At 48.7% G+C, this 140,659-nt stretch overlaps 4 protein-coding genes across 12 annotated transcripts; 2 read left to right on the top strand and 2 right to left on the bottom strand.

The window, feature by feature from the left end:
• Positions 1-26,296: 26,296 nt before the first annotated feature.
• On the bottom strand, positions 26,297-29,196 carry Cryaa (crystallin alpha A). Of its 3 annotated transcripts, none has more exons than XM_075978803.1 (4): positions 28,969-29,196; positions 28,635-28,721; positions 27,438-27,560; positions 26,297-26,506 (listed from the first exon to the last, which is right to left on the bottom strand). In XM_075978803.1, exons 1-4 carry the CDS (start codon positions 29,155-29,157, stop codon positions 26,297-26,299), a joined length of 609 nt encoding a protein of 202 aa, XP_075834918.1. In that variant the 5' UTR covers positions 29,158-29,196. The 3 variants fall into 3 exon arrangements, with proteins under 3 accessions (XP_075834918.1, XP_075834919.1, XP_075834920.1); XM_075978804.1 differs by having other exon boundaries at positions 28,653-28,721; XM_075978805.1 differs by lacking the exon at positions 28,635-28,721.
• Positions 29,197-47,558: 18,362 nt separating this feature from the next.
• Positions 47,559-58,723, top strand: U2af1 (U2 small nuclear RNA auxiliary factor 1). 3 transcript variants are annotated; one of them, XM_075979790.1, is made up of 9 exons: positions 47,589-47,689; positions 50,874-50,961; positions 53,232-53,298; positions 54,066-54,132; positions 56,844-56,893; positions 56,976-57,074; positions 57,382-57,515; positions 57,594-57,686; positions 58,436-58,723. In XM_075979790.1, exons 5-9 carry the CDS (start codon positions 56,864-56,866, stop codon positions 58,578-58,580), a joined length of 501 nt encoding a protein of 166 aa, XP_075835905.1. In that variant the 5' UTR covers positions 47,589-47,689; positions 50,874-50,961; positions 53,232-53,298; positions 54,066-54,132; positions 56,844-56,863; the 3' UTR covers positions 58,581-58,723. The 3 variants fall into 3 exon arrangements, with proteins under 3 accessions (XP_075835903.1, XP_075835904.1, XP_075835905.1); XM_075979788.1 differs by lacking the exon at positions 53,232-53,298 and having other exon boundaries at positions 47,559-47,689; XM_075979789.1 differs by lacking the exon at positions 54,066-54,132 and having other exon boundaries at positions 47,559-47,689.
• A 5,427-nt stretch (positions 58,724-64,150) lies between these two features.
• Positions 64,151-85,365, top strand: Cbs (cystathionine beta-synthase). Of its 2 annotated transcripts, XM_075979786.1 has the most exons (17): positions 64,151-64,270; positions 67,647-67,854; positions 72,171-72,277; positions 73,176-73,310; positions 73,604-73,683; positions 73,991-74,125; positions 74,634-74,703; positions 76,398-76,489; positions 77,384-77,509; positions 77,923-78,007; positions 79,463-79,568; positions 80,579-80,653; positions 80,789-80,923; positions 81,989-82,097; positions 82,624-82,708; positions 83,438-83,479; positions 84,680-85,365. In XM_075979786.1, exons 2-17 carry the CDS (start codon positions 67,655-67,657, stop codon positions 84,781-84,783), a joined length of 1,686 nt encoding a protein of 561 aa, XP_075835901.1. In that variant the 5' UTR covers positions 64,151-64,270; positions 67,647-67,654; the 3' UTR covers positions 84,784-85,365. The 2 variants fall into 2 exon arrangements, with proteins under 2 accessions (XP_075835901.1, XP_075835902.1); XM_075979787.1 differs by lacking the exon at positions 83,438-83,479.
• Positions 85,366-88,882: 3,517 nt separating this feature from the next.
• Pknox1 (PBX/knotted 1 homeobox 1) lies at positions 88,883-130,497 on the bottom strand. 4 transcript variants are annotated; one of them, XM_075979782.1, is made up of 12 exons: positions 130,374-130,497; positions 111,880-112,119; positions 110,202-110,309; positions 108,063-108,190; positions 105,647-105,818; positions 104,076-104,246; positions 101,354-101,453; positions 100,050-100,147; positions 97,580-97,708; positions 95,952-96,028; positions 94,042-94,214; positions 88,883-91,993 (listed from the first exon to the last, which is right to left on the bottom strand). In XM_075979782.1, exons 3-12 carry the CDS (start codon positions 110,250-110,252, stop codon positions 91,782-91,784), a joined length of 1,311 nt encoding a protein of 436 aa, XP_075835897.1. In that variant the 5' UTR covers positions 110,253-110,309; positions 111,880-112,119; positions 130,374-130,497; the 3' UTR covers positions 88,883-91,781. The 4 variants fall into 4 exon arrangements, with proteins under 4 accessions (XP_075835897.1, XP_075835898.1, XP_075835899.1 ...); XM_075979783.1 differs by lacking the exon at positions 111,880-112,119 and having other exon boundaries at positions 130,374-130,483; XM_075979784.1 differs by lacking the exon at positions 130,374-130,497 and having other exon boundaries at positions 111,888-111,908.
• Positions 130,498-140,659: the final 10,162 nt, after the last annotated feature.

The following is a 140,659-nucleotide window of genomic DNA, read 5'->3' as shown; positions in this document are numbered from 1 at the left end:
GCTGCCCGTCTAACCGGCTTCCTCTCCGTCCTTCTCACTTCTGCCCCTCGTCTGCTCTTACGCTACAACGTCCTGGGTTCACTGCTCCCCTCCCTGACCTCTGGAGCTTCAAGATCTGGTCCTGAGGACCCTGGAGGTAAAGTACAGGTAGGATTGTGAGCATATGACGACAGAGTCGGTTTTAGAATCTGCTCCGGATTTCTCCAGACAGAGAAAAGACAGCAGGCTCTGGTGGAGTGAGCCTACCAAATCCTTAGTGTTTCTTGAATCTGGGCTGGAATGGAGTCACAAGTAGAGTGAACTAATCTTTAATTTTGAAGTGTGTTTACAAATGCCGTAGATGAACTTTGGACCTAGCTATCACTATTCCTAAAAGGGGGTAGAGAGGAGCAATGCCTTGGCTCAGGCTGGCCTCCCACTTACCGTGTAGCTAACGAGGACATGGAACTCCTGATCCTCACACTGCTACCCCCAGAATGCTGGGAAGACAGGTGTGCACCCCCACTTTAGCTGATTACACACCGGGGGTTAAACCCAAGGCCTCCTCGTGCTCGACAAACACTGGGTCAGCTGAGCTCCACCCCCAGCTCCTGAGCACTACAGGACGTGATAGGCTTTGTTCTTGGGCCCTCCATACCCGGCCTGACCCTTTTAAACTAGAGGATTATTTGATGTTCAGAATGTGGTCTGCTTCGGTTAGCACCCCGTACACACCCGCAAGGGGATGTGCTTTGCCGGGTAGACTAGAAATGTCAGCCCGGCCGTGTCTGACGGTGTTTTCAAGTCTACCTTCTTTCTGACCATGTCTGTTATTAGAAAAGGGCATTCAACAGTCGTGAAGATGTGTCTGTCTTTCCATTCTGTCACTGTCCTCTTCCTGTATCTTGGAGGTCTGTTAGTGGGCACGGACAAAGGCAGAGTTGCCACTTCTTGGTGGTTTGGGCTTTGGCCAGTACGCAGGGTCCCTTTCGAGCTCCAGTAACGCGTTCCCTTTCCCTCTGTACCCATGGCCCTCCCCGTTCCCTGTGATTAGTGTGTGCGCGGTATGTCATTTTCCATCCTTCACTTCTAATCTCTGTCTTTGTATTTCAAGTTCATTTCCTACGGTTAGCATATAATTGAGTCTTGCTTTTTAATTAGAGCTGAAACCACTTACATTCGATGTTATTATTGACAGCAATGGGTTAGAGCCTCCGGTTTGCTCCCGGCTTGCCGACTGCCTGGCTTTCTTTGTTCTTCGGTTTCTCTTCTCCTGGGTTGTTTCAGCTGGAGTTTTTAGGGAGCCCATTTTATCTCAACTATTAGCTTATTGCTCATCTGTGCTTGTTTCTCAGTTTATTTTTAAGATTTTTTTTAATTGCGTGTCTCTGGGTGGGATGCATACGTGTGTGCCGGTGCCTGTAGAGTCCAGAGGCATCAGATCCCCTGGAGCTGGAACATGGGCTGTTGTGAACTGCCTGATGCAGGTGCTGGGAACCGAGCAGTTCCCCCACCTAGCCACAGCCGTCTGTGCAGCTCTGACACACAGTCTGTGTTTTCACTGCCTTTGTCCGCTACCATCCAGCATTGCCCACGTGCCCAGTCTGAGTCTCATTCATTTCTGCTGGGTTCTAGGCCCACAATCCCTTGCTGCTCTCTTTAAGCTGTTGTCCTTTATTAAGGATTTTCTTTTTAAGAAAAAATAAACTATTTAACATCTATCACCGCTTTCAGAGTGATTTCTGGAATCATTCTGAGATCGTCCGCGTTCAGCCTGAAGGAGTTCTTTAAATATTTACCGAAATACAGGTGCACTCATGAAAATTCTCTCAGCTTTTTCGGGGGGTCGGGTGTCTAAAAGTATCCTACCTCTGCTCCCGAGAGCTTAGGTTTTGCGAAATATAGCATTTTAGGTTGTGGATTCTCTTCCAGCGTTTTAGAGACACCCCAACTCAGTTCTCAGCTAGCACCTGGCTGGGTGTGTCTACAGGGACCCTTCTTCACCTCCTTGGGGAATAAGGGTCTCTCCCCTGGGACCTCTGCAGTCCAGTGTAAAGGAGCAGAGACACTGGCATGGGACCCCACTATATCTGCCCCCACACAGAGAACCAGCGAGCTGGACAAAGTCTGAGAAGAGCATAGGGAAGGCTGTGGCTGAGAAGAAGGCCTTCCAGTTTGTTTTATCCTCATCGTGGACTTCAGCTGCCGAGGCTGCTGTGTCCTGGTAGGTTGACAGTGGTGTTTGTCCCAGGTGGCGATTAGATTTGTGCTTTTTTCATCGGAATTGGAAGCCTTGGGACCATTACATCTCCAAAGGTTTTATCTACCACCTTTCCGCTGTCTCTCTTGAGTTCCAGGTGCATATTGTGATCCAGCAGCCCTGGGGGGTCTGTCCATTTTCCCACCTACCTCCAGCAGTGGCCATCTTCAGGATGAACTTGATGACCAGTCCAGCAGGGAACCTCTCATCTGCGACATTACCATCATATCCCTGCGGTGGGTAACATTGACTGTCGACTGTACAGGATCCAGAATCACCCAAGACATAAGCCTCTGGGCATGTCTGTGGGGATGTTTCTAGGTTAGGTTAACTGAGGTGGGGAGACCCACCTTAAATGTGGAAGCCCTCATCCCCTGGGATAGATAAAGAGAGATAAGAATCTGCGTTCATCTCTCATTGCTTCCTGACTGTGGACACAACGTGGCCGACTTCATTTACACTACTACCACTGTGACTTCACCATCGTGGTAGACAAAGTGTGTCTCGTCACAGCAATGAGGAAAGTCACAACTACAGTCTCTTGTCCTCTTGCCCTTGTGCCCTTGCTTTATCAAGCAGTTTTATGGAATTTGTCGTCTCCATTTAAAATGCAGCGTCTGATGCCAGACTCGCGTCGCTTCTGGGTCTGTGTTCCTGGTTGATAGTCTCTTGGGTACATATCACCATTTCTGTTTCTTCGTCCGGGTGCCAGGCATTCTCAGTGTGATGATGGCTCCTGGGCCAACTTCCCTTGCTGCCTTGAGAGCGCTGACATTTGTTCCTGTAAGCCAGGTCGACCTTTCGGAGATTTCTTTCTAGGGTTCCTTGGGATGGGTCTAGATTAGTTTTCACTATACGTCTGGCTTCCTTGCCACACAGACACAGTCCTTTGTGTCCTGTCCCTTAACCCCAGAATTCTGTGTGTTCTCCAGCTGCATAGGCGGAACCTGATCACCAGCCCGGAGCAAGTCCTGGGAATCATTTAGTTCACACCTCGCCTTCCAAGGGCAGGATGTCTACCTACCCTGCAGGGCAGAGCAGCACTGTGTAGCTCCCCCGAGGGACCTGGCCCCGGATACAAAGTTCCGCACCCAAATCCTCCTGCTCTCTCCCACTCTGCCTTCCTCAGCCTCTCACAGCCAGGTCTCTCTCCCAACTCGCACTCCTCCCCCGCTGGGAGTGTGAAAATTGCCACCAGCAGAGTGAAGTTGACTGCAGGCTCGCTTCGGCTGCTGCCTTCCTCTGTGGATGGAAGCCTTCACAGGCGGCTGTCCTCACGCCCAGTCCCACCTGCTTCACACACCTGTCCAGGAGGGGGCTGTGGAGAGCGAGAACCTCACTTTGATTGTCAGCGCCTATGTCAAAAGTCATGCTCAGCAGTGTGACCCTGTAACCGGGCAGTAGGGACAGGGTTCCTGGGCTCACTGGTCAGCCTAGCCAAAATGGTGAACTCCAGAATCAAGGACAGACTTTGTCTCAAAAAACAAGATGGAGAGCAATTGAGAAAGACAGCTGACACCAACCTCTAGCCTAAATACAGACACAGCACGCACACACACACACACCTAGGTAAGTCCCATACTATAAGAATTCCACGGAGTCACTTCCTTCACACTATAACCTGAGCAGGTTCGAATTCCCGCTTCACTTGACTGCCATGGTTCTTGGCCCAGTACCTGGCCCCAGGACGGCAGACTAGAATGAGAGAGAAATCCCCTGGGTCTGAGAAGAGGGGCATGGCTGGATGAGGTCACCCTAGGAAGAGGAGCTGAGCCTTGTCCCAGAGGAGAGCACATGAGACACTCCTGATTTTAACCACCGGTGGTTTTTTCATCTCGTATGAACCTACTTACTTCCTCCCAAGAATGCAAAAAAGAGCCACGCGGTGGTGCACGCATTTAATTCCAGTACTCCAGAAGCAGAGGCAGGAGGATCTCTGTGAGTTCGAGGCCAGCCTAATCTACAAGAGCTAGTTCCAGGACAGGCTTCAAAGCTACACAGAGAAACCCTGCCTCCAAACGCACCCCTCCCCCCCAAAAAAGAGAAAAAGAATGCAGAAAATACACCATTTGGAGCACATGGCACTGCCTGAAGTGGGTGGGCATTCCACCTGATGGCATCCCTGACACCGTGCTTCTGGATAGAGCGACCTTAGTCACCCCAGTACCCTGTCTCCAGCCCTTCTGTACTGTATCCCTGTGGATCGTGTCAGGAGACAGAACTGTCGAGCCATGAGCTCTGATTGAGACTCCTCCCTGTCAGGACCCAAATTCCTGATAGGCCGGGGACCCAGAGAAACAATTGAGGGGGGCATTCGAGCGCTGGGTACAAGCTGCCTTTGGCACATTGTGTAGATGTATTTGGGTAGCGATTTAGTCTGTGCAAATGCATGCTTCCGACATTAGCAGTGCTAATTGCTGCTGCACAGGAATTTGCAGCTAATGACTCTTTGGTGTCAAAGAAAACATTCAGGGATTCCTACCACTTACAAATGCACAGCTCACCATCCTACCTCAGAGTATGCAGGCTGAACTGCTACGTGCAGCTGTAGTGACCAGAGGTTATACCAAACTCGGTCAGAGGTCAGGGAGGAGAGTCCAGGGATGCCCCTGGGCTAACACCCATGCCTTAGATGTTAGCAGGGGAGCGAGGCACCATGTCCCAACAGGCCATGTCAGCATGTGAGAGTTCACAAAAGCCAGAACCTGGAGCCTGTCCAGCAGAGAATGTCTGGCCAAAATGTCCCACAGAGGCAGACCATCCCTGCCCAGTACCATCTGTCTACAGAATGCCTGAAGTCAAGAGAAAGGCCAACACTGGAAGTCATAGGCAAAACACTTCATGAGAAGAAATGGATGCTAAACCCGCGAAGACACTGGGTCTCAATAATAACCAGGAAGCTGTAAATTAATAGGACAGATGGCATTTCACATCCTCGGTCACTTAGACCTGAGAGTCGGTCACCACGGGGAAGAGCGTTTACAGACAAGCATGGACATGCTCCAGGACACGGGGCTGAGAGAGACAGGACGTCAGTGCTCACACGGCATCTCTGTAATAGCCCAGATGCTCACAGCAGGGGGATGGACAGATGGACTATGGTATAAGGTCAGACAGGAAACCTGTGCAGGTATGAAAACAGTGACCCACAGCCACTCACCCGGGAGGACAAACCTCACAACAAGGCCAAATTAGGGCACAGCCAGGAGGAGCTGGCTTCCTTATATCTCCAAACTGTAAACAAGATTATGTTGTTGAAGGACACACACAAGGGCATCATTAGAAGTCAAGCATGGCAATGTCAGCCACGCAGTTAGGGATTTTGTTGAAGTCTCAGAAAGCCACCTATCACATGGCAAGGGCTCCGGGATTTGCTGAATGAATGACTGAGTGAGTGGAGTGAATTCATGAATGAGTGAATGAGTGAGGGAGTGAGTGAATAAGTGTGTGAGGGAGGAAGGGAAAGAAGGAGGGAGGGAGTGAATGAGTGAGTGAGTGTAAATAACTAGGTAAATGCATGAATGAGTGAATGCTTGGGTTAAGTAACTGGACGAGTAAATGAATGGACACATAGCTGGATGAGTGAGTGAATGAATGAATTTGTGAATAAGTGAATGAATAAGTAGGTGAATACAAAGGTGAGTGCAAGAATGAGTGAATTAATGGGCAAAAGAGTGAATGAGTGAGTGAGAGAGTGGGAGAGAGAGAGAGAGAGAGAGAGAGAGAGAGAGAGAGAGAGAGAGAGAGTGGAAGTCAGAGAGAGAGAGAGAGAGTCAGAGAGAGAGAGAGGCTCTTAAGTTCTGGGCAGTACTCTGTTCCCTAACTGGGAATAGGCTGTGTGTTCCTTAAAATGGACACATTTATCTCCTCTATGTATTGCATATTCCACAATAAGGTAAAAATGTTTAAATCTCAACATGACTAAAATTAAACAATAATGAGGAGAGAAGCTGCAGGAACACACCCCAGACATAAACTCTCTAAAACCCAGGGGAGCAGGAAGAAAATAGCAAGTTCAGGACGATTGGGGCAGAGATGGAGCTGTCGATTTTCCTTTCTGACTTGCCAAAGAGGCCAAGGAGCTGATCTGGGCTGTGCTCCACTCCTTGGCAATGTGAAGAGTTCCGTGGCTGCCAAAGGAGCTTGGCGAAGCCACCCCATGTGCACTGCCAGGTCCCACCAGGCCCTGTGACGGCCAGGAGGAGCTCTGCCAGGCCATGCAGAACCGGTCCTCCAGAGCCAAGCCTCCCCCAGGGATGCAGAGTTCCCTAATTACAGTGATTATCAAAGAAGGGGGGTGCCTGCAGCAGACGGGGCTGCACGAGAGAAGGGGGAGGGCAATAGGAAGATCCAATAGATGGGCGGTCCCACGGCCTGCCCGTTAGTGTCACACCCACATCCGCACAAACATACACATGACATATGCCAGACCATAGCATGGAATATACTTGTACTGTGCTTCGTGAGCACTGGGCTTTGAAACACACGGACATGTCCAGGGTCCTCTGAGTCCCTCCAGGTGTGAGGTGGATGCCAACACGGGCATGCTGTCTGAGAGAGGCAGTGAACAACTGAGGCTCCAGGCTGGTGACCAAGGGTTTCAGAGCTACATTCACCTCCGGAAGCTCAAGGCCGGTCTTTCCTTTCTCCTTCTTGCCCTTGCTCTGCTATTTGGTCTTTCCTAGTCTTGCTGCTTTCGTTCCCTTTGCTCCTCTTTCTAAAGCTGGTAGAGATGCAGCTCATGCGCGAGCCACTAAGAGGGTGTGCCAACCGCTTGAAAGCATTTGTCTGCTGTGACTGTTTGTTCCTGACACAGAGTCGTTATTCTGTGTGGCTCAGGCCCGTCTTGGATTTGTGATCCTCCTGCCTCTGCCTCCCCAGTGACGATTATAGATCCTGACCACCATGCCCACCAAAAAGCCAACCTTTTATAACAGTACATTATCTCTGGGTATCCACACGCATGTGTGCCAGGATGTGCATGTGGCAGTCAGAGGACAGCTTGCAGGAGTCTGTTCTCTCCTTCCACCGCGTGGTTCCTGGGACTGAGCTCAAACAGTCAGGCCTGGCAGCCAGTACCTTTATCCGCTGAGCCGTGTCACTGCCCACTCCCTAAAAAAAAAATTAATGCTTTTCTTTTATTTTCTTCTTTGAGACAGCGTCTCTCCATGTAGTCCTGGATAGCCTGGAACTCACTCCGTAGACCAGGCTAGCCTCAAACTCACAAGATCCGCCTGCTTCTACCTCCTGAGTGCTGGAATTAAAGCCACTGTGCTCCACCAAAAAAGCCAATCGAAATCTGAAAGCTTTGATGGTTTTGATCTTAGGATCCTCAGATAAGCCTTTCTGAGCACAAGTTCTGTGGGGTTAGATGTGTGGTACATGTGGGGGGGGGGTGTATGTGGTATGTGTGTAAAGTATGTGTGAATGTGTGTAGTGTATGTGTGTGTGCGTTTGCATGAGTTTGTGTGTGGTGTATGTGTACTGTATGTGTGTGGGGTCTGTGTGTGTGTGTGGTATATGTGGGGGTGGGTGGGTGTGGTATGTGTGTGAGGGTGTAAGTGTGTGTGTGGTGTGGTGTGTGGGTACATGTGTGGTGTAATGCGTATGGTGTATGTGGAGGTGTGTGGTGTGTGTGTGGTCTATGTGTGTATTGTGTGGTGTGTGTATAATTTGCACATTTGTGTGTATACATGTATACATGTGTTCTGTGTATTTACCCATGCATGTGTGCATACACCTGCTTTCCTAGAAACAAGCCTGTGTCTTCATGACTCCAGAGGCATCCTTGACCTTTTGACTCCCCACCTGACATATTGTGCCACAAAGCAGGAAACTCAGGTCCAAGATGAGTGTGGATTTTCACCCTCACACTCTAGCCCAACCCCGTGACTCAGGAAATCAGCCAGGTCCTCACATAGGTGCTCAGGAGCCCCAGGGAGGCATCAGCCCAGACAGGAAGTTGTCTGAAACCTGAACTTGACCTGTATGCTGTCCTGCAATAGAGTCCCCTTGGACCAAACACCTCTGCCCTGCCAGGGCTCCTGGGCTACAGCCCAGAGGAGAGGTCCAATCTCAGCCATGTGGTGGCAATTCTCAGCCAGCAACTGTGAGAATTGCACAAGACCAGAAACAGGAGGGTATACTGTGCCCCTCATACTGTGTCTTCTGGGTTGGGGAGATGGAGCACAGAACCCAGAAGACACAGTATGAGAGGCCCGTGCAGAGCCAACCACTGCACTGTAGACCAGGGCTGCAAGGACCCACCCAGGAGAAGGCCCAGCACACATGAATATTGTAACAGGTCACCTGACCCCTGCTATTGAATGGCTGTCTGTTTACTGCCCAGCACGACAGAGCACAGGGGTGACCTAGTCTAAACTGTTCTGACTCCTGGCGTTTGAAACTAGAGCTCATCCGCTAAATGTGGATGGTGTTGACACCTTGGGCTGCAATGCATGTTGTCCTGGTGACTCAGGGTCAGTACTAGGCGTGCCTGTTCTCGGCCTCAACTCCTCCATTCAGGGTAGCTATGAGAGGTACAGTCAGATCCCAGAGGGTTCCAGGATCCAGCCAGCCAAGCCAGAGGTTGGCCTGCCAGGGGCTGGTAAGCTTATTTATTTCTGTCAATAAGGCTGGACTGCAGAGGGATTGGCTGTCGTGACCCTGTATCACAGTATAGCTGAGTAACAGTGCCAGTCACCTCCCAGCTAGCTTCTTGGTCTTCCCATCAGATATTTAGTGGCTCTGCTACACAAAAGCCTCTCGTCGCCCCCAGAGGACCCTCTGTGTCACCTGTTAGCATGCCCTTCCACACTCCAAGCCTGACGGCAAACTGTGGAAGACATGAGCCCCCCTCCCCACTGTATGTAAGCAAAGCCTCCTCTGAAATCCTCAATTCCTTCTTTAGAACGTACATCAAAGGATGAGTGGCTGGGCACACTCGCTCACTTGTAGACTCAGTCACCCTGGGAAGAGCTCACCTCACAGCTCCTGTGAAAACACAGAACAGGAAAATCCCAGATCACACATCTTCCCAAGTCTGGCTAATGTCTTTATTCCTTTCACATTGATTTAAAGCTTTGTAAATCTATTTGGGAGGTCGTTTAGTTGTTTTTTTTTTTCAATTTTTAAAATATACACTTAAAGTCTCAAGTATCTCTCTTGCTCCCAAATAATACAAAAAATTCTGGAGAACCTGTTAGAATCTTGAAAAGAATCATGTAGAAAACTCTAAATGGGTATCTTGGCTTGGAAATACCTCTTTGACTAGCATTCTCAATTGATAGTTTAGCTGGGTATGGAGAGAGAGGCTAATATGTTCTTTCTATCTCTCCACTTGTATATTAGTATAAATAGAATTATATTGGTTACTTGTCTCATCGCTGTAATAAATGCCTGATGGGGCAATTGAAGAAAGGAAGTGTTTATTTGGCTACTAATTTCAGAAATATTAGGCCATCATGGCATAGGAAGGCATGGTGTGTAATCAGAGGCTGCTTATTAATTACCAGCCACCCACCTGTGAGTAATTACACAGAAACTATATTAATTAAAACACTGCTTGGCCTATTAGCTCAGGCTTCTTATTAACTAACTCTTACATCTTACATTAACTCATTCCTATTAGTTTATATTTTACCATGAGGCTCGTGGTTTACAGGTAACATTCCAGGGCGTCTGTCTCCATGGGCAGCTACATGGCATCCTCCTGACTCCACCTTCTTTACTCCTTTATCTCCGCTTCAAATTCCCACCTTGCTCTATTCTGTCCTGCCATAGGCCCAAGCAGCTTCTTTATTCATTAACCAATAAAAGCAACACTTATACCGAAGGACTTCCCACACCAATGGTGGTCCATGGTGGTGGGAGTTTATGCCATGTCTGTTCACATCTTAATAGATCAGGAAGCAAAAAGCTCAGTTCTAAAGCAAAGCCAGGATGTAATCCTCAATTCCCCCACCACTCCCCCGTGACCCAGACACACTTCCTACCACATGGTTTCACTATCTCCCCAAAACAGTGTCACCTGATAGAGAACAAGTCTTCAAACACAAGAGCCTGTAGGGGACATTTCACTTTGCTTGTGTTTTTGTTTTTAAAGACGGGGCTTCTCTGTGTAGTCCTGGCTATCCTGAAACTCACTTTGCAGACCAGGCTGGCCTCAAACTCAGAGATATGCCTGCCTTTGCCTCCCGAGGGCTGGGATTAAAGGTGTGCACCACCATGCCAAGCTGTACATCTTACTTTCAATACATAAAATACAGAATGTGTCTGTCTTCCGATTGAACAACTGACTTAGGGTGGTTGTACTTCAGCAGAGCTCCCCCCTCCACTGCAGAGAGGCTATGTATATGACATGCATATACGTGCTTGTGTGCATGCTTGCATGTGTGCGGGCACATGAGTGTGAATGTGCATGCTGATGCTTGGTGTCTTCTGCAGTTCCTCTCCCCCTTATTTCTTGAGAGATGGTCTCTCACTGAACCTGAAGCTCATTACTTTGGCTAGGATGGCCAATCAATGAGCTTCAGGAAGCCATCTGTCTCCCCAACTACCCTACGCATTGGGCTTGCAGATGCATGCCACCCAGCCTGGCTCTTCACATAGGTCCTGGAATCTAAGGTCTCCGAGTTTACCAACAGAGCCATCCATTCAGCCCTGATGTAATGATTTGTATATGAATTATTTTTATTTCAAATCCCATCCCAAGAAAAAGAGAGATTATTGGTTTCAATCTAAGCCTTCATTAATGAGGTGATGATTAGCATCATCATCCCTTGACCTCACTTTGACAGGTACACACAGGTTCATGCAGGCATAGAAAGATCACCATCTGAGAGCCAGGCCTGCCCACAGGTATGGGCAACCAGGCCGGGGCGGGGGAGAGGAGGGGAGTTGGATTGCAGTTGACTGGCATCTCTGGAAACCAGTGTGATCAGGGAAGTCGGTTTAGTTCTACAGTCAGAGGACATGTGGATAATAACACGGTGCCATGGAGGCTGGCTCTAGTCCTCCAAGGCCTCCCGGCACGATTCAGATGTTCAGAGATGGCAACCCGCACCACCTCCATTAGCTTACCATGCACACGCTCCAGATACTGCTGTGTTCATATTGCAGCCTTGAGAGAAAACAGGGGCAGGAAAGCCAGGACCAGGAAGGCATGGAACAGAGCCTTCTGAGGAGGCAGTAAGAAAGCTGCCCCAAAAGTGATAAATGATGTCCAGGGTGGGGTGTGAGGAATGGCCATGCCCTTGCTCCCAATGACAACTGTGTGCCCTTTATTCCTCCTGGGTCCTTGGCCTTGACCCACATCACAGGTTACGGTACAAACTGAACACAAGGGATCAGGTGCCAACTGCCTGTGGCCTTGTGTATCTGTTATCTTTTGGTTGGTTCACCCATATTCACTTTCCAGCTTCAAATTTCATGGCCCCAGGGCTACACACAAGCAACCCAACAATTGTTTTCCCCCACCCAGCACCACAGATTCCGGGATTCCCCTGTTCCACTTCCAGCAAGTCCAGGCAAATCGACCCGCTCTGTTTTCAAGGTTGTGTTCCATCCTAGGTCAGTCCGAGGCCATGCCGGGACATCCCCAGGCTCTCAGGATGAACAAACCAAGCAACTTGGTACCCATCAGTGGGCGGCAAACCAGCAGGGAGCTGTCAATCTTGACTTGGCTTTTTTAGGCAGCCTCTGAAAGCTAGAGAAGGTAGCTGAAATAATTCCCCCTTAGAAGCTGCACTGTGGAGGGCCCGTCTTCACTCAGCAATCAGCCAGGCAAAGTGCCCCTTGCCGAGGAACCTCGCCCCCAATGCTCGATTGCTAATTTGCCAGAAAGCTCCAACTGTACTTGCATGTTTTCCCTCTAATTTAGTCTGATCACAGTTTGGAGCAGGTGCAACCCCAGCAGGCAGCTGAAGCAATCAGCCAGGCTGGCGGTTGCACTCACAGGTCCCCTGCCTTCTGGGGACGGGTATGAGCCAGTGTACACACTGTGACTGCCCCATCATCACCTCCATCCAGCAGGCACACACCCCAAGAGCCACAGAATGCCATCTCCCCTGCCCACCCAAGCTCAGACCTCAGGTACTTGGATGCTGCCATTGGACACTGAGACACACTGAGCCCTGTGAGGTCTGTGGCTGCTGCCCAGGCCCTACACTGGCCCAGGAAAGCCATGAGCCCACTGGGTACCACTGGGCAGCTCACACCCACCACGATCAGTCCTGAAGGTAAGTAAGTCAGGCTGGAAGTGTGGGGACGACCTCAGACCAGATGGAGCCAGAGTCAAAAGCAACCGTGACTTCTCTGAACCTGCCCTGCTTTCAACCTTCTGACATTGCCCAAACTTCAGGGACCACCGCCATCAGAACCGTTTGCAAAGAGAACCTCCTGTGGAGCCTCTCCCCCTGGGGCCTTTCTACTTGCTCCTCATCTACATGATGCCTGCCCCACCTCTTCCCCAAGATTATTCTAGACAGGGTCTTCATTTCTCACAAATCTAAGCAATAAAATGGCTGGGGTGGGGCATGACACTCACCCGAAGACCAGTGGTCTCATGGCCCAGTGAACTTACTGCCCCAGGACACCAGAAAAGGACCTTAGATATATCTTGGATAGCCCCCAAACAAACAAAAAAGCTCCCTGCTAGCTCCTGCACAACTTGCCTTGGTTTATACTGGGCACACAACACCCAAAAGCCTCCAGGTAGGCTGTTTCCCCTCAAGACCAAGTGTTTAGGGATCAGGGCCTGTCCATAGAGATACATGCAATAAGCATATACATGGCATATGCATACAAGCACACAGTTTAAACACACAAACACAGCACATACTTAAGATACACACTCATTAAACACAGTATATGCATGAGAATGTATACATCGCTGGGCAGTGGGGGCACACACCTTTAATCCCAGCACTTGAGAGGCAGAGGCAGGTGGATCTCTGTGAGTTCAAGGCCAGCCTGGTCTACAAGAGCTAGTTCCAGGACAGGCTCCAAAAGCTACAAAGAAACCCTATCTCGAAAAACGTGTGTGTGTGTGTGTGTGTGTGTGTGTGTGTGTGTGTGTGTGTGTGGTGTATGTATATACATATATATATTTCAGATGGATAGTTGGATAGTTAATTCTTTAAACCTTTTAAAGACCTACAGAATATGGCATTTAAAATGCTTTTAGAACTTAAGACTTTTCTCATCAGTGAGACTTGTCTGCTTCTGGCAGCACCGATTGCTTCAAAGGAGTTGAAAGACATTGGAGAAACTTGTTATGGAATTTGCCTTCAATGTGACAAGGCTAGCCATTTTGGTAAGAAACTGCTCTTGCCTGGACTGCTTGATGGACGCCAATTCAAAGATCATGATGGCCATGGTGATGACGGTGATGGAAATGCCCCTGTGAGGGCGATGGCAGTGGTGACTGGTGGCCGTGATGATGGCATGGTGTAGGTGGTGATGCTGACGTGAGGATGATGATGGTGATGGCATTGGTAATGGGGACAGCAATAGTAACACTAGATGATGGTGGTGATGATGTCACAGTTTGTGATGACTTACTCTGAGCCAGAGCCTGACTGGGGTGAATATTTTTGCATGGTGGCTGCTCATGGCAACAGTCTTCTGTGCTAAGAATCATTAGCCTGTCTTCCAGGAGATGGAGACGAGATCTCTGATCCCAGTCAGGCTCCCTCAGCTCGCAAGGTCCCATAGTCCACACTGAGAAACCAACCCATGAACCAGTGCAGGAAGTGTTTTTCTTGGAGGAGATGAAGGGCAGGGGATAGAAAAGGGTTAAACCATAGCCCTACCAAAGGCCTGCTTGCTTCAAGAACACACTCTGTCTCCCTCTGAGGCACATTGATATCCTCTTACCCGTGGGTGCTGAGGAGGCTCTGCCAGAGGCAGAAATGAACTTGGTTAAGGGTGAACAAGACAATCACAGGCCTCTTTCTGAGCAACAGCTGGCCCCAGCAAGGCTGACAGGACAACTCCTTGGCTTTGGATCATCACAGTCTCAAAGGACACACAGGACACAAGCTGAGGGGAGCTTGGTGGAGCATGGTGGGGCCTTCTGCATGGTCAGGGGGATAGGTTCCAAATTCCCTACAGAGTAGGGGCGGAACTGATCAAGGGCAGAGAGCAGAAGCCAGGTGCAGCACATGCCTTTAATCTCAGCTCTTGAGATTCAGTGTCAGAGTGATCTTTGTGAGTTAAAGCCCAGCCTGGTCTACATAGTGAGTTCCAGGACAGCTAGAGCTACAAAGCAGAGAGACCTTATCTTAATACAAAATAAAAAATCAAACAAAGAATGAGCAGAGTTCATGAAGGTCCCATGAAAAAGCGACCATAGACTTATAGGCATACAGGAGCACCCCAAAATCCTGGCAACCTATACAGCAAGCCCCTCACAGCACCCCTCTGCCAAATGCCCTCTTTGATGTACAGTAGCACCTGCCTTCCAGGGCTGTGATCAACATTAAGTGCAGTGACACATTCCTATAACCAGTGCAGACTGAGGCAGGGGCTCAACTATGGCCACTCTCCCTCCTGTCTCCACTCAGGGGACCCAGGAGGCTGGGAATGCACCCTTTGAAACCCAGGCTGCAAAACCTCTCTGCCCAGAGCTAGGAATGTCAGTGCCACTGTAGCAAAACAAAAGCACTTCTGCCCCCAGGGAGCACACATACCACACACACAGGCAAGCACGCTATCCATAAACACGTTGCTACATTGACACTTATGCACATACACCCCTGCATAGGTGCATGCTTGTGGGCCTGTGTTCATATATGCCTACACATTATATGCAAGTGCTTCAGACATCTGCATATGAATGCAGGTATGTGCGTGCATGCGCACACACGCACTCACACGCTGTAGATGCTCAGGACCCCAGACGCAGATAGACACAAAGGTCTGATCTCATCTCCTGCTTTGAGATTTGCGACAGCCCTACTGGGCCGCAGGGCGGATCTTGACAAGCTGGGCTCAGGTCACCATATCAGATGGCTTCCGTTTCTCTATGCAGAGCCCCCTTCTCTCCCTGACTGTTAGTCAGAGCCTGCAGCCTGTGTGGTGGGCACGTGCATGTGCCTGCCTGTGTCTACTGAACCAACCTGCTCCTGCTCCTGTCTGCCTTCTACTAACAGAAGAAGAGGCAGAGCACAGATACGTGGGGATGAGGCCCCACTCGGTGCCGGCATGTGTCTTGGATTGAGAGCATCTACACTTGCAGGGACATCAAGTTAGCGAAGAAAAGACATAGAGGTTATGTCATGCTCTTACTAGTGGGTCCCTGGAACTTCCCACTGCCAGTCCGTGTCCCCGGCATCCTTAATCTACTGATCATTATCAGCCAGCCGACTTCCGTCTATCCCCTCAACAGCCCTGTAACTGAGAATTAGAGTCTCCGGTAAAAAGATGGAGAAACTGAAGCCCGGAGCAGTGGGCAATTTGGCCTTGTGCCAGCAGAAGGGAGGTGGGGAATGAATGAGGTCACTGCTTCTCAAACCCGAGTTATTCTCGTCTTGTTGGTGTCACGGTGACATTCAATGCACACGTTTGAGTCACAGCGTGGGCACCAAAGAGCTTTCGCTGTGGCAGGGAGGGCCCCTTTCCCCGGTGGGGTCGTGACCTTACCTAGGAGGGGTGACCAAGAAGAGCTAAGCTGCTTCACCACGTGTCCCACGCCACCCTACTTTGTCATCATCTCACCCCTGCCCCGTGTCCTCCCCCACATCCTCCCACTCTTCCCTCCCAGCAGGCCAATGGCCCACCTTCTGCGTCAACCTTAGCACCGCTGAGGCAGCTTGGGGATGAGTCCTGGGGGAGGAGGGGAGCCAGCAGTCGCTCTGGGTCCGGAACTGGGTAGAAGGTGCCCCCTGTCGGCCGTGTTTAATCCAGCAGTAGCAGCAGCAGCCTCGGTGGTACTGGGAGCCAGTTCCTAAGCAAGACAGGAACTACGGGGCCCTTCCCCATCTCCAGGATGGTGCTGTAGCAGGGTGGGGTGAAAAATGAGGTTTGTTTTTTCCACACCCTATTTCTGGGCCTGGTTATCTTGGTTGCTGCCTAAACTTCGTGTCTTGGGCTGTGTGAGAACAAAATGCTCATCTTTCAGCCCTACTTGTCAAAGGTGAGTTCTACTGCCAGGAGCCAGGAGCCTCATGAGACGACAGCCTTGTACCCTCCTCACTGGCATGCTTCCTGCTGTGGGCCAGCTGGTCATCTAGAACCCACAGCCTAACCCTAACCCCGACCCCGGGGACTGCACACACCCCAGCATAGCATCCTGGCTGAGCTAGCTCCTGCGAATCTCAGCTCCAGCTCCACACTCTTCCCAGCAGATTCAGCCCCGCTCAGCCTGGCCAGGCCAGACCAGACTCATCTATGGCCTGGACTCTGAGGCCCTTCCTATGCTTTCTAGTTTACCTCACAGGCAGACTGGGAGCCTAGCAGCTCCATCTGCCACCTTCTCCTAAGCTAGGACAGAGGGCCCTATGCCCTGGAAGTGCAGAGGCCCATAGCCTCTGCAAGACAGCTAACACAGATAAGGACCTTTGTGTTGAGTCTTTAAATGCTGAAATCCAGTCTTCCTGGTGTTTCCGTCGCTTCTGTGTTTTGAAGATCTATTTATTCGTGCATTTTATGTATGTGAGTGCTCCGTCTTCATGCGCACACCAGAAGAGGGAGTCAGTTCCCGCTACAGATGGTTGTAAGTCACCATGTGGGTGCTGGGAATTGAGCTCAGGACCTCTGGAAGATCAGTCAAGTGCCTTTAACCTCTGAGTCATCTCTCCAGCCCCTCTATCACTTTTCGATGTGAAATAAACGCTGACCCTTGGAAGGAAAATGAAGACTCCACTCTTGCCAAGCTTCTTCAGCACCTGGGCCTTCCTACAGACAGTGACCTTGTGGCCGCTCAAGGTCACCACCTCTAAAGGCTTGACCCCAGGCCCCAGCTTGCTGATGGGGGGTCCTGGAAACCTGATGACATCAGGAGAAAGGGCAGCTCCTCTTGGCCAGCAGTCACCCTGTGCAGTTGCCTCTGGTACCAGGTGCTGTTCTTCCTATGGCTCTCGCTCCCCTCTCCTACAGAGTGGAGGAGCAACAGTGCCTATTTCCAGTCAGAGGTCCTTGCTCAGCAGGCGTAAGAGTCATTCACAGGCTTTGTTCCAACCCAGGGCACCGTTCTCCTGCAGTTTGGGGAGCCCTCCCAACTCATAGGCTGATGTCTCTAGTGCCAGGCTAGCTTCAGAAATGGATGAGATCGCTTTGGGTACCCTGGGTTAAAATGAACAGGATTCCTGAGCCAGACAAGAGGTTTGATACCCAGCTCTCCCCCGGGGGGAGAGGGCGGAGGGGGGAGGGAGACATGTCCTAAGTCAGGCCTTTCTGTGAAGTTGACCTTAAGAGTCTCCCCTGAGAACAAGAAATAAACCCTTCCCACCTTCCACATGCTGCCTCTTCTCAAACTCAAACCACCCTCCCTCCGGCCAGCTGTGTCCCCAGGACTGTTTCCTCAGAGTTACCCAGACTACCCAACCCACAACTCAGCCTGTGCTTCCGCTAGCTCACACTCATGAGTGAGTAGCTGCTGAGATCTGCTGAGTCAGAACACAAGGGCCCCTCTGATTGGGAGAGAATTTAAATGATGAAAAACCAAGCCCTTAGGCTGAAAGGCTGGCTACACCTGAGAGGTGTACAAGGAAAGCCCCTCCCAATCAAAGCCGAATGGGAGGAGGGGTCCTGTCTGCAGCTTCAAGACTTCCTCCGTGACCCTAATGTTCAAGTAGGCCTAAAAGCTGCCAAGCCAGGGTTGCAGACTGTGGGAAACAGGGGAAGGAGACTGTGGCTGGGCAGGCTGCTCTTACAGAGATAGTGACTGAACGTGACCCCATGGGCTGGCCGCCTCCTTATTTGTCCATTCGTTCTGCAGTGTTTGTGGAGTCCCTACTCAGTGCCAGGCTGTTGGAAGTTCAGAAATTCAGGCAGATTTAGTCCCTGCCTAGTAGGAATGCTGCCTTGCTAGGAAAGGACTGGCAGTCACAAATGTCTCTGCACACAACCCTAAGAAGACAGCCTTACTGGAAAGAGAGCCACCTCATGTGGGGGCCTTCCAGCAAAGGGAGCAGGTGGGAGGGGGGATCCACCCATGCAGAAGCTTGAGTGGGCTTCAGTGACAGCGCGTGGCCAGCCGAGGACGGCAAAGACAAAGAACTCAGTTTCCCTGGCCCTGGAGATCCACACACCCACTTCTTCCTCCCCAGAACCAGATGGGAACATGGAGCATGGTCATGGAAGATGCTTGGATCTGGGAACAGAAACAAAATGTTTCCTTTGGGGTACCTGGGAGCTTTGGAAAGGTCCTCTCAGGGAAGAGAGGTTGACCTGGTTCATCCCCAGGTTCTCCTGGTGAAGGCACGGAGCATGCGTGGCAAAGCACAAAGTCCCCAGGGTGATGAGGTAGTGTAGGCCACTTGTGGGCTTCCAGAGTGGGGCCCTTAGCTGGCTCTGAGGTCACAAACAGGCTCCCCAAGTCAGAACCAGCCCCATGTGGCAGATGTGATAACTGAGTCCAAAGGCCTTGGCCGCCCACCTGTGACTTGAGCCCATGAGGACAACGCAGACTCCGGCATCCCCACAGAGACCAGCTGCCTCCCAACCTTGTACCCCTTATCCATTGCTCAGCTCACTCCAAGGGCCTCCCCAAGCTGACCCCATACTGCCCCTAGCCTACCCTCCTCGTGGGCACTCTGCCCTACCTACAGAACCCAGACCTGGCACCCATGATAGGTCCTCGGGATTTCCTTCCAGTGCCCGACTGAGGTCACCTAGCTGTCCCCAAATTCAAATAAAAGAAGGCCCATGCCGGGCGGTGGTGGCACATGCCTTTAATCCCAGCACTCGGGAGGCAGAGGCAGGCGGATCTCTGTGAGTTCGAGGCCAGCCTGGTCTACAAGAGCTAGTTCAGGACAGGAACCAAAAAGCTACCCTGTCTCGAAAAAAACAAACAAACAACAACAAAAAAAAGGCCCAGCCTGAAAGAGATCCTAGGCATTGCCTTGATGCCTAGGAACTCCAAGGAGCAAGCCCCTCCTGGTCTTCCTCAGGCCTATGCAAAGGGAATGGCCCAGATTACATGGAAGTTGGAGACCAAGGGTGTCTTAGTCAGGGTTTCTGTAGCTGTGATAAACTGCCATGACCAGAGAGCAAGTCGGGGAAGAAAGGCTTTATTTGGGTTACACGTCCACATTGCTGTTCATCACTGAAAAAGCCAAGGACAGGATCTCAAACAGGGCAGGAACCTGGAGGCAGGAGCTGATGCAGAGACCATGGAGGGGAGCTGCTTACTGGCTTGCTCATTGTTATCTGCTCAGCCTGCTTTCTTATAGAACCTAGGACCACCAGCCCAAGGATGGCACCACACACAGGCCCTCCCCCATTAATCACTAATTGAGAAAACGCCTTAGAGCTGGATCTCATGGAGGCATTTCCTCAGCTGAGGCTTTTTCCTCTCTGATGACTCTAGCTTGCATCAAATTGACACACAAAACCAGCCAGGACAGAAGTTTAGTAAGGGTAGGCCTTCCTGCCTTGCTCCCTTTTCCTTTTGATCAGGTAGCCCAGGCTAGCCTCCAATTCTCTAAGTAGCAGAGGATGACCTTGGCTTCTGACCTTCCTGCCTTTCTTCCAAGAGAAGACAGGCATGTGCCAGCAGTCTGAGTTTCTGAGATGCTGAGGATGGAACCCAGGGCCCCCTGTATGCTAGACAAGAGCATACCATGCCTACCAACTTAAGCCACAAGCCTAGCCCTGGTGCCAGCTAATATAAACTCCTCCCACTTCCCCTTATCTCCATCCCCCTCAAAATATCTTCCTGTAAAGATGTACCCAGAAACCATGCACACTAAGGGGGCTCCCAAATGACCCCTCCCCTTCAGCCTCCCCTTCCAGTGCTCAGGGCCAAACAAAGCCACCTTTTCACTTGGCCTTACGGAATACAGGGGAGTGACGGAGGCCCTGAATACTATTTGAGGTCATGCTTTCTTCCTGGAAAGACCTGATCCCTGACGGTAGAGTCCCCGTCCCCCAGGGACGCTTTCTCACATTTCCTGGTTCCCGGAACAAGTGTTCCGACCAGAAGGTGGCAGTATCCTTGGCTGGGTGGACCGTTGCCCCGAGCTTGTTAGTGGGTGACTCATGACCGGACAGACGCTAAACAGGGGTCATCTGTGGGTGTGCTCTGTGGATTGCCATAGAAACATCTAGAACAGAAACACAAGCTTTCGCCCATGAGTGTGCAGCTCAGCCCTCGGGAATCAGAAGTGGGTGGCCGCTTGCTGAGGTCTCAAGAAGTTAGCTCTGCAGAAGAACATGAGGGCGGGAAGCGGACTCGGCTGCTTTCCTGGTTTGCTGATCTTTAAGCGCCTCCCAAGCCCTGTGAAATTCTCTCACAAAGAATGAAGAAACTGGGGCTGGAAAGGTGCCTCAGTAGTGAAGAGCACTCGCTGATCTTCCAGAGGACCTGGGTTCCATTTCCAGCACCCACACAGTGGCTTGCAGCCACCTGTAACTCCAGTTCCAGAGATTCCAACAACCTCTTCTGGCCTCTGCCAGCTCCAAGTATATGTGTGGTGCCGGTAAAACACCCAAACACATAAATAATAAAATAATAATTTTCTTTTTGGGGAATAAAAAAACTTGGAGCCCTCCACTTCCTGATCCACTTGGGTACTCCTGCCTTGGCCAGCTGGAGGCTGGACCATGGCCCAGGCTTGCTGCTCTCCACCCTACGACATTTCTAGGTCTCAGTTTCTTCATCACTAAAGCGTGCTGATGTCTGTCTTCTGACAGCGGGGCTTCCTGGGGAGGACGGGCACAATAGCGCTGTGAAGCAGCCCCAGAGACACCTACCGGGAACTCAGGGGCATCAGCTGTTCTTCTGGATGATCTCCTAGTCTCAGGAAAATGTCTTCTGAAGTTCAGACACACCCAGCTCTCCCCTGGCCCTTCTGCACCTGTGTCCCTGTGCCCTCAGCTCTGCGTATCAGCAGCCTGCAGTGCTGGTGAGCTTGGGGTTGGCTTCTGACCCAGACAGCCTTTTAACTGGAGTTCTTGCTCACACTGGGGGCATAGGCGTGGGGCTCACAGCTTCCATGCAGAATGAAGGAGCCACCTCCCCTGACTCCACACAGCCCCTCCTTCCCAGTGGCCTTCAGATGCCCTTGAATATGAGGGAGAGGTATTTTCCTCCGTAGAAAAACAAAACAAAATCTGCGTGATTGTATGCTTCTAGTTCAAGTACAAGTCAGGCACAGAATGAAGCTAACATGATGAGGCAGCTAGCAGAAGCCAAAGTGTGGCTGTGGGGCATGTGTATGTGCGCGTGTGCGTGTGTGTGTGCTTGCACATGTGTCTGCGTGTATATTCATGCATGCTTGTAGCATGACTTATGTGTGCCTGCATGCATGCTTTTCTTTCTGTTCTATTCTAACAATGACAGCCTGCACACACACAGGTTTGTGGTCTGCCTGCCCCTCCAGTAAACTCAATCCTCAACCGGCATCCTTGGGGCTCCCAGTCTCTCAGCTAACAACAGCAGCCTGGCAGGGGTAGGGAGGTGGAGGAGGTGGGAGGTTCAGAGTGAGGAGGTGGGGGAGGGGGCGCAGAGGTTGAGGGACCTCCTGACAGCTACAGCCTAGGGCTGAGCCCACCACCTTGCTGAGCCTCCAGCCTGAATGGGGTTCCTTCTCAAGCATCCTGAAGTGAGACGATGCAGAGGTGCGGTAGGGTTGGGGGTATGGGGTAGGGGTGGGGAGTTCGACCCTGCAGGAAAGGATGCTGTCCTGGAGCAAGCAGACCCTGTCCCCAGCCTCCAGCATTCCCTTCGTGCCTTTCCTTCTAAGCTGGGACCGTCCCACGTGGAAGCTTAAGTCCCTGGGCTCATTGTTCTTGCCAGCAACAGCTAGCCGAGCCAGGCCGACAGAACGAGTGATCTCAACACCTGTGTCAGTCAGCTGAGGCCGCCAGTTAGGCCCCTCTCTCCCGGCCTCCCTGCCCCCACACGGGTCTCTGCAGCCGTGGCCGGAAGGAAGCTGTTCTGACAGCCACTGCCAGAGGCTTCCCAGCGAGAAGCTGTAACCCCTGGGGCCCAGCCGGCTCACAACTCGCGTCATTGCGCGCGCAGGAGCCGCAGCCGAGCTGCACAGTTCTGGCCTGTGTTAGGTGACCTTTCCTTCGGAAGATTGTTCCTGCAGACTCATTATACAGAAACGCGACTGACCCCCACAGGGCCTTTGTGTGTCTCCAGCTCAGGCTCCCTGATGGCCAAGACTCCGGGGCCAGGGCTCCTACAGTTCCTTGTCACACAGGCCGAGGCCCCCAGAGCCAAGCCCTGCGGTTGTTTATTGCGGCTGCTCCCTGTTGCCTGGACCAGTGAAGGTGACCCCTAAGGCTGGTGTTCTGGAGTCGCTGGCGGCCAAAGTCTTGTCTTTGAGGCAAGGCCTCTGCTGCCACCTGGTGATGAGACTGTGACACACCAGTGGTTAGTAGACAAAAGTCTGTGAGGTTGAGGCCAGTTGAAACAAATACCGGGAATCTGATTATTTTAGGACTGAAAAACCAGCCTGCAGCCACAAAGCAATCCCTGAACAGAGCAGGACCAGCAACTACCTGCTGTCCCCAGAGATCCCAGCCTGCAGATTTCCTGTGATGCTATAATAATCTTCACCTGGGGATCCAGAGTGCTGGCTTTGAGGTCAGCGTGGATTCCATCCCAACCTTCACCGACCGGCAACACAAGGCAAATGACTCCATTTCAGAGCTAGGATTATGTCACCTAATATAAGTGACCAAGTCACCGGCTTCTGGGTAAGTAGCGGGTGGACTGCCAGTTACCAGTGTGACCAGCACCCTACTGGGCACACAGTAGGTCCTCTGTTAAGAAGTGTACCCCTACTGCTCTAACTCTGATCACACCACCATGCTGCTGCTGGCGATGGCCATGGAACTGATACCATCATGGCGGTGACTGTCCTAGATAGCGCATTATTTATCAATTTGGCAGAGCCTAGGGTGGGGGATAGAGGAAGAGTTTCATGTGAGTAATAATCTCTTTATCAGATTGTCCTATGGATATGTCTGTGGGAGACTGTCTTAGTTGTTAATTAAGGTCGGTGGGGGGAACAGCCCACTGTGGGTGGTACCATTCCCCAGGTAGGTGGTCCTGGGCTGTGTAAGAAAGCTAGTTAAGTGTGAGCCTTGAAACAAGTCAGCAAACAACATCCTCCAGGATTTTTGCTTCGTGTTCCTGCTTGAGTTTATACCCTGACTTCCTCCAATGATGAACTATGATGTGGAAGTGTAAACCAAGTAAACCTTGCCCTCTCGTAAGTTGCTTTTAGCCAGAGTTTTACTAAAACAGCAGAAAGGGACCTAGAAGAAGGATGGTGGTAGTGGTGACAGTGTCGTCTTGACGACCTTGGTGGTAATGATGATGGCAATGAGCTCCTCAGGTTGTTAAGTCTCAAACCTGGGACAAACAGCGAACTGAGGTGCCTGTTAATATATCAAAGCAGACGTTATCCACCAGCCTGTCTCTGAGAGCCAGTACCTGTTACAGAGCCATCCTGGCTGGCATGCCTCACCCTCACACTAGGCTCTCCTGCCCAGTGGCTGCCCATCGCCCAGCTGCTCTTCCCTACATAACCTCAACCATCTTGGCTACCAGTCCTTTTTGGGTCTCTTGGTCTCCTGGCTTCCTGGCTCTCCCCTCTCTTCTTCCCCATCCCTTCACATAGCCTGGTCCAGTTTTCCAGCCGTGTTTACTCTAGACTCTCCCAGATGTCTCTGCCCTTGCCTGTGTTCTCCTTATATCTATAATAAAAAGAAGGAGCAATCATGTCCTTCTTTTATTTCTTTTTATGATTCACAGATGATGAGAGTGTCATGGCAGGTGATGACAATATCATCACGGTGGTTATGATAATGGTGATAATAGCCATGGAGATGACAATGGTAATAATGATGATGATGATATAATCACGGAGGGTGATGGCAATTATTATTAGAGTGTCAATGATGGTGGTGGTGTCATTGATGATATTGTCATGGTAATGATGGTAACATGGTGGTGGTGATGGAGGTGGTGGTGATAGTAGTTATTGCTATATCCCCAATTTTAGATCTAAGACTCTTTTAGAGGCAGTAGCATTGCAAACGTAAAAAAATTACGACAAAGGCCTCCTCACTCCCCACTGGAGTAGGAGAAGAGAGTGGCCTCCATGTTGAGATACATAGATAATTTATAGGGAATACAGAGGTGTCGGCTTCAATCACAGGTCAACCAATCAGCACAGACAAAATGTTCACAAAAGTCACAAAAGCAGAACTGCGCATTTACAAAAGAGTTTAACCAGCGGTCAGCCAATGAGATTGGCAGCACAGTCTTAAGATTAGGACACATTTGGTGTCCCGAGTTAATCACCAGTGTGGCAGGTTTTAGGGCCTCCTGCTTTGCCATCTCGAAGGTTGTAACCCCACTGTGACAGGTTTTACATTTCCATGTTCTGCAGTCCCAAAGGCAAATGTCTTACCTCCTGTTTCACTTAGGGAGATTCATCTAAACCTTTAGCAAACACGGGTGTCAGACCAGGTCCAGGGGAGGAACTTACCTCTTTCAGTTATGATGATAGCGTTGAAGACAAGAAGGACGTGATGGTGATTATGTCATTGTGGTGAAAATGATGACAGTAATGGTGGCAGTGATAATGATGGTGATGTCATCATGGTGATATAATGGAGGCTATGATAATACTGTCATTGTGGTGATGATGAAAATGGCACTGATGATAGTAATGATGTCATCATGGTGATGATGATGCCAAAGGACGTGATGTTGGTGGTGATCATGATGATAATGATGATGATTATAATGATGATGACATCATCGTGTGGTGACGATGGAGATGATGATAGTGCTGCCGATGGTGATGACTATAGCAAGGACAATTCCCTGAGGTGGGACTGAAATTCCAGGAAGGGCTCACAAATGATTCTTACACTGGAACCACGCAGCCACATCCAGGTGTCCTGAGTGGAGGGGGAACAGGTACCACTATAGAGCGGTGCCTCCAGCAAGGCAGCATCCAGGGAGATTTTTCTAGGGAATTTCCCACTGGTATTCCAGAATCTCCTCTACTTGTGTGACCTCAGGCAAGGACTATAGAGCAGTTTCACCCTCCAGACTCTGATGAAGAAGGTAGGGGCATGCTGGGAATGTATTTACAAAGCACTGTAAATGGATCTGAACAGATAGCAGGAGCCTGCTCTGGGTAGACATGAACTTCCAAGTCCTGTCTGCTCTGGTGAGGGAAGGGGAAAGGAAACCTGACACCTCCGGCGTGGGTCGGGACACGGTGCCACTGAGCTAGCTACAGAGGACTTGAGAGACGGACAGGTTGCCAAAAACCTGCTCGGGACAGGCAGGAGATGCTGACCACACCCTCCCGGGTGCCCACCACCCTACCCCAAAGGGAAACAGCACAACACCAGACTGCAAGTTGCTTCTGTCACCTGCTCTTTATTGTCTGCCAGAGGCTCCATTCTCATGGGTGACCAGGGTCCCCCAGGAGCAACGCTACATAGAGAAAGTTGCAGGAAGAGGGGCTGAGAAAAGTGGGCTGTCGGAGCTCAACACACGAGCCTGCAGCAAGTGTGAGCAAGAAGGGTGGCCATCCAGGGGCTCAGCAGAGGGCTCTCGGAGTTGGTTAGCCGCCTTGCTGCAGAGCTCAGAAGCCATATCCCAGGGGGCCAGGTCATATCTCAAGAGTTCAATGCCATCATTCCAGCTGGCTGGTGTTGAGCCTGGGTCACCCTGAACCCGCAGCACCTCAGGCCAAGACCCCAAGCTCTCTAAGTCACTTTCTCAAACCCTCAGCCCTCTGAGAAAAGTAGAAGGGAAACAGAAAGGAAGGGAGGAAGGCAAGGCAGACTCTGCTGTGGTCCCTGGGCTCAAGGGGTCAGGGGCCTCAGGACAACCAAGGTGAGGCCTGCTTAAGACGAGGGTGCTGAGCTGGGCTTCTCCTCCCTCGACACAGGAATGGCCCTCTCACTGTGGCCAGCATCCAAGCCAGACTGGACCTTGGGGCCAGAGAAGGTCAGCATGCCATCCGCAGACAGGGAGCAGGAGAGGGCAGACTGGTCCACATTGGAAGGCAGACGGTAGCGACGGTGGAACTCACGGGAAATGTAGCCATGGTCATCCTGGGGACAGCCGGGGAAGGAGGGCAGCATGGTCAGGGATGAGAGGGCTGTCAGTGGCCACCATCCCACACTGGAAAAAGAACCTCTTAGACCACACAAGATGGCCAGGGTCCAGGTGGTCTCACAGGGCTGGGCTTTAGGACCAGAGCACCAGTGCCTAGCCCCTTCACCATGAGATTTACAGACTTGCAACCAGACTCCTTCAACCCTGGAATTTATAGCAAGCCTCCAAGGAACTACTGGCAAAGAAAGGCCAGTTACAGAGAGTGGGTCTGCTCAGGGCCCGTGCTGTGAAATGGGCTTCTGCAGATTCTCCCTCAACCATCAGCCACCCTACCCTGTGACTCCTGATCACTGCCGTCCTAGGTTCTATATTCCTCCCAGCTTCCCCTCCCCTTGGACCCACAGGGACTGCCCAGGACAGGGTGGCAGTGGTCCCACCCCACAGAAAACTTCAGTTGGACAGAGAACTCACTTCCTCTGGAATCCTGGCCCCTCAGACTCAGCTTCCTGAACCCAATATCCCCCATCTCTAGGAACAAAGGCCAAGAGGTAGGAGGTATACTCTGCAGCCTGGCCCAGGGTCAGGGAAGCCTTGTTCTGACTTCAGCACTTGGGGTTCTTTTTCTCCAGTCAGGTTGCATATGGCTCAGAGGGGCTACTGCCTTCATCATTCTCCTTTCCAGAGGTCCTTTCTAATCCCCTGTCATCCAGAAGACCCAGGGGGACAGCTGGAATTGTGCCCAATACAAGGGTCCTCATCTTGCATCCCTGAGCCCCGCACCCGCTGCTGCCTGGCCCTGCCCGGGCTGAGCACAGTGACCTCCATGGTTCGGGAAGGTCCCAGAAGGAGCAGCTGAGCCAGGGCAGCCTCCCATGGTCTCTTTGGGGGTACAGGGCCCACATAGATGGGGATACTACCCAAACTCACCTGTCTCTCATTGTGCTTGCCGTGAATCTCCACGAAGTCCTCCAGTACCTTCACAGTGAGGTCCTCAGGAGAGAAATGCTTCACGTCCAAGAAGATGACGAACTTGTCCCGGTCAGATCGGACCTGAAACCCAAACCCACATGTGGAGCTCCCCAAAGGGCCGCCAGCTCCAGTGACAAAGGGGGGGGGCAGCTGTGTGACTCCTTCTGGGTGGATGAGGCCAGACAGGGAAGTACCCAGCCATCAGAACCGACAATCAACCTCGTCATCATAGCTCCTACTTCCACAGGCCGAGTAAGCCTAGAGGTGGAACCGCTCACCTGGCCCCACAGGTGAGAGCACCTGTAACCCCCGGACCTGAAGATTGGGCAATGCTAGGTCCGCCAACTGATTATAGGGTGGTTGGCTAATTGGTTATAGGTTGGAGGACTAGTTAGAGTAGGATGGCTGGCTGATGAATGAGTGGCTTGGGCTGATTAGAGTCCAAGTTAGCTGGCTGGTTGGTCTTCGTCAGATGGCTACTTACAAGTTGACCAGTTGTTTGGTTATGGCCTAGTGGCTGATCGTGAGTTGGGAGGGTCTTAAACATGTTAAGTAGCTCGTTGATTAAGTTAAGCCGGTAATGAGCTGGGTGGGTCTTAGCATGTGAAGTAGCTAGTTAAGCTATTAATTAGTTGATTGGTTGTGGTTGATCAAGGCCTGGTGGTTTCACTGGGGATTGTTTTCCTGGCTGGCTGGGAACTGGTTAGTTGGTCGGATAAAAGTCTGCGATCTCTCAACAGCCCCAGGAGCCCACCTCACCTGTCCACGTGATGCTACTAATAGCTTCATATCACCGCTGTCTGCCCACACAAAGCCCATTGCGCTGTCCTCCCTCTGCCCTGACTAGAGCCTGTGTTTGGGCAGTTTGCATCCTAGAACTCTGGCTGGATCTGCTCTGGGAGCCTTCTTTTAAAGCAAAGGGAGGCTTAACTCTTCTAGAACTGTGGATCTCTTGGGTAGGGAGGGAGACGGCCTTGTGGCCTTTCTTTGGCTATCAGGAAAGCTAGAAGGGAGTCCCATCCGCAGCTTTTGCCAGCTACAGAGGCTCGTGCCCCTCTGTAAGGAAACCCCTCCTCTCTGAGCTTTGGGCGGTACATCCCACCCCCACCCCAAAAGAGAAAGTCCAGGGAGGGGCGGCCAGCTCAGGACGCTTGCCTTTGTCACATGACTTGCCTTGATGGGGTTGTTCTTGGGGTTTCCAGCATGTGGTTGGTGCATTACAAACCACATATGGGTCATGAGCTGAGGGGAGGAAAAGACAGCAGTTGGGCCCAGGCAGGTCTCCTCCTCCGGCCCCTTTCCCAATGACGTGGGAGGTTGTGACGGCTAGGCTTGTGGGACTACCCAGCCTCTGCTGGATGGGTATGAGGCTGGGAGAGGCAGAGGCAATGCTAGAGGAGGGCACAGGGTGGTAGTGGATCCCTAGCTGTGCTCTAGACCAGCACAAGACCCCTTTGACCAGCAAGAGGCCAGGGCGGCGGCATTTTACCTCAGAGATTCCAGAGTCCAGCACCGTGCGGAAGAGGGACTGGCGGTAGTAGGGACTGATGGTGGAAGACAGGAAAGGCAGCAGGTCGTATTCGAAAAGGCCCTCGCCGAAAAACTGGTCGAACAGACGGCTGGGGTAGAAGGGCCCCAGGGCACGCTTGAACCAAGGGTGCTGGATGGTGACGTCCATGTTCTTCTTGGCAGCGCAGGGACCGGAGGTTGGCAGCGAGTCAGGCAAAGGCCTCTGGGCAGTGCAGTGGAGAGCTAGCGTTCTGGTCCGCCCTATATACGCCTGCACAGAATAGAGGCATTAAGGGATTTCCCAAAATGCCTATGCTCAGCTCTGACGGGAGGCTGCACTGTCAGCAGCTGGGATGCTCACCCGTCTCCCAGCCCCAGCCACACACCCTGAGCAGCAGGGGCCAGCTCTCAGTCCAGATGTCCCCAAGGAGATCTGGAAAGAGCCTTATCCTCCAGGGACAGCACTACTTCACACGTTGTCCTGAGGGATCCTCCTGGCCTCCCTAGGAGTTTCACAAATAGGGAAACCGAGGCACAGAGCTTAACAAGCCATCTCCCAGATCTCCCAGTGAAAGCATGTTGTTCAAAGCAAAACACCCTCTGTCTTTTTCTTACCCATAACAAAATATACACAACACCGAAAAATTTGAAAGGAGACAGAAAACAACGAAGAAACTGGCCAAATCCTGCTCCGGTTTCTGCTCTTCCTAAGCATCTGTATGCTTCCATGATTCTGGGCTTTCCTCTGTGCACCCCAGCCTGCGCTCCCCTCCCTATGGTCACCGCCCTTAGCAAAGCCTTCCCAACATCACTTCACCATGGGTATTAAACCAGCTGCTTCTGTCCAGTCCAGGACTTATGCAAATCATTCCCAGGTCTTCCAGGGTCTTCCGGGCAAGGCTGGAGAGGATTCTGCTCCTCAGCCTGGGACTCACATCCAAATATCACCAGGTGTAAGACATCCCTGCGCTCTAGTTGCCTGTGTGTGGCCCTGGCAGGTGATGAGAGCACCAAGAACAGGGGCAGAGAACCTTGGCCCTGAAGGCTTGGGATCGCAAAGGAGTGACTTCCTGGGGTACCAGCAGCGAGGACTGGGGGATGCATCTGATAAATGCTGCACGAAGCAATGAGAGCCTCACAGTCTGCCCCCCAGGTCTCATAACACTCGTTGCCTACAACTTAGTAGTTCTTCAGGCCACACTAGGAGGCAGGTCCCAGTAGTACCCTGTGGGGTCACTTTGACCACCAAGGCCGGCAGATCAAATGAAAAATGATCTTCGGGAAGTAAGACAGCAGTTGAGTTCAACATGACTAAGTAGCGGTGTGAGTTCTGACTCCGGAGCCTGACCCAGAGTGGTTTATTTTAGGCGTATTTAAGCACAGCACAGTTGGATGAAAACTTTTCTGGTGCTAATGAATTCAGTCCCATGTGTACAATAAAGCACACATAAATCTCTTTGAGGAACAAAGCAAACTAAATAAAGATCAGACGTGACTACATCGAAATTCTTTGTAAAGCATGTAAAGCTTTTCTCGATCTATAGGACCCATTTTTATGGAAGGTGATAGGTTACACAGACTGAGAAAAGCAGGCTTACGATAAGGGCCCTGGGGAGGGTCCAGGGTGGTCTCTGGCTACACAGTGCAAAGGTCACCAGGCTAGAATGCACATCTGATCCCAGCCTTCTGCGAGGGTAATCACATCCCCTCCCTTGAAGGAACAACCCTCTGAACGTTCCAGGTTCCCCTGGTGCTTATCTGTAAGCACAAGGACCTCCATGCCTTCGGCATCACTCTACTTTACAAACCAAGGAAGCGGGATTCAGGAAGGCTGAACTGCATGAGCACATCACCCCACTTGGAAGACAGGAATGGCTTCCAATACAGAGGGCTCAGGCCGCGTATTAAACTGGGGTCAATGGGGCTGGAGAGATGGCTCAGTGGTTAAGAGCATTGCAAGCTCTTCCAAAGGTCCTGAGTTCAATTCCCAGCAACCACATGGTGGCTCACAACCATCTGTAAAGAGGTCTGGCACCCTCTTCTGGCCTTCAGGCATACAGACAGAATATTGTATACATAATAAATAAATAAATATAAAAAAATAAAATAAAATAAACTGGGGTCAACATCCGGGCAGTAGGAAGGGGTGAGAAAGCATACCTAACTATGTTGAGGACCTGAAATGGTAAGTGGAGAGGGGCTAACCCAAAAGAGCACTGGCTACGCCCTCCTTGGAGAGCTTCAGTCAAACCAGGTCCACGATCAGGGCTATGAGGAGCCGCCCTAGAGCTTGAGAAAGCAAAGGCAGTAGTGTTTGTTCATTTACAGAGAGGCATTTGGGGTCCTGCAGGATGAATGAGCGGGTAAAGGAGCTTGCGGCACAAGCCTGACAACTCAACCCCTGTGAGGCTAGGAAGAGAAAAAAGATTCCACAAAGTCATCCTCCAACTTCTACCTGAGGTGGCCACACATATGCACACACACACACATGAACACATGCATACACATACACACTCAATAATAATAATAATTATTATTATTATTATTTTAAACCAAGCCAAAAAAAAAAACGTCAAGTCTAGCCTTTGAGGCCTGGAAGCTACTCCAGAAGTTGAGTCAAAAAGCTCTCAAGTTCAAAGCTCACCTTGGTTAGAGTAAACTCAAGGTCACACTGAGCAGCTTCGTGAACTGTCTCAAAAGAAAAGCAAGGAAGGCCCGGGGAAGGAGCTCAGTTGGTAGCATGCTTGACTGTCCGGCACAAAGCCCTAGGTTTGATCCCTCACACCACACTAGCCAGCGGTGGCACACGGCTATAATCCTAGCACTTAGGAGGTGGAGGCAAGAAGATTGAGTGTTCAAGGTCATTCTTAACTACCTGGCAAGTTTAAGGCCAGCCTTGGCTACAGGAGGCCCTGTCTCTAAATAATAAATTAACAAATAGATAGATAAATAAGGGCTTGGGGGGATATTATGGTAGCATAGCACCCACCTAGTATAAATGAAGTCCTAAGGTCCATCACCAGTATCACAAAAAAAATAATAAATTTTCATATTTTTAATCACAGGTTCTTTTAAGTCATTTTGACTTGTTTAAATGCTGTGTTGAGAGCTAGACATTGTAGTACAAGCCTTTAAGGCAGAGGTAGGCAGATCTCTGAGTTCAAGGTCAGCCTGTTCCAGGACACCAGGGATATACAGAGAAACTCTGTCTTGAAGGAAAAAAGAATGTTGGATTAAGACAAAAGGGCTGGGAATTTTCAACTCCCACCCACATCACTGAACACAGAGAACAATATTCTTCTCTGTCTCCTAAACGGATCCTGTGTGTGGATAAAGACCAATCTGGAACTACGGGCAGGAATAATGCCAAGGTGCCAGCCTAAGACCTCCTCTTGTGGGACACACAGCCCGGTACCAGGGAGGACAAAGCAAGCTTTTATACCCCCCAGAGTCCTGCTCCTAGAGAGATTATTAATCCCCGCATGCTAAGGGTTCAGTGGGCTCAGGGACTATGAGAGGCACAGTCCTCACAACGGGGCTTGCCTTCAGCCTAACTAGGCCTGAGTAGGCACGGAGTGGTGAAGTTCCAGGGAGGGAAATTTGAAGGTCCCACCCTTCCGCCTCAGCTCAGGTTGCTGCATGAATATCCTGGAGCTGCTGGAACAGAAAAACACAGTCTGGGCGGTTTACACAACACAGATGTATTGTCCTGAAGCTCTGGAGGCCAGAAGTCTGCAATGTGTATCTCGGAGCTAAAGTAAAGGTGCTGGATGGGTAGGGCCCTTGGAGGCTCTGGAGAGAATCAGCTTCCTGCTTTTCCAGCTTCTTCCAGATCAGGGCTCTGCCTCCACCTTCAAAGGAAGCCAGGGACAGGCAAGTCTTTTTAATATTCCATCCCTCCAGCTGTCACTCTCCTACCCCTCTTAGAAAGATCTGGTCCAGCCGGGCAGTGGCGCACGCCTTTAATCCCAGCACTCGGGAGGCAAAGGCAGGCGGATCTCTGTGAGTTCGAGACCAGCCTGGTCTACAAGAGCTAGTTCCAGGACAGGCTCCAAAACCACAGAGGAACCCTGTCTGAAGAAAAAAAAAAAACAAAACTCTGTCTCAAAGGAAGGAAGGAAGGAAGGAAGGAAGGAAGGAAGGAAGGAAGGAAGGAAGGAAGGAAGGAAAGGAGGGAGGGAGGGAGGGAGGGAGGGAGGGAGGGAGGAAGGGAGAGAAGGAAGGAAGGAGGAAGGGAGGAAAAGAAGAAGAGAGGGAGGGAAACAGAGAGAGAGAGAAAGAGAGAGAGGTCTGTTCCTGCATGCTACAGTACCAGCCTTCCAGGCAGGATGTGCCTACTGGTGTAACACTGGCATGGTGGTCATAGGAATAACCAACCACTTTCTGCATGGAATTGAGGCCGACTCCACATGAGGAAACTCGTAGAAACCTGATGAAGAGCTCATTGCTGGTGAAGTCATAGCTGCCAGCAGGAAACCTACCACTGTGTTTTGCTCAATGGACACGTTGTCAAACTACCTTCTAAATACTGACGTTTAATCCCATAGACTAGTGCTGCTCTCACCTTTGGTCCGAGAAACTTCTTTTGCCATGGGTAGCAGAGTCACAATGGTGAGAGTAAGTGACCCGCTAAGCGGTCAGGACTAAACGGGACATTTACATGAACGCCCCACACCCAAGTCTCAAGGAGCATCTGAGAAGGGAGGGAAGGCGTATGAGAGGTAGAGGGTGAAGAGCAGGGCTGTGAGGTGCTGTCTTCTGGATACAGCATGGCGTTGTTCCCATGAGCCCACAGCAGCTACCAGAGCAAGATGAAGACAGCCAACATTTCACCAGAACGCCTCGTGAAGGCACGGAGGAATCCCTGCGACTCCACAAATTTGCATGCATCAACAGATTTCAAAGGATCTCATTTACTTGTATAAACTTCATGGGGGAGGGGGCTGTTGGATCAGTGCTGACTGTGGCCCACGGGACCCACCCGTGCTTTAGTGCAGGCTTAATGTTTAAATTTGTGAAACTGAGCCCAAATCAGGCATCACGTTCAAATGCAAGCATCAGCCCATGCCTGAAATATGTCACTAAATAGAAACGCTCTCTTCTCCCTAATTGCCAATTGCTTTAAGGAAAAATGAGAATCACCATTATCCATAATTATCACCTGATTACACTGAAGTTGATTTTGTCCTGTGAAGGGTGACGTGTTCATAAAGCAATCAACCTGTGTGTGGCCACACAGTCTGCCTTCTGAGGGGGCAGCAGCACCAATTCCAGGCCCCTTCCTCAGTTCCACAGGCAGGGCTGTTCTCACCCTAGAGCTCGGCAATCTCTATATTCTCACTCAAAGACGTCTCTTGGCTTCTCTTTGGCCAACCGGAATCGCCAGCGTTGTGCTTGTGTGGTGGGACATTATTAAGCAAAACTGGGGTTACAGGAACACAAACTCCCCGGCCCTGGACAGCGGTCTCAACCTCTCTTGACTAGAACCTTGGAAGCAGACAGCCCCAGCATGTCCTGTTTACAAATGACGTCCCATTTGCAGGTTGAAAACAAACAAACAAACAAACAAAAAAACAACAAAAAAAAAACAAACAGAAAAAAATTCCATTTCCCAAAATCAAAGAAAGACAATGCACCCTTTTCCCGGGACTGAGAAAGAGGTCTGAGCAGAAATGAGTCCCTCTCTCACAGACTCTGGCTGGGGACTGCTAAAGGGCCTGGATGCCAATGGCTACCATGTGTGCCCAGCGTCCTGGGGCCTGTGAATTCAGGCCACAGGGCAAGGGGAACCTACAACGCAGGCCTCAGGCTGCCAAAGCTACAGGGACACCAGTCACTCTTGATCCAGGGGATGGGAGTGTGGGCTTAATGCCAGATATTCTGAAGGTAGAGGAGGAGACAGGGAGCAGAGGTGGGGATGTTAGGAAAGCACCCCAGTGGAACATGCTTTAGAGAGGCATTTGTACTGTGTGCCAGGTATGGGGAGTGTGGGATACGTGGGGATTGTGTATCTGTGATGTGTGTAATATATGCCCCTGATATGTGTGTATGCTGTGTGTGATTGTGTGTCTATGGAGTGAGGTAGTAGGGTGGAGTTGGAGGTAAGTGTGTAAGCATTGTGTAAAAGAATGTCCTTGGTGAAATCTCAGCCTCCACCTTGGCGACCCTCTTCCCCTGTGTCTAAGAACGGAAGTCAGGCAGGAAGGCCCTCCAGACTTGTTTCCGTGTCCTCCCCGTCTGGTGTGGACAGCAGCTTCCCACCCAACCTCAGCCTTCCTGCTCGGCTGCACACGGCTCAGCCGCCCCACCCTGGCAGAGCTGACATCTGCTCGATTGTGAGGATTCCCGCGACGCCAGCAGTCTGCTGTGCAGTCAGAAAGCCCCGCTCGATTTTCCACCCCAGGGGCCAGGGCTCCTACACAAAGCCAGCGCAGGGCGACCAGCATTGTGGTGGGGCAGCAGGAATGCGCCCAGCTAAGCCCTGGCCCCAGCCTCGGGGGTCAGCAGGCCAGACAGAACACACATCCCAGAAAAAAATGAGGGCCAGGCATGTTTGCCAACCCCTCCCAGGACAAAGCCACTGGCTGCACACCAGTGAAAGCCCCCACCAAGCATCTGAAGAGGTCAGCCTGGGAGCCCTACCTCCGCCAAGGACTCCACACACCTGGTTTATAGTTCCCACCCCACCTGCTCACTCACACTTGGTGTGGTTGATAACTTCTGCCATGGCAGTAAAATGCTGTCTCAGGGCTGGGCTTCTATTTTCATTACAAAAATATCCATGGATCTCAAAAGTAGAAAAATTGGTACAAAGAGCATCCACAGAGGTACCAGCCGGATTTAACCATCAGGGTTTTTACCCCAATTGCTGTGTGTCATCATCACCATCATCATCATCATCAATTTATTTATTTATTAGTTACTGATGTTTTGCTTGTTTGGTTGGTTGCTTGGTTTCTTTGAGACAGGGTTTCTCTGTGTAGCTTTGGTGCCTGTCCTAGAACTCACTCTGTAGACCTCAAACTCACAGAGATCCACCTGCCTCTGCCTCCCGAGAGCTGGGATTAAAGGCATGCGCCACCACCGCCCGGCTAATTATTGTTTTTTAAACAGTTTTTAAACAATTTATTCATCTTTATCTGTATGTTCATTGGTGTTTTTTCCTGCATGTATGTCTGTGTGAGACTGTCAGATCTTGGAATTACAGACAGTTGTGAGCTGCCACGTGGGTGCTGGGAATTGAACCCAGGTCCTCCAGTCCAAGGCAACTTATAAAAGAAAGTATTTAACGAGAGGCTCACTTGCAGTTTTAGTGTTAAGTCCACGGCTATTGTGGCAGGGAGCATAGCAGCAGGCAGGCCTGGCACTAGAGCAGTCACTAAACGCTTATATTATATCCTCAAATTGGAGGCAGAGAGCCAGTGGCTGGGCCTAGTGTGAGCTTTTAAAACTCAAAGTCCACCACCCAATGACACACCTCCTCGAATTAGGCCATGCCTCCTAATTCTTCCCAAAACAGTTCTACCAACCAGGGACCAAGCATTCAAATATATGAGCCTGGGCTGGAGAGATGGCTCAGCCGTTAAAGGCTAGGCTCACAACCAAATATGTGAGCGTATGGGGGCCATTCTCATTCATACAACCACAGCCTTAGTAAGGATTTAAATAAGTATCTAACCAGTTGCAGATAATTATAAAATAAAATACATAGTAAGGGGAGGAGTATTTGCCTAAAGTTACAGAGGCCCTAGGTTCCATCCTTAGCCTTGCAAAAAAAGGAATAGCAGATCTCACTGGGCCACAAGATACTGATCATGCACCATCAACTGTGACTGTGAATGGCCTTCAGTCCCTAAGGTTCCCTGGATGAAGTGAAGGGAATCCAGAGGTCATGGTGATTTCCACAGCCAGCAAAGTCACAATCTGAAGAAGCCAAGAAGGCAGCTTGGTTCAACACAGCTAAGTAGCTGGTGTTGGCTCAAACCTCAGGAGCCTGACCCAGAGTCATTTATTTTAGGTGTTTTTAAGCACAACATGATTTGGTAATTAAATCAATCCCATGTGTACAATAAAACATGCATAAATCTCTTTGAGGAACAAAGCAAACTAAGTAAAGATCAAATGTGACTACATCAAAATTCTTTGTAAAGTACTCATGACACTGATCATAAAGATAGGTTCTATAGATTGACTGAGAAAAGCAAGCTTATGATCAGGGTCCTGGGAAGGGTCCAGTGTGGTCCCTAGCTACGCAGATAGTGCAAAGGTCGTCAGGCTAGAATGCACATCTGATCCCAGTCTTCTGGGAGGATAACGGATTTCATACTCCTCTTGAAGAACAATGATTTGTGCTGACATTTCAGTTTCCCCTGATGTTTGCCTGTGATCTCAAGGACCTCCATGTCTCCTACAAGGAAGAAGAACCTTCCAGCTTATTCTTGAATGCCTGCTGGGTAGTAAGATCTTACGGCTTTTTTCGAGACCCGATTGTGTTTCATGTCACAGAATCACAGAACTGGGATTTGAGAAGGGATTTCAACTAGCCCAACCTTATCAACAAGCCCTTCAGGTAGTCCAGTGGATCAATGAGCCAAGGTGGGTCCCTAGAATCTTGCAGCTTTGACACCCTTCCTCGCAGTGCCCCATCTGATTTAAGATGAACCAAACCTGCTGAAAGACTCTAAATGCATTTGTAAGCCCCCTCAACCCTAAGACATTTTTCTAAAACCTTACACTCACTCTATCTTGGAAAAGAGACAGTCCCCCCCCCACACACACACACACTGGACTGCTCATCCCCCTGTGTCCTTGAGAATAATCTTCAAACGTAACTCCATTTTGGGAACTGAGGCAAATACAACCCACAGATGTTGACTCAGTTCCTGATGTATTGATTTAGTCACTGAACCAAAGGTCAGGAAGACCACAGAGATGCTCTCCCTTATCACGTGACCACATAACTATTCTCCTGCCCTGGAATAGACCAATCATTGCTAGTAAGCCTTTGAATGAGCCAATCCAATAAGTTGGAAAACAACCTACAGGTCACCCCCCCTGTGTCTGTGGCTTTTTGCTTTAAAAGATGGACTGTAGCCGGGCGATGGTGGCGCACGCCTTTAATCCCAGCACTCGGGAGGCAGAGGCAGGCGGATCTCTGTGAGTTTGAGACCAGCCTGGTCTACAGAGCTAGTTCCAGGACAGGCTCCAAAGCCACAGAGAAACCCTGTCTCGAAAAACCAAAAAAAAAAAAAAAAAGATGGACCGTAACAGCTATCGATGTCCTTCATATCCCGAACCTGAAGGACCCTGTCATGACAGAATAAAAATCCTCTTGCTTTTGCATCAACTTGTGGTTATGTGAATGGTGTCTGGAGCAACTCTTCCCTGATGTTTGGACTTCTAGTCCAACACTGCCAAAGGAGGGACACTTGCCTTCCCTACAACACAGATGGGAAAGATGACCTTAAGATATTAATTCTCGAGCTGGGCGGTGATGGCACATGCCTTTAATCCCAGCACTCAGAAGGCAGAGGCAGAATGATCTCTGTGAGTTCAAGGCCAGTCTGGTCTATAGAGCTAGAGCTAGCTCCAGGACAGTCAGAGCCATACAGAGAAACTTTTTGTTTGTCTCAAAAAAAAAAAAAAAAGAACAAAAAGGTAATACTTCTCTTGGCCAAAGGACTTCCTGTGGTAGACCCTGCAATGGACCAAGGTCCCAGGCACAAGTCTTAAGTCATGCTAACAACCATACTTCATATGGCTATCTGTGCACATCTTTGCCCATTTTCTATTGCTAAAACAGACTACTTGAGACTGGGTACCTTATAAAGAACAGAGATTTATTTGGCTCAAGGTTCTAAGGGATGGGAAATCAAAGAGCATGGTTTTAGCACCTGTTTCACAACAGGGCATAATGCAGAAGGCCAGGGAAAGGGAAATGTGAAATATTACTTTAACTAGGCAAACGTGTTACATTTGTTTATGCCGCATTTGTTTAATTGTGTAAAGATGTGTCGCTGTTTTATCTTGCCTGACTAAGGCATCTGATTGGTCTAATAAAAAGCTGAATGGCCCATAGCTGGCAGTGAAGGGATAGGCAGGGCTGGTGGGCGGAAAGAATAAGTAGGAGAAGGAATCTAGACCTGAGAGAAGAGAATGAGGAGAACAAGGGAGAAGATGGAGACACCCAGGGTCAGCCAGCCACATGGAGTAGGACATACACAATGAAAGAAAGGAAAAAGTGCAGGGGCAAAACTTAGATGAAAAGAATCAGGTTAACTTAAGTTATAAGAGCTAGTGGGGCAAGCATAAGATAAGGCAGAGCATTCATAACTAATAATAAGTCTCCACGTCGTGGTTTGGGGGCTGGTGGTCCGAGAAAGCCTGTTTCAGAGAAAGAAGCATGAGACAGACAAGCACACCTTTATCGGGACCCTGCTCCCACAGCTGGTCACCAAAGCAGAGCCCTCCCGCCTCACACCTTGGCAATGCACCACCTCTCCACACGGTGGCGCTAGAGACCAGGTTTCCCACAGGAGCTTTGCCTGTGCCGGCTGCAGCAACTGGCTGACCTGTGCTAAGGAGAAATGGGCAGAACCTGCAAAAACCCACCAGCCCTGCCTGATTACTTTACACCCAGTCCGCCAAACAGAAAACTTTCTCCCTCTTACCCATGGCCCCTGCCTCCAGCTCAACCAAAACTCCCCAGAGTGTCCTTCCTAAACGTTTGTTCACTAGTTTACCCCCAGTCTCTTCCTGGTTCTAGATTCTTCTCCTCTCCCAGAATCAGTCCACCCATCTCCTCCCCAGCATCCACAGCTTCGCTTTTTCAAGCACCAGTATTGAGACATGGCTGACATACCATCAACTTCAGCCTTTAAGTTAAGTGGTATACCATGTTTAAAGTGGAACAGAATCCTCCACCCCTGCTCCACTACCAAGTGACAGGACTTTCTCAGGATTTGCCTGCTTATCTGTTTCTGTTTGTTTGCTGGCTGGCTTGCTTTGAGACTAGGTTTGTGCCCCAGGCTAATCGGGAACTCACTACGTAGCCCAAGATTGCAGTGGGAAGCCACTTGTTTGTTTCCTGGCCATCCAGAATCCCAAAATAACCACACACAGAAACTGTAATAATTAAATCACTGCTTGCCCCATTAGTTCCAGATTCTTATTGTCTAACTCCTAACTCTTACATATTAACTTAACCCATTTCTTTCTTTCTTTCTTTTTTTTTTTTTTCGAGACAGAGTTTCTCTGTGGCTTTGGAGCCTGTCCTAGAACTAGCTCTGTAGACCAGGCTGGTCTCAAACTCACAGAGATCTGCCTGCTTCTGCCTCTGCCTCTGCCTCTGCCTCTGCCTCCCGAGTGCTGGGATTAAAGGCATGCGCTACCACTGCCCAGCCAATTTAACCCATTTCTATTCATCTGTGTATCACCACAAGACTGTGGCTTATGAGGTAAAGTTCCAGTGTCTGTCTAAGGAAGGGTTTTATGGCTTCTCTTTGACTCTGCCTTCTTTCTCCCAGCATTCAGTTTAGTTTCCCCACCTAGCTCTGCTCTACCCTATCACAGGCCCAAAATAGCTTCTTTATTAACCAATGGTATTCACAGCATACAGAGGGGAATCACAAGATAACCCTGAACTTGTGACCACCATCTTTTCTCAAACTCCTGAGTCCTAGTATTATAGATGTGAGCCACCACCAGCAAGTTCTGGAATGTTTTCATCACCCCAAAAGGAAGCACACCCATGAGAGTCATCCCCTGCTGTATTCCCCCAGCCCTGGGCAGCCTCACATCCATCTGGATGCACAACACAAACACACACAAAAATAAAAATAAATAAATGTAAATTTTAAACCTGAAGAAAACAAACAATCTAGCTTCAAAACTGACTATGCAGCTAAGTGGAATCACAAATAGCTAATAAACACCTTTTTTTTTTTTTTTTTTTTGAGAGGGTTTCTCTGTGTACCCTGGCTGTCCTGGAACTCACTCTATAGACTAGGCTGACCTCAAACTCAGAGATCCATTTGCCTCTGCCTGCCAAGAGTTGACATGTGATAATATTTTATTTTTGCTATAACAAATAAAGCTTGCAGCCAGGCAGTAGTGGCTCATGCCTTTAATCCCAGCACTCAAGAGGCAGAGACAGGAGGATCTCTGTGAGTTTGAGGCCAGCCTGGTCTATGAGAGCTGGTTCCAGGACAGGCTCCAAAGCTACAGAAAACCCCTGTCTTGAAAAACAAAATAATAATAATAATAATAATAATAATAATAATAGCAGCTCAGGATCAGTGTGGAACAAGCCACTAAAGCCACTAGTTAGCCACAGAGGCCAAGCAGTAGTGGCACACCCCTTTAATTCCAGCACTCAGGAGGTGGAGACAGAGGCAGAGGGATCTCTGTGTGTTCAAGGTCACCCTGGGCTACACAAAATTAATCCAGTCTAAAGGAGAAACAGAGCCACCAGGCAGTGGCGGCTCACATTTTTAATCCCAGTATTTGGGAGTCCCATGCCTTTAATCCCACCCAGCACTAGGAAAGTGGCTGCAGGAAGGGTTATGACTGGGCTGAGGGAAGAATATAAGGTGGGAGGAGAGACATGAGTTTAAAGCATCCTTTCTGAGGATTTGTGGAGACAAGATCTTGCCCTCTTTGGCCTAAGGATTTGGTAGAGGTAAAAGGTCTCTCTAATGGCTGGCTCCTTTACTTCTTAGATCTTTCAGCTTTCACCCCGATATCTGACTCTGTGTATTTTATTATTAAACCCAATTAGAATTCACACTACATTGGGATTAAAGGTGTGTGCCACTGCCACCTGGCAGGAAACACTTTTTCAGATTATTTTTTAGTCTTAGAGATATGGCTCAGAGGTTGAAAGAACTTGCTGCTATCCCAGAGAACCCAAATTCAGTTCCCAGCATCTATATGGTAGCTCACAAAGACCCTGCAACTCTAGCTGCAAAGGTCCTAGCGGGGTGGTGGTGGTGCATGCCTTTAATCCTAGCACTCAGGAGGCAGAGGCAGGAGGATCTCTGAGTTTGAAGCCAGCCTGGTCTACAAGAGCTAGTTCCAAGACAGGCAACAAAGTGGCACAGAAAACCCTGTCTTGAAAAAACAAAAAACAAAACAAAACAAAACTATAACATCTAATTTTGTCATTTTTATTTTATGTGTGTTTAGGTGTGTGCCTGCATATTGAATGTTCATCATGGGTATGCAGTACCCAAGGAGACCAGAAGAGGCATTGGAACTAGGGTTTCAGATCACTACAAACTGCCCTACTGCTGAACTGCCCTTCTGGCCCTAAGAGGATACATCGTGATAAAAATAGTTACAAAGTCTTATTTGCAAGGGTCATGCCAATAGGAGATTAAGGCTATTCTTTCAAAAAACACTGAAACAAACTATCCAGTGCAGAATGAAAACTAAGAACAAATAATACCTATTTCATGACCCCTAGCAGGGCCTGGACCAGGTTTCCAAATCAAATACATTCACATTTTTGCAACTAAATTCCTCTTGCTCTGTGAGATAAATAGCAGAGGGATTGTGTTAGACCTGGCTTCCAGTTGACTATTGGGTCACTACTAGCTAAATTGTAACAAAGTGACTTGTTTAATTATAAGGTAACCACACAATGTAACTTTTCTGTTGTTGATTCCTGGGAAAGCTTTGGACTTAGGTGGCCTCTGTAGACGCTAACACAGTAATTCCAGGGTGGGTGAGGGAGCAACTCCTATAATACCAGCACTAGGAAGGAAAAAGGCAGACAGATATATCGTCAGTTTGGGGCCAGCCTGATCTACAGAGTGAATTCCAGGCCAGCCAAGGCTGCATAATGAAACCTTGTCTCAAAAAATAAATAAATAAATAACAATAGAAAATTCAGTGCTCCCTGCTGATGGGGGAGTGTCATATATCAATCTGTTGATTTCATTGGCTAAGCAATAAAGAAACTGCTAGGCCCATTGGATAGGCCCACCCTTAGGTGGGTGGAGTAAACAGAACAGAACGCTGGGAGGAAGAGGAAGTGAGGTCAGACTCCACAGCTCTCCTCTCCGGAGCAGACGCAGGAGAGACGCCATGCTACCTGCTCCAGGGAAGACGCACGCTATGAAGCTCCGACCCAGGATGGACTTAGGCTAGAATCTTCCCGGTAAGCGCACCTAGGGGCGCTACACAGATGATTAGAAATGGGCTAAATTAATATGTGAGAATTAGCCTAGAAGAGGTTAGATAGGAAGGGGCCAAAGCAGTGTTTAAATGAATACAGTGTCTGTGTAATTATTTCGGGTAAACCTAGCCGGGCAGGCGGCTGGGGTGTTTGGGGACGCAGCCCTGCCACCCCTATTACTACACCCTGCTCACTAAGAATCTTTTCACAAGCAGGTCACGTGGTCATACTGAACAATCTGTGGGAGCTCCCACCCCCACACTGTCTTTCAACCCTTCCACCCTTTCTCATTCTCACCTGCGTTTAACTCATTCTAGCAAGTTCTCCACCATTCAAGGTCAATGTGTGAGGTACTTTGTGTATAAATTCAATGTTTTCTCCACCTGGCAGTGGTAGCCATGCCTTTGGGAGGCAGAGGCAGGCAGATCTCAGTGAGTTCGAAGCCAGCCTGGTATACAAAGAGAGTCAGGACAGCCAGGACTGCTACACAGAGAAATCCTGTCTCCAAAAACAAACAAACAAACAAACAAATAAAATCAATGTTTTCTGTTCCTGTGTCTTTGGGTAATAAATTTTGGAGGTGAAGAAGGCAGTCTGCCACCCCTGGGGTTTGGAAACGTAGTTCATTTGGTAGAACACTTGCCTATTGTCTATGAAGCCCAGGAGTAGCGGTGCAAGTCTGCAATCCTAACACACGGGCAGAGGCGGGGAGATCAGTTCGAGGACATCCTCAGCTATGTAACAAATTCAAGGGAAATCTGGGACATATAATAAAGTCTTTAAAAACAGAAGGGGGGGTGCTGCTGCATGTCTTTAATCCCAGCACCCGGTAGGCAAGAGCAGATAGATATCTGAGTTTAAAGCCGGCCTGTTCTACAGAGCAAGTTCCAGGACAGCCAGGACTACACAGACAAACCTTGTCTCAAAAACAAACAAATAATAAAAACAGAAAGAATTGTTTGGCCCAGAGACTATGAAAGCAAATGCTGTTGGGGCTTACCAATTGTCTAAACACTTGCAATCGTGAAATGGTGGTGTTGATATTGATCGTGCAAAGGCGGTGCCAATATCTATCTATCTATCTATCTATCTATCTATCTATCTATCTATCTATCTATCATCTATATATCATTCCCTCTTCTTAAAGGATATAAAACTCCCTTCACAAAGGGAGGGAAAGTAAATGTCAGAAACATGACTATTCAAAAGACATTCAGGAAGGGATGGATGTGTGGAGCGGCTGTGCAGAACACCGAAGGCTGCGTTTTCTTCCAGGCCAGCTTCTCTGTTAGGAATTCATGGCACTTACACAAGAGCCAGGCAGGAAACATGTCCTGGCTTCTTTTACATAAGAGGCAAAAAGCCCATGTTCACACCTGTGGCCTTTTCCAACCTGCCGGCTTCACCGCGGCACCTGTTGTTCCTCTCTTAGCCCACCCTGCCTAACCAGAAACGGAGCCAGCAAGCTGCCTCCTCTGCCCCTGGCACTTGTTCAAACTGTGGCTTCCAGGAGCAGATTCACAGAAAACCTGCCCGTGTGGTTTTCAGCTGTTTCCGGGTAGGAATCTTTCCATCCGGGCAGGTTGCTTTTCATCTCAGCGCTTTTGCATATTCATGCTCACCTTTAAAGTTCAGCCGCTCCTGCTACTTTGCAGCTTGTCATGACCGACACACCACTCCCTGGCATATGGTGGCATCTCCGTTGCCAGCTCCATCACTGGCAAAGATATTCCCACTTATGCACTTATAAGTTCCATTTATCTGTAGCTTTTTCTCTCTCTCTCTATCTCAAGACAGGGTTTCTCTGAATAGCCCTGACTGACCTGGAACCTAGCTCTGTAGACCTTGCTGATCTCAAATTCACAGAGATCTGCCTCCCTCTCCTTCTGTGTGCTGAGATCAAAGGTGTGCTCTGCAGGCGCCACCACCCAGCTCATTTATTTGTATCTTAAACAAACTGGGAATTGAACCTGGGTCTTAGGAATGATAAACCACCATTTGTGCCACGGAGTTACAAGCCTAGCATGCCTCCCTCTTTTTTGGAAGATCTCACTGTGTATAGTCCTGTCTGGCCTGTAATTCCCCATGTAGACCAGGCTGGCCCTTGGGAGTCTGCCTCCTGAGCATGGGATTGAATGCGTGCATTAACACCTGGCTTCCCCAGCCCTTTGCAAAACTTTTTGCATTTGAAATAAGAGTCACTAAGTTGTCCAAGATGGCCTTGAGTTTTTGAACCTCCTGATTTAGCCTCCAGAGTAGCTCTGATTCCAGGCTTAGACCACCAGAGCCAGCTTAAATTTTCCAGTTTTTCAATGGCTCTTGCCTATTATCATTGCTATGAAACTTTGACTATTTCTTCTGGCCTCCTAAATGAGAGGAATTTTATTCATGTTTGCTGCTTTTTGGAAAAGACGGCATTTCTGCAAGTCCTCCTAGTAAGCAATGGGGTTCATTTAACTTTTTAAGAAAATGTATTCATTGTGCAAATAAGCTCAAGGTCATAAAAATTTTGAAAATTAAAACACACTAGCCAAGTGCAGTGGACCATGCCTGCATCCCAGTTACTCTGAAGGCTGAGGCAGGGGCATCACTTGGGTCCAGACTTGCAGGCCAGCCTGAACAACATAGTGAAATACTATCTCAGAAAAATTAATTCTAAAAAACCTTTAAAGTACACACACGTTGGGTCTGGAGAGATGGCCTAGCAGTTAAGGGCACTTGGCTGGTCTTCCAGAGAGGGCTTGGGTATGATTTAAAGCACCCACACGGTCATTCACAACCATCTGTGGCTCCAGTTCTACGGGATCTGATGCTTTCCCTGTCCCCTATGGGCACAGTTTAGTGGAAGTGCCAGATAAAATAAACACAGAGCACCACTCGCTGAGGACGGTAACTGGGTTTCATGAGATGCAGCTGAGCCCATGAACAAATGGAAACAAGAGTACAGCCAGGCAGTGGCAGCGCACACCTTTAATCCCAGCACTTGGGAGGCAGAGGCAGATGGATCTCTCTGAGTTCGAGGCCAGCCTGGTCTACACAGTGAGTTCCAGGCAACCACACAGAGAAACCCTGGGGTGGGGTGTATGGGTAAGAGCATATAGACAACTGCCAGCTGAGCCAGTGGCTGGGATTCCAAACGGGCATCTGTCATCCCAGATGTAGGAGCTATTTTTACGGTGCGATAACCTAGCACCTGACAAGAAATAGCTTACAGGTTTGTTTTGCCTTGTAGTTGAGGGAATAGAGTCCATCATTGTGGAGAATGCATGGAGGAATATGGAAGTGACTGATCCTGTCCTCACAGACATCCCCAGAGATGCCTCTTCTCCACAATACAGGGAAGTTGACTTGAAGATTAAACATCACACCGGCCAAGGCACGGCTGATAAGATGCTTAATAGTTGGTAGTGTGCTTAACAGACACGGAGTTCTGGGTTTGATCCCTAGCTCCACATAAACGTGATTGGTAGTGCCCACCTGCAACCCTAACATTCAAGAAGTAAAGGTTCAGAAAGCTCAGAAGTTCAAGGTCATCAGTAGCTATACGTAGTAGCCACGTAACCTGCTGCTTATACAAGATCATCTCGTGGAGAAAAACAAAGCACGCACAATAAGACAAACATCACAGCAGCCTGTATCTTAAGTATCTGTCACAGGATTTGTTCTCATAATGTCTCCAAATAAGAGATAAACAGATGTGGCACGGAGAAGTGGATTAATAAGTGAGACATGGGTAGATAGTTGGGTGGATTAGTGAGGGGTGAATGGACGGGTGGGAAGATGAACAAATTTGGTCATCATTCTGGTTCCGATAACCAGGTTAATTGATGAGAGCCTGTATAAACCTCAGTTTCCCAAAACCCAGCACCCTTCCCTCTTCCACGGTTCATCCTCGGGTGGAAGAGGCTCTACAGCCAGTCGGTGGTGGTGCACGCCTTTAATTCCAGCACATGGGAGGCAAAGAAAGCAGGCAAAGTCATCCAACCGAGATGATCCCACGGCCTGGGTCTCAACTCGAGATAACAGGATTAGAAATGGAAATGTGGTAACTTGAAGGTGAGTTGGTGACTATGGGCATGCTATAGGTTTAAATCCGTCCAGGAGGCCGGATAGGGGCCCTTGTCTAGAGCCGCACCACTGCGACGCCCGGGGTAAGAGAGTCAGCAAAGGGAGAAGGCGCGGTCCCAGCGGCGGGAGCGGGAAACCGCGGCGCTGAGCACGCGCGGAGCAGCAGTTCACAGCCCAGGTAGCAGGCAGAGCGCGGGACCCGCCCGGGCGGCAGGGAGTGCGCAGGCGCCAGGGCCGGGGGCGGAGTTTCCGTGAGTTCTTCGTCCCTCCCCCACGCAGGCAACGCCTCTTCCAATTGGACGGAGCCGCTACGACGGGCGTGGAGAGAGTCGTCGCGTCCGGTGACGTCTTCCGAGGACGTCGGGAGAGTCGGCGGCGTCGGCTGCCGTGTCGGAGGCGTCCGCTGGAAAATGGCGGAATACTTGGCCTCCATCTTCGGCACCGAGAAAGACAAGTGAGTAGGGGAGGCCTACCGGGGCTTGGGCCGGGGCGGCGGTGGGCCAGCGGGTGCCGGCCGAGGCAAGCGATGGCGGCGCCCAGGCGTGGCGGGCCGAGAGGCCCTGGCGGCCTCGCGCGTCCGGGCGCCGCTGCCTCGTGGGCCGGGCGGCGGGACCTGGCGGGCTGCTCGGGCCGGGCCTCGGGCTTCATGGGGCTCCGCGCCGGTTTCCACTCGGGACTCTGCCCCACGCCGCGCTCCCACTGCCGCCCTGGCTTCTGCGGCGAGTTAACGCGTTTCTTGCAACTTTGGGCTTTGAGTGTCGTGTCGGAAGTGCGGCGGCAGTGTCCTCTCTAGAACTCAGTCTCTGGAACTAATCGTTGGGAGCGGAATCGACCGAGTAAACCTGCCTGCCGAAGCGTTGGCGGGCTGGCTTTTCTTTTTAAGTTAAGGTTTGCGTGGGGTAAGAAAAAAAAACATCACAATAATTCCGCTAGTATTTGTATGCCACCGTGGCGCATACCTATTTCCAGTGTGCTGGCTGAAGTTTAGACAGAAGGAAACGTCTTCAGACGCTTTGAAGGATAATTCTTATTTTCAAAACCTAAAGATTAAGTGTCTGGCGTAACCTGCCCGGCGTAAGTAGTCACTATCTTGGTGTTCCTGAATCTCATACGAGGTTTATACAGATATCTGTGCTGGGAAGCCTCTGTGTTTGTTAGTAGATAACGTTTTTGGTGCCACATCTCACTGTTGAAAATGTTCTCCTTTCCCGGCTGTCCAATCAGGCACCTTTATACAAGATAGTCTGCTGTGTGTGCAAAAGGGAATGTACCTAAAAGTCTCCTGCCCAAATCGGTAGTCACTGTAGAGGCATTTTATTAGGTGTCAGGTCCAGGCCAGAGTTAAGAGTATCAGCTGGGATAAAATTTAGGTTCTCAGGAAGTCATGGAGGAAGTCTGTATGTGTTAAGAATGACTGCAATATATTAAAGGGACGGAGAGATGACTCAGTGGCCAGGAGTTTGGTTTCCCAAATCCATTTCATGATGTCTCGCAACCACCTGTAACTCCAGATCTGGGGAGCTTCATGGTCTGGCCACTACAGGCCCCTACATGTAGTAGGTGTGCACATCCAGCCCCACACAGACTTCTTGGTCTTTTTGAGACACGGTTTCTTTTCCTAGCTCTGACAGTCCTGGAACTCACTCTATAGACCAGGCTGGCCTTGGACTCAGATCTGCCTGCTTTGGCCTCTACCTCCTGAGTGCTGGGATTAAAACCACCCAGCCACATATAATTAAAAATAAAACTTTTAAAGTACTTTAAAACAGACATTCAAAGCCAGGTGTGGTGGTGTGTGCCTTTAGTTCCAGAGCACTCCAGAGGCAGAGGAAAGCAGATCTCTGAGTTTCAGGTCAGTGTGGTCTGTACAGCAAGTTACGGGCCGGCTGGAACTACATAGAGACCCTGTCTCGATACAAGAATATACACAGGAAATAAGTACTGTGACAAGTGTGATTTCTAAATTCTGAGGTCGCCGAGAAGATGGGTTGGAATGCAGTGAAATGTGTGCCAGTTCTGACACAAGAGAGGCATCCTTTCAAAAATGCCTGAAGGGCCATAGTAGTAGTTCTGGCCCTGTGTTCATGTCTGTAGTGAGGGGGTATCATTCAGATTTTTTATTTTTAACCTAGGTTCTGTTATTTCAGCAGAAAGTCGTCTGTAATAGGGACTTGTGTGCCTGTTAGTTTTGGGGTTTTTTGTTTGTTTGTTTGGTTGGTTGGTTTTTCAAGACAGGATTTCTCTGTAGTTTTGGAGCCTGTCCTGGAACTAGCTCTTGTAGACCAGACTGGTCTCAAACTCACAAAGATCTGCCTCCCGAGTGCTGGGATTAAAGACGTGCACCACCACTGCCCTGCTAATTTTTGTTTTTAAGAAGTAAAATGTGAGACTTTTCTAATTAAGTGTTTAGCTGTGATATATTTTTCTAGATTCAACTTGTCTGGTAGAGATCACCCTTGTACTCTACCCACACACTCCACCAAGTCAGGGTTTCTCTGTAGCCCTGGCTATCTTAGAACTCAATTTCTAGACCATTCTGGCCTCAAACTCAGAGGTGGCCTGCCTCTGCCTCCCAGGTGTTGGTGTTAAAGACATGCACCACCACTCCCCCGACCTTAAAAGGTCTTTATTTTCAGTTGATTTTCTTTTTTGTTTTTCAATGCTTTTTTTTTAATGTGAATTGGTGTTTTACCTATGCGTAGTCTCTGTGCCAGTTCCCTTGGAACTGGAGTTGGAGACAGTTGTAAGCTGCCGTGTGGGTGCTAGGAATTGAACCCAGGTCCTCTGGAAGAACAGCCTGTACTCTTAGCTGCTGAGACATCTTTCCAGCCCCTCAGTTGATTTTTCTAAAAAGATACTGTCTAATCAGGTTAGGTTGTGTAAGGAGGTCCCTCACAGTCATCCTCTGGTAAACTCAGACTCTGATGTATTGTTGCTGTCTGGTTATAACAGGAGGATAACTGGTCTTTGTGGTCCCAAATTTCACTGAAGTTGAGACCTAAGCATGTGGCTCTTGTAAAAGTCTCTATGGGGCAGCATTCCGAATAGGGAAGCTGCATCGAATGAAAGTTCACATCACAGACTTGCACCCAGCCCTTGGTGGCTTTGGTTGGTTGTGCTTCCATGGAGTATCTAAGCAGTGCTAAAGAGACTTTGTGCAGACATGTGCTCTCCAAATAGCATGTTTGCAATGAGGTCTCCAAAGAAATTGCCTCCCCAAACATGAATTTGGAGAAAACCTGGATTTTGCTTTCTGTTTTCTTTAGATAATGACGGCACTTAATTAAGCCTGTGAATGAGAATACATATCTCACTCCGTTCTTGAAACAGTCCCTAATTGGTATTGTCCTTATTCTGTAGATGACATCCAGGACCAGAGAGTGGGGCGATCTTCAAAAAAGAAAAGCAAAGAAGATATTAAAAGGAGAGGGGCTTAGAGTAATGGAGCAGGTTAGAATTAGAGCATTCTGTAGGGAGATGATTACAGCCTCTAACATACTACCTGTAAAAGGAAGCAGCCAGCCAGCTGCCAAACTTCTGTGATTGGAAGAAAAGTAGCTGGGAAATAAGATCCTGTTAATGGTATTTTCACCATTTCTTCCCCAAAATAATCAGTTCTTGTTCTTATTCCCTTACAGAGTCAACTGTTCATTTTATTTCAAAATCGGAGCATGTCGTCATGGAGACAGATGTTCTCGGTTGCACAATAAACCGACCTTTAGCCAGGTTTGTGTGTTGTTGGGCTTTTTTTTCCCCCCACATAAATTATCAAAAGTTCTTGTGCTTTCAATGTTGATTAATGTTTCTACACACTTAGTAAGTCCTTTTTCCCTCCAGTTTTCTTTTGTATTTGTAACAGAGGGTGATGGACCCACCACACCTCAGTAGGAAGTCCTGTTGTTCTTACCCTTAGAGGAGCTCCTTAAAGGGCTCACTGCCCTGCTCTCCCTTCAGATGATGTAGTAGTGATGAACCACTGGGCGAGTATGAGGCATGGGTGTTTGTCTGCGGACCCAGCCTGCTCTAGATCCTCAGAAAGGTCCACACTTTGACACAGTTTCTGCAGGCATCATGATCTTAGAATTGTAATGATAAAGATGAGTATAAATTGCCCCAAGCAGGTCTGGTTGGCTCACTGAGAGGTGCTTGTCATCTAAGACTTAGGTCTGTCTAGGTTAGCCTCAGTCCCACATTTGGTTTGGTGGGGCAGGGAGTTGCAGGGAAGGCAATCTGGTCTCAGCAGAGACTGGCTAATGAATTAAGAGGGCAGAGATTGGAAGGTCTTGCTGCATCTGTCTGATTGGGCTGTGGAGTTCATTCTCCAGCCCAGGTCTACTTGCAGCAGCCCTCTAAGCCTTGGATGTGTCTCTTCTTGAGCACACATTTTTTTTTTTTTAACATACTTTGCCCTTCTTACATACTCTGTTTTTGGGGGTTTTGTTGTTGTTGTTGTGGGAGTTTAAGAAATAGACCAGTTAATACTAGGAGATAGAAGAAATGGATCTTGGTTTAGAACATAAGTCCCCAGGAAAGCCACATCATTATATGTTTTTAGAGGGGAGGGTTCAATAGTTTAACTCCCCAGTTATCACTATGCTTAGTGTAGAAGGCACCTGTCCTCTAATGACCCTCAAAGTGACCCTTTTTTGTGAATTTTCATACTATCAAAGTACCTCCTTTAAACTGTGTTATGAGTGTGGTATTTGACTAGTAACAAACTCTTCCCACCTGACCAATGGTTATTGGCTGCTAAATGTGCATGCCTTTATTATGTTTGTGAGGCGTGTGAAGTGGTAGGCAGAGAGACTGTTCTCAGCCCTCTGGGCCTTTACTGTCCCACAGTTGCCTCCTGTGGCCTGAGCACTGTCCTAGAACAAAGCAGGGAGGATGGAGCCCCATACAGTGTAATGAGCTCAGCATTACAATAATCACCTCCTTTGGGTTTGGTTGACAAGTCAGAGGTCACTGTAGCTCGTCTTTGCATTGCTTTCCTACAGGGGACAGCCTTTGTATGCCTCAGTAGTGGGGAGACCTGCAGGGACCAGGGTAGTAGAGAATTGTTTTAGCTCAGTGGCTCAGGGTGTGTGGTCTGGTGTTCAGCCTTCCTCCCAGGTGGGTTCCAGCAGCAAATGTGTCCCAAACACTATTCCTCGCCCTACACCCTTTGAGCATGGGCAGAAGAACTGCTTTCTTTCTAGCACATTGTTGAGAGGCTGTGCTCTAGTGTCACACACACAGTCTCTTGGCTAGCATAATTGTAGTGTGATTCAGGGTGGGTTTCTTTGTAAGCTCGTAGTCATGTGGACGTGAGATTGATGTACTATATTAGCTTACTAACTTAAACATGGTTTGTTTTTTCAGACAACTTGATTTTAAGAAGAACGGTACAGTGTAAGGTTTCAAGTCTGCCTGATCCAGTTTAAAGCACAAGGGCTAAAAGGATTTTTTCCTTAAAAGAAGGATCGCAAAAGAGCAAATGTTTTAACTATTGTATTATGTAAACAGAGACCCACCAAGAAAGTCTAAATAAGAGTCAGGTATCCAAGACAACTGGCGTGGCTGTTTTGCTAAGAGACCAGAGCTTGAGTACTGCATACAGTTGAAGTATGCGTTTGTTTAAGAGAGATTCTGTGTGGGGAATATGATTATCATGTGACTTTTCAATATGTTCGTGTGTGCTGGCTTTGAAGTACAAGAAAGTGTTAGTGTTCTCTTATCTTGTATTAAAGCACTTTATCATTGGTAACGGGGACCACTCAAAACAACAGATACAGTTCCTTCTTGGTTGCTGGCTGACTTGACCCAAGTCACTGCTCAAACTCTGTTTTCATAATATGATGGTTTTGGTGTTCTTGGCACAAGACACAAGTGTCTGACTTGTGAGAAAAACAGCAAACAAACGTTAACCGTTTGCAAACAAACTGTCTCTTTGCAATTGTCTGATATATGCACAGCAGCCAGTAGAATTCCCCTTTTTATTTTTTTTTTCCCCGCAGACCATCTTGATTCAAAACATCTATCGTAATCCCCAAAACAGTGCACAGACGGCTGACGGCTCACACTGTAAGTCCCACAGTTGGAGAAATTTTTTTTAAAAACGATGGTGTTCAAGAGCCCACTCTTAATTGAGACATAACGCTGGCTCTGAGCTGCTGACATAGAGCTGTTGCAAACAGGACACGGTGCTGGAACCGCGTGGCACACAGCCAGAACTTGACAGGGGCCGCGCTCAGGAGGCGCTTCTAGGGAAAGTCACTGGCCGGCCTCTCCTGTCGACTAACATTTGTCACGAGAGTGTCCGCCCACAGGAAGCGGGTTTTAACCCGGGTAGCCGATTGCGGCTTTACAGTGACTGAACCCTGGCCTTCCTTAAGTTCTTTCTGTAAAGTTAAAATGTAGGAATATTAAGGTAAGTTGCCCAGTAAGTGTGGGTTTTATTTCATCATTATAATTTTTCCTCTAGGAAGTGGAGATTTCATGACATGAGATTATTGTATTTTTCTGGTACAGCGCTTGGTTCGTCGCAGGTGCGAGCACTTTTCCTCTTAGTCTCTGTCAGCTAAGAGCCGGTGCTATCCTTGCTTGGCTGGCACTTGGCAGTGGAGAGTCCGCTGTGGGCAGAAGTGCGATATTAGCATCTCATGAGATCTCCCAGCACTGCAGTGTTAGTGTAGTTCAAGACAGCCACCAACTAAGGGGACACCTCTGCTCTAGAGAAATAACCTGCTCTCTTTTCAGCGCCGACTCAACTGAAGCGATCATCACAGGCAACCGGTTAAGTGTGTACATTTAATTTCCATAATATAAAGTTGTTGCGTTTTGTATTTCAGACCATTGCCCTCTTGAACATTTACCGTAACCCTCAAAACTCTTCCCAGTCTGCTGACGGTTTGCGCTGTAAGTTCATACAAGTTCCTTCCCTGGTCCCCTGGGCTTGCGTGTCAGAGCTCAGTGTCCACTCCACCCGGTCTGCTGTGCTAGTGTCAACAACCGCCTTCCTAGAAGTGACAGGAGCTGTTGTCCCCACTGACCTCCTGGAGAGCTGACCTCCTGTCCCTTAGTCAGAGGATGACAGGACTGGCAAGGGCACCCTTGAAGTAGTTGGGACTTGCTGCTCTTTGCTCCCTCCGCATTTGGACCGTCACCCTGGGATGCACTGGGATTGAGTTCGAGGTCTGCTCTTCCCTGTGAAGAGCAGTGGCATCTGAATGGCTCTCACTTTCTGGAACTTGAGTGCAAATTGCTTAGAAATGTTCAGATTTTTATCTCTTAATAGCCTCGTTTCCATAAACTCTGCACGTCAGAGGTCATGTTCTTACATGAGGGCCTTGTTCTGAGTGTTTCCCGGGTGAGGGTCTGCAGCTCACACTGACCCAAATATTCCCGCTGCACCTCCCGCAGGTGTGCTGACCAGATGAGCATTCCCTGAAAAGATGCTCAGGGTCCAACCACACACTTTGTATAGGTAGCACCTCCAGCCTCAGGAGGTAGTGTGCTACATTTGGTAATGAAGGGTACTTCATGGGGCAACAGCTTAAACTGGTACCAGTCAACATTGCAGATTTGAGTGCTGCAAATTACTGTATTTAAGTTATAACTGTTCTCCAGTGGAACACTGGGATGCATTCGTGTCCAAACCCAAGGTAGACTCCCCTTGGATGGCCACAGCTAAATCCAACACATCTGACCGCAAGCTCCATCTGTTGGTTGGCTTACCCTGGGTAATAAATGGTCCCAGGCCATCACCTGCTGGAACTGGCCAGGCTGGGAGGCCTCTGGTGCACGTGTCTGTGAGTCGGGCTTTTCGTGTTTTCCCTGCTAAGGTGCTGGGTGTTTGTGATGGCCAACCCTGACCTGACAATAGAGCACTCTCTACATTGAGACAGCATTCACCTGGCAATCCTTGGTTTAAATACGTGGTCTCATTTTATTTTAGAAGGAAGGTCTGCATAGGAGGAGGGAGGTGTTTATGTGTGGCTTTATTAAGTAACGTTTGTTCTCATCCCTGCCCTGGGGTATAGCAAATGGAAACCGTGGTTGGTAACAGTGATTGTTCTTTGCCTGCTGGTTCAACTGGGGACTCTGCTTAATGACAGGATGTTGTGTTTTCTGTCTCTATTTGCAATGTACAGTATGTCTGGGGTATATTGTAAACTGAATTTTCAGCTCTTATTAAATCTTCCAGTCCTGGAGTCCAGGTTGTGGAAAGTAAATGAAACTAACGCTTAATTTTAGAGCAGATTACCACCTTGACATTTGTAGAAAAATACATTTCAGGTACACAGATTAAAGTTGAATATAAATCTCAGTTTTAAGAATAGTATTTCTTTAAGAAAAGTAATTTTCTAAGTTGTAGTATTTAAAATATATGGACCCCACTGCTGTTCTGTCTGATCAGTTGTCTTGGTGTGCTAGTTTCGGGCTTTTGGGGTCGTTATGACTGATGGGAAATGGAACAGAGTAAAGTAGTCGTCAGTTTTAAACCATCACCAAATTGGGGGTGTTTTCCTTTCCGGATTTCCTGATCCAGAAGGCCTTGATATTAGCTGCTGTCATCTGCCTATGGAGCAGGCTTCTCGGCCATTTGCTGTTGCCTGTGACCTGTTCCTTTTCAGGCAGGATGGGGCATCCCTGAAGGCTTGGTCAGGTACCATATATGGGGTAGGCTCCTGTCACATTTCAATAAAATTTGGGTTTTCAGGCCAAATCATTTCCTCGAAATTCAAAATAACTAAAACAACCCCAGATGGGTTAGAAAGAGAGCTGAAGTTGTCAGAACCAGAGCCTAGGCTAGGCCTTAGTTTCAGACACCAGAGCCAGGTGCCCTCGGTGTGGTGCCAGAAGAGGCAAGTTACCTGTAAGCTCCTCCAGGAATATGGCTCACAGAAGGTGTTTATTGACGACCCAAGCTGGACATCTCGGCCCCCAAACCCTGCCAGAACCTTCCCACCTTCTCGCTCAAGTGTTTGGAACATGACTTTATTGATAACCAGTTCTGTGAGGTTGAGAGAATGATGGTTGGGTTAGACCGACTGGGCACAAGTGCTCGTGACCAGCCATGACTTCACTTACTGCATGGCTTATGGAGGGTAAACTTGGCGCAGAGGTGGGGAACACCTTCAACAAGGTCTAACTGTGTATAGAGAGACATCCAAAATGCTGAAAGCTGGTGGCTTGGGTTTCAGTCACATCAGAAAGAAGTGTGTGGTATTCAGTGGTTGCCAGTGTGTAAAGGCACATGAGCTCTTGCTCACTCACCTGGTTTCAGCTGTCATTTTCACCTAATAAAGGGGAAATCAGTGTGTTTATCTGGCCTCCAGTCTTAAGGAAAGCATTTTTATTTTAAAAGGTCTGAATCCAAGAGTCACCTTTTTCCTTGGACTTTGTGTGACCCTTTGGCACCTCCTAAAGCTGGCTGTGGTTTTGGTAGCCAGGACTGAGGCTATGGTGGGCATTTTAAGATCTCAACAACTCCATATCACAAGCAGTTCGGTGCTCCTGTAGCATGCAGCTCTCTGGCCTGGCGTCCTCTAGACAGTCACTGTAGCAGTTGAGCTTGAGGACAGCAAGGCCACAGGGCTCTCACCAGCTGGCTGTCTTTACTGCAGGTGCTGTGAGCGACGTGGAGATGCAGGAGCACTATGATGAGTTCTTCGAGGTAAGCACTTGGGCACAGGTGGGAGGGCAGCCACGAGAGATGGGGCTGTGCACAGTGCTCCTCAACCCATGTTCCTCCTCAGGAAGTCTTCACCGAGATGGAAGAAAAGTACGGAGAGGTTGAGGAGATGAATGTGTGTGACAACCTAGGAGACCACCTGGTGGGGAACGTGTATGTCAAGGTACAGACCAGTGGGTAATGTCTAGAGTTGAAGCTGCTTGGGCTGGCACGGCTTAGTCTGTGTACTTTGTGTCTTCTTCTGAACTGACTCCCTGTGGGAACAGTCTGATATTTGCTCTTCATGGGTTGGGTTTGAAAAGGTAGGCAACACTTGGTGCAATCTTAGGCTATCATGAGGAGGATTGGCAAAGTTTTACTGCATCAGCCCATAAGTGTTTTGCTCAGTGAGTGTGTAACAATAGTGGGGTGGAGAATTAAACATTAGCAACACAGGAGTAGAGTGGCAAAGCCCTTTTTTTGCTTTTCAGTTTCGACGTGAGGAGGATGCAGAGAAAGCTGTGATCGACTTGAATAACCGCTGGTTTAATGGGCAGCCAATCCATGCAGAGCTGTCTCCAGTGACCGACTTCAGGGAAGCCTGCTGCCGCCAGTATGAAATGGGGTAAGCATAAGTACAACTCTGGTGGGTGGAGCTTAGTCAGCGTGGGCGCAGCCTAACATGTCTGGATCTGACCCACAGAGAGTGCACAAGAGGGGGCTTTTGCAACTTCATGCATCTGAAGCCGATCTCAAGAGAGCTACGACGGGAGCTGTATGGACGCCGACGCAAGAAGTGAGTCCTCTGGGTGCATGGTGAAGTGGGAGGCTCCCCATTGCCAAAACAAAACCAGGCCTGGGACTGGTGCAAATACAAAATGGTTGGGAGAAGCTCGCCCCCTGCTGTATAGGGGAGGACTTGTGTTCCAGAGCTGCACGTGTCTGCAGGGATTTTTGATGGTGCAGGTTGTGTGGTTTTCCATATATTGGTCCATCTTGCTGTATTGCTGACAGGTGGGCACTGTACTCTTGTTCCTGGCCCTGTGTCACAAAGAAAGGGTCAGGATGAGTCGAGGTCACTGATTCTAGATAGTTCTCTCCCTCTCCTGTTACACATAGTTCACGAAGTAGAAATTTGAGATTGCTTTGATTGTCAGCAAGAAGCAACTCTTTTTCTCTAAAACTCAACCTAATGGACTCTGTCTAGCCATTCCTAAGGAGTGGGTCAGGTTGGAGAAGGAAGGGTTGTGTGTGCACAGCAAGTCAGTGTGGGTGTCTTCTGGGTGTGCTTCCAGGCGTCACTGCACAGCCTGCGTCTGTTCTGTGCCTCTTTCCCACAGCATTTCAGTTGGTTCTAAGTTACAGGATACTGAACATAGCACACACATTTAGTTTGGGGATGCATCCTTCCTAAAGATAGTATCTAATTGGGGTGTGTCCCGCACTTGAGGCTTGGAAGCTACTGGCCTCATCTCTCAGTTCATCACTTTGCAGGTAGGGCTGTCAGTGCTATGCTTTGATGCCATTTTCTTGTCCTTGATCCAGGCATAGATCCAGGTCCAGATCCCGAGAAAGGCGATCTCGATCCAGAGACCGTGGGCGCGGTGGCGGCGGAGGAGGTGGAGGTGGTGGAGGACGAGAGCGTGACAGGAGGCGGTCAAGAGACCGTGAGAGATCTGGGCGATTCTGAGCCGAGCTGTTTTTACCGTGTGTCTGCTAGACAGTGTTGTAGTTGGTTGAGAAGCCAGTTCATAATGGGATTTTTTTTTTTAAAAAACAACAAAAAAAAACAAAGATGGGTTTCTGAATAAAATTTGTAGTGATTATACAGTATTGGTGTGACTTCTTGTAAAGTCTCTCTGCAATTTTTTTTAAAAAAATATTTATTATGTATACAATATTCTTTCTACGTGTATGCCTACAGGCCAGAAGAGGGCACCAGACCTCATTACAGATGGTTGTGAGCCACCATGTGGTTGCTGGGAATTGAACTCAGGACCTTTGAAAGAGCAGGCAATGCTCTTAACCGCTGAGCCATCTCTCCAGCCCCCTGCAATTTCTTTTTAAATGATTCATTTAAATTTATTTTTGTGTGAAATTGTGAACTGTCATGTGGATGCTGGGAGTTGAACCCCAGTCCTAGAAGAGCAGCCAGTGCTTTCAATTGCTGAGCCATCTCTCCAGCCCCTGCAATTTCTTTTCTAAAAGTACTAGTCCCATGTCCTTGAGGGAGGTTCATATCACTGGTTATAAACAAGTCTGAGAGCATAGAATCACAGCAGGCAAGGGTAGCTTCTTCGTTAGGAAAGCTGCTATAGTGTCTTCATGACCAGGAGTTGTTCTTCAAGCTTTAAATATAATTGGCAGAATACAGACCATGGGCCCACACCACCTGTGTTGGGTGTACATACTATGGCACACGTGGAGGTTCAAGGACAACTTTCAGGAGTTGGTTCCACCTTTCTGAAGCAGGGTCTTTTCTGGCCCGCCTTGCTGAATCGGGGTCTCCTTGTTTCTCTGCACTCCAGGCTGGCTGGTCTGCAAGCTTCCTGCCATGAGTCCCAAGGCTAGATCTGCACCACAAGCTGCATCTGGCCTTTAATCCCAGCACTCAAGAGGCAGGCGGATCTTTGTGAGTTCAAGGCCAGCCTGAACAAGAGCTAGTTCCAGGACAGGCTCCAAAGCTACAGAGAAACCCTGTCTCCAAAACAAAAACTGCTTGATTTAAAAATAAAAAAAAAGGATCAATGGATTTACTGAGATACAAATGAATAAACCAGGTGAGGCACAGGTAATTCCAGTTACCCAGAGGTAGTTAGGCTTCATGAGATCTCAAAAAAGCAAAAAAAAAAAACTCCACAAAATATAGCCAAGCAAAGGGGTAGTTACATTTCTTTCTCAGGAGGCAGAGGCAGACAAATCTCTAAGTTTGAAGCCAGCCTGGTCTACATAGTGAGATCCAGAACAGCCAGGACTACACAGAGAAATCCTGTCTAAAACAAAAACCACAAACAAAATACACAATCAGTGATCCCTGAGGGGAGGGAGAACCACCCTTACCCGGTAAGGGCCAATGATTAATGCAGAGAGAATGATGTGGTTAAAATGTGACACTTGTCGATAAAAATTGGTTCCATGTAGATATTAGAGTGGGAGAGACCAAAGCATCCCCATGGTTACTAAGTCTCCCCAGCAGGTTACCCCAGCCATGCTCTCAGAGTTATTACCAGGGCTAGAGATGAAGCCCAGGAGACAGCATGCTGGCTAAGGGTTCATGAGGCCTGTGGCACCGTATAAACTGTCATCCTAGAACTCCGGAGAAGGTGGAGACAGAACCCGAAGTTCAAGGTCACCATTGGCCACACAGCAATGGTGTATTTGAGGTCAGTCTGGACTACATGAAATCTCGTCACAAAACGAAAAGTTAGCATCAATAAGAAGACACAAGTGGGGACATAAACTCAATATTCCTTTCATGGCCTTCAGTCAAAGTGTGTCATTCCCTGGGTCTGGCCAAGAGGAGGAAAGAACACATGAATTCAAATCAATGGATATGCTGCAAAAATGCCATCCTGGGCCCTTCAGAAATACCCCTGTTCAAATACAGGGTAACCTTGGAACCGCTCCAGATAAAAAGGAGGGCACAAACCCAGGGACTTGGCAGAGGACAATCTTGGGGCCACTGGCAAACTCTGAGTAATGACAAGCAGCTGGAGTACAGTTCGTGACTTTAGGTTCCTGGCTGTTTTGGGTGGGGTGTTTTAGAGACAGGGTTTCTCTGTGTGGCCCTGGCTGTCCTGGAACTAGCTCTGTAGACCCAGCTGGCCTCGAACTCACAGAGATCCGCCTGCCTCTGCCTCCCAAGTGCTGGGATTAAAGGTGTGCACCACCATCGAGCAGCAAGTTCCTGTTTTTGACAGGTGCATTGTGGGTATAGGAAGCAGTCCTGTTTTTAGGAAGTCATCAAGTATTGAAGGGAAAAGATGATTGGGCTGGCTAGTTTTTTTTTTCTGTTTTTTATTTTTTATTTTTTTTTCAATTTGACACAATCTAGAGTCATCTGAGAAGGATCCCCAAATGAGAAAACGCCTCCATCAAACTGGCCTTTAGGTAGGCCTGTGGGGGATTTTCTTGATTAATGACAGATGTGGGAAGGGCCAGCCTATTGTGAGTGATGCTACCCCTGGGCAGGTGGTCCTCGGTGCTATGAGAAAGCAGGCTGAGCACATCAGTGAGCGTCACTCCCCTCTGCATCCATCCTGCATCTAGGTTTCTGCCTTGACTTCCTGCCCTGACTTCCATCAGAGACGAGTATAATCTGTAAACCGTATACACCTGCTCTTCCACAAGTTGCTTTGATCATGGTGATTTCACAGCAACAGGGACAACTACTGTCCACAGCAACTAGGACAGTGTCTCGCCTGCCTGCAGCTTGCTTCAACAGCTCAGATGGCACAAGTGTGCGTGTGTGTATGAGTGTGTGAGTGTGTGTGTGTGTGAGATAGAATGTGTGTGTATAAAGGAGAGAGGGGGTGGGGTGCGGGGCACAATGGGAAAGTCCACATGAAAGGCTCTTAGAACTTCTTTACTTTTCCCTACTCTTTCCCACCCCTGGCAGTCTGAAATTAGGTCACAACTGTCAATTTTAAACAAAACGAGATACTACACAAACTATCAAAAAGTTGATTTAAAACTTTTAAAACTTAAACACGTTTTTGTCCCCCACTTGCATGGGAAAGAAATGCAAACACGCACGCACACACACACACACACACACACACACACACACACACACACACACGTGCGGGGGCTGTTGGAAACTGGGGGAGGGACTTCTGGCCTCTTTCACTCTGTTTGAGTAGGCAGCCAGCCAGAGGCAAGCAGTCCTGGCTGCTTGAGTCTTGTCCACTGTAATTTTAATGCATGTCTACATCATCCCAGGGCTGTTCTCCATTCAAATTCTCATCTTCTTGTAAGGACACCTATCATCGTGGATTTAAGCCACTAGCGTGGATGTAATCAAATCACATCCCCTAAGACCTGGATTGATTCTTCTTTTGATACCTCTCTCTCTCTCTCTCTCTCTCTCTCTCTCTCTCTCCCCACCCCCCCCCCCCTCGTTTGTTTGTCTTTTGAGATGGTTTCTCTGTGTAGCTTTGGAGCCTGTCCCAGAACTCTGTAGTCTCGAACTCATGGATCCCCCTGCCTCTTCCTCCCAAGTGCTGGGATTAAAGGCATGCGCCACCACCGCCCGGCTTGTTTTCCTTCCTTTCTTTCTTAATTTATTTTTACATGTATACAGGTGCTTTGTCTGCATATATGCCTGCAGACCAGAAGAGGGCATCAGATCATGAGCTGCCGTGTGGGTGCTGGCAATGAATCCTCTGGAAGAGCAACCAGTGCTCTTAACCACTGAGCCATCTCTCCAACTCCAAGACCTGAATTTCTAAATATGGGCCAACACTCAGGAACTCAGGAGATGGGTTCCCGGAAATTTCTGTTAGTGTCCTTGCCTTTAGTATGATGGAATAAGTTATACCGGGAGCCAAATAAACAAAAAACCTCAGCATACTTAACCCCCCTAACAAAAAGCCCACTCTCCTATGCTGATCGCCAGATCTCTAGCCACAGGCTCCACCCCTCCCCTCCCCTCCAGCCTCCTTTCCCGCTGGCACCCAGTTCTCAGACTCACTTTGCTCTTGCCCCAGGCACTCGCAGTTTGCAGCCCAGAAGACAAGATGTGGTTCCTTTGATCAAATGATATCTTCAGATGTGCTTGGTGGCCCAGATCATCAATTCCAACTCTAGGGAGGCAGAAAGAACGGAAGTTGGAGCTTGTCAGCCACCGTGTCTCAAGAAGCAAAAGACAGGGGTGGAGAGATGGTTCAAGAGTTAAGGGCACTGACCACTCTCCAGAGGACCCAGGGTTCGATTCCCAGCACCAACATGGTGGCTCCCAGCAATCTGTAACTTCAGGTGCAGGGGATATGACATCTTCTTCTGGTTCCTGTGAGCACTGCCCACACAAGATGCACGGAAGCGCCCAAGCACACACACACACACACACACACACACACACACACAAATTTAAATGTATATTATTCTTTTTCCAAGACAGGGTTTCTCTGTGCAGCCTTGGTTATCCTAAAACTAGCTCTGTAGACCAGGCTGGTTTCCAACCCACAGAGATCGCCTGCTCTGCCTCCTGAGTACTAGGATTAAAGGCGTGCGTCACCACAGCCAGGCAAAATAAATGTTTTTTTGAAAAGCAAAATAAATAAATAAAAATAAATAGAAACAAACAAATAAAACTGAGATCACCTACTTAGCCAGAGGAGACTCGTCAAAATCAGCCTATTTATTTTAAGATTCTTTTTTTTTAATTTGATTTTTATTAAGTTATACATTTTTCTGTTCCCCTTCCTTCCTCTCCCCTCCCCTTCAACCATCTCCCATGGTCCCCATGCTCCCAATTTACTCAGGAGACGTCTTTTTCTACTTCTCATGTAGATTAGATCCATGTATGTCTCTCTTAGGGTCCTTATTGTTATCTAGGTTTTCTGGGATTGTGAATTGTAGGCTGGTTTTCTTTGCTTTATGTCTAAAAGCCACTTATGAGTGTGTTTGTTTTTTAATTTTCCCTCAGAAGGAGTCTATATAGCCCAGGTTGACTTCGATCTCAAATTCGAGATCCTCCTCCTTCCAAGCCATCCCAAATGCGGGGATTCCAGGCATACCCCATCACGCCCATTTTAACCTCCTATGGATGGACATCAATATTGGGGCGCCCTTCCCGTGGCATCACGGGCCCAGGCCCCTCAGACCGGTTGCTTAGTGAGCCTCAGGCAGAGCAGCGATGTGTGACCTGAGCATGCCAAGCCAGGAAACCTCACGTTTCGCCGAGGCACATCCTCGGGCGAAACGGGTCCTGGAAAAGGAGGTTGTCTGACACTCGGCCAAACTGTGCCGCAGGGTGCAAACCTTTGGGCACAGAATAGGAGCCCGCTCTAATGCCGGGCGACAAACGTGTGTCAGACGGCTGAGCTTTCCGAACTTTCGAGCGCACCTCCCTGACTTCTCAAAGAACAGAAAGACGCCCGAGTGTGGAGGTGGGGCGTCTAGCCGGGCCCCTTGCTAAGGCAGAGTGGGGGTGGGGAGAAGGGGTGTGTGGGGGTGGGGTAGGTGGGCGGCCGCTCTGCGGCCCGGGATTGGCGGGTACCGGCCCTCCGCCCCCATCGCCGAGCCAATCGCGTGCGCCTACTCTGAGCCGCGGGGTCGGTGCTAGACCCGCCACCCCCAGGATCTCCAACTGAGCGTTGAACCCGTTCTTGCGCGCTTTCCAGCCTAACCTAGCCGGAGCTTTCCCGCATCTGAGTCCAGGTAAGTTCTGGACGCGTTGAGTCCGGCGCAGCGAGGTTCTCGCTGCGGTTCAGTGCCCCGCGGGCGCTCCCCACCCCTGCGCGAGGACTTGGCATCAGCTGCACCTGGAAGCTCAGAGCTGTGCCAGCTTGCGAATCGGGTGCTCCGGGTCGCTAAAGTCTGTGTGACTCCACCGGGAGCACTCTGCCGTCCCCGTTGCCCCGCCGAGACCTGCGTCCCTTGCCCCCTTCCCACAAGCATCGACCTCCTCCCAACCCCAAGCTGAGTACCCACTTGTGGACCCCACGGCCACGCGTCTCGGAGCGTGGAGCCAGGTTCTAGGGTGCTCTGGTACCGGTCATCGATTTTTTTCTGTTTTGGTTGGAGACTGGTGTTTCACAAATTGTTCTTATGGGGCCCTGGTGCCGGATGGGGTAAATATTGAAGTAGTGGCGCGCGTGGGGTGGCTACTGCGCGGGAGAGCAGATTCTGTGCCTGGTGCCTGGTGCGGAGCCTGGCGCTGGGCGCGCGAGACCAGGAGTGTGAGGCAGCGGGGGTGATGGGCGGCGGGAGGGTAGACCAGGGCTATATAACTTGCAACTTGGCAAGGGTTTCTCACGTCACTGCCCTACACTGTCTCCAATCGCCCCTTCCGCACGTCAAGTAGCCAGATGGTGTGTGTGGGAATTCGAAGTCCCTCGGTAAACTCCGCTGGAAGAGTAGCCTCTTGGTGAGTGCTCTCCAAGGCGAGTTCTGGTTCGGGTCGCCGGTGACTTCCTGTTCCACTAAGATACCCTGAAGGATGGCATCGGGTGACCAGTGCCTGAATGGCTTTCTGGGGAGTTCTACAACCAGTGGCGCCCAGCAGGAGAGCGCTCTGGAGAGGAGTCTTGCAGAACCACTTGCCTAGGCAAATACCTGGCTTCACGCCTGGAAGCTGTGTTCTCAGCGGCTCCCAGGTGGCAGGTTTGATTCAAGTTAGTTTTCCACCAAGGGGAGTAGTGAGATGGGACAGAGCCGATAGGGCTCCTGACCTCAGCTGGGAGTGCTTGGCCCTGCCTCTCTGTTCTTTTTTACAGTCTATGCAGCCAGGTTAAGATTGAACCCCAGATTCTTGCTGGCCTCAGGCATGATTTTCAGTGCCCCATGGGCACGGTTACATCGGTTTTAGAGTGTTAGACCTCCGCCCACCTCTCTGCTGGAGGTGGAGTCTTTGGCTTGCTGTCTAGTCTTGGGGCCCGCAACACACCTGTGAATACCCAGTATCAGCTTCTGTCTCGTGTTTTACACAGGAAGTTTATTCCTCCCTCCCCCCCACACCCACCTTCAAGACAGAATTTCACCCAGCTGGCCTGGAACCCAGGCTGTCCATGAACTTCTAATCTCCTGTTTCCACCTCTGGCGATTACTGGTTTGTGCCCCGTGTCTGGCCTTGTTCTTCTTTGGTGTAAATTGTGGGTTAATGTACATAAAACATATTGTCTTTTCTCCAGGTCCATGGAAGGTGGGTCCCCAGGGGCATCCTTCGGCGTAGTCCTATGCACCTCTCACAAACTCCAAATCAGGCTTAGATTACTTAGAACACCAGAATGGTGTCCAGGTTAGCCAAACAGATGCTGAGGGATGAGGAGAGATGCTCGGTGGTTAAGAACTCTCGCTGCTCTTGCAGAAGACCCTGGTGGCTCACAATGGGGATCTGGCTCACTCATCTGGCCTCTAAGAGCACCAGGCTCGCACATGGTGCACATACATACATTCAGGCAAACATCCACACATAGTAGTAAATCTAAAAAAAAAAAATTGAGACAGGATTTTTCTGTGTAACAGCACTGGCTGTCCTGGAACTCACTCTGCAGACCAGGCTGGCCTCAAGCTCAGAGAGATCCTCCTGCCTCTGCCTCCCAAGTGCTGGGATTAAAAGTGTGCGCCATCACACTTTTTTTTTAAACTTGTTTTTTTAAAGCAGCTGTGATGCTCCATTCTTTCTGGAAATAATAAGAAAACGTGTCCTTATTAAGTACATCACATTTCTTTCACAACTGCTTTCTTTGTGGAATAATAATATGAAAATGTGTCCTTAATAGGCACACACACATTTCTTTCTTTTGTTTTATTTGTTTTATTATATTTACTTTTTATTTTATTTTTTTGGGGGACAAGGAGTTGTCCTCTCCCACCAAGCTACACCTGTCCTCTGAATGAATAATTTCAACCCGCAGTGCAGTCTGAGGTGCAGAAACGGTCACTATGGAAGCGGAATCTTCTCACTTTATCCACAGTATGGCGCAACGCCTGTCACTGTCTGTGCAAGGTTTTGGCTAGTGTTGAATGTTACCTTGACGCAGTTTAGAGTCACCTGATCAGGGGCCTCAACAGAGGGACTGTTGCCTAGGTCAGTTTGGCTTGGGGTCGTTTAGTCCTCGATGTGGGAGGAGCCAGTCCCGTGGGCTGCTCTATTCTCTGGACAGGGAGTTCTGAGCGGTGTAAGACCCGAGAAGGCGAGGTGAGAGCCGGCAACATGGCTGCATTTGTCTCTCCTGGCTCGTGACTGTGGCTATAATGTGACTAGCTGCCCTGGCTGCCCTGAAATGACGGACCATAACCAGGAACTGTAACTGAAATAAACCCTGGCTACAGGGTGAAAATAGGACCAGTCCTGTGTGTTTTCATCATCTCAAAAGCCCTGTGCATTAATCAGTTACTCTCTTTCTGCACACCCCTGCCTTTGATGTCCTGTACGCTCTGCTCCTATTGATTTGCCTGTTCTGGGTCCCTCACATGCATCAAATCATAGGACATTTGATCATTCTGGGCATTTCTAGAAATGAAATTTGTTTTGTGATTGACTTCTTTCCTTTAACATCATGTCTTCAGAGTTCATCCATTCTTATTTTTAAAAAACGGATTTACTTACTTGTGTCTATGTATGGGTGTGTGTTGGACATCTTGCTTGTTACATATGTGCTTAGATCTGAACTCCACTCTTGATGACTTCAAAGCAAGCATTCTTAACTGCTGAACCATCTCTGTAGCCCCAGTCTATTCCTTTTTGTGGCTGGATAGTTAGTATCCATTGCGTGGACGGAACACATTTTTGTGCATCCATTCATCCGTGACCTTGGGTGATGTTCACCTTCTGGATCTCAAGGCTGTCATGAGAACGAGCATTACTAAATATCTATTTCTATTTTTCTTTAATCTCTGCCTTGGAGTTGAGTTGCCGGATCATATGGGAGTTCTCTGTTTAACTTTCTGAACAGGAGCCTAACTATTTCCACAGCAGCTGGAGCCTATGCCTTTTCTCCCATCTTTGCTGGGTTTGTTTGAGTGGAGTGTCATTCTCACAGGGGACGTGTGAGCCAACTTCCAAACCAACAGATCTCTGCTCCCTCTACAGATCCCAGCATGCCTTTGGGGACATCCCAGTGTGAAGCTGGCTCTGCAGGATGCCCTCAGCACCCCGAGATGCACTCAGGGAAAGGACACCTAGAGAAGGGCTCTTCGGGGGACAGTGAGCGCCTATGGATCCCACCCAATACCCCGAGCCGATGTACCTGGCAGCTGGGCAAGCCCATGGCAGACTCCCCTCATTACCACACAGCACCGTAAGTCTTGGCTTTGATCCCAAGATGGCAGGTCTATTTCCTTGAGGGGTGGAGCAAGGGAATGGGGGCCATACAGCTACCAGGTTCAGGGTGAGGACCCCTGCTCTGCGATCCACGTGGGGGCCGGCCCAGGGGGCTAGAAGCAATGTAGACCAGGTTCAGAGAGGCCAAGGTTTTTTGTACTATACAGCGCAGATGTACTGAGTTGTACTGAGTGTTTGGTTCTTGTGGGTTCCTTTTATGGTTGGGCAGAGACTGTCAGTGGCACTGATAGATATCTGCCATGATTTTATTTGAAAGAACTCAAATCAGAAGCCATTCCACACACAGTTACTCAGTAGCTTGCTCAGGAACGGTCACTGTGTCGTGCCCTCTTCTAATCCCCAGGATGGAGCCATACGGGTTCCTGCCCTGTTGTAAAAGCCTTTAAGATTATCTTCATTCCCTTAGTCTAATGTCTTCAAATTAAAACAAGTGGGTGAAAGGATTTGCGTTTTAAATCTTAGAGTCCTGTTCCCTGTGTGTGGCCACCAACATTTATGGTTATTGGTTCAAAAGTCTGAACAAGCATGGGCAGGTGTGGGAGGCAGCATTTTCAAGGCACCAAAGGAGGGGGCAGGGGAGTATACAAACTAGAAGCTGTGCCCATTGAATGGGCTCCAGTGCTGGGAGGTCAGGAGACAAGTGGGGGCCTGGCCGGAGGAGTCCTTGCTGGGACAAGAGAGCAGGAGGTAGAGCCGGTGGCTGCAGAACTGACTGCCGAGGGTGTCTCAAGGCCTGGGAACTGCTTGTTCAAAGACATATGTGGCACACATCAGCCCTTAAAGGGCAGGTTTGTCCTCAGCTGCCTAGCCCTGCCTTTGTCAGAAGTCACTGGAGGACCAGGGAGGGAACCCGAGGGAAGGCTCACACACTACACTGGTTCAGGGAACCTGGTATGGCCCCAGATATCAGCAGAGAAAAAGATGGAAGATATTGGACAGGGTGAGACAAGCCAGCCAGTTCCAGAGGTTCCTGATGTGGGGACTTCAGAGGGAGGGACAGATGGGCAGGCAGCCCTGATGGCGAATTGGGGTTTCTGAGGTCCTGTGGGGCTGCCCTCGTGCGCTGGCAAGGCACAGGCAGCTGGGACGGGCAACAGATCTGAGCCATCACCTGTACAAACAGCTGATAAGTTTCTGAGTGAGGTCCCAGCCCGTATCCTGGTGCTACCCCTGCCTGGCCTCCCTGGGGTTGAGGGTCAGGAGCTCTTTAACTTGACCCAGCCTATCTCTACTTTTCTGAGCCCAACCATAGACAGCCTTGGAAGGGAGCATGACCAGCTCTTCTGCAGAGCAAGACTGCCTCTGTGGAACCAACACCTCGCTGGAGTTTAGCCTGTTGCTGCGTGTTGGCACCCAGGCAGCTGCTTTTCCTCCCTCCCTGGAACTCCATATTGCTTGCTCCTCCCCTGAACAGAGGCCAAAGGTGTCTGAGATTTCTATTTAGTCAGTTTGGCTCCAGTATGAGAAGCCTGGGGCGGGGAGGCAGGAACCTGGCAGCCTTGAAGTCTGGGTGTGGGGCACAGGGTGGCTGAGTACAGCTAGGGGGAGGCAGGGAGTGCGTGGACATGCAGCCATTCCTGAGCCTGTGGAGGGAGAGTCGTAGAGGAACTGTTCTGGAAACTGCTTTGGTCACTTTGTACTGCCATGGAAATGCTGAGGACAGCCTTGCAGACAGGCTTGACTTATCACTGGTCCATAGCCCTGGCCCCAAGGGCAAACACGAGCAGCCCCAGCCTTGGCCCTTTTGTTTCTTTTCTTTTCTTTTTTGAGACAGGGTTTCTCCACGCATCTCTGGCTGTCCTTGAACTCACTCTGAAGACCAGGCTGTTCTCGAACTCAGAGTTCCTCCTGCCTCTGCCTCTTGAGTGCTGGGATTAAAGGCATGTTCCACCACCACCCAATTGGGCCTTTTGTTTCTGTATACCACTTCTGCCTTGCTGGCCCTGTAATGTCAGGCTTCTGGGGACTATGATGGTATGTGCCACTGGCAGGTGGCAGGATATCTGGATGTCAGCAGTGAGGACCCACTCCTGAGAGGGAGGCACCTCAGTTGTTCAGGGAACTGAACGGAAAGAAGGAGTTCCTCTGTCAGCTATGGTTGATGAACCAAAGGGCTAGGATACTCAGGGAAGACTTTCTAGGCAGAGGCTGGGTCTCTTGTCTCAAAGTCAGGCTTTGTTTGTTGGTTACATAGCCTAGCTTGTTCTGGGCCTTGAGCTCACAGTAATTCTCCAGCCTCAGCCTCCCGTGTACTAACTCGGATTATAGGTGCCTGGCTGTTTTTAGTTTGAGACTTTGGAGTCCACTGGTATCATGAACCCACGACACTGTCGGCTGGAGGGTCCCATGTGGGTTTTGTCCCATTTGACCTAGTGTAGAATATGATCCAGTCTGGGAGAGATGGCTGGTGCCTTTGCAGTAGAGCCATTTGAAGCATAATCTAATGAATTTTAAAGAAAGCTAACCCAATTAGCTGTTGAGGAGGCTGGACTGAAAATGGAGATGTTGTAATAAGAGTGGCGGGGCTGCGTCCCCAGCACCCTGGCCACCTGCTAACTTATGCCCAAAATAACAACAAACAAACAAACTGTATTCATTTAAACACTGCTTGGCCCATTTCTATCTAGCCTCTTCTAGGCTAATTCTCACACCTAGACTAGCCCATTTCTAATCATCTGTGTAGCCCATGAGGTGGCTTACCAGGGAGATTCTAGCCTACGTCCATCCTGGGTCGGAGCTTCATCGCGTGTGCCTCAGAGAGCAGAGCTATCACGTCTACCCAGGAGAGCGGAGCATGGCATCTCTCTGAGGTGTCTGCCCCCAAGAGGAGAGCTGTCGAGTCTGAGCTCACTTCCTCTTCCTCCCAGCATTCTGTTCTGTTTACTCCTCCCACCTATGTTTTAACCTATGAGGGCCAAGCAGTTTCTTTATTGCTTAACCAATGAAATCAACAGATTGATATGACACTCCCACATCATGGAGAGGATGAGAAATTCTGCCACAGAGAAACGAGGGGCCAACCATGGCTATATCTGTCTAAATAATGATTGGGAAAACCTCCACCTGACAGGGCAGCAGACTTGGCACGGAGGGAGTACTCACTCCCCAGGAAGAGAGTAGGGAGGCAAGGGCTGCTGTGCAGGGGCAGAGGACTTGGGAGTTTTCTGGAAGCCCTATAAGGCAGGAGAGAGACAAGACAGGAGACATATGTGGTCAGTTAGTGTATCAGCTGTTCAGTGATACTCTGGGGCCCTATAATGTTTGAGACCCATAGGAGGAAGTAAGGGTTATATGTGGTCAGTTAGTGTATCAGCTGTTCAGTGATACTCTGGGGTTCTATAATGTTTGAGACCCATAGGAGGAAGTAAGGGTTATACTTTGAAGACTGGGGTAAAGTTTATGCAGTGTAAATTGAGCCTAAGGATGAGTAACAGACCCAGCTGGGATAGAGATCTTCTCCAGTAGTAAAAGAAAAGATATTAAACAGAGGTGTGTGTGTGTGTGTGTGTGTGTGTGTGTGTGTGTGTGTGCATGTACCATAGCACACATGAACATGTGGGAGTCAGGGGGACAACCTTGGGTACCAGTTCTTGCCAACTTGTTTGAGACTCTCTTGCTGTTTTCTTCTTCTTCTTCTTCTTCTTCTTCTTCTTCTTCTTCTTCTTCTTCTTCTTCTTCTTCTTCTTCTTCTTCTTCTTCTTCTTCTTCATCTTCTTCTTCTTCTTCTTCTTCTTCTTCTTCTTCATCTTCTTCTTCTTCTTCTTCTTCTTCTTCTTCTTCTTCTTCTTCTTCTTCTTCTTCTTCTTCTTCTTCTTCTCTTCCTCCTCCTCCTCTTTCTCCTCCTCCTCCTCCTCTTCTTCTTTTTGTTGAGACAGAGTTTCTCCGTGTAGCCCTGAATGTCCTGGAACTTGCTCTGTAGACCAGGTTGACCTCGAACTCACAGAGATCCACCTGCCTCTGCCTCCCAAGTGCTGGGATTAAAGGCGTGTGCTACCACCTACTGGTTCTGCTGCTCTGGCTCATTTTTCTGGTTTGAGCACAGGGGTTTTAGAAACAGATTACTATGTCCACATTTGACAGGAATTCTAAGGGTTCAAATCCAGGCTTGCCCAGTATGATGCTTTAACCACTGAGCTGTCTCCTCAGCCCAGAGCTGGATTTTTATCTCCTCAGAGCCATTCTGTAATTCTTTATCTCCTAAATGCCCATGATGCCCAGCTTCCAACTGCTATTCTTTTTTGGTTCCTGAATGGCTCCCTTTCTCTGTTTTAGGACAAAATCTCCAAAAATTTTGCCAGATATTCTGAAGAACATTGGGAACACCCCCATGGTCAGAATCAACAAGATTTCAAAGAATGCAGGACTCAAGTGTGAGCTGTGTGAGTGTTTGGCTCTTCTGGGACAGCCTCCCTCTGGACCAGGACCCTGGGATGACCCTTAGCTGAGGTTCTGGCAGTGTTGGCAGTGGGGTCTTCTGGGATGCAGGATGTGTGTTGGTGATGGAGATGGCCTCTCTAACTGATGGTTTGGGGTCAAAGAGCCTACCTGGGAAGGTTCTGTAGGGGTCAAAGGCAGAAGCAAAACCTGAGCGCTCAGTATATCTTTTTTTATTTTTTAATTGTTTTTTGAGACAATGTTTCACTGTGTAGTTCTTTTTTTGTTGTTTTGGTTTTAAGAGATAGGGTTTCTTTGCTAGCCCTTGCTGTCATGGAAGTAGCTTCTCCAGCGCTGAAACATCCTTGAGGTGGGGAGGAAGGCTAAAGAGCAAGGGTTGGTCCAGCATGGAGGGAGGCGACGTCAGGTGTGGGTGGGGCTGAGCAGAAAGGCTGGGCTCACTGACCAAAGATGATGGAGGCTGCCAGGGGTGGTGGAGTTTGGGGCAACTGGCAGGGGTTCCAGGGGACTCAGGTCTGAGGTGGTCTGTCCAGGGCTGCTTGAACTGGTTGCCTTGGCAGGACTGTATGGGCTCAAATCCAGATACCTACTGCCTGTACTCATTCTGCTGGGACATGTCTGCTAACCGTCTGCCTGCGGGTTCTTGACTGTCTTTCCCGTTTACTTAGTATCGCCATGGGTCTGCAGGCCAGGTGGGAGACAGGCCAGCTATGACCGGGGGTGTCCAGGTACAGAAGTGGGCAATGGGCATACAGATGCCCAGAATGGCAAACACCCAGGCCTGCCCTCATCCTGGGGGTATATCTGGTGCAGTTGAGGGTGGCAGGAATCCATGGGGGCCAGAGAGTCCTCCCCCCTCTCTGATTCATGTTTGGCTTTCAGTGGCCAAGTGTGAGTTCTTCAACGCTGGTGGGAGTGTGAAGGACCGCATCAGCCTTCGGATGATTGAGGATGCTGAGCGAGACGGCACCTTGAAGCCTGGGGACACGATCATTGAGCCGACTTCTGGGAACACAGGTGAGGGTAGGGCCAGCTGAGGCTGAGCATAGGCTGAAAGTCCCTGGTCTGTGCAGACCTGCAGGGAAGTCAGGAGGCAAAGGTTGGCTACCTTGTTCTGTTTCGCTTCACCCCCAGAAGTATACCTGGCTGCCAGAATAAATTCCCCTAAGATCGCCATCAGAGTGTGGGGTTCCTACCCAGAACAAGGGCCCTTTGTCCTTCCATGCTTCGGGGGCATGCTGCAGGCACGGGCAGGGAGGCACAGAGCCTTGGGCACGGGGCCCCTCTCACCCTCAGCATGCACCCCTCAGGGATCGGGCTGGCTCTGGCAGCTGCTGTGAAGGGCTACCGCTGCATTATCGTGATGCCAGAGAAGATGAGCATGGAGAAGGTGTGTCTAGGGTGCGGCGAGGTGGAGGGCGTGGCCAGTGGGAGGGCAATGACTTGATGGGCTATTGTTGAATCAAATGGATAAAAGGGGGAGCTGGGGGGGATAGGGGTGGCGCTTTGGCTTTCAAAGTGTCTTCCCTTCTGCTTTACAGTCTCTTCACCTTGTTCTCTCTCTCTTTCTCTGTGTGTATGTCCCTCTGTGTCTTCACCCTTTAATAAAAGCCTTTACTGACTGGAGGGTACAGTTTCGGCTGGTGCCTAACTTAGGGATCAGACCCAGGGATGAAAGTATGGTTTTCCCTGTGCAGGTGGATGTGCTGCGGGCCCTGGGAGCTGAGATCGTGAGGACCCCCACCAATGCGAGGTTCGATTCCCCCGAGTCTCACGTGGGAGTGGCATGGCGACTGAAGAATGAAATCCCCAATTCTCACATTCTGGACCAGGTCAGGTGTCTCCCCTACCCCGCTCCTGCTCCCCCAGGAGAAAATTTTGTGGTCAGGGATTTGTGTTCAAGTGTGCTGTTTCCTTTGGGTCCTGTTGGGAGACTGGGAGACAGGTCTCTGCCCTGCATGAGCAAGGTGACAGTACTTCCTCTGGGGAGGTGCTCCAGGGCCCTGCTCAGTGGCAGAGCCAGTAGTTTTGGCTGTCCCACCACCCAGTTGTGCTTGGTCAGCAGTGAGGTTGGGCTACCTTTCCAGAGGACCCTCTGGGCTCTGAAGATGCAGAATGTCTATAGCCTGCATCCCAAGGCTCAATCCGCTGTTCATTTCCCTTCTGGGTTAATTTCACATTGTGATGACCTGATTTTAATATCTTGTCTGTGAGGTTCCCAAGATGAGGTTTTCTAGGCTGCTGTAGGACTTGCTGGCCAGCGTGGCACTGACTGTCCAGTGTTCATGCACGATGCAGGTGATTTCCGTTCCCTCACCACCTTTTTCTTCTTCCGCACAGTACCGCAATGCCAGCAACCCTTTGGCACACTATGATGACACGGCCGAGGAGATCCTGCAGCAGTGTGATGGTGTGTGTGCTTTCCACTCACCTTGACCGCAATAATCATCATCTTCTTCTTCTTCTTCTTCTTCTTCTTCTTCTTCTTCTTCTTCTTCTTCTTCTTCTTCTTCTTCTTCTTCTTCTTCTTCTTCTTCTTCTCCTCCTCCTCCTCCTCCTCCTCCTCCTCCTCCTCCTCCTCCTCTCCCTCTTCTTCTTCTTTTAATATTTATTTATTATGTATACAATATTCTGTCTGCGTGTATGCCTGAAGGCCAGAAGAGGGCACCAGACCTCATTACAGATGGTTGTGAGCCACCATGTGGTTGCTGGGAATTGAACTCAGGACCTTTGGAAGAGCAGGCAATGCTCTTAACCTCTGAGCCATCTCTCCAGTCCCTTCTTCTTCTTGTTCTTCTTGTTCTTCTTGTTCTTGTTCTTCTTCTTCTTCTTCTTCTTGTTCTTCTTCTTCTTCTTGTTCTTGTTCTTCTTCTTGTTCTTGTTCTTGTTCTTCTTCTTCTTCTTCTCCTTCTCCTCCTCCTCCTCCTCCTCCTCCTTCTTCTTCTTTGTTATTTACTTATTATGTATACAGTGTTCTGCCAAGGGAGTCACTCGCCCTCTCCTTGGCAAACTCAGCTTAAACACCCATCTTTGTGAAATAGTTTCTGGAGACACTATTCTTTCCCTGAGGCCTCTTTCACCGGTGCCTCTCCCTGTGTTCCAGAAACATGATTCAGACTGTGTGTCCACATTTAATTTTTTCTTTCTTTCTTTCTTTCTTTTTTTTTTTTTTTTTTTTGCTTTTTTTTGGGGTTTTTTTTTTTTGGTGTTTTTTTTTTTTTTTTGGTGTTTTTTGGCTGTTCTGGAACTAGCTCTTGTAAGACCAGGCTGGCCTCAAACTCACAGAGATCTACCTGCCTCTGCCTCCCGAGTGCTGGGATTAAAGGTGTGAGCCATATGCCCGGCTAGGGGCATTGAATTTGACATTCAGCTTTTCTTACCTCTGGAGCTACATGGCGATAGTTGTGGGTATCTTACTCCAGTACAGGCATGAGGCTCCTTAGAACTATGTACATGTGCTGAGTGCCTATTTCCTGGGGCTGGTGGGAACCCTAAGAGGGACTCATGGGAGAAGGTGCCTGAAGGTCCCACCCTTGGCTTCCCATTAGAACCTGGTGTTGGCATTGACCTGAGTGCAGACTTGTTCGGTGCCCAGGAACCGGCCCATAAAAGCCCGGGTATTTGCTTAGCTGGTTTTATGAGTGAGAATTCTCATTTGGCAGAGGTGGTGCACATTGCTTCATTCCTGAGTTTGCCCAGTTCAGGCTTGCTTGATGTGGAGCTGACCCTCAGCGGCATGAGAGAGCTTGGGCCAGTTCTCAGCTTCAGCCATTTTTCCTGTATCCTAAAAACCCAGTTTGCTTATCTGTAATCACCCAAGAATCAGCCAGCCTAGGAAGGCACACCATTGACAGCTTATCTCTGCCAAACCTTTAGCTGCCCAGCCGTGACCCATCCTTGTAGATCAGCTACACTGGCGGTTTAAAGGCCAACGTCACAGTACAGACAGCAGCCCCTGCCTTGGGCATACTGTCCACAGATGGGGGCAGTGACAGGCGATGTTTATCTCCTTGACCTAGTTTGGCTTAATTGTATTTCCACCAATGGTCATTCAGAGTGGAGGGCTGACTGAGTCATGACCTGAGAATGTCCTCCGTCCCCCAGGGAAACTGGACATGCTGGTGGCTTCAGCGGGCACAGGTGGCACCATCACAGGCATCGCCAGGAAGCTGAAGGAGAAGTGCCCCGGGTGTAAAGTGAGTGTGGCACCTGGGTGGTGCTGGTACAGACTGGGTGGCTGAGAGGGTGGGCCTGGACTCACTCTCCTGCCTGTGTGGCCTGAGCTGTGTTGAGAGGCTCAGGGCTGTTGGCATCAGGCTGGCAGGTCCCTCTGCCTGGAAACTGGTTTCTTCCCACATTCCTCTCTCATTGCATTGCTGTCTTGAATAGTTGTATCAAGTTGCCCAGGAGGAACTTGGGGAACAGAGGGTCCTGGGGGCTCCTATTCTGATTAGTGAGACTAGCCCAGAAGCCACCAGAGAGAGTCCCAGGTTGTCGTGAGTTATGGCAGTGGTTCTCAACCTGTGGGTTATGACCCCCTTGGGGGTTGTACATCAGATTTTCTGCAATCAGATATTTACATTATGATTCATAACAACAGCAAAGTTACAGTTAGGAAGTAGCAACAAAAATAATTTTATGGTTGGAGGGTAGGCACAACATGAGGAACTGTATTAAAGGGTCGTAGCCTTAGGAAGGTTGAGAGCCACCGGGTTAGGAGCAGGCCTGATGAAGAGGGGCACAAAGAAACAGGGGTGTTTTCTCCCCATGAGACTGCCCACCCTCCAGGAATATATCAGTGTGCAGAGCTGTCCTTTGTCCCCAAAGGGCTCTCCAAATGCCCATGACTGGAACCCTTCCTAGAGCAGCATGGGGAGAATCTTTCGAAATACCCTGTGCTGGATCTTAGCTCCGAAAGGTGTGGCCTTCCTGCTTTTTGTCTGAGATTCTGGGACTAGCTAGCACAGGCATCCTGTGAGCCAGTCATTAACAGGCAGATATTAGTGGAATAATCTCCTTTCTAATGGCAGCTGCCTCGGGCTGGGTTGCATTTCTCCCTGACCTGAGCCCTAAAGCTGCCTACCCTGCAGATCATTGGTGTAGATCCTGAGGGGTCCATCCTTGCGGAGCCTGAGGAGCTGAACCAGACGGACCAAACAGCCTATGAGGTGGAAGGGATCGGCTATGACTTCATTCCGACCGTCCTGGACAGGGCGGTAGGTTGGGCCAACGTGCTCCCCCAGGCAGAGTTACAGGAGGCTGCCGCCAGATCGCTTCTGCATTCTGGCACTCAAGCTGACCTAATGGGTGTTGAGGGGACGGCGTGGGGAGCGCAGTTACAGGAGCTGAGTCAGGGTGAAGCGCAACACCATGTTCAAATATGGCCTCTGAGATGCAATGGGAAGGACGGACAAGGACTGCCAGGGTGGATGTGGGATGGCCACTATTAACAGAGATCACCAGACCCATAGAGATGCGGGTGGTCTGAGTTACTCTGCAAAGCACAACGGAGCAGGGAAGGGCAAAGAAGTCTCAGTTTGCAGACCCAGGGGACAAAGTCTTCTGGGAGGTTGCCCCGCCCCCAGCCCCCTCCACCGGAGCAGAGGCCCATGACCCTGTCTTGCCACAGGTGGTGGATAAATGGTTCAAGAGCAACGACGAGGAGTCCTTCACCTTTGCCCGCATGCTCATCGCCCAGGAAGGGCTGCTGTGTGGTGAGTGGCTGTGCGAGCCCTGTGGGGGGTAGGGTAGAGGACTGTCCAGGCTGTGTGCAACCTACTCCAAATGCATGGACGTCATGGACATTCTGAGGCTGTGTGACCACAGTGACTTCCCTTCCCGTCCGTCTGTCCAGGCTCTTCCTTCCTTAGCTGTTTGCTTGTCCTTTGCAGCCTCTTGGAGTCACCTGTGGAGATGAGAGCGTGAGGCACAGGGCCCAGGCTTCATCTGCCCTTCTAGTGTCTGAGGCAAGCTCTTGTGGGTCCCCCCCATTCATATATAGTCCTGTCCTTGGAATGATGGCTCAATCAGCAGCAGCTGGAGGCTAGGGCATGCTGGGTCCCACAGAAGGGCTCCCTCGGTCATCCTGTTCAGGGTGAATAGGGCACCATTGCCTGACCACAGAAGTTTGAGTTAGACCTGAGAATTGGAGAACACCAAGCGTGCCTGAACCTGCCCTATAAGTGTGGCCCCATCTGTTCTGAGTCATGCTGGAATGGGGCAGGGGAAGGCAGTCAACCCCTAGCATGGCCTGGTCAACAGCCAAACACTATTAGGAGAGTGGGAACAAGCCCTTCGATTGAAGAGAACTTTCAGTGTGACCACTAGGAGGAGGCTTGTGACGTGGGCTCTCATTCAGTGAATTTGCACACACACACACCACATGACCACTAGGAGGGAGAAGAGACATGTGGCTTGGACTCTCATTCAGTGAATTTACACACACACACACACACACACACCCGCATGACCACTAGGAGGGAGAGGAGTTTATGCCCGCCTCTCGCACTCAATGTAAGAAGTATAAACCTGGGAGCAGGACCATGGCCTCTGTGAGAGGCACCAGGTTGACCTTTCTGACTGACTTGTGCCTTCTTAGGCTGAGCCCGGAGGAGCCCCAACTGGAGAGGCAGTGTCACAGTGTCTTTGGCTCTCTCTGGAGGTCCCAGGACCAGGGCCCTCTATGGTCAGTGTCAGAGAGCCTGGTGTCACCCTACTTGCTTTGCATGGTGGCTTTGAGCAGTCAGTGAGACACGTGTTTTCCTTGTTTGGCTCTTGGCTTGGGGTCAGGCTATAGCTTGGGGAACCAGGAGCCCCTGTCGTGAGCCCCTCTTCTGACCGAGCATGATTTGCCTCTTTATCCCGGGGTCTCCTCAGTTTCCCAGAGTGTTTAATTATGGAATGCGAGCTCCACTGACCTAGAGGAGAAAGATGATGCAGAGGAATAGAGTTCCTTAAGGCCTGTTCTCTGTCCAGAGATCCCACAGATTCTTCCAGAGAATGCATGAGCCCTTCCAGAGCATGAATGGGCATGTGTGAGATGCATGCCTAAATGGTTCCCACAGATCCTTCTAGAGCATTGCCGTAGGTGTGGGGTTATACAAGCACATGTTGTTCATCTATGGATGCACGCACAAGCCTGTGGGCAAGTCTAACAGTCCTCTCGGCAGGTGGAAGTTCAGGCAGCGCCATGGCTGTGGCCGTGAAGGCTGCCCAGGAGTTGGAGAAAGGACAGCGCTGTGTGGTCATCCTGCCTGACTCTGTGCGGAACTACATGTAAGACACACCCCTGGTTCCTGTCGCCCTCCTGGCTGCTGTCACCTAAGTGCTGACCGTGGGATGCTAGGAAAGGGTAGTGGACAGGTGGACCCTGTAAGCCTGCTAGCCCCAGGATCCTCCATGTCTTTGGAGCCAGTGTTCACTTTGCATGGCTCTATCCTGAGCCTGTGTGTGTGTGTGTGTGTGTGTGTGTGTGTGTGTGTGTGTGTGTGTGTGTGTGTGTATGCTCATGGTGACAGCTCTGGTAGACAGTTGTGTCCCCTATACACTCCTCTGTCCTGGCTGAACTAGGAGGAGCTACTCTGCAGTAGGCCTCATGGGCAGCAAGAGTGCTTCCTCACCCCTTGGACTTCCTCTACAGCCTGTGAGCTATGTATGTGTTGAGTCTGGCAGCCTGGCAGGGCCACGCATGGTGCATGGGCATCTCACTGGCTTCCAGGTAGGGTGATGAGCAACCCAGGAGGCCATCCATCTCCCCTGCACATGGCTGGCCTGTCTTGTGTGTGCATCTGTGTGTGTGCATGGTCCTGTTTTGTGTGAGTGCAGGCGTGTGCTCAAGGGGCCAGAAGCCCTTGAGCATCCTATACGAGAGTGCGTGAGTATGTATTTCATATCAGTGCTGGAGCAGGGGCCGCCTCTGCCGCATGTTGCTGCCCCTCAGCCTGTCTCCTGGTACAGATCCTAACAGCTCTGTAGCCTGGCTCTGCAGCCTTTGGTCAGAATGGGAAAGGCTCCCTCTGTTGGGCAGACCTGGGGGGTCCAAGGAGAAGGCTGCCCAGGAACCTACAAGAGGGGTACTGATCACAGAGGCTTCCAGAAGCAACCTCCTTGGTTCCTTCAACCTCGATGCCCAGTAACCCCCAGTTCTCTGCCTCCATGGAACTCCGCCATCCTTCCATCGTACGCTGAAATAGGTCCAAGGCAGTCACAAGGCCCTCTGAAACTCATCCCTGACCATGTATGTGCCCACTGGGTACAGAGGCCTCAGTGACACCCTCACCCTGCAGGTCCAAGTTCCTGAGTGACAAATGGATGCTGCAGAAGGGTTTCATGAAGGAGGAGCTCTCCGTGAAGAGGCCTTGGTAAGGTGCTGCCTGACCCTGGCATCCCTGGATGAGCAGGAAAGGCGGCCTTCCCGTTTCCCGTCACGGCGGATCTCTATCTCCTGCTTCACATTCACGCCGCCTTTCCCTGCCCTCTTCCACCCGCTCCTTCAGGTGGTGGCATCTACGTGTTCAAGAGCTGAGCCTGTCAGCGCCACTGACTGTGCTGCCCACGGTCACCTGTGAGCACACCATCAGCATTCTCCGGGAGAAGGGCTTCGACCAGGTGCCAGTGGTCAACGAGTCAGGGTCAGTCTCACCCGCACGCCGGTCCAGGACTCTGCCTTTAGACTGTGCCAGGATCCCAGCTCCTGCTTCCCAGGCCTCTGTGCCCATGCCACTAAATGGGATGGGCAGCCACAGGCTGCATGTGGTCACTTTGCATACAATGTCTAGAGTGACAGACAGCTACTGACCACCTTGTCCCCCAAGCAGCCGAGATTAGACCCTACTAACTCTTGGGGGGGCCTCAGTTCTTCTGTCTCCCTAGTTCATTGTTAGTATGCAGGCCCACCCGTGCCCTAGGGAGTGGGTGACAGGCACCCTGGGGGGGTGGCACACACAACAGTGCATGAATATGCATGGTAGGGAAATCCAGTTGACCAGCATCCTATACCCAGCTTCAGAAGTCTGATGGCTGGTCACCGTGGACCCCCGTGGGGACATAAACACTGCAGGACTTGTAAGCTTGCTTGTCCCACTGTTCTTCCTCCCCCAACTGTGTTTTTTATGCATACAACTGCTTTTTGCCCTGAATACATGTATTTGTGTGTATGTGAATCTATGTGTTTGTGTATGCACACGCGCGCATGTGAATGTGTGTGCACCACCTGTGTGCCTAATGCTTGCGGCAGTCAGAAGACATCAGATCGGGAGCTAGAGTTACAGGTGTTTGTGAGCTGCCCTGTGGGTGCCAGGAACCAAACCCAGGTCCCCTGCGAGAGCAGCAAATGCGCTGATCACTGAGCCGTCTCTCTAGCTCCTGGGTCGAGTGTGAAAGGACCTTGACATCAAGTCAACATAAGACACCCAAGGCCAAGTTCTCTGCACAAGATTTATTTTCCCCAGAGGGACAAAGGGCAAGGAATGAGAGACAAAGACAGGAGATAGAGGGTGAGGGAGAAGGGGAAAGGGATATTAAGGAGATGGACCTTGATGGCTGGTGTATATGTATATAATCTAACAGTTTGACAAGTCAGAGGGAATGGGGGAAGGGCAAGGCCTGCCAGAGCCGCGTTTGCCATGCTTAGGCCTGCTAGAGCCCCTTCTCTGACCCTTGCCTCTTCTCCCCCGCCAACTCTACGCCCTTCCCAGGGCCATCTTAGGGATGGTGACTCTTGGGAACATGCTGTCATCCCTGCTTGCTGGGAAGGTGCAGCCGTCAGATGAAGTCTGCAAAGTTCTCTACAAGCAATTCAAACCGGTACGCGTGTTTTCCAGAGGGGAAGTGGGCATGGGAAACCGGTATGCGTGTTTTCCAGAGGGAGTGGGCATGGGAAACCGGTACGCGTGTTTTCCAGAGGGAGTGGGCATGGGAAAGCAAGTTGGGCCTTCAAGGCAGGGCATAGTGTTTGCGGTGCCCAAGGTGGGTCCCTCCCATACCACCCCTCGGAAGCTCTACAGCTTGCTTAGGGGGTTCAAGGTCACCACTGTCACATAGATCTTGCATGCAGACTCTGTACTCTTGGTCCATCTCTCCTTCACAGACCCCAACAAGCCATGGTCTGTCTGCTAGTTTGGCCTCTAAGCAGAAGCCATGGGTTGGAGTCAAATGGCAAGTCACTTTTCAGGCAGGTTGCCACAACACAGAATGCTCTAAGCTCTGCGGGGCCTTTGTTCTACTTATCTGAGCAGCTTTGGAGAATGTTGCACCTCTCGCCTTTGTCAAGTCTGTGGGGGCTGGTAGCTCTGAGGGCCAGCATGGAGCATGGACACAGCTTTTCTTGCAGATCCACCTGTCCGACACACTGGGCACACTCTCCCACATCCTGGAGATCGACCACTTCGCCCTGGTGATCCATGAGCAGATCCAGTGTGAGTGGGGTTCACTTGGTGCTGGGTTCTTGTTGGGGGCAGAGGGTGTTAAGCCCTGGACACTAGCCGTGCCTGGCCCAGGCTCTCTCGGTACAGACTTCTGCTATGCGCAGTAGGCAGGTATGCTCCCTAGTGGGTGATAGGGAGTCTGTAGTCCTTGTCTTCCCACCATAGCTTTTGACATCCCGATTCTCTCTCCATGGACCTGTCAATCCAGTCATGTACCCAAGGAACACACAGGGCCAAATCATGCTCCAGCGGGCCCTCATGTCACCTGTTTAGATAGCGTAGCATTTACCTAGGTGCACAGGGTGAGACAGCAGGCAGTCTTTAAGGATGCTGGGGGCTGTCTCAGAGACACCTGCGACAGCTGGACTTCCTGGCCCTTCAGGACATATCGCCAGGAGCTATTGATTGGTTCTGATGGGCTCCAGGGGTACTCTGCAGGGAAGTGCTGGGCATCTGTTAAAAGGATAGCCTGTGAGCCACACTTGTCTCTGTGCATATGAAACACAGTCTGTCCTTCCTGCTCTCAGAGAACCTTCCCAATGTCAGCATCTACAGGATGTCATCTGGGGATGACACTCTCAGGTCCCAGTGGGGTGAGGGGCATTGATTTTTCATTCCTCAATCCATAAGAACTGGGAGGGCCTTATATCTGGCTCCAAGGCTGGCCTACATGTGGGGGTGGCCCCATGTCTAACCCCTCTCCCGTCCTTGGCTCTACAGCACGAGACCAGGCCTGGTCAGGAGTGGTGGGGGGGCCCACAGGTATGTACGCCTCACCCATCCCAGCCCCTAGGAAATGATCCTCACGTTCAGAATCACAGCTTTCCAAGGGCATCTAGGGCCTTAGATCTCCGAGGTTGGGTTGGGTGGTAGGGGAACTCCTCATCTTTGAGCATCTCAAAAACAAACAAAACAAAACACGAATTCCAACGTCAGGGGCAGCTGGACTGACAGGACAGAGCTGTGTGTTGTCACAAACTAAACATTCCCCACCAAAGCCTGCACGGGGAATCAGTCAGCCTAATTGGAGCCTGCTATCACGTGCTCCATGTGGGTCCCAGAGCCAATCAAGTGGCCCCTTTGCTTCAGGGGTTCTGAAAGGCAGCAGTTGCAATTCTTTTGAGTTTTTCTGTCCTTTCCTGGGGTTCCTGATAGGCCAGTGAGGTGCCTGTCCCTGATGGGTATCTCTCAAGGGGCTTCTGTCTTCAGACCCTAGGTGACCTGAGTCTCTCAAGGGCTATGCCAGCAAAGGCTATCCTGAGAAAAGGCCTGAGAGAATGGGTATCTGTTCGGGGGTGGGGGAGGTGGCATGAAGGCCCAGCCCATCATTATGGAGGCGGACACGTGTCAAGGGCTGAAGGCCAAGTCATCAGCCTAGAGACTTGTGAACCAGGGTAAGTCCTGGGCCAGGGACACCCTACTCATGGGAAGCCCCTATGTTCTTCTCAGTCCCTCGTATGCTCTGTGGACAGAAGTCTGGGCTCCCCATATCCTGTCAAACGAATAGAAAACTGTTGTCATGGCCCCTCTCTGCCTGTAGGCCCTGTGCTGTAGGGCCAGGCCCAGGCTGACAGGAGGCTCCAATCTGAGAAACCTGAGATGAAGAGGCTCTGGGTGCCATGCAGGACTCTGGACAGAAAGAGGGCCTGCGGCTTGCCCTGGCAGAGACACTGCACAAGGCCTGTGGGCATATGCTGAGAGGACACCCCTGCCAGGCTGTCCATTCTGGGGAGCCTGCGTTGGTTTCCGGTTCTGTTCCAGACAGCACCCAGCATCCTATATTAGAGCTGCCGAGAGGAACTGCCTTCTGGCGCTGCCCACGTGGCTTAGCTGGAACAGCAGTGGCTGGTACTCTGTTCCTGCTTAGAGGCTGGAAAGAGTCTCCTGCTTCCAACAGGCCGCGGCCTCAGATCAGCTCTGTATCCCAGCACCTTTAATCCAGCAGCTGTTTCCTTTCCTTAGACCACAGCAATGGCCTGTCCAGCAAGCGGCAGATGGTGTTTGGGGTTGTCACTGCCATTGACCTGCTAAACTTCGTGGCAGCCCATGAACAGAACCAGAAATAGAACCCGAAAGTTGGGACTGGCTTCCATCCTCCCTGCTGGGACCTCTTGGCTTTAGAGACACCGACTAGTCATGCCCAAGTGCAACAGGCAGCACGAACAGGTGGCTGTTTAGACCAGCTGCAGATCCAGCCTCCCTCCTAACATTCACCTTCCTAACTGAATCCCGAGCCTGAGTACCTTACATGGGTGTCCTCTGGTGTCATGTCCTCCTGATGTCACAGAAGAACTGAGGGGTGTCAGCCGTGCAACTGTGACAAGCCTGAGGGGGCCAGCAAGTGTCCTCCCTAGAGAAGGGTCTAACATGGGGAAGGGCAAACCCTGGACCGACTTTGTGCCCATCATCAGGGGCAGTGTTGTTCCCAGCATGGGAGCACGTGGGTTTTAATGATGGTGTAGTTCCTGTGACCCGAGACCCACAGCTCTGAACAGAGTGCCCACGGTGTCACCACTTAGGCCATGCCTCCTGTCAAGCAGCTCTGGCTCACCCTCCCATGCACCCCTGACAAGTACTTACCCCACTTTCTGTCTCGATGGGTTTCCCTGTCCTGGGCACCTCCTATTAAATGGACTCACACACCCGTGGCCCCGTGTCTCATGGTTTCGTGTTGCGACCAATGTCAGAGTTGCATTCCTCTTCACGGCTGAGCAACGGTCCATTGTGTAGGTGGTTCTTGCTTTGTTCTGTTCACCCATGCACAAGTATGTGTTGTTTTCACCTCTTGGATGTTGTGAGGGTCTGCGCACATGTCTGCTCAAACACGTTTTTCCTGGGATGGATCCTGGATTTGGGCTCGCTGCAATCCTGTGTTCCATTTGTTGCAGTGGGCTGCACTAGTTCACATTCTCGCCTGTGCGTTCCTGAGCAGCGTTCTCAGCATCCTCCCCAACCCTGGACATCTTTCACTCTTTGTGATTCAGATTTGCCTCCCAGCAACTACAGCTATCCCACCCGCTCCACCCATGTTTAAGTTGTGCTGTCTTTTTCTTTGCTTCTAGGGAGGGATTTTGCTTTGGTGTGGGGTTCAGGGTCTCACTATGTAGCCCAGGCTGGCCTCAAACTCCTGAGTGTGAGGATGGAAGTGTGTGCCGCTCTCCCGCTTATCTTTACTTAGTTTCGCTTTTGTCTATCCTCGCCGGGTGTGTCCTCCCCAGTGCCACATGTAAGACATGAAAACCCATCTTTGCTTCTAGGAGTTGGATTCACTGCTTAAAAGAAAAATTCATCTATTTATTTTACATCCCAGCCGCAGTCTCCCCATCTTCCCCTCCCAGTCCCTCTCCTCCATCCCCCCTCCCACCCCACAATTGACCCCCTCCATTCAAGAAATGGTATATCTCCAATGAATATCAATAAAACATGGCATATTGAAGTTGCAGTAAGACGAAGCACCTCCCCACGTGTTAAGGCCAGGGCTCTTCACTCTGAGCCATCACTCCAGCTCCCATATATAAACATTTTAAACAGTACCCAGGCCAGCAGATGAATCAGCAGGTGAAGGCACTGGCTGCTAAGCCTGATGACCTGAGTTCCATTCCTAGAACCCGAGTGGCAGAAGAGAACTGATTCCCAAAGCATTTTCTTCTGACTGCAGCAAACGAGGGTGGGGGATAAGTGTCCATCCTCAGAGGAAGGTAAGCAGGGTTGGAGCTGAGAGCTGGTATAGGGAGTGAGTGAGCACACGGGCATGTGAAAGATGAAGTGGAAAGGGTAAACTGGAAAACAGGTATATGGATATAAAGAAGAGGGCACGCACAGACACCGAGTCCACAGTGACAAGGCCAGTTGGAGATCCAAAGCGTGCACCGCAGAAGCAGGACACTAGCCGCCACCACATGTAGGGGTCAGCTGCTGCACACAGCCAGCCCTGCAGGAACAGGAGTGCATGCAGGCTTCACATGGGTACCAGTCATGTGTAGCTGGGTCTAATGGCTTAAGGGGTGACCTGGGTCTCAGGACCTAGCTGGTCAGATCCATTTCCTGTGTCTCCATTTCCTATGCCCCCATTCCAGTCCTGCCAAAGGCAGGGAAGAAACTAAAAGCCATTACTGCCATTAAAGCCGTCCTTTCTAGAGGCTGGAGATATAGCTCAGTGGTTAAGAGCACTCGCTGTTCTTTAGGGCCATTATCAGCAGCTACACGGTTATCACATAAACATCTGTAACAACAGTTCCAGGGCATTCAAGGCCCTCTTCTGGCCTCTGTGGGCATCAGGCCATACATGCAGGCAAAAACACCCATACACAAAAAAGTAATAAAAACTGTGCAAGTATGATGGTATGAAAGAATTCCTAATTTGTATTAACACTCTTGCTGTTTTTACATGGCCAAGTCTTGGGTTCAAACAAGACCCGAATGGCATCACTGGCATAGGTAATGGCTCTAAATGCTGCTTACCTATGAAGTACTCACCAGATGACCCCTGAGCTCGGGCCACATTGGCCTTCCAGAACATCGAAGGCCAGGCAAGAGACTGGGAAGGAAGAGTATAATAGGGCCCTTAGCACAACTGACTCCATGATGGAAGTACTGTTTAGGCCATAAAACTCCGCAGGTATAGTAGCACTACCTGCCAAAATGAAAACAAAGACCTAATCCATCAAAGTCCATAGTTCTGAGAAAGTCTTTAAATATACTAACCTTGCTTTTTGGCTTCTGCATTTCCATTTCTGGCTAACTGTTCTTGTTAACTGAAGTATGTCAACCCAGAACATGGTTTTTGTGTTTAAAAGCTCATCCTGAGAAAGGCTCAGAGCTACAATGGGATCCTGGGCACCCAGTGGAGTCCACCAGGTCAGCTAGTAGACTTCCTGTTGGTGTAAGCCCATGTCCAAGCATCTTCTCTGGGACCCCTGCAGAGGAGAGCACACTGTTGGCCTATGGGGTCTCACCAGGCAGACATACTCAGATGCCACAGCTGTGGGGGTCTTTAGGTTTGACCCAGGTTGTTGTTGGACTTGTAATTCTCCTGCCTCAGCATCCTAAATACTGGGATTATCAGCACAAGTCACCATACTTGGCAACATTTAGGTCTGAAGAATGGAAGGGGAATATAGGATCTAGTGAAGGCTGAAGAGCTAATCGTACAAGGATAAAAACTGTGCACTAAGGCTCCCTCTCTGACTCCATTGAAAGGCTTGTGGGCTAAACATTGTATAAATCACAAAAGGCAAAAGCCCTACGCTTTTAATTCAAATACACCACCCATCCGCAATTATTTTGCTAGGCTTGTCTCCGTTTAAACAGGTATGTTGAATCTGTAAGTCACCAATACTTCCCAAGATACTGGCCACCCAGAGTTCCAATTTTAATGTTATTTTTGTCTTTTTAGACAAGGTCTCTCTTATCTCAAACTTCCAATACAGCTCAATTTGAGCTTGAACTTCTGATTTTCTGACCTTCCACTCCCAACTTCCAGGATTATGGGGTGCTAGGCATTGAATTCGGGGTTCTGTTCAGGTGCTCTACCATCTGAGCTCCACCCCCAGCCCTTAGACACACTTCTGAAGAAAAAGCCTTTGGTCCACTGCTCCAAGCACAAGCTGTACCTACAACTCCTAGACAATTTCCTGTGCACGTTGGACACGCCCAGGATCTGCCTCACAGGGGTTTACAGTGTGGACCAGCAGAGGACACGCCCAGGATCCGCCTCCCAGGGGTTTACAGTGTGGACCAGCAGAGGACACGCCCAGGATCCGCCTCACAGGGGTTTACAGTGTGGACCAGCAGAGGACACGCCCAGGATCCGCCTCACAGGGGTTTACAGTGTGGACCAGCAGAGGACACGCCCAGGATCCGCCTCACAAGGGGTTACAGTGTGGACCAGCAGAGGGCACTGCACCCACGAGTCATTCTTTTCTTGTTACACCAAAGTAATTCAATTTATGACAAAAAAATGAAAAGTATTTTGCAAGTTTTTCCTGAAAAATGACGAACTGAAGCCCAGACCCTTGAAGGTGCAAATAAAGCTAAACAGTTGGCGCAATGTCAGCTTGTCCCTAGGAACTCTGGTGTCACCACAAGATGTGTGACAGTCTGCAAGTCTCAGCGTGAAAAAGCAGCTTGGTGGCACAAGCTTTACAGAATCAATCATCCACAAGGCATGTTTTTGTTTTTAATTTTTTCTTTGATAAATCAATTGCTTCACAAAAATCCTTTTAAAGACAACAATCCGAGAAAACATATCGTTACAGTATTCACATTTTAAAGATTGTCAGTTTCAAAGACCGAACTTAACTGAAGAAGGCAGACTGCCGAGTTCTGTGGCCACCTGCGGGAGAAGTCCTCAGGATGGGTATTCCCTGCAGTGTACGGGAGCTATGCAGAGGGGAGCATGTTGCCAACTGCCCGCACAGGTGCGCCGGCCACTCAGCAGGCTACACAGTGTCCCATCAGCCTTAGGCAGAAAGGTCACAGTGCATATTGCATATACACTTCTATTTGACAATCTGGACTCAAAAGGGAGAAAACTGAAGCCACCAGATGGGTGCCCAGCCAGTCTGGATTTCTGCTAGGCAGCCAAACAGCAGGAATGACACAGGTTGACTCAGAACACATTCGAAAGGCTCCAATGTCAGGGAGGACTTTAATAGGAATGGAAGCTGGAATCTGACCATTTAAACAAAGACCAAAGGAGATGGACTTTCAGATTTTCTCCACAGGCCAAGGAAAGGAGAGCAGAAGTTATGCTTGGGCTCTTGAGACAGGGTTTCAAAATGCACCAGACTGATCTAAGCCTTGCAGTAATCCTCCTGCTTCAGCCTCCTAAGTGCTTGTATTCCAGGTACATGCCACAATGCCCAGTAAGCAGGTGTCTTGAAGGTGCAATTGACAGACAAGAAATGTGCTGGGCAGCAATTCTATGAACAGCTTGCCTCATGGGAGTTACTTAGAGGCATCTCAGTATGCATGGGAGGTGGACAGAAACTCAGGCTATGACCCTGTGCCAGCTCTTTTACAATCTTTTTTTAGAGTCAGGTTATGTAGGCCAGGCTTACCTCCTGTCTCAAGTTCTGAGATTTGGGATTCCAGGAGTGTGCCACTACACCCAGGTTTTCTCAAGATCTTCATGTTATCCCTCTGAATTTAGCAGCTGAGAGTTCAGGGCTTAAGAAAGCTGATTCAACTGGAAAGGACACACTGGATCACGGTGTTCAAATCCCAGCTAGCCACCAGCTGGCACGCAAGCCAGACAGCAGGGACTAGGCTTCCTTTAGAGAGAGTGCAGACCTCTGCAGGAGCTCACAGGGGCGATGCATTTCTGCTTTAAACCCAATACTGACAGTCTATCAGGCTTTTATATACATGACTTAAAACATTAAAGTAATTTGAGAATAAGTAATGGAAAGGCTGCTTAACACCTTATTCTCTCCTCAGAAAAGTTGCTGGCAAGATTTTTGGTTTTGTTTATTTTGTTGTTCTGGTTTTGTAGTGCAGGCTCCTTCAATGGTTTGAAAGGAGATCCTATTTTTCTTGTGACTATTTGGCTGTCCAGGTATCCGCTCTATGACTAAATGAAATCAAAACAATTGGGGTGGGTGTGAACCGTTCCAGAATTAAAATGTGAATTAGCTAAAGATGTCCTTCTAAGGTAGCCTTGGCCATAACCAATTACCACCCTTGGTTCCCAAGAATGGCACCCTTGACAGCTGCACAGCAGGTGGGCCTAGGTACCGTCTGTGAAAATACAGCCGCTTGCTCAACATGAAGTAGGGAACTAGTTTTCAGAGAAAAGGCCTCCCAAGTAAACCAAAAGCAAATCCCCAGCCTACAGTCTGCTCTGTCTTGACACCAGGAAATGAGTCCCCTAACTGTCCTAAATCATGAAAGGGGAGGACTCTGGAAATGGGAAGCAGCACCTGCACCGTGAGTTTGTGACAGCAAGAGCATTGTAGACTCTGTGAGCAGAGTGGGGCCACTGGGACAATCCCTGCACGGGTCTAACTCCAGAGGTCTGCCCACTGTGTAAGACGGTTTGGGTGTTTCGTGTTTCCCCAGCTCTGAGCCAGTGGGGAAGAGCACATTTTATATTAGTTTATAATAAACATTCTATGTATAACATGTTTTAACTAAAAAAAAAATCTAAAATTACCACCCAGTTAACATGGCAAGGCAGCCATGTAACTGCAGTCAGGTTTGAATTAGGCTGGACTAGGTATGGCAGAGAGCTATGACACTAAGGGCGCTTCATGGCGGCAGCTCCCTTACCATCCATTCTACTGAGTACACTCTGTGAGACGCTAGAGCAAGTGTAAACTGTAGTCTGAGTATCACATATGAACACAAACTGGAGATGTCAAAAGTTCAGTTGATGGTTGCTTCCTTTGAGCAGTTATGGTGAGACCCCCACCCAGGGAGCAGGAGACCACCATGGGCGGCTGCCTTTCAGAACATTCCAAATCCAAAGACAAGCATGTGCTGTTCCTTCTCTAGAAATTTATCCTCAATATAGTCATAATCCAATTAATAATTGATCTATAAAAATAGCTTTTTATCCAATAATCCCAGCAAGGTAAAAATAGGAGTTTCTTTTTCTATATAGCAAATGAAACAGGCAAATGCTGCCCAAAGAGAACTCAAGTGTGCTGTGGGCACTGGCAGCCCACCAGGGCCAGCGTCTTCTTGCCCTGCAGCCCACGTGCAGGTCATCTTCAGACCTGTGGGCGACATAAGCAGCAGCCCCCAGACCTGCTGTAAACCACAGAACTCAACTGCAACTGCATCATTTTGTAAAAAATGGCAGCACTGTTCCTTAATCCTGTCAGGATGGAGGGGCAGGGGCCACTCCTCACTTTTCTAGCATTAAAAACCCACACACGCACATCCGAAGGAAGTCGCTGCACCAGCGAAGACATCTTGAAGCTTGCTGTGAAATACAAAAGTGCACTCTTCTATATCTACATATAAAACATATTACAAAGAAAACTGTGTAAAATGTTTGCTGTGCAAACAATAAAGAGTCAGGTGCTCCAGCTCCGCGCTGGCCCTGCTGGCGCAGGTCCTACTGCAGGGAGTCACTGTTCTCCAGCACCAGCCCACTGATGTGTGTGGGCGCCAGCGCACCCCCGTCATCTTCTGTGCTGTCCACCGACTCATCTTCACTCTGCCCCGCCATCATGACCTGCTGTACGGCCAAGGTGGCCCCATCTGAGGACAGGGACTGAAGGCTGTCCACATTCATGTTTACAGGTGTGGTGATGGTCACAACGGCACCTAAAGTGGAGCACAAGGGTGTCACTGCCTTCACCAGCCAGAGAGAAGCACAGACAGAAACTGCATGCTTGTTCAGTCTACATTTAAGACAGCCGTGTGGATGCCAGTCACTGCACCAAAGGGTACAAACTACTCCCGCCCTACTTCTGGAAAGGTGAAGTCCATATCGTCTAAGACAAACTCACACTGTACAGAATCAACACTGCAAAGGAAGGGCAGCGACATGGCGACAAGAGCAGCAGAAACAGCTCAGCATGAAATGGATGGAAAGGAGAGGCATGCCAGTGACATGGACAGACTGCAAACACGCGCAACAGAAGGCTTGAGAAGAGGCAGGGCGGGGGCTGGGCTCAGCAGTAGAGTACACGGGTGAGGCCAGGGGATCCATACCCAGCACTCCAATAACAATGTTAAAGAAATAAAACGCCGGGGCTGGAGAGATGGCTCAGTGGTTAAGAGCATTGCCTGCTCTTCCAAAGGTCCTGAGTTCAGTTCCCAGCAACCACATGGTGGCTCACAACCATCTGTAATGAGATCTGGCACCCTCTTCTGGTCTGTAGGCATACAGACAGAACATTGTATACTAAATAAATAAATATTAAAAAAAAAAAAGAAAGAAATAAAACGCCATGATCATGCTCCTACACTGTAAGGGGCAAGGAAGCTACTTCTGCAGTGTTGTCAATGACTGAGACTCACAGTTGAGAAGAGGGACAAAGGCTTCTGTGACAGTCCACCATACCCATCCAAAAAAACAGTAACAGCCTAGACAGAAAGCCATTGAAGAGAACTCTTTTTTTTTTTTTTTCGAGACAGGGTTTCTCTGTGGCTTTGGAGCCTGTCCTGGAACTAGCTCTTGTAGACCAGGCTAGTCTCGAACTCACAGAGATCCGCCTGCCTCTGCCTCCCAAGTGCTGGGATTAAAGGCATGTGCCACCACCACCCGGCTAAGAGAACTCTTAAAAACTGTGATAAGGACGCTGAAGTGTAGCTCTCCACAGTTGATAGTTTCAGAGGGCGGGGAGGTAGGGGTGAGGAAGGGATTGGCCACCAGGAGTTTGACCATGCTTCAGTGAGCATATGGGTAACACGAATTGGACTTTTTTCTTTTTCTTTTGGGGGGCTATAGGCCTGGGAGGACTGAGAAGTGTGATCAGGGTTCATGATGTAAAATTCCCAAATAATCAATAAAAATACTATGAGAAAAAGAAATGAAAAACTGTGCCCAAAGCTTCCTAACCACATAGCAGAGTATTGTCAAGGGAAAAAAGAAAGAATAAGGAGACATGGCTATGCCTGCACATTCAAACACACACACCTAGTTGGAGGCAGTGGCACACACCTCAGTCAGAACTGCTGAGGGGAAAGTGCTTAAGCCTGGACTTCAAGGCCATCCTGAATAGCTGCAGGAGGCCTTGCTTAAAGCAAAACTAATTCTGTGCAAAACAAGGCAGACCTTGAAGAGCTTACTGCACACAGTCACACAGTTGATAGGACACACTTCAGGATGATGGCTTGGGACAGAGAGAGTAGGAAAAGGTCAAAAGCAAGAGACAGGCACATGCCCTAAAGAAAGAGGCCAGGTGTGAGGAGGACCAATTCCACTGTCTGCTGAAGGCTGGAAGGGAAAGGAAGCAAGCTGGAAGTAAAAGAGAGTGCCTCACTAAGGACACCTCAAGACCGGTAAGCATTCTCTCGGGCAGCATGCACAAATTAACTCCCCACCACTGGAGAGCCTGAACAGCCATCCATGGACACCTCCTCCCGTTATTTACTTTGAAACGTATTTGTTTAGTATCTGTGGAGTATGATGTAATGTGGGCATGATGTGACGGTCACAGGACAACTTGCAGGAGTTGGTTCTCTCCTGGGAACCAAACTCGGGTTCTTAGGCTTGGTGGCAAGAGCCTTTACCCGATGAGCCATCTTGCCAGGCTTGAGTCTTAAGAGGCAAAGAAAGGGCATCTCAGGTACACAGCTCTGCACAGGATACAGCTACAGCAGTGGGCCAGGCCCATCACTCCCTATGCCCATCTGAAGGGACACACCTTCTGACATGGCGAGCTCACTGGGTGCCGCTTGTGCCACTCCTGATGCAAGAGAATCCGGCCAAAACCTCTGAACTGGCCTGTTCTGAGCAGGCTTTTTCTTTGTTTTTGGAGTCTCTGAACAGCTGGAATCCAACATTGGCTGGAGAATTCGTCTTCGGGCATTAATGAACCTATGAGTAGACAGAGATACTCAGGCCAAAAGAACTTGTAAAGATTTGGCATGGGGTACCACCCTTTAGGAACCATGTTGGCAAGAGGAACACGTGACAAGCTCACAGACTAACTGATCTCCAGACGAGCAGACCCAGCTCTTTTTTAAAAAATGAACTTAATGGGGCATGGTGGTGCACACCTTTAATCCTAGCACTTAGGAGGCAAAGGCAGGTAGATTTCTATGAGTTCAAGGCCAGTCAAGTCTACATAGACTTGTGATACTAACATGTCATAATTAGATGAAAATAACCATGGAGACTCTCAGGAGACTGTCACAGGAGTTGCCTAGTCTTAGCTACACCACATGAAACTATCTCACCAATCACCAAAGAGAGAGCAGAGAGAGAGTTAGAATCAGCCAGCAAGAATATTTCATTGTCGGGGCTGGAGAGATGGCTCAGTGGTTAAGAGCATTGCCTGCTCTTCCAAAGGTCCTGAGTTCAATTCCCGGCAACCACATGGTGGCTCACAACCATCTGTAACGAAGTCTGGTGCCCTCTTCTGGCCTGCAGACATGCACACAGACAGAATATTGCATACTAAGTAAATAAATAAATATTTTTAAAAAAGGGAAAGTCTGCCATCTGAGACCACATGAAGGAGCCTGGAGGAAAACCTAACACTGAAATATGCCAAACACATAAAGATAAATAGGCCATTAGTTCAAAAAAAAAAAGATTATTTCATTGTATTCATAGCAACAAGAGAGAGAGAGACAGAGAGAGAGAGAGAAAAAGAGAGAGAGCCAGTCAGCTAAGAATGGTTCACTGTATTGACAGCAACATGCTTGAACCCTTTATATTTTTGCCGGCACTATATTTAACAGGAAATAACTCAAGCAGCATGGTCTACTATTTCTACTTAAATATTAAATACTGGCCCAAATGCAAGAAAGTAGGCATGCTTATGCACCCCTGAAGGATAGCTCCTGCATCTCTGGTAGAATAAACAGGCCAACTGCACAGCGTACTCTAGAACTGCAGCAGGCATGGATGATGGCGATAGCACAGCCCCACTATGAAGCTATAATGCTTCTGAGTGGTAGTGTGTGTTTCCCTTTCTGAGCGCTAATTCTACGAAGCTAATATTGTCTTCCATCTGAACACAGTGAAATGGAGACAGTGACTGCCCAGTGGAAGAGAACAGCACCCTGATGAACACCAGTTCTCACCATGGGAGCACATGCCTAGGGCTCAACTATTTCCAACAATGTAACCCAAACCTAGCAGAGAATGTTTCACTTGTAAACATGGTGGTCTTCTCCGGGCAGGTCTATCTGGGGAATGGCTCTAAGTCCCATCATGCAGCAGAATGAATGCAGGGACACATGCAAGACTGTCCCTAAGCTGTAAGTCTGAAGTGATGGCATGGGTTTTTGTTTTTTGAGACGGGGTCTCTCAACAGCCCTGGCCATCTTGGAACTTATGTAGACGAGGCTGACCTCAAACCCGCAGAGATCCACCTGCCTCTGCCTCCTGAGTGCTGAGTTAAAGGCATCACACCTGGCCGTGGCCTATTTCTAAAGGAGAGCAAGAGGGGCCACTGTGTTAGCATACCCGTGAGGCGGAAACACGTCCAATATACCCTGACACATGTTGTCTCTGGCTGCAGCACTCTGATGGCAGCAGAGAGCATATCGGGAGGCCAGGCTCTGCCAGAGTAACAGGTGTGGTGTCAGCACGCGGTCATCTTACCAGTTGTTAACTTGAAGCAGTGTCAAATTTGTCTGAGCAGCAATCTGCTTTTTTTCATCCTCTGTTGGGTAGGGATGCTAAAAATAAAGAGGGTTACTGTCACAACGGGGTTTGAATTGAAAAGGGAAACCCAAGACTATCTAGGTAAATAAGATGCATACAAATAAAGAAGAGAAAAAGCCGATACAGTAGAGCTTTCAGCACAACTAGACTACTTCGCAAATCCTTATCTTGGAAATGTTCAGATAAGAAAGAAGGGGGCTGAAGACATGGTTCAGCAGGTAAGAGCTCTTCCAGAGGACTGGGGTTGACATGGCAGTTGACAACTGTCTGTAACTCCAGTTCCAAGTGATCTGATGCCCTCACACAGACATACATGCAGGCAAAACATCAGTGCACATAAAATAAGAATAAATAAATCCTTTAAAAAAAAAACAGGTAAGAATGAAACATCTCTCCTCCCTGACCAAGAATGTCCAACACTAGCAGCTGTCAGTGTGTGGTGAGAATGTGCTCAGCCAGTGTCCCAAGATGCACAGGTAATAGTAGTGGGAGCTGCAGCCCTGTTGTGGGGCATCCTCTGTGCCCAGACATTTGAGCCTTGACACAGCACATCTATATCAACTTTGTTGAGGTTTCTTGCATGAGCAACACAACACGTGGCATCTTCTTCAGCCCTGAGAATAAACGGACACTAGGACAGACCAGTATCACTCATAGCTTTCTTAGGATCAGACACTGACTGCCCCTCAAAGGTCTGGGTGTTGAAGGCTTGGTTCTTATTGTGAGGTGGTGGAAACTTAGAAGGTGGAGCCAAGAGGGGGAGACCTTATGCCACTAAACAATAAATAAAAAGTGAGGTCAAAAACACAAGCACAGAGAGAGAAATCAGACAGCAGTCACTGCTACCCCACTGCTTGGAAAATTAGGTGTTGCAAAGAAATGACGACAAGAAGGCACAGGAAAGAAGGAAATATGTCCTCACTGGTCCTTATAACCAGGGTTTATGTTTGAGGAATATTAACTCATTAAAGGGAAGTGTGATAAGACACTGACGCCCGAAAAGGAAAGAGGTGAACCCAAGGCAGCACTTCCGTGGGGAACTGTGACCACTGCATCACAGCCATTGCACTGGCCATCACTTCTTGTCCTTTACCTGACACACCTGTGTGGCAGCCCTCACCATCAAGTACACTTGTGTGCCTCTCTTCCTGCCTGGGCTGCTCATCTTAAACTAAGCAAACCATGCACTGGCGCTCCTCATTGTGCCCAGCTTCACGATGTGCCTTAACTTACTGCATCTCCCTCTTAAACCCACTGCACAAGCAATGCTGTTTGCTCTTTTCCTTTGCCGCCTCCTCCCGTCAGCCCCACACAGAGTAGGCTTTTCTGATCTAAACGGGCATGATAAGTAGTAGCTCAGTTGCTCCCTTTCCAGCCATAGGGGTACCCTTGCTGCATTTTAAGTTTCTTGAAGTCATTATTAGGGACCTATGCTCAAGCCCCACTATAGACACAGTATAATACCAAACTTAGACCTGGGTTAAATAAACACAAAAGTCAGTTTCCCGGGGACACAAGCCAGGAGGGTACCTTGGTCACTCAGGGTGTACCCAATGCACTCTTACCCCTATGTGCTGAAAGAGCCAGGACCGCATCACATTGGTGGCATGTTTCGGCAGGACGCCCCTCTTGTTCTTGGAGGAGCCGTCTTCTTGATGCAAGATGCTGAGATCTTGATTCAACTGCAGCTGAAGCTTTCACACAGTGGACAAATAATGTCAGCAAGGCTTTGAAATGACAACACATCAAGCAGCTTCAGATAGAGGAAGCTAACTTACTCTAAGGTTCTCAGGCTTACTTACAGCCAACAGGCATGTGTGGGAACCCTATACAGATTTTATATATATATATCTTTTGAGGATGCTGCAACACAGACAACATGTTTGGTCTTCATTCCCATCTTTGCAGCATGTAAGTCCTACAATTTGTAGACTCTCCAAACTGCTAAGGGATGCTTCCATATTCTGAACTGTGTCAACTGTTGACTTCAGCCCCCAGGAAAGGACTGTTCACAGGTAGACTGAGGCAGAATCACAGATATCAACTTCTGTCGTGCACCAACGGGCTAAAGTTTAGGGTGATCACCAACAGGCAGTGGGGTTCAACAATCCTACTTGTGTTGTGAAGTTTCCAAGCTCTTGGAAGGTGGCATACTAGAGAGAAACCAGGGAGTTCTGTGCCCGCCCTCTACACTATTCCTGCCTCTATCTGCATCCTCTGCAGAATGGGCCCAGGCCTGGAAGACAGTCCTGAAACAGCTGGCTCTGACAAGACACGCAGCACCGATGTGTCACCTGGCACTGTGGACACAGACCAAGGGCCAACTGGACACTTACATAATAAAAACATGGTACACACAAAAAATAAGCACGCTGCAAGCCAGAGCATCGTGGAGCTACTGCTGAGAGCACAAGAGGAGCTGGGGCTGGTGTCACAATAGGTGCTGACTTGATGCAACTGGAGGAGGTGGGCAGGGTGTGAGAATGGAGCCCCGTGCAGTGGAAGGCAGGCAAGGAAGTTCCAAGGGCATTCATCAGAGGCATGCTTCCCTTTAGAATCATGTGTGGATAGAATAATTGGCTCAAAGGCTTGGAGGGGACCTGGGGGCAGTGGAGAAGTATTCAGATCTGCAGCCTGCCTAGGGTGCTCTGTGAAGGCTGAGCCATGACACACCCCAACCTGACAGAAGCAGTCCAAGTAATGCTGAGAGGTGAGGGAGTCAAAACCCAATACTCTTCTGAGTAGCAGTGGTACAATACGTGGTCAGGCAGCTGGGCTGCAGCTATGCGAGTAACCTTAGGTTCCACCCGCAGCACCACATAAGTCAGGGGTGGTGATACAAGCCTGTGTCCTAACACTCAGAAGGCGGAAGCAGAGAATGAGAAGTCCAGGGTTATTCTTGGTTAGATACAGAGTTTAAGGACAGCTTGTGAAACATAAAAACCTACCTCCTGCCTAGTCCTCCCTCTCAAAACCATTTTTATGTGTGTGCTAGCAGTATGGTTAAAGACTTCTCAGTGGTCATCTCTCAGGAAGTCAGAGTCAACTCCAGCCTACTATCATCCTCATGACCAGGCCATGCACGGCCAGGTCAGAGCGTCCCGACCAAGGCTGACACCCTCTTCAGGGAGCAGCAGCACGCAGCACTTTTTGACCTGAGTCTGCCATGTGCCCCTAGGCAGGGAGCCCTGTGTCACAGTGGAAAATAGTGTGGGAATGAGGGTCATGGGGTTTTTACAACAGGTCAGGAAATACTGTCCTGAAGGACTCAGGCTTAATAGGTTTGCTACTTAAATGAGTTAACCTTTATCCCTAAGAAAATGCAGTTACAAAGAAGCGAAACCTTGTCCCAATCCCCTCCAAAAAACAAACAACAACAAAACCAATCCCACAACTTTCTTTTTTAACAAGACAAATGGAGTATCTTCTACAGTACTAGTAGGTTATTTGACTTAAAATGTCTTCCCCTAAATAAAAGCATAATTTGCTGGGCGGTGGTGGTACATACCTTTAATCCCAGCACTTGGGAACAGAGGTAGATGAATCTCTGTGAGTTCAAGACCAGCCAGGTCTATTACACAGAGCAACCCTGTCTCAAAGCCAAGGATTGCTACTGCAGACACCCAGAGCCTGATCTCAATAAAATACCCCAATCATGTCAAGGATACAAAGCAGAGGCCTGGGATGATTCCAGAGCTTGGGGTGTAGTTTCAGGCTAGGGGTACAGTATGGGCTTTGTGGTTCTGAAAACTGAGCCTGGCTGTTCTGCATCATAGGACTGTGAGTCATGATGTGTATACACAGTGGACATCATTGCCATGGCTGCACCTGGGGTTGTCAACAGCTTCCCTGGTGCTTCAGACTGTTCTGAATTTTGTAAACTTCCACAACAAGGGAGACGAAGCATGAAAGGAAATAAACCGACTATAGGCTGCTTGACAACAAATGACAATCACAAAAAAGGGACGGCTTAGCTTGCTTCACCTACCCCCACCTAGGCAGCACTCATTACAAGTCCTAGAGGACATCACACACCTGGGAGTTCTGGATCCTAATTGTCCCAGGAGACAACGCCTGTGTGACCACTTGACCTTGTGGAGTGACGACGGTGACAGGCTGGTACACTGTGCCACCTCAAAAAGAAAAAGAGAATTTAAATATTAAACTACTCTTAAGTCTTAATGATTTAAAGCCATTCTTCCTGATATGCTTATGGAAGAAATGAAAAGCCTATTGAATGAGCCTTTTAACCATTTCAAATGGTCAACAAGACTTAACAAAGTATGTGGTGAGACAAATTATCACATCAATTCTGGCCCGCATGGCACCTGCCCTTGTCACTGGGGACCAATTCATAATACTAGGTAGTTTCCAGGTCCTGTAGATAGCACAATTAAAAACTATGTTATTTGAGAAGTTAGCAGATGACTCAGCAGGTAAAGGTGCTTGCTACCAAGCCTAGATAACGCGAGTTTGATCCCTAGAACCGATTCCTACAAGTTGTCCTCTGACCACACCCACGCAGTGACACATGTGCATGAATTTGTGTATGTGGGTGCACCAACTAAGTATTTTTAAACCTATGTTGTTTGAAACCATAATTAATTTTTGCTGTATCTTTTCTTTTTCTCTTTCTTTTTCTTTCTTTCTTTCTTTTCTTTTTTTTCCAACACAGAGTTTCTGTGTAACAGCTTTGGCTGTTATGGTACTCTTTGCAGACCAGGCTGGCCTCGAGCTCATAGAGATCCACCTTCTTCTTCCTCCCGAGTGCTCAGATTAAAGGTATGTGTCACCAACTTCTTTTCTTTTTTTACTTTATTATTTTAAATGTGTGTGTGTGTGTGTGAGAGAGAGAGAGAGAGAGAGAGAGAGAGAGAGAGAAGGAGAGAGAGAGAGAGAGAGAGCAGTATATGCACATGAATACAGGTGCCCTCTCCTGGAGGTGGAGTTACAGATAGTTGTGAGCAACCTGACACAGATGCTGGGAATCAAACTTGGATCTTCTGGAAGAGCAGTAAGTGCTCTTAACAGCTCAGCCACCTCTCCAGCCCCTTGCTACATACAGTCAATTCCTATATAAAACCTTTCCCCCAAATGCTTTTTGTAGAAAGCTACAATCTGTACAATATACTTGTTGAAAAATCAACAAGATGCAGATATTCAAACTGCTCTGGTCTCTAGCACTATTACATTAGTAACTGGCATTGAGTAAAATACAATGAAATTAAGAAGAAAAAAACCCAGAAGTTAAAAGGCATTTATATATGTGCTTGCTCTAATATAATGGATGTTTTCTGCAAAAGCTCACAGAAAAGGTGCCCATTTTTAGGTGGTCCTACCTGCCACTGTTGCCATGGTTACATTTCCCTGTTGCAGGGCTGATGCTGGCACCACGATTCCCTGGGGGCTGAGAGTGCCTGTGATGGCGCTTTGAATCTGCTGAATGTCAGAACACACACATGTGGGAATTATTAAAACACAGAGAAAGCATGTTCAAACGTCAAAGGAAGCAAGATTATAATGTTGCAATAAGGAAGGTGAGGGAGGCCAGGGACACTGAGCAGATTCAGTGGACTGGCTTTCAGAAAGCAAGCATCCTATATGGTAACTAGAGATGCAAAAGCAGTCAGACTAGCTGTGATCCACACCGTGGTGTGTGTGCAGTGTGTGGCTTTTCTCTTGCTGCTCAGGCCCAGGAGGTGAGCAGAAAGACCCTGTCTTCACATTACCACTTTCTCCTACATTAGGCTCAGGTACCAGTTCTCCATAACCAGACCCTTCAGGACAGAACAACACGTGCAAAGCTGACACCACTAGCTCAGAGGCACCAGAAGTGACCAGGACAATAGAAGGAAGTGAGCCCTTAATGAGCACTGGATATTTCAGCCAATGCAATGAGGCAAGAAAAGGGAACAAATGCACAGCGGTCAGAAAGCGAGCAGACAGAGTTGTTCCTATTTGTACAGGACACCAGTGAAAGAAAAGAACTAGGGAATGAAGCTTAATCCCAGCACTCAGGAAGCAGAGGCAGGTGGATCTCTGTGAGTTCAAGGCCAGCCTGGTCTACAAGAGCTAGCTCCAGGACAGGCTCCAAAGCAACACAGAGAAACCCTGCCTCAAAAAACAAAAAATAAAATAAAAAGAACTAGGAAATAGACCAATAAACACTTTACTTAGAACAGAGAAATGAACTCATCAAGTCATAGGATATGAGAACGAACACCAAATGTCAGAGGGGCTCTGAGGGGCAGGAAAGAAGGATGAAGAAGTAACAGGGGTGAGGGGCACCAAAGCACCACACACACGTGGAGTGTCAAAATGCAATTCACTATTTTCTACAGCTGACATCTTCTCACAGAAACACATGGCTTTATCTGATTTTCTTATGAATGCTTTTACAGCACATTAAAATATAACTGCTTTTCTTCAGGTTAGCAATGAACACAAAACCCAAAAAGTACAATCCAGGGGCTGGAGAGACAGCTACCTCAGACACCAGACAAAGTACACATACATTCATGCAGATAACACTCAAATATCTAAAAACAAATCTTAAAAACAATTTATTTACAGTCATTCAAAGATATACTTGTGTGTAATTCTGTTTGTTTGAGATAGGGTCTCATTGAGTAGCTCTAGCTGTCTTAGAACTCTCTAAGTAAACTAGACTGACCTGACCTTGAACTCACAGAGATCTGCTGGCCTCTGCTTCTGGAATGCCGGGATGAAAGGTGTGCTTAAATACAGTTGGCTACTTGTATGTACTTCTAAAAGTGCGTGGATCACTTTGGTGAAAGCTACAAAACACTGATGAAAAAGTCCTAAGAGATGTAAATAAATGCAGAGATGGGGCACATTCTGGACTGAAGAGTCACACAGTAGAGATGTCGGCTCCCCTATACTGATACAGAGTTAATGCAATGCTATCAATGCCCACAGTGGGATTTGTCTTGTAGATCTACACGATATCACCGACAATTTATATGGAAAGGCAAAGAAAGCAACTAGAAGAGAGCTAAAAACAACTCTGAGAAGTGCTGAGCTGGAGGACAGCATCCCTTCAGTGCTGAGACTGCCAGGCGGCTGTAGTAATCACGGCCTGGTGGTACATTCACGCAGCACAAGAGAACACCAGACTCCTGAAACATGCCCACCTGGCTTTTGACAAAAAGGGGGAAAGCAGTTCAGTAGAACAGCTGCTAACAACAGGTGCTGAAGCACGTGAACATCTGCAAACAATGAGAACTTTCAAAACTCAGAAACTTAAGGAAAATAAAAGTTTAAAAATGAGCAAAAGAGCCAGGCGGTGGTGGCGCATGCCTTTAATCCCAGCACTTGGGAGGCAGAGGCAGGCGGATCTCTGTGAGTTCGAAACCAGCCTGGTCTACTAGAGCTAGTTCCAGGACAGGCTCCAAAACCACAGAGAAACCCTGTCTCGAAAAAAAAAAAAGAGCAAAAGACATAAGCAAACTTTTCCAGCAAAGACGACACACAGGGGCTGGAGAGATGGCTCAGTGGTTAAGAGCATTGCCTGCTCTTCCAAAGGTCCTGAGTTCAATTCCCAGCAACCACATGGTGGCTCACAACCATCTGTAATGGAGTCTGGTGCCCTCTTCTGGCCTGCAGACATACACACAGACAGGATATTGTATGCATAATAAATAAATAAAAAAAAAAGACGACACACAGAAGGCAGATCAGCACATAAAAGTATCATTTGCTATCGGGAAAATGCAAGTCCTTGATGAAATACCACCACATATCAGAATAGTTAAAACACAATGATGCTTCATTCCTGCCTAGGCTTAAGAAAGTTCTGAGAAGTGAAATTAGTCAGATATTGTATGATTCTACGTCTGTGAGGAACTCAGAGTAGTCAATTCACAGAGATGGAAACAGAATGCAGGGCCAGGGCAGGGGAGGGCAGTACGAGTTAGCAGTCAACTGGGACAGGACTTCATGGCAGCCAATGATTCTGAAGGAGCTGGCAGTCTCAGAAGTAATGATGCATGGTCAATACTACAGTGACCAAGAAGCACAGTGGGCCCCAAAGACAAGTACCTGGGACTGCACAGGAGAGTATGGGCTCCCAGGCTCCCCACTCAACAGGGTCTCGCTGTTCATTTTTGTCTTCAGACAAGCAATGTACCGACTACAAAAATCTTTACAGAGTTCATTAACCTTTTCCAGTTCAAGAAGATGAATGCGCAGAACCTGGATTGCTTTCACCATCTAGAGGTACAAAAAATAAAGACTGTTAAGTGAGAAATAATGTGCTGTTATCAGAAGTCACCGTTATCACACATACTGCTTAGTTATCAAATGGGAACGACATCAGTGCCAGTAGCAGAAATGGAGCAGCACTGGCAATTGCACACAGTGTTCCAGCACTCCAGGGTCCCTGCACCAGCCCAGCTGCACCTGTGCCAGACACGGGAACAAGGTGCCTCCTTCAGCATGGCCATGCTGGGAATGTGGCTCAATGCATGCAGATGACAGGGCTACAGCTCGCTCTGCTCCACCTCAATGTCCACACCTATCCTAGGGGTGGTTCCAAAAGTTTAACCCACCAGCTCTGCCTTTTCTGGATCATACTTCTGGTGTCAAGTTTAAGAACTCTTTCCTAGCTCTAGATCCCCCCAAGTTCTCCTCCTATTATTTCTCTTTTGTTTACTATGAAGTCACCACGGTTGAGCATACTTGCTCTCTAGCAATGGGTCACTAAGGCCAACAGTGCCATGTCACTGGCAGCCCTTGCTATGAGCAAGGCCCAGCCCTTCAGCCACAGACTCAGGTATGAAGTCACCTACATTCTTGATGCTGTGAGAGACCAATCAGTAACAGAGCATGAGCTCTGTTAGATCCTGTGCTTAGATGAGGAGGTGCTCGCAGGGTGTAGAGGACATCTGTCTCCTTGACTGAGCCAGGCCAGGGATGGGCCAGGACCAAAAGGGCTTCTGCTCCTTACTCAAACGACATGCATTTATTTCAGAGACCAAAAAAAGTCAAACAGAGCGTATCTGCGAAAGCTCTCAGGTAGTAAACACTGAACACACAACGAGAAATCAGGAGCAGCAGAGCTAAGGCCAATACGATTTATCCACAGATGATGAAGACCTGCTGAGGGCCAGAGTCTTTCAGATACAAAACCCAGAGAACGCACCTTGCTGTGGGGCTCTGAGTTAATCTGAATTTGGGAGAAACTCAGGCTGGAAGGGCAGACAGTGTGGGTGCCCTGACAAAGAATGCTGGCACTGCCTGTGTCCTCAAAGACCTTGCCACTAGGTAGGACAGGAAGAAGGCACAGCAACTGGTGTCAGAACTGGGAGGGAGGCTGCTCTGCAGATGACGGCTCGAGCCTGTTTCTAAGATTAGACTTGTACTCACAACACAAGTGCAACAGACACCCCGTAGGAGCAGCCTGCCCCAGGAAGTTTTTACAGACACCCAGGAGAGGACTAAGTCCCACCTGGGAGGAAGTACAAATCAGTTAGATTGTTAGAGGGAAAACTAGCTAGAAACTAGAAGACTAGGAAGGAGGAAGGGAGGAAGGAAGGAAGAAAGGAAGGAAGGAAGGAAGGAAGGAAGGAAGGAAGGAAGGAAGGAAGGAAGGAAGGAAGGACTTTACTCACTAAGTTGTCAGTTTCTGGATCTTCACAGAAGAAGGGCTTCCCATCCTTCTCTTGCTTCCTGACAAAGTTCTCAATGTCCACATCGAAGCTGGCAGAGGTTGTGCCTTCTGAGCCCTGTGTGGACTGCTCACATTTCTCAAACAACAAAGCTAGTAATGGAAATAGCGGGTGCCTGCAGGGAAAGACAGCAAAGGTGTGCCACCTCTCTCCACAAGTCTTTGCACCAATGACCCTCCACCCCTTTTTAGACAGGGATCCATTATATGAGCCAGGTTGGCTTCTAACTTGAGGCTCCCCTGCCTCAGCCTCCAAGTACTAAGTTACAGGGATGTGTTGTCTGGCCTGTATGAATGATTTTAAACAGTCTGTTACTTCTTTGTGTTTACTCTTTTACATTTTTATTAAATATATGTGTGTTCCGCACCCACTGAGGTCAGAAGAAGGCATCGGATCTCTTGGAAACTGAAGCGGGGTCCTCTGGAAGAGTCTGTGCTCTTCCACCCTGAGCCATCTCTCTTAACCCGTCTGTGACTTGCTTTTTAGTTTATATGGCATGGATATTCTGAATGGAAGTGTTTCGTAAAAAAAAAAAAAAATTTTTTTCTGGTTTGTTGAGATAGGGTTTCTTTGTGTAGCTCTGTCTGTCCTGGAACTCACTCTGTAGACCAGTCCGGCCTCAAATTCAGAGATGTGCCTGCTTCTACCACCAACACCCAGCAAAATACTTTTAATTGAGTTAGTTTTAAGTTACATTAAGATAATTTTTCAAAGCTCCTGATCTATTTGTTTTATGATGGAGCATCTCACTACACAGTCCTTGCTGGCTTTGATTCACACTTCTCTTACCCCAGCCTCCCAAGGCGTGGATTGCAGCATGGACCACCATGCATGTATTTAAATTATTATTTGTGAACTATCCAAAAATAAGTGGACTATTCTTGGTGTTTAGACCCTTATATGTGTATCTAGTCACATCAGAACCCTCAAACCCTCCTTTTTTTCTCCCTTTGCTATACCATGCTGGAATCCCTAGCCCCAGCAGGGGGTCACCATTAAATTTTCTCTTGGTGTTATGAAAAGGCATTTATACAAAATGCAAGCCTTCTGAGAAGGGCTTCCTTCATCAGAATAAGACAGCTGGGATTCACGTATGAAGTTGCATGCAGCCACATTCCTTCCTTTTAATGTTGAGTAGCATATACTGTATGGACCCACTACTATCTGAGAAACATATAGGCTGTTCTAGTCTGTCAGTCATGAGGGGAGCTTCTAATACACTGTGGACAGCTAGATCTGCACACCAGCTCATAGTGCACTAACTGTCAAAAGGAGAAAGCACAAACCACGGGTGGTGCACGCCTTTGATCCTAGCACTTGGGAGGTAGAGGCAGGTGGATCTCTATGAATTCAAGGCCAGCTTGATCTACCAGTGAGTTCCAGGCCAGGCTAGGCCTATAAAGAGAGAGCCTGTCTCAAGGGGAAAAAAAAAAGGAAGAAAAAGAAAGGATGAAGCAACACAAATAGATAAATGTGGTATATACACAATGAACACAGTGAAATATTATTCAGCCTCAAAAAGTCCCAGCAGATTCTAATATAACAGATTCATGTTTAAAACATTGTCTGTGAAAGAAGCCAGTCAAGAAAAGAAAATCAAGAAGATACAATACTATGTAACGGAAATGAACCCTCACTATAGAACATGACCTCACTCAGGAGATACTGTCGGAAGCTGAGGTCTACAGAGCAAAATGACAATTTCTTTATTTCTTTCTTTATTTCTTTTTCTTTTTTTTTTTTTTGGTTTTTCAAGACAAGGTTTCTCTGTAGCTTTGGAGCTTGTCCTGGAACTAGCTCTTGTAGACCAGGCTGGCCTAGAACTCACAGAGATCCGCCTGCTTCTGCCTCCCAAGTACTGGAATTAAAGGCGTGTGACACCACTGCCTAGTTGCAAAATGTCAATTTCTAAAGCAGCATATGTGGAGGTCAGAGTCAGCTCTGTAGACTTCTCTCTACTTTCTGTGGGTTTTAGAAATCAAACTCAGGTCATGTTTTAGATGGCAAGAGCTTTCCTTGCTGACCCATCTCAAGGCCCCCTTTCTCTTTTAGAGTCTATAAAGTAGCCCAGACTGGCCTGGAACTGACTTTGAGTTCTCTGTCCCCAGTGCTGATATTCCAAGTGTGCACCGCCATGCCTGACTGAAGCTTTTCTGAAAGGCTACCCAACACAAAGATCTGTAGTATAAAACCTGTTTTACTATTAGAAGTAACACCTCAGTCTGAAAGGTGTCCCCAGTAGTCACAGTATCCCAGTGGTCCCTCCCAGCTCAGTCTAGAGCCCAGCCCTGGTTCCACTTCACATATCTGCACTCCTCCTGGTCCTCTGAAAACCACACAGTCCACACCTGGGCACTACCTATAAATTGCCTGCTTGTCGGCATCCATTGGGGTCTGAGACTCCATGGGAGGAGGACTCACTCCTTCTGCATCTGGGTCAGAGCAGTTGGGATCTTGCTCTGTTTTTAACTCGGTTACCACCTGCATCTGTAAAAGGAGAAATTTTGTTACAAAATACAAAATATAAAGTGCTATTCACTCTGCAATTGGAAGATTATATAACTGCCAATAACACACAGAACATTAGCAGAAAAAACTCCTTTGACTATCTCATGCTCTACCAGTAGACAACATAAAGGCCAAATTTCCAACACATCAAGAATTGAGATGAGCCAGGCAGTGGTGGTGCACACTTTTAAACCCAGTACTCAAGAGGCAGAGGCAAGCAGATCTCTGTGAGTTCAAGGCCAGCCTGGTCTACAAAGCAGATACCATGACAGCCAGGACTGTTACACAGAGAAACCTTGTCTCAAAAAACCACACAGACACACATACATACAACAAAAACTGAAAGAATTTTGAAGCCATCATGATGAATTGCAGACAGGAACAGTGCAGTGCTCCCAACTAGAAACTTAGGAGACTGAACAGAAGGTTTGTGTTCTTATACTCGCACACAAACAATTCAAATGCAACAGTACAACTTTGTGGCAGGGTTCAAGTTCTCCCACACCTGCCCTACACCATTATGCAAATAAGAACACGGGCTGGGGGCATAGCTCATGTGCAACATCCTGCCTGGATCTGATCCCCAGCACACACTCACATGCATATAATATTTCTGTAAGACTTTTACGTGTGTGTGTGGTGTGTATGGGGTGGTGGGTATATACATGCATGAGTATGGGTGCTCTTGAGGTCTAAATGAGGATACTGGATACCCTGGAGCTGGAGTTACAGGTAGTTGTAAGCTGCCAGGGGTTCTGGGAACTGAACTCAGATGCTCTGTAAGAGAAGTCGTCAATCTTAATGCTCTGCCATCTCTCCAGACCCAGGATTCCCTTCTTGCAATCTATACTCACAAGGCTGAGGCAGGTCTGCCACAAGTTCAAGGCTAGACTGGATTATAGCATGAGACCCTGTCTCACAAAACAAAATGCAGGGGCTACTAGATGGCTCAGTAGGTAAAGGCCCTCACTGCCAAGGTTGATTCCACACAGTGGAAGGAGAGAACTGAGTCTAGACAGTTGTCCTCTGACCTCACAGTGCACTATGTACATGTGCCCTGTGTACAATAAACAAACATTAAAAAAAAAACAGAACTAGGCACATGGTATACTTTGTGTCCTAGCACTTAGGACACCAAGACAGGTGGGTTGTGAGTTCAAGGCCAGTCTAGGTTATGCAGAAAGCCTCTGTCTCAAAACCAAACAACAAAACCTCTAGAACACCCAGCTTATGGGGCATAGCAGTAAAGTGCTTGTCAAGCACTAAAGTTGCAAACAGACAAACATCCATCCAGCTTTTCTTTCCTTTTTTTCTTCCCTGTGCTGGAATCAATCCAAATGCTTCACAAAAGCTAGGCAAGCGTCCAGTTTTAGTTTTTGCTTGTTTGTTTTGTTTTTTGAGACAGGGTTTCTCTGTATAGCAATGGCTGTCCCGGAACTCTGTAGAGCAGGCTGGCCCCTAACTCTGAGGTCCTCCTGCCTCTGCCTTGTCTCCTGAGTGCTGGAATTAAAGACATGCCCCCACCATCACTCCAAAAGTACCCAGTTTTGCCGGGCGGTGGTGGCGCACGCCTTTAATCCCAGCACTCGGGAGGCAGAGGCAGGCGGAACTCTATGAGTTCGAGGCCAGCCTGGTCTACAAGAGCTAGTGCCAGGACAGGCTTCAAAGCTACAGAGAAACCCTGTCTCGAAAAACTAAAAAAAAAAAAAAGTACCCAGTTTTTAATCCCCAGCACCACATGCTTGCATGCACCCATGCATCCGTGCACAATAAAATACTCTAAAAATGGTTTAGTGGCTAGGCAGGAATTGGTGTCACTTAAGGAACAAGCATGAGCAATTGATAGCTCTGATGTGCAATGGATGCCTAATATATTTGTAAGGTGGATGTGTGAGCTCATGGAGCTGAACATTCACATTGAGTGCTGTCCACATTTAGTGTTGGGTCGCCTGGCAGTGATCAGGATGCAAAATAAAGGTCAGGCCCTTACTTGCTGTCCATCTTGATAGCTGTCTATACTTAACGTCTGTGTAGCCATCATGGTTGATGAAGATTCACTTCAGACATCAGATCATCTTGAGTCAGAAGAGAATGGTGTCTAGAAAAATAAAGCAAAAGAGTACCGGTTAACATGTGCTCAGCATTTCTTGTCTTTTATCCCAGAGCATCATGTAATTTCTAAATACTATGTATTTTATGCAGAGGACAATCCCTTCTTAACTCCAAGCTAGACCCTCCTCGGCAACACCACATTTGCTTAGCGGTCACTCGCCTTACTGTGCTGGGTCCCAACCTGCTATGAGACGGCTGAGCAAACCCCTTTATCCCCTAACAAGGAGCCAGTAAATACTGCACACACAGGGCACTGGGGGCTGGGACACCAGAAGCACAGGGGTTACCCTAGAGAGACCCCCACGTTCCTTGAGAACAGGACAGTGGCAGCAGAATAGGAGACTAGTAGAAGAGACACCAAGGGCACAAGGAGAAAAGGAGAGTATGGAGGGATTCCTAGGATGTGTGGGCAGAATAGGCCTCCTCAGGAAAGGCCATCTAAGAAAGGCTTGAGAACCCGCAAGACTGGAGAGAAAAGGACTAATGTGCCCCACAGGAGCAGATGGCACTCTGACGTATCTGTGTGTGTGGCACAAATAAGTAAGCAATGTCATTTGCTTAATGATGACAGAAACCCTCAAAATAATGTTGCTGAGCTGGAATGATAAGCAGGGATCTGACAAGCATGGGAGGTGAAGGGGGATGGGCAGCACTGGTCAGCCCCAGCTGGCATACACCAGCATGCAGGAGCTTGCCTACATAGTCACTTTAAGACCAAGGGCAGGGACATCACTTGTCTGTACTGGCAGAATCAACTAAGGGGCACCAAGGGAAGTACAATTATACTCTAGACTGTACAAAACAGAAGCACATACAGTCGGAGCAGGGCAAGCCAAGGACAGGAATGAGCAGCAAGCATGTCTTGAGACAGCTCAAAGAAGGGTGTCTATCCCACAAACAGTGTAGTGTAGCGGTAGCTGGGCTACCTCCTGTGCACATGATAGCTCCTCAGGGTTCTCAGATGAGGCCCACTTTATATCTTAAAAGTCAGAATAATGGGGCGAAGGCCACAGGGCTGACCAAAAGGTGAGCTAGACTCACCTCAGCATCATCATACTGAGTCTGTCCCCAGGTATCAGAGTTTCCATAGGCCCAGGAGCTAGCACATGGGATGGAGTTAATACATAAATTCATTAGATGCTATGGGGACAAATGGCTTGGTGTAGATGCAAACTACTGACAAACACTGGCAAGCCAATGCAGGAGTGATGACAGAGGATGACGAGGGATAAGAAAGGCACCTTAGAGGAGAGGTCTGACTAGGGAAGTAATAATAGGCCGCCTACCACCCCTGTGCAGAAGGAAGACAAGAGACAAGACGGCTGAACAGAGCGGTAAGGATGTGTCTGATCAGGAGAGTCTGTGGCTACAGTGAGGACAGCAAGATGCTGGACAGAACCCACAACGAGTGAGCAGTGGGTGACACATGTATAGACCAGACTGCATGCCTAAGGGGCACAAGAGCCAAGAAGGAGCTATAGGCACAAGAATCAGAGGAAGTGAGCCAGGGACCTTCAGGTGGACTAAGGGAGCAGGGATGGGTCCAAGCTTCCCACCTGAACACCTGGAAGAATAGAGCCGCAGGTCCCGAGATGAGCAAACAGCTAAGGTCAGCTCCATGGCTTGGGAGGGAAACAAGGCAGGACATCTCAGGCAGCAGGCGAGTCTCAGATACCTTCTCGGAAACTGAGCACAGGAGGCTGGGCTGGAATCACTTGGTCATCATCAAGGTACCGTGGGTACACATGGAGATGAGCTGAGTCCTCCATAAGACACGTCCCACTCTAACCCAGCACCTGAACATGGACCAGATTTAGAAACAGGGTCTTAAAAAGCCGGGCAGTGGTGGCACACACCTTTAATCCCAGCACTCGGGAGGCAGAGGCAGGCGGATCTCTGTGAGTTCGAGACCAGTCTGATCTACAAGAGCTAGTTTCAGGACAGGCTCCAAAACCATAGAGAAACCCCGTCTCAAAAAACCAAAAAAAAAAGAAAGAAAGAAACAGGGTCTTACAGAGGGAATGACACTAAGGACTTGGGAGGGAGTATCTGGTTGTCTATCTAAGAGGAGAGGGGAAGCTCTGAGACACACAAAGAGGTTCACCATGGAAAGACAGAGGCACACACTGCAGTAATATATATACCCCTCAGTCCAGGAAGTCTAAGCAGGGTCACAGAAGCTAGAAGAGGCAAGGACAGACCCCTAGAGCCTTCAGAGAGAGTACAGCCCTATCTATAACTTGATCATGGATTTCCAGAACCATGAGAGAATCCATTTCTGAGGGTGGTAGGGATTAAATTGGGAGCTGTACACATGCCAGAGAGCAGTCTACTGTTTAATATACCCAGTTTGCAGTAAACTGGCACAGCAGCCCTAGTTTAAAAAATATATACACATAAATACATGATGCAAAGCCAAGAGAGCAGAGGAGAACAGAAGGAAGACTAAGAGATGTGTGTGCTAAGAAATGGCCTGGAGGCCAGGGGACAAGAGGACACAGCACGATGTGATAAGCATGAAGAGGGAGCCACGATGGGGGAGTGCCAACCATGTGAAGGACTTCCTCGGGACCAGGAAGAGGAGGACTGAATCAGCAGCTGGTGAACAGAAGGTCTGTGGGGGAGCAAAACTAGAACCATGGCCCCAAACTCTACCACCAGAAGTGATAATACCTGCACGGCACATTCCTGAGAACTGTCAGTACTAGGAAGGGTGGAAAAATAATAGAAGCAGCTTACAGACTCAGAAGATGGGAGCTGAGTGCAGTGAAAAACTAAGTTAAAGACTTTTTTTTCTTTTTTTAGAGACAGGATCTCACTATGTAGCTTTGGTTATACTAGAATTCACTTTGAAGACCAGGGTGGTCTCGAACTCACAAAGACCTGCCTCTGCCTCCCAAGTGCTAGGAAGTCATGCCACCCACTATGCCCAGCTTCTGAATTAACATCTTTAAAACCCTGTTTTAAGTCTGCTACATCTGTATGCTCTGCCTCCCCCAGGACCCTCCTCTGGACAGAGAGCCACACACCTACACCTTGTCGAGCATCTCCTAAAGGCCTTTGTACTGATTAAAGTCTGACTCTCCCAAATTCTGACTTCCACCTGCCCCTCCACCTTCAGAGGCAGCACAGCACATTTCATTTCCCTGTGGCTGTCATAGCCCAACTCTGGCCTTGCTCCAAACTACTCGCCAGGCTTTCTAAAATGCAAATCTGGTCATGTGACTAGCCTCATAAGGTTGCTTCTACCCAAGCCCATCCCCGGTATCAGCCCACCTCCACCCAACTTCCCTACCACCAAGAGTATACCCCTATCTCCCTTCTGCAGTCACTCTCTCCCACCACAGACCCTAGAAGGTCTGTCTGCCTCCCACCCCTTCTGTATGTATGGCTAGCTATGAGTATGAACACCTTCCTCCTGGGTCTTGCCTAGGAAACAAGAACCCCACAGAGTCTAGGAACTGATGATCTTCAACCATTAGTAAACTGGAGGTATATGTCTCTAAAGGTCTGAGATGCTTAAGATATAAACGTTTTTTGTTTGTTTTTGTTTTTTTATTTTATTTTATTTTATTTTTTGGAGACAGGGCTTCTCTGTAGCTTTTGGAGCCTGCCCTGGAACTAGCTCTTATAAACCAGGCTGGCCTCGAACTCACAGAGATCCGCCTGCTTCTGCCTCCCAAGTGCTGGGATTAAAGGCCTGAGCCACCACTGACTGGCTACAAGCTTTACTTGTCATAGCAAAATCAAAATATTATAACAACAACAAAAAGGTTAATTATTTTAGTGTATGTATGCATGCCTGTGTGAGTTTATGTGCACCATGTAGAGGCCAAAGGCTGCTGAATCTCCAGGAACTAGAGTTCCAGGAAGCTGTAAGAAGCTGAGTATGGGGATCTGAATTTGGGTCCTCTGCAAAAACAGCAAGTGTTCTCAACTACTGAACAATGTCTCCAGTCTTATAGAAAGTTGTTCTTATTGTTTTATTTTTGTTTTTTTAAGACAGGGTTTTGAAGCATAATTAATAAAAACTTAGAAAAATTGGGGTTCAACCTAAAGGTCTGAAAAAGCAAAGTGGCCAGCCACTGGCTCTTACCTCTACCTCAGTTCAAAGTGGCAATCCTGACTCCAGGAATCTCAGAATGAGAGTAAGACTGTGAGCTGTCTCCTCCCATTTTATATTCCTCTCTAGGGCTGGGATTAAAGGTATACACCGCCTATACTAGTGTGGCTACTGGGATTAAAGGTGTGTGTCACCACTGCCTGGCTGTAAGGCTGCCCAGTGGGGCTGTTTTACTCTCTGACCTTCAGGCAAGCTTTAGTTATTAAAATACAAATGAAATGCCACTACAGGGTTTCTCTGTGTAGCCCTGGCTGTCCTGGAACTCACTTTGTAGACCAGGGTGGTCTCGAACTCACTGAGATTCATCTGCCTCTGCCTACCAAGTGCTACCACTTGGTATCATTTTGTTTTTTTGAGATGGGATCTCTCTACAAATCCCTAGCAGTCCTAGACCAGGTTGGCCTAGAACTCAGAGATCTGCCCGACTCTATCTCTGAATACTGAAGGATTAAGGGTGTTCACCACCACACCCAGTCTCTTATAAAAGTTTTTTAAACAATTAGCATTAAAAAAAAAAGCCACTAGACTACCTCACACAGGTAACTACTTCCCTGGCCACTCTGGGTAGAGAGGCATATCTTCCAGTGTAGCCAGACCTCAAATCTAACAGGCAGGTCAGTCTGGAAGTGACTGCAGCACTGGAAGTGAGGCTTCCAGACAGCTCTCCAGAGCACTTCCCATGCTAGGGAGAGTGGTTTAGAGCAAAGGTGCCGCCCTGCTGTGCTGGGAGACACTTTTCCCAGTCTCACTGACAAGGCTTCTTGGGTAAATCTGGCTAAAAGATGATGGCCGATGAACACACCTGGGAAGCCAGGGCAGTGTAACAACCCAAAGATTTAGTGTCTCCATGTCTGTGTTCCAGAACAGAGTACTGGGAACCTCCCAAAACACACCTGTCCACAGTCCCCAAGTACAGCACATGGGCTTCTGACTGCCAGCCAGAGGGTAGGACACAATGAATTCTTTTTTCAAAAGAAAAAAAAAACCTAGAAAGAACATCAAAAAAAAAAAAAAAAAAAAAAAAAAACAAGAATAGGGATGGCGGTGGTGGCTCACACATTTAATCCGGCACTCGCAGGCAGGCAGATCTCTGTAAATTCGAGGACAGCCTGGATGGACTACAAGAGCTAGTTCCAGGACAGGCTACAAGAAAAACCCTGTCTCAAAAACAAACAAAAAGAATAAGCTGTGGGCATTATAAGCTGTGCTATGATTTGAATGTGTTCTTCAAAAGTTCACGTTAAATTAGGGAGCTGGAGAGATGGTTAAATGGCTAAGGACACTCACTGGATGTTCTTCCAAAGGACCGGGGTTTACCTCCCAGCACCCACATGGAGGTTCACAGTCAACTGGAACTCCAGCTCCAGGATTCAATATACTCTTCTGCCCTCCACAGGCACCAGGTATATAAGTGATGCACATTCAGGCAAAATACCCATACACATAAAATAAAACAAATAAGGGCTAGGTAAGAGCCCTGGCTGCTCTTCCAGAGGACCCAGGTTCAATTCCCAGCACCCACATGGCAGCTCACAACCATCCATAACTCTAATTCCAGGGGATCCAATGCATATAATCTCCTTGAGCACTGCAGGTATTTAGTACACATGTGAACATGTAAGGAGACACTCATACACATAAAATAACCTTTAATGTGTTTTTAAAAAATAAATAAATTGGGGGAAGAACGAGGAGGGCGACGGATAGCGGGGATGTGCACCTCTGCATGCATGCTGAAGCCCAGGATTCAGTCCCGAGAATAAAAAACAAACTAAACCCAAAAGCAGTGAGAATGAGTATACAGCAGTGAGTGGGGAAGGCAAAGGTGCAGCCAGCATGCACTTCACTGCACCTTTCATTCACTCTGCATATATACTGGGGAGAGGGAAAGTCCTTCTCCTCGCTGGGATCTATCCCAAGTGCAGGGATGGATCAGTAAACAAAGTTGCTTCCATACAGAAATCACTTTATTAACAATTGCTGTAACAGACCATGGGTGATTTAGGGAGGGACAAGGGTCTTTAACTTCCAAGTCAACCACCCAAAGAGCACAGGACCCTCGTTTCCTCATCTTTACACATTACCAAGTTCGAGGACTTCTGGGTTCCTCACTGGATGCCTCCCCTACGCAGCCAGCCCATGGTCTTTCCTACAGCTGCTGCATATATTTCACTGCACTTGGCTCTTGTTGGTGGATGCTCATGGATGGAGCAGCACTGCGCAGTCTGACCTTGGATCTGCTATGTTAGTGGACTCCTTTAATCTATGGTTTATGCAGATTCCACGGTTTTTTCCATAAATGTCATTGCAAGCCATGCAGATACAATCCTGTGGAAAAATCTGTTTTAAGATCTCCAACTACTCTCAAATGTAAATGAAGAGTAACAACAAACTCCAGGTGGTGGTGGCTCACACCTTTAATCCCAGCACTCAAGAGGCAGAGGCAGGTGGATCTCTGTGAGTTCGAGACCAGCATGGTCTACAAGAGCTGGTTCCAGGATAGGCTCCAAAGCTACAGAGAAACCCTGTCTTGAAAAACAAAACAAAACAAAACAAAAACAATAAAAGTAAATCTTTAAGTGCTTGGATATCAATTGACAAGGATGAATTTGTGATGGCTTTGTCAACTGGATTAAAGAAAGAAATGCTTAGGGATTCAGCGAGTAAGGGTATTCCCAGAGAGAGGTAATGAGGGTAAGACACACCTGTACAGCAGTGGTGCCATTTCACAAGCTGGGTCTAAGAAGGAATCAAATAGGAAAAAAAGAGAAGGGGAACTGAGCACAAATACTTCCCCACATAGTTTTTTGAGACAGGATCTTTCTATGTAGTCCTGGCTGTTCTAGAACTCAGTATGTAGACCAGGCTGTCCTCAAATTCACAGAAATCCACCTGCCTCTGCCTCCCGAGTGCTGGAATTAAAAGCATGAGCCACTACCACTCATCTCTGTTTCCTGATCCTCCTAGAGATGAGCAAGCAGCCTCCATGTTCTCCCCACCATGATGGATTAATTGTACCCTCAAACTGTGAGTCAAAATGAACTCCTCCCTTACATTACTTCTTGTCAAGTATTGATCGAGCTAGTAAGAAGAGTCCTGCAGCCCCTTAGGGTAGAAGCCATCAAACCTGTGACAGCCCTTAGGTCTGGAAGCAAACATCACAAGATTATGAAGAACTCCTCTTAGGCTATAAGGATGACTCCTTGATTTTAGGAGCAACCTTCCTAAGGCTATGAGGAAATTTCTGATTCTGCGCAACCCATTAGTTCTGTGAGTTATTCCTTTCAAGACTGTAAGAAAGCCCCATAAGGCTATAAGCAAGCCCCTGGTCACATGAAACCTCTGCAAACTAAGTGTTCTGGCCAACATTCCCTCCTTATATTAGAACTGACAGCTACATCTATAAGATTTAAGAAAATGTCCCCACTGCTTGGGAGGCAGAGACCAAAGGATCTCTGTGAGACCACTCTGGTCTACATGCTGAGTTCCAGGACAGTCAGAACTACATACAGAGACCCTGGAAGAAGAAGGGGAAAGAAAGATGATGACAAAGGAGGAGGAGGAGAAATGATGTCCCTAACAGACTGCATCTCTTTATCATCAAGCTACCCTAGTCTCTAAGTTAAGGACCCAAACATCATGGACATGCAAGCTGTTTCCTATGATGTTTTTTCCAACTCTAGCCTACAGAAAGCACGCATATGATAAGATGGTTGTTTTATGCCACTAAAAGTTACTAGATTTATACCAGAAATATCCATGTACTTTTTTTTAAAATATTTATTTATTATGTATACAATATTCTTTCTTGTGTGTATGTCTGAAGGCCAGAAGAGAGCACCAGACCCTATTACAGATGGTTGTGAGCCACCATGTGGTTGCTGGGAATTGAACTCAGGACCTTTGGAAGAGCAGGCAATGCTCTTAACCGCTGAGCCATCTCTCCAGCCCCATCCATGTACTTTTGAAATAAACTTCACGATCTAGGAAACATACACCAAGTTAAACCAGTTTCCTGAGGTTGCTTTGCCCAGCTAAAAGGTCCTTTAGTTTCTTCTTCTATATAATAATACAGACTTCACAAGGAAATCAGGAAGCATTCTGTAACTCGATAAGCTCTGGTGCCTGTTAAGTTTCATCAACTCAATTCATGTATCATGGTGTTTTTCAAACTCTGAGTCACCTAGACAGTTGACTAAACAGAGAAACACGGGGAATCTGTGTGGGGTTTGGACATGAAGTGTCCTTCTCTAAAAAACCATGTGTTCGATCCTTGACTGGTGATACTATTGAGAAGCAGTTGGGTAATAGGGGCACTAAGTTCGTCAATGGTTAGGGTACTGAATTCATAATGAATGGGCTATAAAAAGGTGGGGCTTTGCTGGAGGAGTAGGGCCTTGTTGCAGCAGGTGCCTAGAGGTGTGCCTTTAAATGGGTTAGCTAGCCTGATCCTTTCCTGCTTATCTCTCTGTTTACTGGTTGCCATGTAATGAGCAAGTATCCTCTGCCATGCCCGTCCATGGTGCTTGTCTTGCCATTGGCATAGAAGCAACGGGCAGCTAACCATGGACTGAAACCGCTTGAGTCTGTGAGTCAATATTACATCCTTCCTCCTCTAAGTTGTGTATGGTGGGCTATCTTGCTACAGTAATGAAATCCTGACAGAAATAACTAGAACCAAGAAGCTGGTGCACAGCCAAGCGATGGTGGCACATGCCTTTAATTCCAGCACTAGGGAGGCAGAGGCAGGTGTATCTCTGTGAGTTTGAGACCAGCCTGATCTACAAGGCTCCAAAGCAACAGAGAAATCCTGTTTCCAAACCGCCCCCAACAAAGAAGACAACAAAGGAGGAGGAAGAAAGAAGAAGCAGGTGCATTGCTGTGACTGTCTCACCATGTGGTTCATAAGCCTATGGAACTTGTTTGTAGGAGGAATGTGGAAAAGCTTGTAAGAGAGTTAAAAACTCTTGACTGCTTCTGCCTTTCAGAGTGAACTTGGAAGGCCAGAGGTTGACAAGAAAGTGGAGAGAAAATATTGTGCGTGCTTTCAAGGTTTCTAACAGGAGTGAGGATTCCATTGAGAACGGGATTAGAGGCCATTTGTGTACATTCTGGCAAAGACATATGCCTATATCTTGTCTATAATGAATTATGTGGGGCTGAATTGAAAGCAGATGGGCTAATTAAGCTTGTGGAAGAAATTCCCAGCCAGCCTGTGATGTGCTTATCGGTGGGTACTTTTGGACAGGTTTACAATAAAAACTGTGAGCAAAAAGCAGAAGAGAAAGATTTAGAAAAACAGTTTAGACACAAAAGGAGCTCACTTAGAATTACAGGCAAGAGCTGGGCGGTGGCAGTGTAGGTCTTTAACCCCAGCACTCAGAAGGCAGAGGCCGGTGGATCTCTGTGAGCTGGAGGCCAGCCTGCTCTACAGACAGCCAGGACTGTTATATAGAGAACAAGAACATAACTGCAGAAAAGACTAGACACTAAAGAGAAGCCAAGTACTTTGCATCAGGACAATAACAAAGCTGCTGTGAGGACACCTCAGGATTTGCCAGGCCCCATGCTCCCCCCCCCCCCCCCCCCCCCGTTTAAGGATGTAAAGGCAAATATTCATTTGACTTTCTGCTAAGAGAGTGCTTCCGGGAGTGTGCTGTTCTCCATAGGAATCAAGTTTTGTAACTTGAAAAATGCAAGAATTAGTGTCTTGCTGAGTCTTATACCCAGTTGTCAAAGGAAGGTGAAGTGTGATGGGGGTGGACTCCCTGCAGGTAGACTTGAGTGATGTGTGAAACTCTGAGCATTTTCTGACATTGGGAGGGAGACCCTATGATGTGGGAGACACTGACAATGGATTATTTCTGTCAGGAAAAGCTACAAACATGGAGCAGAGCCAGATTAAGGATGCGGACATGAAGACTGCGAACAGCAAGATTGCAGTGGTGGGGTTGGCTACATAGGACACCAGGTACCTAAATATGGCAAATGCCCTACAAAGTTTAGTGTTTGCTCTTCAGCTTTCAGTCTTGCTTGATCCCAAGTCTTTAAAGAGAGACTTCAGTCTGATACTAACATACCTAAGCCTATCAGAGATAACCTTTCAGGGATTTTTCTACTAGCCATGAGATAAGGGCCATAACTCTGAGCATATCCAATGATGGCTGGGCTTTGGTTTTCTCTTCCTCCCTGGCCCCCACCAGTCACTTCAGGTTTCTTGCAGGCTCTTTAGTATCTTCTCCAAGCTGCCTTCAAACACATAACTTCTGTCTAGAATGGCTTGGCTCCCGTTCTCCTCTGCATGGCAGTCATCTCATTACATGAGTCACCCGGACCCCTCCCTTCCAGTCCTTACCCAGGTTGTAATAGACCACTTCTTTTGATGAGTCACTGATAAACTCATTTCCTTCCAGGCACAAACTTCTGTACATTCCAGATAGGAACTTCAGTTGTTTCTATTCATCCCCACATTCCCAGTCATTATCACAATGCTGGGTACACAGCGGAGTTCCATTATTTAGTAAGAGATTCCTAAAGTCTGGACAACATAGGAATTACCTGTTCTATGAAAATTCCATAGATCTCACCCATCTGTGCCTGGAGCCTATTCAAGATGCTCTACCTAGAAGGTCAACTCAGACTCTGCCTTCATACCCGATCCACAGCTCCTCAAAAGGCATTGCCATCAGGTATCATATGGTATTCCTTTTTGTTATTAGACCTTTATGAATGCTTTGCACCGTGTGTGCCTGATGCCTTCAGAAGCCAGTAGAAATCACTAGTTCACAGAACTCAAGTTACAGTTGTGAGTTGCCAGGTGAGTGCTGGAAATAGAACTCAGGTCCTCTGGAAGAGCAGCCAGCAACCCTGAATCTCTGGGCCATCTCTGCAGCCCCAATGTAATGTGTCCTTATTTTTGTCACCATCAATCTATCTTTCTGTCTCTTTTTTTAACTATTTTTCTCTAATTTCTTCTTAATCAAATTTAACAAGCTCAAAATCAGATTTGCCCTCTTTGGGTCAATTTTACTTTTCTTTTGTCTTAAGGTGAAAGCTCAGTCTGCTTCCTTTCCTATGTCCTAGAACAAGCACTTGTGGATTTAGTTTCTCCTGAGCCCTATTCTGGCTCTATCCTGGAGGTGAGCATGTGTAATACAGTTATTCATTTGTAAGTCAGAAAATAGTTGTGGTCATTCTTTTATTCAGAGGCAGAAAACAGTTTGGTTCTTTGAGACAGGGTCTCACATGCAACCCTAACTGACCTCGAACTCACTATGTGTCTAGGCCTCAAACTCAGAGAGATCCTCTTGCTCTTGCCTGTTGAGTGCTAAGAATAAAGGCATGTCCCATCTCCCTGGGATAGTTTTGGAATATCCTCTTTCTTTCAAGAAATATACAGAAGAATGAGATCCACCTGCCTCTGCCTCCAAGTGCTGAACAGAATTAAAGGTGAGCACCACCACACCCGGCTCAAAATTTCTTTCTAGGAATCTTTGGCTTCCCTTCTAAAGTTCAAACTAAGCTCTGGTCTCAGATTCCCATTTGCAGAACTCCTTGTTCAGCTTTACTTGTCTTTGAGAAGTGGAAGACAACGTTGAACCCCTGATGCAGCCTCCACTTCCTAGGGCTGGAATTACAGGAAGATGCTACCAGACCTTTTAGGAGAGGGGTCTGTTTTCTAAGACAAGATTTCACTGTAGAGCCCAGACTAGCCTTGAACTCACAGCAATTCTCCTGTTCTGTTGTTTAATGCTGGAGTTAAAGTGGTACACCACACCCAGGTAGAATTTACTTTTCTGAAATCTAAGATTTTCTTTACCCTTAACACACAGCTAATTTTGTTAAGTGTTTATGTGACGAAGACAATCTACATTTTCTTTAATAGGCACGAATTTCTGCCCATGTTTATTGGTTCCTCTGCATCAGCAGTTCTCTACTGGACAATGTTGGCACCCAGGGAACATCTGAAAATGCCCAGAGACATTTCTCATTATTGAAGCATGAAAGATCCTGACCGAGTGATCTGGCTCATGTCCTGCCTACCCTCCTTTGATAACTTCTTGGTCACTGAGCTGCTAGGATCACAAGGAGATCTCTCAGAGAGATCTGTTTGTCTGCGTGTATGAGTGTGTGTGCACACGCATGCTTGTTAGTTTACCTGCTATAATCTATCTCAGTAAGGCATATTAAGTTTACATTAGTAACTGATCCTTTGTGTGACATGCAGTGGCTCTCACTGCTTTTCTCCTCTATCTAGTACTGCCACCAGGAGTTTGTCTTGCCTGGCAGCTGCTCCTGATAGACTGTTTTCTACCCCTTGTTCGCCATCTACTTGCCAGTCTTAGATGCCCTATATAGTCACATTATTTAGTTAGAAGTCACTTTCCTGCTTAATCTGGAGCTTTATCAGATGAAAGACGGAGCCCTTTCAAACTAGCTGTGGTTCCTGATATTCTGGGCTTATGTTTCTTGCTTTTCCTTTGTTAAAGCTTTTCTGTTCAGTCATCCTGCATGTTTGGTATGTTCCCTGTCCTCACCTGTCCTCAGTTAGCAACTGGTTATTTTCAAACTAAGAATCCTAAAGTCAACAGTAACATTCTATCCCTGTTGGCTTCCATAACAACCCTGTATTATCTGTTACACATAAACAGGTTTATAAGCCAGGTGTGCAGGTGCTCACCTGCAGTTCAACTGCCCAAGAAGATGCTTCAGGAAGATCCTTGTGAGTGGTTCAAGGGGAGCCTGGGCAACATGGAAGAACAGACTGCTTTTCCAGAGGACAGAGGTTTGCTACCCAGAACCTACATGGCAGTTCACAATCACGTGACTCCATTTTCAAGAGATTCAATGCCCTCTTCTGGCCTCTATAGACACACATGTGCACAGATGTACATGCAGGCAAAAACACTCATACACATAAAAAAAATAAATCTTTAAAAATATCTACCGGGTGGTAGTAACGAATGTCTTTAATCCCAGCAATCAGGAGACAGAGGCAGGCACATTTCTGCAAGTTCAAGGCCAGCTTGGGCTACAGGGCAAGTTCCAGGACAGGCTCTACAGCAACAGAGAAACCTGGTCTCAAAAAAAAAAAAAAAAAAGAAAGAAAGAAAGAAAGAAAAGAAAAAGAAAAAACCCCAATAAAAGCCAGGTGGTGGCACACACCTTTAATCCCAGCACTAAGGAGGCAGGTGGATTTCTAAATTCAAGGCCAGTCTGGTCTACAGAGTGAGTTCCAGGACAGCCAGGGCTATACAGAAAAACAAAACAAACAAACAAATAATCGCTAAAATGTAGAAAAAAAAGAACACATTTAAAAAAGGAAAAAGCCTGAATCAGATTGGGTAGACAGTCCAATGGGCAAAGCAACTACTATACAAATTTGAGACCCCAAGTTCAGATCCTCAGCACCCATCTAAGGGCCAGGCACAGTAACATGCACTTGTAACCTCTGCACTGGGGAAACATGGACAGACGGATAGACCCCTAAAGCTCATTGATCAGCCATTCTAGCAAAATCCATGAGCTCTAGGTTTGGTGAGAGACCCTGCCTGCCTTCAAAAAGAGGGGGGGGGAGAGAGAGAGAGAGAATAGAGAGAGAGAGAGAATAGAGAGAGAGAGAGAGAGAGAGAGAGAGAGAGAGAGAGAGAGAGAGAGAGAGAGAGAGAGGAGAGAAACACCTTACCTTGACTTTTGGTCTTCACCACACGTGCATGTGTGTATTATCTCACATGCGTTCTCTCTCTCTCTCTCTCTCTCTCTCTCTCTCTCTCTCTCTCTCTCTCACACACACACACACACACACACACACACACACACTCCCCCCCCCCCTTTCCGCCATGAACTAATCTTTGGCTCTAGGGCCATACAAATGCAGGCCACCGTGGGATTTTGTAGTTTGCTAACTCCTGGTCTAAATAAAGTAGAGCTAAACAAAGAAAAATGTCTCTCTTTTTCTTTCCTTTTTTCCCTCATTTTTTTTTTTTGGAAGAGAGTTTCTGTATAACCCTGGCTGTCCCAAAATACTCTTAACCCACCTAAAATGTTTACCAACTCAGTTGGTGATGTTTTATGCCATTGGGTAGGCCCTAGCATCCTATGTTCCTTTCCAGTTGCCACACCAACACAGGACAACTTTCTCAGTCCTACCTGCTTCAGAGTGAGCCTTAGTAACCCCGATCCAAAAAAACCTGGGCATTCTGTGCAAGTTCAGTGCTAGTATCTGCAGAGAGCAAACCAGCACTAAAAGACAGACATGACAGCAGAACGCTGAAGACAGCACTCGGGAGTTTCTGCATTTTCCTTGTTACTAGTCCTCCTAAGAACTGATGGTCTTTGTCCAAATTAAACCTGCTTTTTAAAAAATTTTATATACAATGGTGTTTTGCCTCCATGTATGTCTGGGTGAGGGTGTTGGATCTCCTGGAACTGAAGTTACAGACAACTGTGAGCTGCCATGTGGGTGCTGGAAACTGAACCCAGTTAACTGCTGAGCCATCTCTCTAGCCCTAAATCTGCTTTTTAATAAACCTGCAAAGCCAGAGCATTCTAACAACACTAGCGAAGGTCTATCTTCAAAAGTACACTTTCTCCAGGAGCTCTTTTGGAATTAAGCACCTAGCATAAAGTCCAGGGAGTTCCACTGTGTAAGAAGTCTCAGGTGACGGGGCTTACAACTCATCAACAGCCCCAGTTCCCCTTCCCCAGCAGACAATCAGTCAATAAGTAACTCAGTAGAAGGAAACATCTGCCAAGAAACCACTTTAGTCTTCAGACAAAGTTTGAGAGGGTGCCATTTAAAACTCAATATCCAAATAAAATCAGATATTAAATCTTATTAAAACAAAACCTGTGCCAAGCTCAGTGGTACACTTACAACCCAAAACAACTCAGCTACATGGGAGGCTCAAACAGAAGAATGGTTTGAGGCAAGCTTGGGATACAAAGCAAAAAACACACTAAAAATCTACAGAATAAAAGACATAGCAAATTTCTAATAACAAAGACACATGTGTGTTAGTGTAAGGGTGTGATTGCTGGCATAGTGCTATAGCATGAGTGTGCAGAGGTCAGGGGACAGACTTGAGACAGTCCTCACCTTCCACTTTTCTTGTTTGCTACTGCATTTGCCAGGCAAGCTGGCCCATGAGCTTCCAGGGATTCTCATGTCTCTCTGCCTTCCGTCTCACAGGAGTACTAGGATTTGCAGATGTGCTACCACATGAGGCTTTGTGTGGGATCTGGGGATCTGAGCTTGGTTCACACTTGTGTAGCAAGCACTTTACCTGTTATCTCCTTAGCCCTAATAAAAGACATTTTACAGGTTTTAGAAATTTTTTTTGTTTGTTTGGTTTTTTTTTTTTGGTTTTTCAAGACAGGGTTTCTCTGTAGCTTTGGTGCCTGTCCCGGAACTAGCTCTTGTAGACCAGGCTGGCCTCGAACTCACAGAGATCCGCCTGCCTCTGCCTCCTGAGTGCGGGGATTAAAGGCGTGTGCCACCACCGCCCAGCTAGAATGTTTTGATAGACAGAATTAGACGATCTATTATAGCTATGAAACTCATTATCAAAGTTTTAAGACTTTATGACTATCACTGGTATCAATACAAATGACACACAAAACTTACATAATGTCATGTAGACAGTAAAACTGTCCTGTGAGAGATGGGTGCTAGGCTATAGCATAATGGTAATATGTGCTTACCATGTACAATGTCCCATATTCATGTGCTTACCATGTACAGCATCCCAGGGTCAATTCCTAGCACAAGGAAAGCAAAGGAAGGAAGTAGAAACAGGGACTGTAACTCCTGCACGCTGAGCACCCTTTCCCTAGGACAGTCTCTCTCCCTCGGGCACTGCCAGTGTTGCTGAGAGCCACCGATGGTGCACTACAGAAAGAGGCCCCAGAGAGCCCTTCTGCCTGCAGCTGCTGCCTTTCCACAGCAGAGTCCTTGTCAACCTGGCTAGTACTGCGGTGAGCAGATGAGAGGAAAGTCAGACAACGTCAAAAGCTAAGTGTTCAAAGGCACTGACACACTAGGCATAACCATCAGATATTTTTAAAAAAAGAAAAAACTGTGACACATTTTTAAATTAAATTTATTTCTTTATTGTGTGTTTGTACAATGCCACAGCTAATGTGGAGATTAAAGAGCAACTTGTAGAAGTCAATTCTCTTCTTCTACCATGTGGGATCTGGGAATGAACGCAGGATGTCAGGCTTGGTGGCAAGTGCCCTTCTTTACCTGCTGAGCCATCTCTCTGGCCAGACTTTAAAATTTTAAAATAAGAAACAGTTATGTTAACATGCATAAAATTATATGATAACGCCAGATACAGAAGCACTTTAACAATTGATACATAAAATATATGTTTATAAACTAGATTCAGAAGTGGGCAAAGAACTTAAAAAAAGAAGTGTCTCCAAAGAAAACACACAACTGGCAAATAAACTCAGAAAAAGATGCTGAGCATCACTAATCACCAGAGAAATTAATTAAAATTATAAAATGCTACCTCACACCCAGCAGGATAGCTATTAACAACTACATAGAAAACGGGTGCTAGGAGAGCGCTTGCCCACTGTTCAAAAAGCTCTCGGTTCTTGCCCCAAAACAACAAAACACTAAGAGCCAGGATGGCAAGAAGCTGGAAACCGTGAGCATTTCACTGCCATTGTAGAGAAGCGGGATAGGGGTTAAGACATAACTAACATGATATCACAATCTACTTCTGAGACCACCAAAGCACTACAGGCATAGCCTCGGATACTGACAACTCATGTTCATGGCCATGTTATTCACAATAGCCAAAAGGTGGAAGGAACCAAGTGTTCAGCAAAGGGTGGGTGAACAAAATGCAGGACAGATATAGAATGGGACTGTATTAGGCTTAAAAATATGGAAATGCTGGCACAAACTAAAGTATGAAAAAAAATTACTAAGTGAAATGAGCCAATCATAAAAAGGCAAATGTATTATCCCACTTGTATGGGATACCTAAAATTGGCACCTTCATACACACAGAAAGTCAAATGTGGTTGTTGGGAAGAAAAAGTAGTTAATGTGGAAAAAGGCAGCCCCCAGCTCCGAGGCAGTGTGTGAATGGTGATGTGTGGGGAAAGAACTCAGAAATCTCAGGTTCGTGGCTAACAAAGGGAAGAGGATGAAGAATGTATAAGTGGGCACTGAGAGAATGTGAGATGGACTGGGTGAGGACCAGGCAACATGGTGGTTACAGAGGGAACCCTGGACTCCTGCTGTCTCATCCCACTGAGCACACATATACACTGTCACCTGAGAAGGCTTTACTCAATTAGAGGGTGGGCCAAATAAGTGACACAGGAATTTAGGATGACAGGATTCCCCTGAGCAGAAATGACCTCACACACAACAAGCATGGACAACCCACACTAATCTCTCCTCAAAAGGGAAGAAGGCCTGTGGTTTGACACATCAGGCTGATCACACTCTATCATTCCAGAGACTGGCCCAAGACAATAAAGCCACCTGGGGTAGGGATGTTCAGAATCAGCTTCAGGGGTCTGTAAAGCAAAGTTCTGTCTGTGAGCTACAACCCTACCTAGTGGTTTTCAACATTATAAAGACACTCCAGATGTTTTCCTCCCTGAAAATACTTGGAATAAGAAGCTGCTCCATCCTCTTTCCATGCTCCTGAGAACCACAGAACAGCAGAGAAACAGGAGTTTTCAACCACAGGCCAGGCACCACACTGACTGACTGCCTTCTGCAGAAAATTTCCATTAATAACAGCAGAACAGCAGGGGCTGCAGCAGGCTGGGTACCCCGCATCCTCTCAGCAAAGGAACACTCAGCAGCTTTTGTGGCCAGGCCTCTGGACGCTTGACTTTGTTCATCCTACCAATCTCTGCCACCAACTTCTATACACAACATACTTCACTTTATACAGGCTCTAAACAGAACTGAAGACACATGGATTCAACACGGCTAGTTGTAAGCCACCTTAATCACCAAAGACTCTTACCCTCAGCCACTCTGAGGCCACACCATTACATCAGGATATTCAAGTCCCCCAACTGTTGTATTACTTGAATTCCTTGTCACCTCTGCCATCAACTGTGTCAGGAAGGCTGGGGAGGGGCACATCCCCCCATATTCCTGCCAAAGATCGCTGAATGTACATGGGTTTCTAATGAGGGCCTTTAAAACTAAGTAGCTGAAACTGACAAAATCAAAAGTATCTGCAGCAGCTTCCAACTGCTGGAGGTGTCCTCCAAGTCTTGGAGGAAGAGCAGGAGATCTAGCAGGGCCAGTGTGAGGCATGTCCGCAAAGCATCCGGGTTGTCACAGAAACCTCACCACACTCCCGAAGGACGCGGAGGGCTCTGTTCAGCCTGGTTGCACCGTGAGCTAATCCAGGGCTCAGATGAGACTCTCTCCACTTTGGTCCCATACTTTTGATAGCTATTTTAATACGGCCGGTTCTGTTTGACCCTGAGAAAGTTACGGCTCCTGGATCCACACTTGGAACTTTGGCAAATTTCTTTTCTTCTCAGCCGTTCTAGTTTTAACAATACCCGACCAAAAACAAGCTTGTAACCGAATGTTACTACTCCCGTAGTGACTTTGTTTCCACAATTCACAGGGCTTTCCTAAAGTTAGGCCACAAAAGCCAAAGAAACGGAACTAAACATCCACCTGCTTGCAACATGAATCGGAGACCGTGGGGGAAAGAGCTATCGTTCCAGCCACGATTGCTCGATTCTAAAGCACAGGGAACTCTCTTAAGGTGCCTCCACTCCTGGTACCCCGGTAACAAAGTTTGCCAGGAGAAACCGTGAGCTTCAGCGATATCTCACACAATGGTGGGTCTAGACTCAACACGCTATTGCAGCGGGATGCTCGACAGGCACAGACCCCGGACTGAAAGGGTCCCCCGACTCCTGCATCACCTGGACACCGTCTGAGCAACAAAACGTGCAGGCAACGCGATCCTGCCTCGGTCAAATCCTTCCTCGGAGTGTTTAAAGAAAGCTCATTTTTCTAATGCCATGACAGGAGGCCTGCTTAGGGGCGGGTTCTTCCATCCTTAGTGGAAAGCACCTACATCTAAAAAAATAAAAAAATCAAACCAGTCACTTCTGGAAGAAGCTTCCGTGTCGAGGCTGACACCTATGTCTCAGTTATCCAGAATCCCAGGCGCGCGCTCAAACTTGGGCCTCCCGGCCCGCGCTCCCGGGTGGCGTGGCGGGACAGATCGCGCAAGCCGTAGCCTCAGGAGCCCGGAGCCCCGAGATCGGCGGGCTCCGATCTCCTCATCTGTACCGCTTCCCTTTACAGGAACACACGGAGCAGGAGCAGCGGGCCAATCGCTCCCTAAGAAGCTATCCCTGATGGGCCGCGGACACGCGCGACACGCTGTCACCGTCCGCAGACTCCCGCGGGAAGCCCCACGCTGGCTCGGGCCGCCCCTCTGGGCCGCGGACCCCGCCGCCATCTTCCTGCCTCGCAGCCCCCCGGACCTCGGCCCGCGCGCCCCCGCCAGCCCGCGCGCCCCCGCCAGCCCGCGCGCCGCGCTCCGTGAGCGACGGTTAGGCGCGCGCCTCGAGCGGGCCCAGCGTGGAGGCCCTGCCGCCTTCCAGAAATTTCCGCGCCCCTGAACCCGCAGAGGAAAACAAGCCGGGCGCGCCCCCGTGCCGCGGCCGCAGCGCCCCCTCCCCCATCGGCGCTCCCCTCCCCCGCCCCCCGCCCCCGCCCCGGGCGCGGGTCAAGTGCGGCTCCGGGGCACCGCCCGCCCGACCGCCCGTCCGACCACCCGCCCGGCCCGCGGCGGAAGAGGCAGCGGCGGAGGCGGCGGCAGCGGCGGCCTCGGCCGGTGTGATTGATAGGGACGGCGGCGGCGAGAGCGGTGGCGGCGGCGGCGGAGCGGTTGAGTGACAGCTTACCTGGGTGCCAATCTTCATCACACTGACAAGCGGCTGCAGCAATCGGGACCCGCAGTGCCGCGCCCGCGTCCAACCGTCACGCCGACGCTAGGCCACGCGACACAGCCTCGCTCAATGGGAGGAGGGCGACGCCGACGCGCGCCGCATCAATATTCACCGCGGGGGCGGGGCCTGCCGGGCTCCGGCCCCGCCCCCGCCCAGCGCGGCGGCGGGCACAGGGCGGGGCGGCGGGAGGCGGGGGCGAGGCAGGGGGCGGGGCGGGACCCGAAGGGGCGGGGCAGAGACCGGTCCCGCCCCTCCGCGCTCCCTCAACCAGGCCCCACCCAGCGGCCGGGCCCCGCCGCCTGTAGTTTCCTGCCCCGCCCCAGAGGCAGAGCTTACCATCTCATGATTATGCGATGAAGGCGTGGCCCGGATTGCAATAGGTCACGCCCCCTATGCGCCCGCCTCCGCTTTGGAGAGACGGTTTCCGAGCCGGGTGGAACCATCTGTAGCTCTGGCGGGGAGTACAGGCTGTACCATCTGAAGACCTGCGACTCTGGGCCAGTTCCAGACCTTCTGCCTGTGCAGCGGCTAGCAGTTCAGATTCTGGAGCTGGGGTAGGCGCGGGGGTCGGCGGGTGGTGCGCCTTTGAGGACTGAGCGCCTGAGGTGTCTACCCTGAGAATTGACCCTGGATGCTGTCTCCCGAGCGCTCGGCTACACACTGACCATGGTGTCTGGGAAGTGGTTACGGTCTGGCCTCTGGTCCGCTTAGCTTCACTCCCAAGGTTCTCAAGTGCACCCGGACTCCAGGCAAATAACTTGCCCTTCCTTAGGAGAACTGGAAAATGTTGTCTCTAGTTGGAGCTCTGCCTAGCCAGGTCACCTGCAGCAGCGTACCGACGGGTTCCGTGGCATCACAGAAAGATGGAAAGACAGAGATGGAAGCCCTGGGTTTGCCTGGCTTGTCTAGGTTCACTCGTTTTATGCAGTGGCCACCTGTGTGTGCGGTCAGTGCTTTGCATCCACGCACAGATTAAAGAAAGCGGTTCTGGTGACCCACACTCCTCAGGAGGAACGGGGTACACCAGGACTGGTGGCTGGAAGGGGCCTGAGGTAAATCCACCACGCACAGCTCAGAAAACTTGCTCCTGTGTCCTCAGAGCTCCACAGACAGAGGAAGCCAGTGCAAGGCAGCCTTTGTAGCTACCGTTCAGTTCGTAGAACCCATGTGGAAGGAGGGAACAACTACCAACACATATGCATACTCATTTACACACACACACACACAATAGCAACAATAATAATATCTGAAAAAAATGAGTTAAGAGACAGAAGATGTATTTTTCATTTGATAGAGTGCTTACCTAGCATACACAAAGGGGACATGCCTGTCATCCCAGCTCTTGGGAAGTAGAAGCAGGGGGCCAGAAGTTCAAAGTCATCTTTGGCTACATACTGGACTCCTGGCTGGTATGGAATACATGGCACCGTGTCTCAAAAACAAAAAGATACTAAGAATTTCAAGGGATCAACAAGGGGTCAAGGGAAGGTGTCCTGCTTCGTTTTCTGCCGCTATGGCAGAACACCTGGGAAAGCAAAGGGCTTATTTGGCTCACACTTCCACATTATGGTCTGAAATTTGTAGTGATATTTCATTTGTATTTTAATAAATAAAGCTTGCCTGAATTTCAGAGAGTAAGACAGCCCCACTGGTCTCCTCACAGACCAGGCAGTGGTGGCAAACACCTTTAATCCCAGCAGCCACACTAGTTTGCCATAGAAACCAGGCAGTGGTGGTGCATGCCTTTAATCCCGGCACTAGACAGGAATATAATACATAAAATGGGAGGAGGCAGCTCTCACAGTCTCATCCTGAGCTCCCTGGAGTCAGGATCGCCATTTTGGACTAAGGCAGAGCTAAGAGTCAATGACTGGTTGTTTTGCTTTTCTGACCTTCAGGTTAAACCCCAATTTCTGTCTCTGGGTTTTTATTTATTCTACTGCAGTCATTGAGGGAAGTCAAGGCAGGAACTGAGGCAGAGACCACAAAGGACCTCTGCTTACTGACTTGCTCTCCATGACTTGCTTGATCAGCTCGCTTTCTTATACAACCCAGGACCACCTGCCCAAGGTAGGCACTACCCACAACGATCTGTGCCCTCCCACACCAACCAGCAATTAAGAAAATGTCCCACATAGGTGGATCTCTGTGAGTTTGAGGCCAGCCTGGTCTACAAGAGCTAGTGCCAGGACAGGCTCCAAAGCTACAGAGAAACCCTGTCTCTAAAAACAAAACAAAACAAAAAACAAGAAAATGTCCCACAGATATGCCCAAAGCAAATCCGATGAAGGCAATTCTTCATTTGAGGTGCTGGCTTCCCAGGTGACTTTAGTTTGTGAAGTTGACGAAAATGAGCCAGTGCAGAAGGTGAAAGCCCTGGTAAACAGGGTGCTACGCAATGGCCCAAAGGCCATGGCTGGTGTCAAGGAAGAGGCATAGGGGTTCGCCTCATCCCGGCTTTGCCTGAAGGTTTCTGTTCTCTTCCATCCAGCCCATTGAAGCACCTGAGTTTGTCATGAGGATCCAGGTGCATGGTCACCCAAAAACAAGCTGCTGTCCCAGAACCCAGAGCCAGCCAAGTCCTCTTTCCCCGGTCTGGCTTCAGAGTGCAGGAATCTAGTCTTCTTTCCTTATTCTTTTCTGCCATTCATTTCCTTGTTCACACAAGTCATCTGTGGGAAAAGGAAAGCTCTCCTGTTTATTCTGCAAGTGTGACCCATCCATCAGGGGAGCAGAGCCCTTGCTTCTCTCATAACTGTTCACACAGGACCTCTTCCTAGAGCCGAGATCCAGGGTGACTTCTAAGGAAAGGGGTATTATACATTTAACTTTTTACCATTTACTCTGCGTCTTTGCAAAGCCTTTTATAGCTTCGTTATTAGAGGCTGGAAAGAAGGCTCCGTGGTTAAAAGCATGTATTGCTCTTCCAGAGGCAGACCACCTGTGTCGCCTTCTCTAAGGGATCCTACATCCTCTCTAGCATCTGTAGGCACATACCCATAGAAACACATGCACACATAAATAAAAATAAATTATTTTTAAAAGCTTTGTCACTGTTTCCCTAAGAACCAGGTTTCAGGGCACGAAATGGAAAACCACACAGTAACTGTATGAGGAAATCAAGAATGGAATTCTTTCCCATTTTTACAATACTGGCTGAAACTTGTGGGGTTAAGGGTATGATCTTGGGACTTAAGTTTGCACCCTGCTTTTCCCGCTCAAGAAGCACCTGGCCACGACCTCCCTCTGACTTGCACACACTCATCGTTGCTCTCCTAAAAATGTATCACTTCTGTTTGTCTTCATTCTGTTTCTGATTTTACCTCATTCACAGGAAGGAGGATTTTAGTGCTCTGAGTATAGGTGCTCTAGGTGTACACAAGTCTGCAGCTGTAACAGGGGAAGGGAGGGACCAGAGAGCCACCTGCACTGGGTGGAGAGTGGGCACACTGGGCAGTAAAGAAGAGGATTAACTGGGATGGAGCCAGACAGGTGTTCCATGCAAAATCACAGGAAGGGCAGAATCGATAAAGGCAGCAACTTGAGGAATCGAGCTCTCCCTCTGGCCCAGCCAGGGCTCAGGACTGCAGGGGACTTCACAGAAAAAGGATATGGCTCCTGACCCCTGACCCCTGACTTCAGTATGCCTATCAGCCCAGTGTGTGGGATCATCAGCCGTCAGAGGGACACAGAGCCCTGCTCGTCCATGTGAACTAGGGAAGCTAGGGGAGGACTTTAGATGTCCTTTTTTTTTTTTTTTTTTTTTTGGTTTTGGTTTTTCTAGACAGGGTTTCTCTGTAGCTTTAAAGGCTGTCCTGGAACTAGCTTTTGTAGACCAGGCTGGTCTTGAACTCACAGAGCCTGCCGCTGCCTCCCAAGTGCTGGGATTAAAGGTGTGTGCCACCACTGCCCGGCTTGGATGTCCTTAAGGAGTGTCAGGCAGAGTTTTTTGTGCTACAGGGCACCTGTAATCCCAGCTATGCAGGAGGCTGAGTCTGGAAGATTGAGAGCTCAGAGCCAGCCTGAATGATTTATCAATTACACACACCCATCTCGAAATCAACCATCTCGGCTTGGGGTTTTGTATCTGTAATCCTAGCACTTGTGGAGGTGGAGGCAGGAGGACCAGAGTTCAAGAACATCCTTGGCTACACAGAGAGTTCCAGGCCAGCCAGCCAGGCCTATGTGAGGCCCTATCTTTAAAAAAATGAAAAACAAAGACAAAACTCAGATTAGTCACTTAGGATGTGTAGATTCCATTGGAGTTATTTATTTTTCAGTTTTAATTTTATCTTCGTGTGTGTAATGTGTAGTATATGAGTGTATGTGTTTGTGTGCACATGTATGCATGTACGTGTGTGTGTGTGTGTGTGTGTGTGTGTGTGTAGACCAGGCGCCAACATTGAATGTCTTTCTCAGTCGCTCTCCACCTTATCTTTTGAGACAAAGCCTCTCACTGAACCTAAAGTTACCTGCCAATTCAGCTAGATGGACTGGCCAGTAAGTCTCAGGGATATCTTGTCTCTACCTCCCCAGCTGGCTCTGGGATTATAAGTGTGTAAAAGCCTCTCCAGACTTTTTGTTTTGCTTTGTTTTTCGAGACAGGGTTTCTCTGTGTAACAACCCTGGCTGTCCTGGAACTTGCTTTGTCGACCTCGAACACACAGAGATCTGCCTGCCTCTGCCTCCTGAGTGCTGGGATTTTAAGTGTGCACCACCACCACTGCCCGGCTTCTCCTGACTTTTCACATGATCAAAAGCAGACCCTCACACCGGTGTTGCTAGCACTTACCCATCTCTCCAGGTCCTGAATGTGTCTTTAATTCCAAGTCTCTTTATACAGGTATACAAGTTTCCTAGGGACACCATAACTACCAAGCGATTTACTATCTGAGAAGGCCAGAAGAGCCTCAAGGTTCAGGTAGGGCTATCACACACACACACACACACACACACACACACACACACACACACACACACACGGCTCTATGGGAAGGTCTGCTGGCCTCACCATAGCTTCCCTCAGGGTTTCCACAGTGGGAGGTGAAGATCCCCAGGGGCTTCGCCTTGTCCTCCTCTTTGCTTCCACATTTCCTGTACAGTGTTCAGCCTCTGAGCTCCTCCTCTTTTGTGAGGACACAGGCCAGACTGGACCAGTGCCCACCTAAGGATTTCACTTTAACCTGGTGATGGGTGCTGTTGAGAATTACCCTGACCTTGTCTTCCTTATCACTAACAGCCAGTTGTTAAGTACTTTCATATCTGGCCTGAAGCACCGCGGCCGTGGCTGTTGGGGAAGCTGTGGGAAGACATAGTTGAAAATGGCAGACCACTACCTGTGTCAGCCCTAAAGCTAAAAATGTCATCAGAATGCACCCAAGGCCTATAGAAGAGATCCCTCGGTCGGCTAACCTACCCACTCAAGTCCTCACCGGTGTAAGCCATTGGTAAATGCACTGACTTATGACTGTCCTGTGCTCATGTAACCTCTTCCACAGTGGGCCGCATCATTCACTGTGGTCTGAATCTGTGTCCAGGGGCCACTGTTCTCAGATTTGACTCTGAACGATCTCTTATTCCTTTTAGAATGATAAGTACGTTTCTCATCAACCGTAACCGAGTACATTTTGGCTTCACCCGGTTCCTAGCACCTTTGCTGTTTCCTGGGTTGTTATCTAAGTTAGGGTTGCTATTGTGATGCAACACCACGACCTAAACAAACAGGGGAGAAAGGGTTTATTTGGCTTGCATTTCCATATTACTGTTCCTCAACAAAGGAAATTAGGACAGGAATTCAAGCAGGGAAGGGCAGCAGTTGCCTTAGGCCAAGCAGGGGGCTGCTTACTGCCTTGCTCCCTGCAGCTTGCTCAGCCTGCTTTCTTGTAGAGCCCAGGACCACCAGCCCAGAGGTAGCACCACCTACCGTGGGCTGGGCCCTCTCTCACCAATAACTAAAGTAAACGCCCTACAGGCTTGCCTGCGGCCCATCTTATGGAGACATTTTCTTTTCTTTTTTTTTTTTTTTGGTTTTTCGAGACAGGGTTTCTCTGTGGCTTTGGAGCCTGTCCTGGAACTCGCTCTGTAGACCAGGCTGGTCTCGAACTCACAGAGATCCGCCTGCCTCTGCCTCCCGAGTGCTGGGATTAAAGGCGTGCGCCACCACCGCCCGGCTGGAGACATTTTCTTAACTGAGGCTCCTTCTTTAGCCTGTGTCAAGTTAATTTAAAACTAGCCAGCAGGTTTGTTCTGGTCCTTGGTATCTGGCCCTGGTTTCTGACACAGAGCCCCCCCCCCCCATCTGCCTGAACAAAGGAGGCAACTTTGGGTGGCTCCTAAATGTCGGAAGACCACCAAAAAGACCAGCTCTAACTAGAAGCCTAGAGCTTGCTGCCCCCTCTTCCTCTGAGAAGGAAATGTAGTTGAACAAGATGTCCCTCACAGTCTCAGGCATTTGAATACTTGGTCCCCAGTATGGTATGTGTGGTGTGATTCTGTGTGTGGAGTTTAAAGAGGTATGGCCTTGCTGGAGGAAGTACATCACTGGGGGTGGGGGTGGGGGTAAAAAAAGCCTCTTATGGGTTCCTCCTACCCCCTCTAGACAATGTGTTTGTGGTTTAAGATGTGAGCCCTAAGCTGTGGCCGCCATGCCTGCTGCTCACTGCCCTGCTCTTCCCACTACGATGGACTCTTTTTACTCCTCTGGGACTGTAATCCCAAATAAAGTCTTCTTTCTATTAACCGCCTTGCTCGTGGTTTTTCATCTGAGCGCAGAAAAGTAACAAACAGAGAGGAACTGTGGGCTCCAGAGAACCTCCAGGTATGGGAGCAGCTGTGAAGGGCAGTGCCCCCCAGGACATGGCAGCCCCTTGCCCCTTGCCTCTACCTCAGAACCTCTGCCGCCTGGTTGGTTCTAAGTTGTCCTCCTTAAAATAAAAAGGATAAATATAAGTCAAATGTCTTTCTGAGTTCTGTGAACAATTCTAGCAGATGGCAAAATAGGCTCAGAGGAATTCAAATTCGAGGCCTAAATACCTCCAGTTTGTAGGGAATCTATCCAAAGTACCCATACCAGCCGGGACCTGAAGCTATTGTCTGAAGTGGGGTCCAGCCTGTGGGGGTCGGATCTTGGCCTGTGGGATCTGATGTTCCAGGTGGAGCCAGGGTTGAGTGAATCTCCCACCTAGGAATTAGTGTGTGGGGAGAAGCCCACCAGATTCGGACCACAGAGGTCGGCGTGAAGGAGAAAGCAGTCAGGTTGTTGCTCTCTCCCAGCCATGCGCAATTCAACCCACACAATTGCAAAGGCCCAATGTATGAGGGAACCAGGCCCTTGCTGCATGAGGAGTCTCTCTCCTGTCCATTTCCCCACGTCCCCCACTTCATTCAGCATGACTGGGCCCCATGGTGGGCTCAGACGCTGGCACCAGAGTGGTATGGTTTACCATGGCATCTCTCAGCCGGTAGCTGCTATGGTTTGGAGAACAGTCCTCAGAAGGCTTGTGCATCGAAGGCTTATGATGTTATTGGGAGTCCTGGGGCCTTTAATAGACAGAGTCTAGAGGGAGGGGTTGGCTCACTGGAGGCCTGCCCTTAAGGAGTACATTGAGAACCCAGTCCTATTCCTGTTTTGTTTCCTGGATGCTTGTGTGAGGGGCTTCCTATAGCACAGGCTCTTGCATTGATGTGCCTCCTCCCCACAGGCCCAATGCAACAGAGCCAATAGACCGTTCTTCTTTTTTATTTTTGTTGTTGTTGTTGTTTTTTGAGGCAGGGTTTCTCTGTGTAACAGTCCTAGCTGTCCTGGAACTAGCCGACCTCTAACTCACCGAGATCTGCCTGCCTCCAAGTGCTGGGATTAGAGGTGTGCGCCACCACCACCTGGCCCCTTCCTTCTTCTTAAATTGATAATCTCAGGGATCTTGTGATGGTAGTAACTGACCCACACAGAAACTTAAAACTTGCTTCTCTGTAAGGTGTTTGCTGAGGGGTCACCCTGGAGGTGGTGTACAGCTGTCAGGCCTCGTCTGCTGGCCAGGCATGTTCCCTGAGGGTGTAAGCAGCGACACAGAGCTCCAAGGTTCTGGCTTCCATGATTCCTGGTTTTACTCTGACAGCTTCAAGCTTTAGATGAGTTCCAGATCCAAAGCCATTGTCCCACTGCCTGTCCCCAAACAGCTTGCAGCATCTTACAGACCTAGGGTCACACAGGCCCCTGAGGTGCAGGGCCAGAAGCTGGCTAGTGATACCCATACAGCTCAGGGTGGCGACAGGGTGGTTAGACTGTGGGTCAGATCCAGTCCCCCAGGCCACAGGGGACCATGCTGTACTGTGTCTGTGGCTCACCCACCCTGCTTTCTTGCAAGCAGCCGCAACTTGTGTAGCCAGTTGCAGCTGGGTTTCTTTTCCGAGTGGGTCAGCTTCCAGATTAGATCCACAGACTCAGGTATGGCAACATTTTGTAAAGTGTTGTTTTGTGCTGAGTCAGGGTCTTGCTATGTGGCTAGCCTTCAACTTGGCAGTCTTTCTGCTCCAATCCCACTAATGTTGGGATTACAGAGCTGACCCTCCAGGCCCAGCACTGTGAAATATGTTTTACAAAGAAACTAGGGAAGTGAGCGCAAATGTCTTCCTTCAGGAACAAGCCCTTCTTCATCCTCCTGTTCAGTGTGGGGCTGGGGACAGGTCAGCTTGGTTGTTGTGCCCAGCTCAGTCTGACAAAGGAGCTGATCTGCTGAGTCAAGATTCTTCCTGTTGTTTGCTATGAAGATTGATCTATTTTAAACAGTTCTCAAAGCCCTCTGTCTTCTTTCCCACGATGTAGCAAGTGCAGGATTCCCTTCCTTTTGAAGGCTGAAGGCTAGCCCATTGAAGGCTGAAGGCTACCCCATTGTGTGGGTGGATTCCAATGTGTTACTCCACCCATCAGCCACGGAGTACTGGGGTTGCGTCCAAAGTTCTGCATTGGGAAGAGAATGTGGCTTCTCTGAACACAGGTATGCAGGGAGCTCTTGGAAATCCTGCTTTCAGGTTTTTGTTCAGTTGGTTGGTTGGTTGGTTTTCTGGTATCGACCCCCAAACTGGAAGTGTGAAATTACTGTGGAATCATTTTTAAGTGCTTTTTAAAAAAGGTTTTGTTTTGAATTATGTATAAGTGTATGGGGGTTGTGCACATGAGAGCAGGGACCCAACGGAGTTCTCCCTGGAGCTGGAGTTCCTGGGACATTGTGAGCTACTTGATATGGGTTTGGGGAACCAAACTCAGGTCTTGGAGAAGAGCAGGAGATGTTAACTCTTCAACCCTTTCATGTTTGTTTGTTTGCCTTTTAAACAAAGTGTAACCCAGGCTGGTGTTGAACTCATTGTGTAGCTGAGATTGACCCTGCTCCAGCTCCAGGACGTCGGGATGACAGGTGTGTGTCACCACGCCCTGTTTCGTAAATCCATGTTTAATCTCTGGAGCAGCCGCCACCCTGTTTTCCACAGCAGCTGTGCAGTTTTTTGTGTCCCCACCAGCTGCACACAAGGGCTCTAGTCTCTCCACTTCCTCCCAGCATTTATCTCTCTCTCCGCCATTCTCTCTCTTCCTTTCTCTCCTCTCTCTCTCACTCCTCCCTCTCTCGTCTCTCTCATATCTGACTCTCTCTCTCTCTCTGTCTCTCTCTCAATATGACCATGCTGATGGGTATGAAGTAGTATCACTGATTTCTAAGATCAATTTGAGTCTAGCTTGCTGCTACACTTTTTCTCCCCCTTCACCTCCTGGGATTTTTAAGACATCCGGTTCATGATATGGAATTTCCTAAACATAAAGAGTTAAGAAGACTAAACTCCCCAGAGTTGGGGATGGGACTGTTTGTTTACATTACTGAACACTCCCAGCTGAAGCCTGAGCTCTCTCTTTCCAGCTAGCTGGCTTCCAGCTTATGCAAGCATACAGTCCCCCAAAACTGAAACAGACCTAAAAACAAAAACAAAAATTAAAAAACCTAGTCTGTGCCACTTTCGATAACCTAAACATTTAAGAAAAGATTTCCCCAAACAAAGAACAGACAATGAGGAGGATGACGTTGTTTAACATTTCTGCAAATCCCTTCAACATCTGGCTTCACCAAGGACAGCCAGATTGCCCCTATCCGCTTCTGCATTCAGCGAGTCGTGATTTATAACTCTGGCTGATGTATGTGAGGAATGAGTCCTTGCAGACAGGTCTGTAGCTGGGATGCAAAGGAGGATTTAGGTGG

This window comes from Microtus pennsylvanicus, chromosome 7, assembly GCF_037038515.1.
Source record: "Microtus pennsylvanicus isolate mMicPen1 chromosome 7, mMicPen1.hap1, whole genome shotgun sequence".
NCBI lineage: Eukaryota > Metazoa > Chordata > Mammalia > Rodentia > Cricetidae > Microtus > Microtus pennsylvanicus.
Note: the sequence above shows the minus strand (reverse complement) of the source record. Positions and strands in the feature narration are given on the sequence as shown.

Excerpts from the sequence above, each read along its gene's own strand:
- Cbs (XM_075979786.1), top strand. The coding sequence starts at position 67,655 with ATGCCTTTGGGGACATCCCAGTGTGAAGCTGGCTCTGCAGGATGCCCT. Across the intron at positions 77,510-77,922 it reads CGACCGTCCTGGACAGGGCG|GTGGTGGATAAATGGTTCAA; the intron begins GTAGGTTGGGCC and ends GTCTTGCCACAG. Across the intron at positions 82,709-83,437 it reads GATCCATGAGCAGATCCAGT|CACGAGACCAGGCCTGGTCA; the intron begins GTGAGTGGGGTT and ends TTGGCTCTACAG.
- U2af1 (XM_075979788.1), top strand. The coding sequence starts at position 47,646 with ATGGCGGAATACTTGGCCTCCATCTTCGGCACCGAGAAAGACAA. Across the intron at positions 47,690-50,873 it reads TTCGGCACCGAGAAAGACAA|AGTCAACTGTTCATTTTATT; the intron begins GTGAGTAGGGGA and ends ATTCCCTTACAG. Across the intron at positions 56,894-56,975 it reads ACTATGATGAGTTCTTCGAG|GAAGTCTTCACCGAGATGGA; the intron begins GTAAGCACTTGG and ends GTTCCTCCTCAG.
- Pknox1 (XM_075979782.1), bottom strand. The coding sequence starts at position 110,252 with ATGATGGCTACACAGACGTTAAGTATAGACAGCTATCAAGATGGACAG. Across the intron at positions 101,454-104,075 it reads ACTCTCCTGTGCAGTCCCAG|CAGATTCAAAGCGCCATCAC; the intron begins GTACTTGTCTTT and ends TCTGACATTCAG. Across the intron at positions 94,215-95,951 it reads CTGCTTCAAGTTAACAACTG|GTTCATTAATGCCCGAAGAC; the intron begins GTAAGATGACCG and ends GTCTACTCATAG.
- Cryaa (XM_075978803.1), bottom strand. The coding sequence starts at position 29,157 with ATGGACGTCACCATCCAGCACCCTTGGTTCAAGCGTGCCCTGGGGCCC. Across the intron at positions 27,561-28,634 it reads AGGCAAGTCATGTGACAAAG|GTCCGATCTGACCGGGACAA; the intron begins GCAAGCGTCCTG and ends TTTGGGTTTCAG. Across the intron at positions 26,507-27,437 it reads GCAAGCACAATGAGAGACAG|GATGACCATGGCTACATTTC; the intron begins GTGAGTTTGGGT and ends GGCTGTCCCCAG.